At 35.4% G+C, this 144179-nt stretch overlaps 1 protein-coding gene across 1 annotated transcript; it reads right to left on the reverse strand.

Annotated features, from left to right (window-relative positions):
* Positions 1-7131: 7131 nt before the first annotated feature.
* SRFBP1 (serum response factor binding protein 1) lies at positions 7132-67902 on the reverse strand. The gene is made up of 8 exons (XM_041763689.1): positions 67742-67902; positions 56394-56482; positions 55034-55106; positions 28613-28684; positions 14017-14098; positions 12303-13014; positions 11062-11099; positions 7132-7451 (listed from the first exon to the last, which is right to left on the reverse strand). The coding sequence occupies exons 1-8, from the start codon at positions 67775-67777 to the stop codon at positions 7267-7269; spliced, it is 1287 nt and encodes a 428-aa protein (XP_041619623.1). The 5' UTR covers positions 67778-67902; the 3' UTR covers positions 7132-7266.
* Between the last annotated feature and the right edge of the window lie 76277 nt (positions 67903-144179).

The raw sequence follows: 144179 nt of genomic DNA on the forward strand, positions 1-144179 counted from the left end.
ACGTAGAATGAACTCATTCAATGTAAAAAAGAATGAAAAAAAAAAGCCTTAGGTGAAGGCTGCTTGGGTGGCTCAGTTGGCTGAGCATCCAACTCTTGGTTTCAGCTCAGGTCATGATCTCATGGGTTGTGGGATGTTGCCCAGCCTTGGGCTCCATGCTGTGGAGACTCCGCTTTAAGATTCTCTCCCTCTGCCCCTTCCCCCACTTGTGTGCTCTCTCTCTAATAAATAAAAAAAACTTTTAAAAAATGTAATTTAGGTGAATGAGAATGTCATTAAAAGGTAAGAAAATCAAGGACAATGGGCATCAAATATGGTAAAACCATTAGAACAGAAATATTAACTTTCCTACACACCAAATATAAACTTTTTTTTTTTTTTTTACAAAGACAGCATGGCAAATACAGTTTGAAGAGAAACAGTAAATATAATAAATGCAATAATTACAGCATAGATAATCCAACAGAACTGAAAGCAAACATATTCACTTTATCAACAAATGTGCAAGGGTCGAATCTGTCAGTTAAATGGAAAGATTTTCAACTTGGCTCATAAAGTTCTAACCATATACTCTATTCAAGAAACATATCTAAAACAGACTGATTCAGAAAGGCTAAAAATAAAGGGATGGTCAAATGTATCCCAGGCAAATGGGAACACTAAAAAAGCAAGGACAGCAACACTGATGTCAGATCAAGTAGAAAGCAAACAATAGTAGGGAAAGATTTTCAAACTATGATTTCAAATTAATATGCAAAAATGAAATACAAAGGAAAAAACCAGAAGCATCTGACTATATACGGTAAGTGACAGAAAAACAGTGTGGTAAAAAAGTTAATAAAATCAAGACAACTGACAAATTGGGAAAAAATATTTGTAACACACGTAACAGTTAAAGGTATAGTATATGCAATGTATAAGTAAACCTTAAAAATTATGGGGAAAAAGTAAAAAAACAAAAACAAAAACAAAACCACAATTCACCTGTGGAAAAATGGGCAAGACATGAAAAAATTCACAAAAATCCATATGAAAAAAGGCACTTAAGAATTTTTAAAAACTATTACACAATACCCCTAATAAGAAAAGTGGATAGTAAAACTACCCCAAGGTAACATTTTTCACCTATCCAGTGTACAGAATTCAAAATATAGAACACCTTACTGTATTGGAAAGGTTGTGGGAAAACAGGACTCAGGTTGCTGGTGTTTAGCACAAGCTTCATGGTGGAAAATTTGGCATGTTTCAAGCAAAAATTACATATGTACTTACCTTTTGGCTTAACATTCTTACTCTGGGAACTTACCCCCAAGGATATAACTTCAATAATATGATAACACATACTGTTGTTCATAGTTTCTTTGCAATATTTTTTGTAACTGTAAGATATGGAAAGTAATTTGTATGCATAGACACAGATGAATGGCTGAATAAATTGGCGGGTCTACCTAATGGGGTACTAGAAAGTTTTTTGTTGTTTGTTTTAAATGAGGAAAATCTTTATGGACAACTGTGCAGTGATTTCTGGGATATAGTTTTAAATGAAAAAGTGTTTTTGTTTTGCTCTTTTTTTTTTTTTTTTTTTTTTGAGAAACAGAGAGAGAGAACACAGTGAGGGTGAAGTGCTGAATGAGAGGGGGAAAGAGAATCTTAAGCAGGCTCCAAGCTCAGTGTGCAGCCTGATGCAGGGCTCCATTCCCATGATCCTGAGATCATGACCTGAGGTGAAATCAAGAGTCAGATGCTCAACCAATGGAGCCATCCATGTGCCTTGAAAAAAAAGTAAAGTTTATAAATATCATCTAAGAATGTTAATTTTTGCAGTAAGTGTGGGATATAAATATATATACATTTATCCATCTGTGCAAACAGAAACACAGAAAGCATATGCCAGGGACTAATGGGATGGATTATCTACAGGGGATGGGTGGGAATGAGACAAAAAAAAGAAATAATTGAAAGCAGGAGTTGCTGCCTCTCAAAGTATATCATTTTGTCCAGCTCTGCCTTATGGAATAATGTTCACATTTCACACACATAAAGAAAAAAATGTAAATAAAATTACCAAGGATGGAAGAAAAATGCTTTACATAACATATCAGAAATGTGAATTAAAGTGCATTTCAAATGAAGTACTACATGAAAGGAAGGCAGGGAAAATGTACTAACCCAAGGTCACTTTTTATTATTCTAAAAATTGATATATAATTCACATACCATAATATTCACCCTTTTAAAGTACATAATTGAGTGGATTTTTGTTTGTTCACCAACATTACCATCCAATTCCAGAACACATTCATCAATCCAAAAAAGAATGCCATCCATATCATTAGCAGTCACTCTTCCTCCCTTCCCTCATACTTAGCAATCACTGATTTACTAATTGGTCTCTATGGATTTACCTATTCTGGAGATTTCATATAAGTGAAATCATATTTTGTGTTTGGCTTCATTAACCTAATCTTTTCTAAGTTCTTTCTTGTCATACTACATATCAATACTTCATTCCTTTTTTGGCTGAATAATATTCCATTGCATGTATATATCATTATTGCTTGTCCAGTCACCAATTGATAGATTTATGGTTTGTTTGTTATTTTTGGCTATTATGAATAATGCTACTATGAACATTCATGGTCAAGTTTCTTTTGGTATAGGTTTTTAATTCTTTTAGGGTCTACAGCTATTAGTAAAAATGTAGGTAATATGAGACTTTCATTATGCTTATGCTGGTACACTTGATGGTATCTTCCAAGTCTCTGGAGATCTGTTCGTTGTCATTCATGTTTTCTTTTCCCTGTTCCTAAGACTGGATAATCTCAACTGACCTATTTTTAGTTTCACCAAATCTTTCTTCTGACTGCTCCACTCTGCTGTTGACAACTTATGCTGAATTTCTCATATCAGTTATTGTACTTTTCTATTCCTAAATTTATGTCCCTTCTTTATAATTTCTATCTCATTATTGATATTCTCTAAATGGTGAGGCAGTTCTTTTAGTTCTTTAAACACGGTTTCCTTTCATTCTTTGCATATATTCTCAAAATAGCTTATTTAATGTCTTTGTTGAATAAATCCAAAGTCTAGACCTCTTTGGGTACAGTTTGCTTTTCTCCCCTCTGCATATAGGGCATACTTTATTTCTGTATATGCTTTATAGTGTTTTATTGAAAACTGGTCATTTTAAGCAATATAAGGGTACAAATCTAAAAATCAGATATTCTCGTCTCCCTAGGACTTTTCTTGTTGTTTAGTGGACTGTTTTGAACTTGTGAAATCTATATTCTTTGTTGTGTGTGGCCATTAAAGTTTCTGCTTCATTAGTTTAGTGGTATACTAATAACTAGACAGATATTTCCTTAAATGCCTGGAATTAATACTTCTCTAATTTGCTAAGAGATTTTGTGTGTGTCTGCGCTGGGGCACACCTTCAACACTTAGTCAAGAAATTGACAATTCCACCTGAGCCTTCATTTCCTGCTTTAGCAAAACCTCTAGGTCAGCTACAAGTGAGAGCTTAGGGCTTTCTCAGCTCTTTCCTGAACATACACACAGCACTATACATGCACATGACTTGCTTGATTTCAAGAAATATAGGAGAACTTATCAAAGTCCCTAAAGATACTGAATTCTCCAGATTTCCTTTTAAGCTTTTTGACAAATTTGTTTTCCTCACCTGTTAATCACTGCCTCGTACAAATGTGATGTTAAACAATTACCTCTGATTGTTTTTGAAAAGTGTATCAGGAAAAAGTCTTTCACACTGAGCAAGTTCTTAGTCAAGACAGACTTTCAAGTAGGGTCTTCCAGGGAACTACCACATTGGTCAAATAACAATTCTCAGTGAATATATTGTTAAAGAAGCTCCAACCCTGTTGTTTCTTCCAGTGGCTGCCAGGCTGCTGGTTTTCACTGTAATTGTGGGCTGTTGGTTTTCAAAACTATCATGGATCTGAGGAGTGAAAGATGCAAATACCAGAAGTTAAAATATCACAAAGATTACTGTTCCTATGAAGATTTATCCACTTTTTTCTTGAAAAATATTCCTTGGATTGCAATAAATCTGTGGTTGATTCAGATAATAGTTTTCTAACTGCTTTTTATGGGGAAAATAATTTCTGTGTATCTTTACTCCATCATTTTTGCAGGCATCATCCTAGGTCTTAGTTTTGAGACCATATACCCTTAAGCCAAACAAAAAAGAACTCTAAACATATACTGAATTTTGGCTAGTAGACTTGTATTTTTCCAGAGGTATCAGTTAGCAACCGTGAAACTAAGTTCTGCATATTCTTCGATTCAGGAAATGAGTATACTGTGGATAACGGGAACCATCTTTCTCACTGGGAGATGGCAAAAAGACACAAGACAGCCTGAGTAGGCTCCCATTAGCCAAATTAAGGACAATTTGAGCATCAAAATAAATAATGGATTCCTACTTCTGTAGTCACAGGAATCAGATTTGCTATTGTACATTAAATAACTTGAACACTGGATAAAATAAAACATTTTCAGGCAGGTTTTCCAGACAATGGGCAAAAAGAAATACGGCAATAGTGATACCTGAGAGAGTGAAAACAAACCAGTTGAGTGCTTTAGCTCATTCATGAAGTTTCCAAACTATACCACGTGGGGAAGGAATCCCAGGTAACTCAGTGGCCTTCTTGAAAAGACAGTTTAGGGTTTACGTAAGCTACTGTGACTAGAATTTGTGAGGCAAAATACAAGAGAGTATGAAATGAACAGAAAGAAGTACTCTGGAGATCTTTGGAAGGATCCCCTCAAGTCTATGGCATAAGACTGGGCAATGTGTATGAAGAATATACCAAGGCCAGGGAAAATTTCACTAGAAAGGAGTTTGTGAAGCAACTTACACTGGGCCAGGTATAGTTTGTGTTCTCACCTCACCAGATATAACAAAGTTTTGCTAGTAGAAAAAGTATTAAGCAGGGTGCTTAGAATGTTAATGCCTCTGGAGCCAAATGAGCCGTAGGCCAAGCTTTCTCAATCTCAGCACTGTTGACATTTTGGGCTTGATAATTCTTTGTTGTATATAATGCAGAATGTTTAGTAGCATCCCTGGCCTATATCCACTAGATGTGACACAATGTATCTGCAGACAGTGCCAAATGTTCCCTAAGGGTAAAACTGCCCTACATGGTGAATCACTGCAGACAAAAGCTTTAAAACAGCTACTAACATTCTGTATGTTCAAGGAAGTAAGAAAAATCTGAACATGATAAGACATATGTAATGTTACAATAAAAACAACAGCAAAGAGAGAAGGGAAAAAAGAGATGAGGAAGATGAAGATGAGGAGGATGGGTAAGAGGATGAGGGCTGAGGATAAAGCAAATGTGGTAAAATGTTATTATTTGGGAAACCAGGGTGAAGGATATTGCATGGTAAACAACGTGGCTTTGCCCAAAGAGAACTGCCTTTGCCTTTAGCTTCTTGGAGGCAATCTATGTAATATCTATAGAAGTACATTTGTTTAGGGCAGCAGCTAGCTACACTAAAATAGACAACCATGTAACCCAGGATGGGGGATTTGGGGTCATGTGGTATCAGTCATCTGGAACAATCACTGAGGCAATCAACTGATGACACTTATGTACTGCAGCCACAACAAAGAATCTGCACACCAAAGCTTCAGTGAGCTTCTTAGATGGGCAATACTCTATGCACATTGATGCCAGGATGGCAATACATCCTAGGGACAATCTAGCTTTGTTAGAATCCTCACAGACATGGTCCTATGTATCTCTTCCTTTCCTTTGACAGGTTCTAATTTGTACCTTTTCCCTGTAATAAAAAATAACTTTCAGTAGGTTTCAGTGTGTGTGTGTGTGTGTGTGTGTGTGTGTGTGTGTGTGTATAAACAGGCTTCAGTAAGTTCTGGGAGTTTTTCTAGCAAATATTTGAACCTGAGGATGTTTGGGGAACCCCCCTCCCATTAACCCCCCCACAACCTGCAGTTGTTGTCAGAGGTAAGTATGGTCTTGTGTGGGCTCTTTCTTCTAACTCTGTAGCTGGACCCTAACTCCTTGTGGTAGGCTAAGAAGTCTTGGCCAGACTTAGTAGTCTGGAGGACAGCTCTCAGCCTTCCAGTATGGCTAAATCTGGGTAGCCTTGGAGACCTATTTCTTTCATTTTTCCTGCAAAATTTTCATAATTAAAATTTCAACTGAAATTAATTTCAATTTTGCGTAATTGACATGTCAATATAAAAATTTAAACAAGTAGAAAAAAACAAATTTTGCATTCAGCACAGAGAAAATAATTTTTTTCTGTACAATCTCTTGAATTCCATTGCTTTAGTTATCTAAATTCTTAAGCTCTTAATAGAGCTTAAAAAAATTATAGAAATGACTCTCCAGAGCTTATCAATTCCTGCTAAGCAGGGGGCTTTCCCTGCTATTAACAGTAACAAGGAATTTAGTTATCTTTATTTAGTTAACCAAGAACCTTTAATTTCTTCCAGAGAAGCAGAAGTGAAACATTTGAAAGGATTTCTAAAATCCCATTTTCCTTTGAAATAACCGTACTCCATAGAGAGTAGTTTCTTCCTCAGTGAGTCACTTCATCATTGCACTTAGTTATCTGGAAATGCTTCTTTAATCATACCTCCTTTAGAGTTTGTCCTTATGAATTCTAATCCATGATTCCACAAAATATGTTTACATTAAAGTTCATGGTCAAGCAACTACATATTATATACATTCTTGATTTAAACAAATATTTCTATGCAGTGAGATATAAAACAAATTTTTGGTTGTTTACTACATTTAAACACATATGCTGCCTAAAAAACTGAGATTCAGAAATCAAAAACTGCCCTAGAAACTATTTTAAAATAGTCAAAAAGTAGATCACAAATAATTACAAGTATAATAAAAATATTTGTATAATTTATTATCTTTATACCCATAATAAAAGTTACTATCTTAGTTTTGCTAAGGACAACTTTTAGCAAAGGTGATCTCTTTTAAATAATTACAATTTCCTCATATTTTCCATTATTATTTTAAATATATCTTCCCAAAATTTATTTTCAAGGCAAGACACACAGCTAAACCTGCAAAATACTCTTCATGAATAAGCACAAATGAAAAAGTCTGAGATAGCTATAATCTTGAAATTCTTTCAGAGGGAATAATGTGAGTATATTATTAAAAATCAATTTAAGTATGTACATGATGTGTGGTAGGCTTATGTAAACAGAACTTTAATAATGGGCTGGTTTACAAACAGAGGTACTAATCAATCATCAAATGTAATTTTTTTCCCCTGAAACACAGCAATTTTAGATTGCTGTTCTTTTCTCCTCCTGCTTGCTTCCCATGAAGGATGAAGAGGCAGCTGTGATTGCTGTTTTGAACTTTCAAATCCTCTTTGCGCGCTCCTATTAAACAGATTCTTGAGTTGAGATTCATTTTGCTGAAAACCTAGGAGGAGAAAGCAAAAATAGTGAGGAATAACCAGATACCTAAACAGCATACAACAGAGTGTTCATTTTCTCACATCAGTATTTAAGGAAGGAATTTAGTTTTACTTCAATGGAATACATCACAGTTTAAAATCTAAGTCCAATGGTAAACAGTATGAAATTGAAATATACATATGAACAGGCAATTCTGGGACACGTGCTTTCTAATCTTATTTTTTCTAATGTCTTACACGGATGTTTACTGTATGTCTCCTAATATATGTTGTGCTGTCTCAGTTACATTGGCAGTAAGGAAGGGAAGAAAGTAGACAACATGGAAGGCCAAAACCCATCCCCCAACAAAACAACCCTCCCCCCCCCAAACCCCAAATCAAAAAGGGCATCTTATATTTTCAAAGGAATATCATTTGTTTGTGATTACTGTATACGGAGCAGATGTAGCCAGAAAATTCACATGGATTTACTAAGATATTGGATTTAACAATGTTGATGGGAGGGATGTTTTTAAAGGGCTATTAATTGATTCTATTCCCTTCTACTACTGAACATAAAATTATTATAAAATAAATAAAATAAATTATAAAATAAATTACTGAATTTGCTCAAATATAAGACAAGGTTCTTCTCAAAGCATATAATTATACACCAGATTAAGGGGATGGCAAGTTGTTTCACAGCCTCTTATAAGATACTTAAACTACATTAGTTTGAACAACAAATAGTGTGTGGGGGAGACATAGCAGTCAGAAAACACAAATCAGTGCATGTTTATAGAATCAGGGGGGAAAAAAGGGAGACAAAAATATAATACGGATTTTTTTTTTTAAAGTACTCCTAGGAAGGTGTAATTTCTCCTCTACGAGTTAGGTCAAAAGCCTCCTGAAGATCTTCTTAAGAAGCAAATGTCATAATGTTACACAAACAAATGCACACAGTTTGGGCTCACATTTCTAAAATATTATTGTACAAAGAATTCAAAACATCCCAAATCTTGTACAAATCACATGTGGTCTAAAAATCTGATATAATACTAAGAGTGGCTCTATAATGAAGAACAGAGAATTTAAATGTTATATAAAACTTTAATAAAAAATGAGATTTAAATAAGACAGTATTCTAAACTAATATATATTTTATATAACTATGTAAAAAAATTTATATGTGTAAACAAACTGATAAACTGAATAGCGTAAATATATAAGCTATGCAAAAAACAGGAACCCTTTTAGCTTGGGTCTCCTCCCAGGGAAACTACGGCAATGTCTGGACTTTACAGTTATCCTGCTGATGAATCTGAGGTCACTGAGGCACACCGCCATTTGTTTGCCAAATCTCATTTTCTTTTCGTGTTAGGGGCACATGCATGATGCACTCCCCATCCTGATTATAGTTAAATGAGGCCATGTAACTGAGTCACAGCCAACAGCATATGAACATAAGGCCTAACCATAGAAACCTCATGCTTGATCTTTTAATTCTCTCTCTGCTCCCAGTGAACACAGAGAGGTCCTGGAGGCACAAGAAGGAAAGGGCTGCCAGCAGCACACAGGTGGTGATGAATGAGAAATGAATCACCACAATTTGGTAGTTACTAGTGATAGCCAGCAGTCTACTACAAATTGTAACCAAAGCGGTACTCAGATGGAGGATACACCCATTAAAAGAGCATGCATATTTGGCAGTGGCTTCGTAATTCAATGGTAGCTGATAAGGAAATGGGATACCCAAGGTTAAAAAGTGCATATGCTTCCTAAGCTAATGAAGTGGGTAAAACTGTGGCCACTGAGAACTTGGGAAGCAGGCTACAGGCCTAAGGAGTTTGCAGCACCAGGGTAAGTGGGTGGAACAAATAAAAAAATTAGCACACTGCTGGCTCTTTGGCCACAGACTACAGAAGAGGGAAAGAACTGGCCAGCTCACAGCAGAAACTAAAGGGAACAGAGTGTCCAGATATTTGGGAACTTAGGGTTTAGAAAAGCCTTTGGACTTCAAACGGTAAGACATGAAACAAAGAATTTAGGCAGTAAAAGTCTGTGGAGATTCAGCCCCATAGCAAAGTTAAGAGTCAAGTAGAGCCTTCTCAACCAAATATGAGAAATCTCAATACAGCACACAGTGAATGATGGTGCGGGTGGGAAAAAATTGCCTCAAACTTATAAATAAGGCAAGTTTGACAACTTAGCTCTAGGGGAACACTGTTGCTGGGGTGATTAGCTCATGGATGGACTAACTAGAAACCAGGACGTCAGAAAGCCTCTATGTTTCTTGAGGGATCTGTGTTGTGAAAGAAATCCTATGTCTGGGCTGAAAAACTCTTGAATGTTAGATTTTGAAATGTCTTCAGGATCATGTATTTCTACCAGTCACTTGGGGCAACTCACAAGGAAATTATACTAGATGTCCACTTCAGATGTGGCCATGGAACACAGACCTTTCCAGAACACAGAAACCATCAAGTACAATGGATAAGGAAGTTCCTCGAGATCCTTCACAATTTTTGTTTAGGTACCAGACATGTTATGTGCCTCCCAATTTTCCCTTAACTCACTGGGATTTTGTACTGTGGTTACCTTATCCCTGATCTGCCACTAAATATTTGGTATGAACTGGGGACAGGCAGTCTGTCTTTTAGTGACCAGGTCACCAAATTTGGAGCAGTCATTTCCATGAAGCCAGATGGAAAGTAATGCATCACTGGTGGACGATGCTGGGCTTTGAGCTTGGATGTAGGGACTGGGTGGGACTCTGAGCTGGCTTCCTTGGGAAGGGGGATAAAGTGTGCTCTATGTGCGGGAGAGACAGTGAAATGAGCATCTTGTGAGAGTAAGGATAGTCAGCAGCAGACAGTTATGTGTTAAGAAATTCCACTTCCTTTTTCCTCCTAATCACATAATTAGATCTCATTTCTTAGCTCCCTTGTGGTTAGATGGTGTCATATAATTGAATTCTGGCTAATGAAATGTGAGAACGGATTCTTGCCACTTTCAGACCTGGTGCATGAAAATGTCCTGCAAAATTTCTCCATGTACTCTTCCCTTCTGGAGGAATACCTGGAAAACTGCAGGCGGAAGGAGTGAAAAGATGAAAGGAGTCTGACTCTTGAATTACTATATATAACACAGCCCCTCTGCCAATTCAAAGTGGACTGTGATGTGAGTGAAAATAGATTTTTATTATTTTAAGCCAGTGAGAGTTTAGAATTATGTACAGGAGTCAGCCTAAACAAATACATGTAACTTGACTTGCTATAAATTAATGTGAAAATACTCTGATTTTACTCTGAACCTAGTAACATACTTATTACTGAACGTTTAATGGCATGATGCTAAGATATAACTTACATGACAATTTAAAGAATGTTCAAGATAAATCAAATAGACCCAATATTTCCTGTCAAGTTTCATTTATATATCTTTCAAACTGGTAGCAGATAGGTAAAAACAATTAAAATTGAAAAAATTATACTGGTAATTAAAAGATATTCTTGTTCCCCTTCCTGTAGGTACGTAATTTATTCAGGCTATTAAGCAACTGGAACTTTTCATCCTTCTACTCTGGCAAAGCATTAGTCAATTTCATATCATGGTCAGGCAGCCATTCATACATACCTGGGGTTTTGCTTTTTGGAGCCTGTTCTCTGGAATTTCTAAAAGAAGAAAAAGACCATTAGAACTCAAAAAAGATAAATGACCTAAATAAACTAGGCATAAAAAACTCACTTGAAAGACTACTGTACTACTCCCTCATTGTACCAGCAATCAATAAAAAAAAATGAGAAAACCCCAGGTTTTAACTATATCAAAGTTTGTTAGACCCCAATATTACTACATAAACATGGGAGTTTCCCTCTCACCATCATTTACACGGACTTCTGGACATAAAATATCCCATCTTGGTCACCTGTGTCTACTCTTGAGGACTATGCAAATAAAGAATTTCAAAAGTCTTCTTATAGAGGGGATGAGTCACATATTACAAAAATTATTTTTGTGGGAGATGGACAGCATAGCAGTGTGCTATTCTCAAGTGAGGAAAAAAACGGCGTCTTTGGAGGCAGGTTTGGGAGAGATAAATAATATTTTAATTGGTTCCAAGGTTTCAAATACAGTTTGTGTCTTTTCCATACTCTTACTTCTTTGGAAAATGGTAACATCATGTGTTTTTCATGTTTCTATTCTATTAAAAATTATTCCTGACTTATGCATAAATAGAGTCTTCTGAGGAAGGTAGCTGTTACTGAGAAAATTAGCTAACCATGATATTTATCCAAAAACGTGAAGATATGCCCTGACAGAATTACAAATGAAATGCAACTTATTGATAACAGAAGAGCTATGCAAAGTGGTGGTTGACAGCAGGGAGAGAGGCCAACATTACCACATATGAAGCAGTCTGGGGGTTAGAGCAAATACCTGTATCTACTGAAATAGTAATGTAAGAGAAAATGACTGATATTTACAATAATGGCCCTGGGTTATCAAAAACAAAACAAAACCACCATTCTTTTCAGAAAGTTCTAAGATATGAGACATTTTCAAAAGGTTTCCATTGAAAGGAAACTCAAAGTTTAAAAACTCTGATACTCGAAAGGATAAACTGAAACTAGCTAGACACATTATTTGGCTGCAGGACAGATATGGCACTACTGTATATGCATTTGCATATATTATCCAAGGATAAAGTTTGAAAGGGCCAAGTCTACTGTACATCTACAGGATGTACTGTGTAAACTACATGTACGTAGGGGGAGAGATTCTCTTCTGTCATTGCTAGGATGTGCAGATATTTCATATCTTTAAAAAATAATTAAGAAAGAATAACTATTTTAGGATAGAAAAAATACTCTTACCTTCTAGAGCCTTTAGATCCAGATAAAGAATGGAAAAATACAGACTCAAACTTCCTTAATTCCATGCTTGGCTTGGTTATGTCATTTCTTATACTCTGATGACTTTCATGTTTATCTTCCTCCGGTAACAATACTTTTTTTGGGGGGGTTTGTTCCTTAACTGAAAAATGGCAATTACTTTCCTTCTTTCGAGTCCGCCTGACTTTCCCAATGAAGAAGTCATCACCACTGTCACTATCCTCAGACATGGAAGACTGTTTGTAAAACCTTTCTTCTGTGCTATCATCAAAATACTCTTTTTCTTCTTCTTGTAATTCTTCTCCATCACTATTTCCACCAAGTAAGCTTTTGGACTCCTTTCCTTTTTTTGTTTTACTTAAGGTTTTCATTTTTGGGTCAGCAGGTGTCTTCCGGGGATCAGAAGGAACTATACCAGCCCTTTCAGAAGGCTTTGATGGAGTATTTGGAATGTCTATAGCATTGGGTCCATGTTCCATCTTGGTTCTTTTTTCTTTTGAATTTACTGGTTTCTTTGCCAATATTTTGGCTTCTTTTTCTTTCTGTTCACTGATAATAGTTCCTTCATGCTGTAACTTACTGGCATCATCATTTGAACACAAAGTGTCCTTGGAATGATTTTCTTCTGAAGCATTCTCTGATGATTTAACTTCAACAACATTTTGTCTTGCATCTTTAAAGGCTTTGACAGCAGCTACAACAGAAATAGCACATGATTTATTTCATCATTAAAACAAGTAATATAAAACATCACCGTTTCAGTACAGTATTTCTTTTTTTAATATATTTTTCAAAGATTTTATTCATTTATTCATGAGAGACACACACACAGAGAGAGAGAGAGAGAGAGAGAGAGAGAGAGAGAGAGAGAGAGAGGCGGAGACACAGGCAGAGGGAGAAGCAGGCTCCATGTAGGGAGCCTGACGTCCCCAGAATCCCGGGTCCCCAGATCACACTGGGCTGAAGGCGGTGCTAAACCGCTGAGCCACCGGGGCTGCCCCAGTACAGTATTTCTTACATTATTTGGAAACACTTAAGAGGACAACTGCAATTATGTTAAACATATTTAATGGGTCTGAAATCACAAAAAAACGTTAATGACCTTAAAAACCAAACTTGAAATGCTCAGAGGTATTCAGTTTAAAACTCTTAAAATTAATCATCTTTTCAGGCCTTGGAACTACAAAAAATAGTAAAAAACTTCACTAAGTACAAATAAATAAAATAAAATGCCAACTTTAATTTCTTTAGCAATAATGTGTTGATATGGTGGTGGTGCATTATAAATTGTGTTTTCAGACATAAAAATAAACATCTAATCTGGGACAACACTGAATTCTTTCAACACAATTTATAATACACACATAAAACGAAAATTATGTGACTAAGTGGCAACATCAAAAGTAACATCAATATTTAGCAAATCAATTGTATTTAATGTTACCATGAATATGTTATATATTAATATAAATGTATTCATATGTTAGAATTTAGGAAAAAATACAGATTTAATTAGACATCAGATAACTTCCATATTTTCAGGCACCTTCCTACATTTAAAAATATTTGAAGAAGATGTTTATAAAAGGCCCTCAAAACAAAACAAAAAACCCATAGAAATAAATGAAGTAATTTATTCAAAATCATATATACGAGTGCATTTAAGTACATGGCTTAAAAGTCATCTGATTCATACCTTTTAGCACATCTATTTTTTTCTTCAGAATAGGATGCATAGCTAGTCTGGCAACTGCTCTTTCAGTTGCAGTAGAATCAGGCTGCAAATTTAAACAACAAACATGGGAATAAAAACAAGACAGTACTCTTAAGAAGTGCATAAAAGAAAATGTATCATAATTTTTTAAAATGAGAGGAAACAGGAATTTGTTAGTATTCTCATTATAGAAGTCACTTGTATAATTTGATAAAAAATATAAAACTCATGATGACAAAATACAACTGCCCCCGCAACAAATAAAATTAATATGTAATCAACTAACAAATATTCTTTGAGAACTTAATATATTTCCAGAACTCTGGTAGGCATTCTGTGTGATATTAAAAATATGCAATATAGCTTCTACTTTCAAAGAGGGTAAGAGACCTAATTAAAAAGACTAAATTAATATGAAAGAATCAAATAACATATTAGTGATAAGCTCGGTGATATAATTTATAACTATTGTTTATATTTGATATTCCAGTTAATAGAGATGTAAAAATTATATGATGCTAAATATTTGTAGTTTGAATGTCTAGCCTCTCTACTATATTCTCATAACCTTCTACCACTGCTTGGCTAAGAGCCAACACTTCATAAATATCTGACAATGACTGAATTGGAACTGATTATATATTTAACATAATAAAGTTAGAAAATTCATGATTGGGGATAATTCTTTAAATATCGTCTGTGGGATGACAACTTCCAAATTTCTAACTGCTATTCTAACTTGAGCTTGAGACTCATCTATGAACCTCCTACCTGACATATGAAGAGAAAATTCTTTTTTTTTAAAAGTAGGCTCCACACCCATGAGGCTTGAACTCATGACCCAGAGATCAAGACCTGAACTGAGATCAAGAGTTGGATGCTTAACCTACTGAATCACCCACCAGGACCCACAAGAATTGATAGCCTTCTCAAATCTACTTCTTCAATCTTTCCTTATTATATATAATTACCTATTATATGTAATTATACTTTTGCTGGTTGGTTAGGGCTAAAACTTAAAGAATTCTTCTATCACATTTCTCCTTCCTTCATAGCTCACAGTTAATCCTTTAGCACATCCTGTGGTTTCTTTTTTTTTTTTTTTCATCCTGTGGTTTCTAAATGCAAAATATATTCAGGACCCATCACTTCTCATCATTTCTACTCTTCATACTTCTGATCAATTCACTAACACTTAACTGCTGTACCAATGTGATATGCTCAAACCTGATCACTTGCTCCCTGACTCCTGATTTTCCACAGAGTGTCACAGTGAGCTTTTAAAAAGGTAGCTAGATCACAATATGCCCCTATTTGTTCTTCTTTAAACTTTACTGCCTTCTGATTCAGCTTAGGCTATTCCATTGCAAGCTCTTCTTTACCTGGAATACTAAACTCCTAAATATATACATGGCTGATTATCTCTTATTATTCACCTATCTGCTCTAACGTTATCTGAGCAACACTTCCCATAACTATCTACTTCATATTACTTAACATTGCATGCCAGGGTTGATATTTTCACATCTCTGAGGCAGCGGCTCTGTTTTTCTCATTGCTATAGACCTAGTGCTTAGAACAGTAACTGCTAACAGTTTGCATTCAATAAACATCCCATAGGGTAAATGAATACATTTCACTAGTGCGTCAAATTAGAGCTGTCAGCCTCAAAGTCTTTAATTTTCTCTTCATTGTTAATAGCCCACTATAAAGCTTTTTTTTCCCTCTTAGTAATACAAATATATGAGTACATTAGTAAACACAAGATGATGGCTATCTGAAGTCTACTGTGTTTGGAGGACTTATCTAAGCAATATTACTCAGAAAATAATTTCTTTAAATTGTATCTGTCATCTACTTATCTTGTATATTGGGTTGAATATCCCCCTAAAATTTATGTCCAACTACAAACTCAGAATGTGAACTTATTTGGAAACACAGAGTCTTTGCAGATATAATTAAAAGGTGATTATGCTGGATTAGGGTGGCCTTCAATCTACTATGACTGATGTCCTCATAAGGGGGACATTTGGATAGAGGCACAGAAAGACACGGAAGAAGGCAGAGGCAGAGACTGCAGTTATCCTGTCATAGTACAAGGAAGGCCAGAGGCACAAGTTGGAAGAAGCAAGGAAGGGTTCTTCCCTAGAAACTTTTGAGGATCTTAGCCCTACTGCCACCTTAATTTCAGGTTTCTAGCCTCCTGAAACATGACAGAATAAATTTCTGTTGTTTTAAGCACCTAGTCTGTGGTACTTTGCTAGAGCAGCCTTAGGGTAAAAAACTTTGATTCTCACAGACTCTTAGATATCGCCTCTGTTCAACCTTGTCTAAGAAATGGTAGTCCATTTGGAAACTATTCACTAAGTACAGTGTTAAAATAATCCTTTGCTTCAACACCTTGCTGGATTTCCTGAAGTCCAATATAGATAGGACTTCTTACCCATTTTATCTGCCAGTGGAGATGTATGAGAGTATCTGGGAAGAAAACCTATTGCTGGTATCCTGAGTCACTTGGCAACAAGATGAGTTGCTAAACATATAGAATATGCTTGATTTAGTTTTATAGGTTGTATATTAAAAGCTGTAAGACAGAACCCCTTGATGAGGGGCATGATTTTGAGAGTCATATCAGAATCCTGGAGTCTACAGGCTTCCAGAGGAAAAAAAAACACATTACACCCCCCTGCCCCCCCCATACAAATCAGGAATCAAAATTGGAGGTCAAAGACCATAGAATAAAAATTTTGTAGGAAAATGATACCGAAATTAGATAAGAATAAAACTACTTCCCAGCACGCAAGGTTTAAAAGAGGTTACATCTCTTGAACTTTTCTCCCTAGAAGGTACTAAGCTCCACTAAAATGAAGAAGGATACAAAGAAAGAGGTATGTATGGGATATAACAGATGGGAGATGCAGGCCAAAGGCATTTTCAGGATGGTGGCAGGAGATACCTGGTGCATTAAGCTTACTTTATTTATTTGATTTTATTTATTTGAGAGAGAGCATGGGCAGGGGGAGGGGCAGAGGAGAGGGAGACACTCCCCATTGAGTGCAGAGCCAGATTAGGGGCTTGATCCCAGGACCCCAAAATTATGGCCTGAGTCAAAGTCAAATGCTTACCCTATTGAGCCTCCCAGGGGCTCCTAGTGTATTTAAACATCTTGAGAGATTTTGGTATTATACTAGAGTTTGGTATTACACTAGAAAGAAGATAGGAAACTAACATGAAAAAATAAACTGTAGGAAATAGAAATATTATGCAGAAAAAGGAAAAATGATAATTACTCACTACATGACTCACAGTCAAAATAAAAGAATCACTAAATGTACATCTACTCTAAATTTGACCCAAGTGCCTTAGAAGGATGGAAGTTAAGGAGGGTACATATATGACACAGGGGCTGAAGGAGGAAAGAGATCTAAATTCTTATAAACCACAATTAAAGTCAATAGCCAATACTTAAAACATACTAATACACATACTGATGTATAGGGTAAATTCCCTAAAAACCAACTAAAGTTGAATGTCTGGAAGGACTCCTGGAAAACTGTCCTTTTCATAAAATAGTTTTGGAGAAGTACTTGATTCTCAAAACTGGTGGTTGGCAAACTGGATTATGGGCCAGTTCTAAACTGCTGCCTCTCAAAAAAAAAAAAAATAAAGTTTTAAGAAAACAGAGCAAAATTCATTCATTTACATACTATCCATAGCTCTGCTATATCATGTGGCAGAATTGAGTAGTTGTAACAGAGAATGTAAAGTCTAAAATACTTTTTACAGAAAAAGTGACAACTGCTCTAATAATATGCAAGTAGAATCCCTGGTGGGGGCAAACTAAAAAGTTAGGAATAAAAAAATTTTTTTAGCAGGTTCATGATATTCAAAAGTCCAATTTAAAACAAAAACAGGGGCACCAGGGTGGCTTGGTCAGTTGAATGTCTGACTCTTGATTTTGGCTCAGGTCATGATCTTGGCATGAGACCAAGCACTGTGTCAGGCTCTGTGTTCCATGCAGAGTCTGCTTGAGATTTTCACTCTTGCTCTCTCTGACCCTAGCCCGCGCCTCATTCTAAATGAAAGAATGAATGAATGAATGAAATCCTTTAAAAAATATATAAAAATAAAACAAAAACACTATTGTGACAGACTTTTGTTGCCAAATCAAAGCAACAAATTACAACTTTAAATGCATTGTTTCCCTGAATGGTGATGTAATTTAAGATTCTGGCTTAGTGGGGACAATCTGGTATTTAGTGAAAAAGCAGCATGTTTTAATAGGCAGGACTTATCTCAGTACAACTGAATGTAAAAAAATTGAGAACGAAACCAATCAGTTCTGAGAAATACACACAGGCCAGAAGCCTGTTCTCTCTCTCTACAAGAAAATAGAAGACCCTCCAGCAGGAGCTGTTACTCCATAACTGCTTCTTTCACTGTATTTCCACCTTGTAGCTGCTAATAACTCACTTCAAAGGTAGTCCTCAATATATGAACATCTGTATTTGTAAAACAGATAAACTAGGAAATAACTGTTCTAATTACACGAGTTAATTTCAACTGTTTTAGTTAAGAAGCTAAAGGAATCCTATATAAATTTTGACTAAATGTGTTCATACAGAATTGTTCAAAAACATATCTGCTACTATTCCAAACTCCTGCTTTGACAACTTGCTAAAAGCTCTGATGAACTGGGTATTCTTTTATTCCAGAGCTAATTACATCCCACCAACTTAGCTATATAACAAGTTTTAGAAGACCACTGATAATACTTGCATGTTTAGTGCTGACTCCAAGTAAAAACTATTTTATTAAGGATCATCATATCACTGAGCTTACTCAGCAATGCCCTGGAAATATCCCAGAGTAACTGTGATTCAGTGATCTGATTTTAGTAAATTTTATTTTTTAAAAAAAAGCTCTATAATAGGATTTATAATCATAAATTATGTATTACTCTAATAAATGAAGATCTTATTATTCTTATGTATGTCTTCCCCTATAACTGTACTTTTATATCACAACCTTTGTGGAGGGCATACTTGAAGAGAATATCAGGTTAGCAAGAAGTTAAGACTGATTTTTTAAAAGGCAACTGCACTGCATAATACCAGGGGTGCCATCACATTGGGAGAGTGGAGGGTAGAGCCTATGCATCCATATGGAATAGCAGTGAGCTTATTTATTTATTTAAAGATTTTATTTATTTATTCAGAGAGACACACAGAGAGAAAGAGGCAGAGACACAGGCAGGGAGAAGCAGGCTCCATGCAGGGAACCCAACGTGGGACTTGATCCCAGGTCTCTAAAGTCACACCCTGGGCTGAAGTCGGCGCTAAACCACTGGGCCATAAGGGCTGCCCTAGCAGTGAGTTTAAAGAATATAAAAGGCTTGAGTCTACAAGGTATACAGATATATATAAATAATAGTCACTAATCAGGTATGATTACTTAACAACTTAGTATGTAGAATTATATATACCACAGCCTCACTTCTGTAATTATATGGAATTTGTGTTTTTTTAAACAGTAAATGCCATCAGTAAATAAAAATACTATCCTGTCAAAAGTATTTTATTGACAAAAGTAGTTACTTTTAAATATTATATAAAACATATTCTCATCCTTTATGTTTCTTAAGTTTGGCAACTAATATGTACTGACTATGTGGCTTATTTAGGAAATGTATGAGGTGTGGGCATTTAGCTTCCTGTTATCATTCCACACCAGAGAATACATTTTATGCCCCTGGGAAAGTTTTGAATAGCTATAAATGTGAGCTCCAATTTATACTATGAGGTAGTGTCCATGTTAACAGTGGCTAAGATAAACAGGTAGGAATGTAATTCTGTTTAAAAGAATGTAGTAAAGGGGATCCCTGGGTGGCGCAGCGGTTTAGCGCCTGCCTTTGGCCCAGGGCGCGATCCTGGAGACCCGGAATCGAGTCCCGCGTGGGGCTCCCGGTGCATGGAGCCTGCTTCTCCCTCTGCCTATGTCTCTTCTGCCTCCCTCTCTCTGTGTGACTATCATAAAAAAAAAAAATGAATGTAGTAAGAACAACATGTTGAAAATAAGTGACTTCTTGAATTAATATGAACTCTTTTCAAACTCTCAAAAAACTGTAGATGGAATAATCCTAAACTCACTTTAAAAAGTCATTAAGACTGTGATATCAAAACCAGATAAGAATACTACAAAAAAAGAAAACTACAGTTCTATATCCCTGATAAATATATGTAAAAATTCTAGACAAAATTCTAGCAAATCAAACTCTGTAACACAATAAAAAGTTGGAATCATTGAAATGCAAGCATGGTTCAACATATGCAAGTCAATTTACATTATGCATTACACCAGCAGAGTAAAAATCATATGATTTTCTCTCTAGATGCAGAAAGAGAAAATTCAACAATCTTTCATAATAAAAGCTCTAAAAGAGGGTATAAAAAGCCTATTTCAACATAATAAAAGTCATATATAACAAACCTAGAGCTAATAAATTCAACAGTAAAAAACTGAAAGCTTTTCCTCTGAAGTCAGAAACAAGGGAGCCCATTCTTGCTATTTTTTTTTTCAATATGGCACTAGAAACCCTAGCCAGAGCAATTACGTGAGAAAAAGAAATAAAAAGCATCCAAGTTAGAAAAAAGTAAAATGGTCTCTGTTTATGTGGTATGTGGTTATATAAAGAAAATCCTAAAAACTCCAAAAAACAAAACTAATAAATAACTTCAGGAAAGTTACTGGATAGAACACCAATGTACAAAAATCCAGTTGCATTCCTATGAAATATCTGAAAGATAAATAAAACAATCCTATTTATAATACCATCAAAAATAATCAAATGCTTGGGAATAAGTACAACAAAGAAAGTGAAAGATCTGTATATTGAAGATTCTAAGACTTAAATGACAGAAACTGAAGAGGACACAAAAAATTGGAAAAATATCTCATTATTATGGATTGGAAAAACTAATATTGTTAAAATATCCATAGTACTCAAAGCTATCTATAAATTCAATGTAATCCCTATCAAAATCTCAGTGGCATTTTTCATAGGAAAATAAAATTCCTAAAATTGGTATGGAACTTCAAAAGATCCCCACGAGCCATAACAATCTTGAGAAAGAAGAACAAAGATGGAGGCATTATGCTTTCTAATTTCAAACTACAATACAAAGCTGCAAAAATAAAAACAGTATGGCACTGACATTAAAACAGATACATATAGCAATGGAAGAGAATTGAGAATGTACATACAGTAAATTGCTATTTGACAAGAAAGCCAAGAATACCTGACAGGGGAAAAGACAGTCTTTTCAAAAAATGATATGGAAAAACTGGATATTCATATGCTAAAGATTGAAACTAGACCCATATCTTACATGACTCATAAAAATTAACTTGAATTGGACTAAAAAGACTTAAATGTGAAACCTGAGACTGTCAAGACTCCTAGGAACACGTATGGAAAAAACTTCCTTGACTCTGGTCTTGGCAATGAGTTTTTGGATGTGACATCAACAGCCCAAGCAACAAAAGCAAAAATAAACAAGTGGGGCTACATCAAACTACAAATTTACTGCAAAACAAAAGAAACAATCAACAAAATGAAAAGGCAATCTACAGTATCAGAGAAAATGTTTGCAAACTGTATCTCAGACAAGGGGCTAATATCCATAGTATGGAAGGAACTCATACAATGCAACAGTAAATAAATAAAATAAAAATCTGACTAAAAAATGGGCAGAGGACTTGAACAAATATTTTTCCAAAGAAAAAGTAGCTGAGAGGTACATGAAAAGAAGCTCAACACTAATAATCACTGGGGGAAATGTAAATCAAAACCACAATGAGATATCACTTCACACTTGTCAGAATGGTCAGTATCAAAAAAAAAAAAAAAAAAAAAAAAAAAAAAGAACTAACAAGTGCTGGCAAGTCTGTGGAGAAAAGGGAACCCTGGAGCACTGCTGGTAAGAATGCAAACTGGTACAGACACTAGGGAAAACAGATGAGGTTCCTCAACAAATTAGTACTAGAGCTACCATATGATCCAGCAATCCCACTCCAGCTATACACTTGAAGCAAATGAAATCACTATCTCAAAGAGATACTGTATTCACTGAAGTATCAGTCATGACAACCAAGACAAGGAAACAACCAAGAGTCCACTGACAAATGAAATGAATACAGAAAACATGGTGTGTGTGTATGTGTAGATAGATGTATATATACAGAAATGAGATATCTATATATACATCTATCTACACAAAATGGAATTATTATTTAGTTATGAGAAAGAAGAAAATCCTTCTATCTACAACAATATGGATGAACCTGGTAGGCATTACAACGAGTGAAAGAAATCATACAGAGAAAGACAAAGGCTGCATAGTATAACTTATATGTGGAATCTTAAAAAAGAAACTTACAGAGGCAATAACAGACTGTTGGTTACCACAGACTTGTGGTGGCAATGGAGGAAACAGGGAGATTTTGGTCAAAGGGTATAAACTTCCAATTAAAAGATGAGTAAGTTCTACAGATCTGATATTTAGCTGGTGGTTACAGACAACAACATTATACACTTTAAAGTTTCTTTTTTTATTTCACTTTAAAGTTTCTAAAGGAGTAAATCTTAAATGCATGCAACACACACAAAACTGTAATTACATAAGGTGACGGACATGATAATTAACCATCTTATGGTAATTTTTCATAATATATATGCGTATCAAACCTTCAAGTTGTATAACTTAAACCTATACAGTGTTTGTTATATGTCAATTATATCTCAATAAAGCTAGAATAAAAAAATACAAAAATTTTTACCAAAATATTTGAAGTTAATGTATCAGCATCTTTAGGCAAAAAGAAAAGAAATAGCTTCTCAACTTCTCATTCATTTAACTGGAAATCTACTTATCAATAATGTGGTCTTGTAGGTATGTGATAAACCTACTTTGTACCATAATATTTGCGAATACACATTTTAGTATGTCCTATTGCTTCTAAGTTTTATAAATGGGCAATTTTGTTAAAGTTGGCTACATAATATCATCACTAAATATCTTAGAGAACAAACCACTCTTGTTATACTGAAATATGAAAATGTCAGTTATTTAAGAATACTTAAACATCAAAAGATAATGCAGTGTAGAAATGCCATAAAACTCTTGCTGAGTATGTGAGGGTGCACAAAACATTTAATTTTTTTTTGGCAAAACAAAACAACACTGAGAAGGTAAGGCCTGGCATTTTTACATCTGATGCAATTAGGCCTTTGAAGGGCATCAAAAATGCATTACCAGAATGTGGGATCTGGAAGGGTTTATTAGAGAAATGAAGGGGAAAAAAAAACAAAAACAAAACAAAAAAAAAAACAAGAGCCAGACAGTAAGTGAACTGCATGAATGGCAAAGCAACACTGGTTAGACTACAGAAACTCCTAGAAATTTAAGCCTCTTCCCTTTGCTAACCAGCAATCTTTGCAAAGAGATTACATTGTATGGATCTCCTTAAGGTATAGTTAGTACTTCAAACTTCCTTACCTTTGGTTGTTAGTTGTTTTTAATTAATTTATATATGTTCTTGATGATCTGTTAATTTGCAAATCTGAGTAGCTTATGATTTGGGGAGTAGAAAAAATATTCTAATGGGGAAAAACTGCAAATGGAAAAATTGTTAATGGCATATGCATAGGTGCACGTTTTATAAATACTAAGGATTTCAGCTTTCATTCTTCAAAGACCAATAAAAAAAGGGACACATGGTATTTCTTAAAATGTTTGATTTAAATAAAGTCTTAGTTAAAATGATCACATTTTAAAAATGACAGCAATCATTTAAATTTTATTTCTCCTAAGTAAAAAATGTCAAATTTAACATTTTAAACTCCTGTTTAATCTTATTGTTAACAAAGCAATTTGAAATCATTCAATGCATTTTTGAATTCTAATTTTAACAAGTGGTACAGGAAATATAGATCACTTATTTTATCCAATAATTAGACTAACAGTGTTGATTTGATTTCAAGATTACTTAGCCAGTTAGGAACTCACAGTCAGGTTTTTTAATTCAGTCTAGTATTCTCAGTTTTATTCTAAACCACTTGAGATAACTTTCACTCATTTTCTGACATTTTCAAGCCCCCATCAAATCTTTTTGGATACAAATTAAATATAAGCATAAAAAAGAGGCTTGTAAAGTAAGTAGGCAAAGTTTCAAAGCTTTGGCTAAAGTCCCTGAGCTAAGGGGAAGAACTTGCTGGAGTAAGCAGGGAAGGACCTATTAGGAGACCTTTCAAATCCTTTATCTCTTATTTCACTACCGTCCATCTTCCTTCCTCACTTGCTTTATCCCTCTTCATATGTTTACTTATATTTATACTTATATAAGCATGCCTCAATATGTGAAGGCATGATCTTACACATAAGGACACAAACACCATCTTTTGAGGCTCACAATCTTGCTTTAATATTAAAGGTTAAGACAAATGAACAACTAATTCATCCAAGACAGAATGTGATAAATTTCACTGAAGAGATGAAAAATGTTATGGAGGTTTACAGAAGAAATTCGAATACAGTCGTATACCTTAAATGTACACAAACTTATTTTGAAGCTTAAAAGGCTAAGTATTCTCTATGAACAGTTTTTACACCTGCATGAAGAAAGACTTCATAATATTAGAGGGTATGAAGGAACCACAGCTTTCCTTATTTAATGTTGACACAACATTTGCCATGGAAAATTCTCAGGAAACTGCGGTTTTCACACACCTCCAGTTTCTTCCATTTCAAATAAATTCAATAAAAAAGGGGAAAACACCTCATCTTTTTATGGAAAAATTTTATTTTGGCATATGGGTATTTATTATGAACACAAGCATTTGGTGTTCAATTCTGAAAGGAATTTTGAGAATGTACATGTGAATATAAACAAGAGTCTAAAAATGAAAAAGCTCTCTTACATGCAACGTTCATTCTTGCGAAATGCTGCCTATAACAAACTGAGTGAACTGGCAGAGGTAGAATGCTGATTAGCAATATTCTTAATAATATTAATTAGACTTCATTTCCAGGTTTCACCTGAAGTTATATTCTTTGCATTTATTAAAAACATGTAGGGGGGTAATAAGGAACAGTCCATTCAGCTGGAACAGAAGAACTGTAGCAATCCTAAGGCTTAGAGTCCACACTGAATACAAGAGGAGACCTTTCTGCATTTGTTTAACTCTAACAATCCCTGGGACACCATGATTCTAAAATGCAGTCTTGCAAATAGGACCCATACCAAACTTTTTCTCCTGAACTTTTATTTTGTAGGCAGAGACCAGGGTTTAGACCTTGGACCTGCCATCTGCTAAGGACTGACAACAGGTATATTTTTACCTTTCCAGGCCCATTTGTCCCTTCGTTAAATGGAGTTATCATCTTTCCTGAGAAAGCTAACATATATAAAGCACCTAATGAGTCAGCAACTGTTAACAGATGGTAACAGATAATAATTTGCTTCCCCTTATCCTGTACTTAATATACCTGTTTTTTTAACTCCTTACTAGATTATATATTCCTCTAGAAAATACTGTTTCCTATTCCCTTCCTTTCTTCCACACTGCCTTGCTGATTGCTTTGCATGCAACATATGTTTTGAATTGAGAAGCTCCTGAAATCCTGGCACCAGCTCTCTGAAAATGTCAAAATTTTCATCCTTCAACTCTCTAGCTTTAAACTTTCATCATATACTGCCTACTTAACCCTTCTACCCCTTTTCTGCATTTGAAAAATGAAGACACTACTATTACTACACACACACACACACACACACACACACACACACGTGGGTGCACGTGTGCAGCTGAATGCTTTCTACATGAGATCACTGTTGTGAGATCAATTGAGATAAGAGTGATGTGGAAGAATTGTGCAAGCTGTAAGATATTACATAAATTAGTTTGCTCTGCTATGATGGTCAGATAACCTCAAATGTGCAGAGCTTTATGTATCGGACTTCATTCCCGTGAGGTTACCTTTCACTGAGCTCACTACCCAGGACTGAAGAACAATCAATGCTCTCTCCACAACAGTGCTGCCTGCCTCATTTTTAGAGGTTTAATTTATTAACAGATTTTCAAACAGAAGAACTTGAATCCAATGGAAGAATATTGCAAATGGAATAAAACACTAACAAAATAGGTGAAATTAAATAGCTTGGGAGGAACCTGAAATGATGTCTTAAGCAGGGCAGTTTCCCTTGGCTTTAAATCCCTCCAGGGTTCTATCAAGAACTTGGATGAAATATATATGTTTCTTCTTCCTCCCTCTACACTTTCCCTTCTTTCCTTGCTTTTTTTTGGAGGAAGGTATAAACAGAGCAGAAATGTAATCAGATTTCACCTGACCCTTGACAGTGAGATCCTAAGCTTTTTATCTGATTTAGTAGTGAATCTCCTGACTACAGGAGCACTTGGGTGGCTCAGTCAGTTAAGCATCTGACTCCTGATTTCAGCTTAGGTCATGACCTCAGGGTTGTGAGATCTAGCACCATGGCCACTTCTGGGCTCTGTGCTCAGCAGGGAGTCTGCTTGTCCCTCTGTTCACCACCCCCCCCACTCATGCACAAACATGCTCTCTAAAATAAATAAATTTTTAAATAATTTCATGACTACAAATCTTGTCATATGCAAGTGAATTTATTAATACAAAATAACAATAAGCTAATATAGATGTTTGTTGCCTCATTTTTTTTTTGATAAATGACATTTCACACACTGTATGAAGTTGAATGAAGGGTTGTAAATAGAAGAGGATAAGAAACTGATTTTACAAATATTACACTGATTTTACAAATATTACACATATACTAATATTAGTTTTCCAAAGTGAAAAGAATCTAGCCAGAGAAGATCCTTTTTACTTTCACTGTAAATTAAACATTAATGAATACTTTTAGAATTCAGCTACCAGAAAGCTCAAAAAATTTATTCTGGAAAATGATTATTTTTTTAAGCTCTCAAGAGAAAACAAAAATAAATTCTATAACATTTTTATTCAATTACCACTACTCTATTTAACGTCATTATTTTTTCTGAGATACAGACCAAACCACAGTTTAATTTAAAACTATAATAATTTTTTACCTCTCTTTGTGAAAAAATTCTATGAAATAAGAATATTTACTGTAAAATTATGCTACTACAAAATAAAAGCCTGTTGTAAAATTGTCTTCATAGATTTAGTGTTGCTCTTATCAGGACAATGACAACAAAAAAATTCTCTCTCCCCTCAAACAAACAAAAAACTTTCATATTCTGCCTTTCCTAAAAATGCTTTAAAATTTAGCATGTCTCATATTACTTGCAGGAAAGTCACTGCTAGTCTATATAAACAGAACATTTCTTCCTAAGGGCCAGAAGAGGCAAACTGACATCTATAGTTGGAGATTCCAACATACGACTCTGGGTAATAAAACAAGTGGACAGAAAATCAGTAAAGACATAAATCACCTGAGCAACACCAATAGTTAATGTGACCTACTTGACATTTTTAGGAAACTAATTCCCAGAGAAAACAACTGTTTTCAAGTGCATATGAAATATTCACCAAGATAAGCCATATTCTGGACCACAAATAAAAATCATAAAAAGTCTGCTCATAGATCATAAAGGAAAGAGTACTGAAGAGATACCTGGGAGACCCTCTAACTGTTCAAAATTAATATAAGTTTCAAAGGAAATTTGAAACACTGTGAACTCAATGAAAATAAGAACTACATATTAAATTTAAGGGTGCAGCTAAAGGAATGCTTAAAAAAGGCATCTCTGTAACACCAAATGCTTGTTATAAAAGAAGAAAGGTCTAAAACTGCTAACCAAAGCTTCCACATTAAAAAACTAGCAAAAGAACAAAGTGGACATAAAAGTAAGAAACATGAAATAATATACATTAGAGCAAATGCCAATGGAAGAGAAAACAGAAAACAACACAGAAACATCTGTTAATGCAAAATCTGTTCTCAGGCTGGAAATGTCTCATGTAAACATTAGCAAAGCAGGCAAAAATGAAAAAGGGGAAATAGTAAGGAGCAGGAGAACTGAGTGAAAGTCCCATTTAACAGTGGTATACTGTACTCAGCTCACTTTATTCGTTCTGACCTTTGTTTTTTTCATTTGTAAATGGGGGTAAAAACAAATTTTTCACGGGGTAGTAAATAAAAGAGATTAAATGAGTCATAAAAATTATTTGGAAAAAAGAAAAATAATCTTTGTCCTGATTAGTAAGATTAACAGACTAATTGTTATCTAACACATAAATGCCACCTTAAGTTCAGCATGCCTTTAAGGACCATGAAGGTATGATATCAGAAGTAAAGCAAAATTCATAAATCACCATAAGAAATATTATTTTGGTGGCAATAATGGAACTCAAGTAGGGAAAAATCATTATATACTAATAGTAACTGGCTTATTGGTAAGTTTTTTCTTCAAGGAAAATGGTGACAAGGAAAAGTAAGTCAACCACATAAATAAGCAACTTTTCTTAAAACAAAGACAATCCATTGCAGAATATACCTTTTTGCAGACTTTTTCAAAGTTGATATCATCACCAAGAGCAGATTTAGTTACTATATCAGGTTTCAATTCCTGTAAAAAAAAAAAAAAAAGGAATTTTGATTATAAGTCTAATTTACTTTTTTTGGGTGAGGGCGGGAGGGAGAGAGAGAAGAGAAAGAATCTTAAACAGGCTCAATCCCACACCAGAGCTTGATGTAAGGCTGGATCTCATGACCTTGAGATCACGATCTGAGCTGAAATCAAGAGTAGGATGCTTAACTGACTGAGCCACCCAGGCTCCCCAGTTATGAGTCTAATTTTAAAGCATCACTCATTATTATGAGGTACATTTCTTTCCAAGTTTTGTTTTATTTAAGTAATCTGATATTAAATAAGTTCTTAATATTTAGAGGAGAATAACTCCTAACAGAGTATCATGCTATGAAAAACCACAGCAAAATGAATTTAAGAGCTAATGCTAATTACACTCATTTCATGGAAGCCAGATAATTCCACGTGCTATAAAATCTCCAGCTTAATAACAGTTCTTTAATTGAAATAAGATTGAAATAACTCAAAATATTAATTTCAGACTTCTAAAGTTCAAAGAAATTATTACCTATTTTAATGACATTTCAGGACAATAGCAATTACATCATTCTATAGAGAAGTGTAAAGATTATAGAGAAATACCTAATTTTAATGATTAAAAATCTAAGCTACAAAATACTTTTATGTTATACAAGGCATTAATCTAAATTTACTTTAGAAAATTAAAAATCAGAAAAGCAGAGAAAAAATAAAATTACTAGCAATATTTACATGGTTATAATTTTACTGTACACCTACGTTTTAAAGAGAATTAAGTTTGATATACATTTCATTAAGGAATGATGACTTTAGATCATACAAAAATGAAATTTCTTGTAGCAGTTATCAAGTTATTCTACTGTGCATGAAAAAATACAATGAACATTTTCGCAATTTTTTATAGTATTTGGAGGAAAGCTAAATAAAATCAGATAGTTTTAAAACAATATTGAGTGACAGTAAGAGAAGTGTGATATGGTAAAAACCATACAGGTATTATTCTATAAAATTATTTGAATTATATACATATTTTTCAGATTTACCTATTTATTTGAGAGAGAGAGAGAGAGAGAGAGATTGAGAGTCTGAAGCAGACTCCACACTGAGCACAGAGCTTAATGCAAGGCTTGATTTCAGGAGCCTGAGATAATGACCTGAGTCAAAACCAAGAGTCAGAGGCTTTAACCAACTATGCCACCCAGGTGCCCCTAAATTATATTTTAAACAAAAATAGGACTAGAGTGCCTGGGTGGTTCAATTTGTTTAGCCTCCAAGTCTTGACTTCAGCGCAGGCCATGATCTCAGGGTCATGAGACGGAGCCCTGCCTGGGACTCCATGCTTAGTGGGAAGTCTGCATCTTTCTCTCTCCCTTTCCCCACTGTACACTCTGTACACTCGCATGCTCTCTCTCTCAAATTAACCCATCAATCAATCTTTAAAAACAGACCATTGCATTTCGTAAACTAGTTTTATCATTTAATGACATGGCAAATGTCTAACCATTTTCTTTTCATTCTGTTACATCACTGCCCTTATTTGTTTGACCAAATTAATATACGGACATTAATATATTTTCTGATTTTTAAAATCTTTTTATAAATAAGAATGGAGCAATTACCTTTATACATATTGATTTGTGTAACTCCTGAAAAATTGCCACATACTCTGTAGTAAAGACCTATACCATACTTTTGGAAAAAGAGTAGAATGGGGGAAAAAAAAGAAACACTGATAATAATGGTCCAATGCCAAAAAGATCAGAAAGTGCAGTTCTTGAGAATACTCAATTTTATTTCATATATACACTAACACAACTGTAAAAAATGTGTATGTAAAACAAATCTATATAAAGAGCACAAAAATAATAGATTCTTTTAAGTGTGTGTGTGTGTGTGTGTGTATAATATGTCTTTAGAAACTGATGAACTAATTTGAAAGATGGCTTCCCTGTCAGTTTAAAGTCAGTAAAACTATTTATAGTTTAAAAAAATCCAAAATTTTTTGTTGGCTGGCTGTATCTTTTTCTACTCTGTAAGTAAAAAAATCAATCTCAAGAGAAAATCAGTTAAATGTTATTGTGTATGAACATAATACATGCAGAGGATAACGTTGCTTACATTTCAACTCATCCACATACTCCCTCGGGAAGAATAAATTCAACAAGGACTACATGAACCAAGCCTTCATCATTATTGGGAGACAGAGGATACAATAAATTTCAAAATATCTCCAAGTTGAAAAACTAATACCAATTCAACAGAGCACTCCCTGAATTGCAAGCTTGCACATACTGAAAGCTAGGGAATAGAAGATTAAGATGCTGGGAAAATAAAAAGGTGAGTGGAGTGAAGGACATATATAAGTCAAGACAAAAAGCATCATGAGAAAGCAGAAACTACCACAAAGAGTCAAAGTGGATTTAAGTCTGAGACTTGGTAATTCATAGCACTGAACATAGAGAAGGGCTTGAAAGCAAGTGGTTCTGAAAAAGCATGTGGTCTCAAGAAGTAGGCTCTGGGGAGAATCATAAATGGGGGTTGTGTCTCTCCTTTCATATATAATGATGAAGGTAAAGAAGAAAGAGAGAAATTAAGGGCCCTATGAAGATAAAAGAAAAGACATGTAAATCAATTCCTCCTTATCAACACCTGTTAAAAAAAAAATACCCTTTGCCAAACTTACATGAGGTGGACCCTGACTACCAAATGGTAAGTATTAAAAACAAACAAAAAACACCAAATGAATTCATATAAAAATTCAGGTAAAGGAAAACAGAAAATGTAAATAAAAATATTTTATCTGAGGGGTGCTTGGGTGAGTCAGTCCGTTGAGTATGATTTGATTTCAGCTTAGGTCATGATCCCAGAGTCATGAGACTAAGCCCTGGGTAGAACTCTATACTCAGGGGAGAGTGGGTGGGAGGGAGCAGAGGGAGAGGGAGAGAATCAGAAGTAGACTTTCTGCTGAGTGTGGGGCTCTACCCAAGGCTCAGTCTCATAAACCTGAGATTATGAAAATAAGGCTGTTATCAAAGACATCAAGAATAATATACAAAGCAAGTCTGGAGTAGCATTTTTAAGATAAATACAAGACAAGGATTTTATACCTAGTTAAGCCGTTCAACAATTATCAAGTCTATAGAGAGAAGTTTTCACCCCACAAAAATTCAGGGAATATTGGACACATGTGCCCCTTTGGGGCAATCTTCTGGAGGAGGAGCCTCAGGCAAAAAGAAGTAACTCAGGTAAAAGGACTGATGCTGATGATGAATACATATTTGCAGAGCTAGAATGAAAACGAATGTGGGGGCACTGGATAAAGAACTGAATGTAAACTTTAAATATTTTGACTAAGTAAAAAAAATGCAACTGAAAAAGTAGGGGAGAAAGGGAGAGAATAAAATATTTGACTATTGTTTATATAATAGACTGGAGCCAAAGGACAGCATTTAAAATGGACTGGAAAGTAAAATATTATATTAGATAATGGGAAAGTAAGGGCACAATTAAATATATAAACACAAAGATAATCAGGAAATAAAAATATCTTTCTAAATACAAAAAACTTCTTAAAAATTGCAAAAAAAAGGACATTTAGTAGAAAAACACAATAAATGCAACATAAAATACCCAATAATTAGAATGTAAAATAGTATGATGGAATTCAGAGCAAATATAAGGAATAGAATTTAATATGAATTAGTTTAATGTACCTACTAGAAGAAAAAGATGTCCAGAATGGATCAAAGAGCAAAATCTAAGTCTATGCTATATATATGGCACACAAAAAACACAGTGTTTCAAAAAGGCTAAAAATAAAGGACTTCACCAAGATATGAGGCAAAGAGGAACAATTAGAAGGGAGGAGTTGACATCATGCATCAGAGGAATAATTCAGGTAAAGAAAAGTGAAATGAGACATAGCAGGACTTGTAAGATACGGAAAAATAAAAACGTTCTACTAACAGAAGACTTTCATACAACATTCAAGAAAGCTCAAAATAGAGGAAAAAACATTAGAAAGTCTTAACATAATTAATAGGGTATATCTGTCTTATGGATTTATTTTGAACATTATATTCTAATACAAATTATTCTAAATAAAATGACTAGCTTGATAAGAACAATTAGTTTTCTTTTTATACAGAATTACTTTCAAAGCCTTTTTTCAGATAAAAATATTCTAAGTTTTAGAAAGGTTTTTCTCTATTTTAAAATGAATATACCCATCTCAAATATGCAACAATTTCAAAAGTAGAACAAAATGCATTATTTCATATGGTAATTTGCAAATTTTATACACATACATTATGGACATGGGAAAAATACCTAGATACATTTCAGTTTAGGAAACAAAATTTTTTAACATTTTAAAATCCAATAAATACGAGAAAACACATAAGTAACCAAAACAAAAAAAACAAAAAGAACAAAAAAACATAAACACCCACAAGTAGCAAAAACACAAAGCTGTTCTCAACTAGAAAACCATCAAGGATAAATAGGAAAATAAAGATACCAAGGTTACATTAAAGGTGAGAAATACAGAATACATTTGGTATACCAAATATGGAATACCACAATACCAAACAACTTTTAAAATGAGTGCAAGAGAGACTCATACTAAATTAGACAAATCAAACTTGAGCAATTTTAGTCAACTGAAGAGAAATCCTATAAAGGATTTTCGTTAAAAAAAAGTTCAAATTTATCACCAATGCAAGGGAAATAAAAAAAATCAGTAATTTACTAACCAAATGCTAAGTAAGCTTCTGAAACTGGGCAGAAGTAGTTTCTTTTCCTTAGATTTCCTTACACTGAATTTTAGGATTTTATTCATTTGCAAGTTTATTCATCAGTGAGCAGGGCTCTGTGTTGACTTGTGTAAGACACCTTCTTTCATTCTTAGACATTCAGTCCAACTTGAATTTTCTAGCATTAGTATGATTTATTTCTTTAATCTTTCAAATGATTAAAATTATCCAATCCATCTCATAGATGAAATAAAGCATTTCATTCTTTACGATTTATGAAAGGAGGTAATCCATTAAAACATTAGAATTGTAAGAGACTTAAGCTATTATGTAATTCTGTACCAATGTAGGAAAGGGTTAACTCAGCAGGCCTAGGCTGCTCAAACTCTGCACATAATTGAAAAAGGTGTATTTTCAGGACTGGCCATTGGCCAGCTCCTGGAATAAGTTCTGAACCCTTTGAACATACGATACCAATTTGATGGGATGGTTTATGCTAACAATGTGACTTATGGTGGCTATGACTATACTCTAGGAGGCCTAAGTCAGAGTTGGTGATGAGGACAGTCATTCATGTAATTCATGTCTACGTGACTGGCTCCCAATAAAAACCCTGAGCACCAAGGCTCAAGTGAGCTTTCCTAGTTGGCAACACTCTGCAAGTGTTGTCACTCATCACTGCTGGGGGTATGTCCATATGACTATACTGGGAGAGGAAGCAAGATGCAAACTTATGCCTGGTGTCTTCTGGACTTTCCCCTCATTTGCCTTTTCCTTTTGCTGTCTTAAAAGATTTTTTTTTTTTTTTTTAAATATTGTGAATCCTTCCAGTGAATCAATGAGCCTAAGAGGAAGTCAGCCCAACAAAGTTAAAGAGATCCATTCAAGGTATTACAACAGGGCTGAGCTTGGAATCTCCACATTTTGCTTTTTGCCATATTCTGTTGTCAGTGGTAATAAATAAGAAATAGTTTTCATTCTTTTATCATACTCAACTAAAGTTGTTCAAATTTCCTACATTAAAAGTAGTTATCCAATAACAAGACTCATGAGAATATTCCAGTTCCCTTATTTCACATTATGCCAGATGCTTTGCTTATAATCAAAATAGCGAATTTAAATGGAATTAGTAATCCCAATTTTGGTTATTGGGCTACTTTCTTGTCCTACTTCTTTCTAGAGGGTTTTGAGATTTGTAACTTCTGACTCATAACTAGATAACCACTTTAGTGTTGTCTCTGATTCAGTGGGCAAAGTATGTTTGTAATCAAACTGTCCTATATCAGGCTGTGGGGAGGGAGATTGAGTCAACAGAAAAATCACTTAGAGGCAGTAACCATGCCAACATTTTTAATTCCAACAGGCTCCCACTAAGATTGGGCTTTTAACTTAATAAAATATAGAACCCATTTGTATTTTCCAAAATGTGATTAAAACTGGAGTATGTTTAGGTTATGAGGGCCTAATACTAGATACAAAGAAAGCATGGCAAGAGAAGTCTGAATTCTTAGAGTTTTTCTGGTATATTTGGAAAATAGGCAAGAAGAAATACATTCTCTAATATACAGAATCTGAAATAACTCATGAGAGAGCTACTGACATCCAAATCTTCATGCTTTTCTACAGATGGAAATCTCATTACAGGTACCCTTCGGTGACAACAAAAAACTTTGTTCCTAAATACTGTTCTACTGTTTCCTAAATACAGTTCTACCAGATGGAACTTCAATAAGCTATACTCTGTCATCATACTGCCAAGGGATTTTTTCCAAATAAAGTATCTCTGTCTTCCTCCTTCACCTATTCCTGTGTTCCCTATTGTAATTAATGGCATCTCCAGCCTCTGCTGCTGAGAGTCATCTGAGCTCAGAGTCATCTGACACTGCGGGCCTCTTCATCATGCTTCTGTTATGTTCCTATCCCCGTTTTACTCTACTATTCTAACTGTTGAATTTGGTTCCCTCCTTTGGACTACCATTATCTTACCATAGGTTCAGGATTCCATTATGGATTGTGTGGATTAAAACAACCTAACTAGTTTTCCTGACTCCAGGATCAGCAACTCCAAGGTCCACTGTGGCAATGTCCTGAATATAGAACAAAGTCAAAGATGTCTGATGTTCAAATCCTTTCACTACCTGTTCTCAATAGATCTTCCTGCTTTAGTATTACCATAGACTCCTTCCAGGAGTCTGATATGCAATCCAGTTTTATTCACATCTCCTAAATAAATTTCCTTTTTCTCTTACCTATTTTTGGTAAACTATTTTTTAAATTTTTATTTGTGGGATGCCAAATAATAATTGGTCACCTACCTTTTATATTTTTTTTGTCCCTAATGAAAACTATTGGTTTCTAAATACCACTGAAAAGCAGCAGGGCTTCTTATGGAAATGGTTGATTAGAAATCTGAAACAGGAAATCCATAATCCCTGAAACATTTTATTATGTCAGAAAAGGAGGAACTAATTGGATTCTCTCAAAAAGTCATAGAAGCCAGCTGAGATGGGATACTACTGGTTAAATTTGGGTGTTGAGAAGGACAATTACACCAATAAATCATAATTTATGATTTTAAGGCTCAGCTTCATGCTACAGAAAGCATTCCTTGAATTCTCAAAGCTGTACTAAGTGGTCCTCTTCTGAAAGGTCTATCAGTGTTTTATGCATTTTACTAATATTCTGTTCACATGTTCATTTCTTTATACACTTCTCAGGGGTAAACATCTTATTAATTTCTATATTTGTATAAAAGCAGCAGAGGCATTTGGCATATAAGTATAGACCTAATACATTTTTGTTGATTTGAAATGAAGAGCTCTGGTCATAAGAATAGCCCTGAGATGAGATTATAAAAGTGTGTGAAATTTTCTAGCAAATTACAGGATTAAGCAAAACCAAAGGAAATGTCTGTCTTTTGCTTTTTAAATTATACTTTTCTACATCTTATCAATACACTGCTGAACTATTTTGAAATTCAAATTCTTAAACCGGAAATGAAAAATAAACAACAAAGTCTGAAGCATTATCACTAGATGAAGGATTAAAAAAAAAAAAAAAAAAAGGAAACTAAAAAGATTCACTAACAACTATGATAAAGATTTATCCTTAATCCGATTAGAAAAATGTAAATGGTTCTTTGCTACATAACCTCTTCAAAAACCTATTTATAATAGATGTGCATATTAATATTTGAAACATGTTACTGAGAGCTTTCTATTGTGCAGAACACCAGGCACTGCACTGTGTAAAAAGACAACCAATTATGTGTGTGTATATATATATATATATATATATAAAATATATAAAATCTAAAATATGTGATCTATTTTAGATTTTATTCACTTATTTATGAGAGATACGGAGAGGAGGCAGAGACATGGCAGAGGGAGAAGCAGGCTCCCCACGGGGAGCCCAATGCAGGACTTGATCCTGGGACTCCAGGATCACACCCTGGGCTGAAGGCAGGTGCTCAAACTCTGAGCCACCTAGGCATCCCAAAAAATTATTGATAGTATATACATACCAATAATTATTTTAAATGTAAATAGCCTAAATGCTCCCATCAAAAGACAGGATAAATGAATGGATAAAAAAGTAAGACCTACCTATTAGCTGCCTAGGAGAGACTCATTTCAGACCTAAAGACACACAGATGGGAGTGGAAACGGATGGGAAAACATAATCCATGCAAACAGAAATGAAAAGCAAGCTGGGGTAGCAAAACTTAGATAAAACAGGCTTTAAAGCAAAGACTGGTGGCTTTAGGGTCTTCTACATATAGTATCATGGCAACAACAATGACAGTTTTACTTATTCCTTTTCAGTTTCGATGCCTTTCTCTCTCTCTCTCTCTTTTTTTTTTTTTTTGGCCTCTCATGATTATATGGAGTTCCAGTGCTATGTTGAATAAAAGTGCTGAGAGTGGGTATCCTTGTCTTTTTCCTAATCTTAGAGGAAAAGGTTTCAAATTTTCACCACTGAGTGTGATGTTAGTTGTGGATTTGTCACATATGGCTTTTATTATGTTGAGGTACATTTCCTCTTTACCCACCTGAGTTTTTATGGTAAGTGGATACTGAATTTTGTCAAATGCTTTTTGTGCATGTCTTGAGATGATCATAAGATTTTTATTCTTTATTTATGTAGTATATCATGTTGAATGATTTACAGATATTGAACCATCCTTTCATCCCCTGAATAAATCCCACATGACCATGATGTATAATCCTTTCACTGTACTATTGAATTCAGTTGCCTAATATTTTGAACTGAGGATTTCTTTCATCAGGGATATTGGCCTATAAGTATGTTTTTTTAATAGTATCTTTGTTTCAGGTATCAGGGTAATGCTGGTCTTGCAGAATGATTTTGGAAGAGTTCCTTTCTCTTCAATTTCTTAGAATAGTTTGAGGAACATAGGAATGAACTCTTCTCTAAATGTTTAGAACTCACCTGTGAAGCCATCTGGACTTTCGTTTGTTGGAAGTTTTGATTACTAATTCAATTCCATTCCTCGCAATTGGTCTATTCAGATATTCTATTTCTTCCTGGTTCAGTCTTAGAAGATTTTATGTTTCTAGGAACTTACTCATCTCCTACAGGTTGTCCAACTTGTTGGCATAGAATTATTTGAAATAGTCTTATGATCTTTTGTATTTTAAACTTCTCTTTCATTTTTGATCTATTAACTTGGGTGCTGTCCTTTTCTTTGATGAGTCTTGCTAATGATTTCTCCATTTTATTTATCTTTTGAAAGAACCACCTTTCAGTTTCATTAATCTTTTCTACTGTGTTCTTTTTTCCAAGTCTCTATTTTGTTTATTTCCACTCTGATCCTTATTATTTCCTTCCTTCTACTAACTCTATCTAGACTTTGTTTCTTCTTAGTACTTTAGGTGTAAAGTTACCATTTTTGAGATTTTCCTTGTTTCTTGAGGTAGGACTGTCCTATCAGCTTCCCTCTTAAAACTGCTTTCCTGGCATCCTATGGATTTTGGAACATTGTGTTTCCATTTTCATTTGTTTGAATGAAATGAATTGATTTCTTGGTTGACCCAGTGATTGTTTAGCAGCATGTTATCTATTTTCCATATATTTGTGTTTTTCTCTAGTTTTCTTCATGTACTTATTTGTAGTTTTATATCACTGTAGTTCAAAGAGATGCTTGATATGATTTCATTCTCTTGAATTAATTGGGACTTGTTTTGTGGCCTAACATACAATCTGTCCTGGAGCATGTTCTATGCGCACTTAAGAAGAATGTGAACTCTGCCGTTTTGGATGGAATGTTCTGATTTATCTATTAAGTCCATCTGCTCTAATGTGTCATTCTAGGCCAATGTTTCCCTAATAATTTTCTGTCTGGATTATCTATCCACTGATGTAAGTGAGGTATTAAAGTCCCCTACTAGTATCACATTATCGTCAATTTTTCCCTTTTGTGTATTAATGTTTGATTTATATATTTAGGAGCTCCTATGTTGGGTGCATAAATATTTACAAGAGTTCTCTCTTCTTGTTGGGTTGAACCCTTTATCGGTATGTAATATCCTTTTTTCTCTTCTTATAGTTGTTGTTTTAAAGTCTGAAATAAATACTGCTAATGAATGAAGTCAGTAAAATTGCAGGATACAAGACCAATATAGGCATACCTTGGAGATATTGTGGGTTTGGTTCCAGACTATTGAAATAAAACGAGTATCACAATAAAGTGAGTCAAATAAGTGGTTTAGTTTTTCAGAGCATATAAAAGTTATGTTTATACAATACTGTGATTAAGTATGCAACAGGATCACGTCTAAAAAACAATGTGTAGAGCTTAATTTAGAAAAATTGCTAAAAAATGCTAATCATTATCTAAGCTTTTAGCAAGTTGCATTCACTGGAACACAGATCACAAATATAATAATGAAAAATTTGAAATATTATAAGAATTATCAACATGTGACATAGAGACATGTAATGAGAAATTGCTATTGGAAAATGCTGCCAATAGATTTGCTCAACACAAGTTTACTATAAAACTTCAATTTGTAAAAAAAAAAAAAAAATGCAGAACTGTGAAATGCAATAAAAAGAAGAACAATAAAACAAGGTATGCCTATATAAAAAATCTGTTGCCTTTCTACACACTAATAATGAACCATAAGGAAGAAAAAGAAAACCATCCCATTCACAATTGCACCAAAAAGAATAAAATACCTAAGAATGAATTTAACCATGGAAGTGAATAACCTTCTCCGAAAACTAGGACACTGATGAAGAAAATGGAAGATGGCACAAATAAAAAGGAAGTTGTACCATGCTCATGGATTGGAAGAATTAATACTGTTAAAATGTCTATACTACCCAAAGTAATCCAAGATTCAATGTAATCCTTATTCAAATACAGATAGCATATTTCACAGGACTAGAACAAATAATTCTAAGATTTGTATGGAACCACAAAAGACCCAAAGAGCCAAAGCAACCTTGACTCAAAACAAAAAGTAGGAGGTATCAGACTTCTAGATTTCAAACAATACTAAAAAGCTACAGTAATCAAAAATAGTATGGTTGTGGCACAAAAGTAGGTAAATCAAAGAACAGAGTTCAGAAATAAACCCATGCTTGTATGGTTAATTAACTTACAACAAAGGAGGAAAGAATGTACAGTGGGGAAGAGACAGCCTCTTCTATAAATGATGTTGGGACAACCGGGCAGCTACATGTAAAAGAATGAAAGTGGACCACTTCCTTACATCATAAGCAAAACAAAACGAAAACTCAAAATGCATTCATGCCCTAAATGGAAGACCTGAAACCCTAAGATGCTTAGAATAAAACATGTGGGCAGTATACACATACATACACATACACAATATTATTCAGCCATAAAAAAGAATGAGATATTGCCATTTGCAACAACACAGAATCATCTATAGGGGATTATGCTAAGTGAAAGAAGACACAGAGAAAAAGACAAATACCATATTACTTCACTTATATGTGGACTCTAAAAAACCAAGTAAATGAACAAACGAAACTGAAACAGAATCATAAATACAGAGAATAAGCTGCTAGCTGCCAGAGGGAAGGAGGGTAGTGGAAGGACGGGTAAAACAGTTGAGGGACACTAAGAGGTATAAATTTCCAGTTATACAATAAAGTAGTCACAGGGACAAAAAAGTATAACATCGGAAATATAGCCAATGAACTTGTAAGAATTTTGTTAGGACAAGAGACGGTAACTAGATTTACCATGGTGATCATTTCATAATGTATACAAATGTTGAATCTCTCTGTTGTAAACCTGAAACTAAGATAATGTCATGTCAACTATACTTCAATTAAAAAAATAAAAGACAACCAAAAAGAGTATAATTTTTAAAATAATCTTCCTAGCAGCACAAAGGAAGATACAATGCAATGGACTGTTAAAAAGTCATCAGCTAAGTATTTATGGATACGAAGATAAAGTTAATAAGCAGGACCACTTCTGATTCATGCTGTAGTTCTCAATGGTGAGAACAACAAAAATGACTGTGGGACTTTTCTCCAATTGCACATACCTCCCATCCATTATGATTTACATCCCTAGGCATGAATCCTCATGCATTTCCCCCCTGCAACCCCCAACAAAACCACTATTTGAGAGGTTCATGAAGGCTATGACAATGATTCATTCTAGTTTTTTAAGAGTGTATATGAAGTGGTGGTGACTACTGCCTAATCAGAGCTAGAGAATCATAAAAACAAGAATGCCCAAAGTACATGTGGGAAATATGTTGCCTGTAGTATGCAGACAGAAATAAGGATGAAAGAGAAAGCTGATCAATAGGAGGCCAATTGACAAAAAAGCTTTTAATACCCATGAGGAATTAGACTGGGTGTGGGAAACAATAGGAAGCTAATTTAGGTTCTTGAGCAGGAGAGTGATAGAATAAAACAAAGTAGTTTTAGCACTAGGAAATTTTATTAGCGTCAGGTTTTTGCTGGCAGCCAGTTAAAGAATTACTAAATGTCTACAAATAGTACTGTCTCACTTCAGTTCCAAGTTGATTTTTATGTTTAAATTACATCTTCATATTCTAAAAACTGAATTGCATTCATCTTTCAACTACAAATTATTTTCATCAAAATATGAAAATAATTAATGACATGAAAATGATTATAATCTTAACTGGGCAAACACTGAAAACAACTTGTATAATTCAGTATTTCTAAGTAGCCTTTCATCTCATAGGGGATGTCAAATAATTTAGCCAAATGAAGCTCCAAAACCATTGTGTCATTATACAATCCTACCTCTCAGAGTAGAAATACCTTTTAGAAAATAAGACAAAATTGCTCGCTTAACCCAAGAGATTAAACTGGATTACTTTTTGTGACCAAAAAAATATCTACACTGTTCCTGTCACATAAAATTATTCACTTCTATCATGTACAAAGAGGGTAGGCAGATATAAGGTCCAGCATTACCTCAACCCGAAGATTCTGAGAGCTCTTTTGCATTCTAGTAAGTCAGCGGAGATAGATTTCCTCATTCTAGAGACTTTCTTCTAACAAAATAGCTGGCCTTGGGAGAAATGTTTACTGTATCTAAAGTGTACTCTAAATATTTGCTTAAAGGAACATATTGTGGCAAATTTATAAGAAGTGAAATACTTAGAACTACTTAAATTTTATGTCTTGTCAGGTAACATGTTAAGAACCAAGGTGACAGGTATAGAGGTATTACATTTATTACTCAGTACATTAATAAAAAGAGGACAAAATTACAGTTTGGTCTGAACATACTATATTTGCATTTTTATTCCCAAAATATCTCATCTACATATATTTGCTAGTTTTCTCTATCACAACCAGAAACAAAACCTCAAACTTAGTAGACAATTACCTAAGCCTACAGCACATTCCCCCATTTTCCCCATCATCACAGTCAGGAATTCATCAAATCAGGAATTCATCAAAAAGCCTTGGGAAGTGACTGAGCCAGTTTTTCTATAATTTCAGGATTATGACTAAGATATAAGGATGTGCTAAAAGGAATATAGGAATGTGCTGACAGTGGCCTTAAAAAAAAAAAAAAAACTAAGGGAAAAATCTTTCAAAGTCTCGAGGAAGTCAAACTATTTGTTATTACTTCCAAGTATTTTCTCTAGAAACAAGTTTCTATACTCTTTTTCAAGGGTGTATGATAATAAAATCCATGTTCATTTCTTAATAATATTCCCACGTGTTAACAGTTTTGTGTGTGTGTGTGTGTGTGTGTGTGTGTGTGTGTGTTAACAGTTTAAAAAGCCCAGATCAGGGATGCCTGGGTGGCTCAGTGGTTGTGTCTGCCTCTGGCTCAGGGCATGGTCCTGGAGTCCTGGGATCCAGTCTGACATCGGGCTCCCTTCAAGAAGCCTGCTTCTCCCTTTGTCTATGTCTCTGCCTCTCTCTCTCTCTCCATGTCTCTCATGAATAAATAAAATCTTAAAAAAAAAAGCCCATATTAATTAATATTAGAATCATGTTACATTCAAATGTGCTTAAAATAGAATACTAAACTTGGCAAGAAACAAAAATTTTTTGAAACCTCATCATTGCTACTAATTCATGGTCTCAAAGGAATTATTTTGATATTTAGTTTCCAGATAATATTTCTAAGTGTTAAAATCACACAAAATCTTCTATAGATAAGGCACTCTTTGTCTTTTAGAAAGGCCCAACAATTCTAATTATAACAAATTAAAAACAGATTCTATTTTTTCCCTCAGAAGCACTGACGATATACTATTTCATCATTATTTTCACTTTTCTATTAATAGTAACCATTAAAATAATTCAAAAGTACATTTCTTTATAATATCTTGTTATTCTTGATAAAATTATACACTTAATACTTAAAGGGGTTAAGGTTAGTAAAGTGTTAAGAATATTACCACTGATTCAGACAGATTTGGACTGAATTCTGAAGCGTGTTTGACTTTAAGCAAAGCAATTATCCCTTAAACCCCCAGTTTACACGTCAGGAAAACGGAGCTAAAGAGGAACCTTGGAGAGCTCCTATGCAGATCAGAACTAATATGCGTAGGCTGTAGCAAAGCGCCTGGTACAGAAGAGGCACTCAACAACCACTAAAATTATTATTCCATTTATGAGCAGCAGTATTCTTATATCTGAAGCTGAACTTCCTCATGCTAGAAATAATATGTAAGTCTGGGATGTGAAGTTGTTGCACTGTATTCCACTATCTAACTTAAATTCAACTAAAGAACATCAAGGAAATGGTCAATTTGGTAAATAAGTAACATTGATATTTTTTATTAAATTGGTCACCCTTCCCAGGAAACCCTCCTTCATTACTGGTTAAAAGCAATCTCTTGCTCTCTTCAAATTTTCAAAGCACCTATCCTCACTTAGGTGGTTTTTAAAACTGTGTATACCAGCTTCTTTCTCTCATAGTGTCAGATTTTTGCAGAGCAGGAACAATGGATTACATGGCATATGACCTTCTGTAGACAGGTTTCATAAACGTGCATGAAGAAATTAAGTCAGTAAATGCTTTCTATCTAGTTATCTTGCCTCCAATCTCTTTTCCCTCTATAGCAATCTTCCATGGTCCTTCAGATTTATCTTTCCAGAAAACAAATATGATTACTCAAAAACCTTTGTCCATCCACATTTCCTAAAAGGCTTTAAACTGTAATTTCATCTACCATTTTACTGTTTGTGATTCCATTCATACCATATTCTATCCAGGACATTACTTCACTGAGGAAATACTTGCTGAAACTGATTTTGCCAATTAGTGGACTAGCACTGGGTAATATCCTATTCTCTAAAAAGGTGACATATAAAGAAATAATAATGGTTCAGTGTTCTAAATACTATCAAAGAAAAAGAGAACTGAGCACTTCTTCCCAATCACACCATGTACTTTCAGACCTGTATACTTTGTTCTTGGTGCACTCTTTTTACTGAGACTGCCTTTTCCAAAGTATATCATATCTACTTTTAGAGCTGCAACTCAGTATTCCCCATTCATTAAGTCTTCCCTAAGTCCTATAAGTAAATTAACTGATCCCCTTCTGGATTTTTATTGCTCTGTAGTCATAATACTGGTATAGTACATATCCTTAACAGACTCTCATGCTTGTTGCTTGATTCCCATAGAACAATATGTTCCTTGACAGGAGAAATCTATTCATCTGTATACACAGTAGCAGGTCCTAAATTAAAATATATCTATTTTTAATATACTGAATCTTAACAGAATTTGGTAATATTTGTCATAAAATATTAATTCTTTTAGTAATTGAAACACTAATACGAGTTATTCCAACATACTGTAAAGAACAGAAAGCATACAGTTTCCATTACAATAGCAATCTAACAATGAGGGATATGTGTTCAAGTGAATGAGTGTAATGTTTGAATTAATTTGTCTTCATTTAACCAAAATTCAGGTGACATCCAGTTAAAAAAGAAAATCCTATTTTGCAAGACCAGTTATTTTCTGTTGTTTTTGCTGCTTTTTCCTAGGGCCCGTTCTCTCCCCCTGTGGATTTCTGACAAAGTATGTCGTAATATTTGCCTCTTTTCTCAAACACCACATTATTTCGCACAGGAATTATGATAGTGGTATTGGTTGTCCAAATTTTTAAAATTAGCAGTTGAAAAGGGCTTTGGGTACTTTCACAGTTAGTTGGAATGTTCTGCAAAGGTTGTAAGTTCAAATTTCCAGAATTACAAGACTTAAAAAATTAAATAAAAGCAATACAAAAGGAAATAAGAAATATTTTTTAAAAGGCCATGTGATACTCCTTTTTTACTTCTATCCTTCAATCCTGTGGACATACTCACTTGTCTTTGAACTAGGCTGATCTTAAATGAAGCAATTCCAAAGTCAGTTTTTTATTTTAAAATTAGGTGTGTGTAATGACTCAGTAAATGCTAATCACTTTTTCATCACTTTTGCCAACAAGGACCTCTAACCTATCTTTTGTTTTTATATAGAAACAAGCAGGTTCAAGGCGAAGATGGGTACCACTTTTATCTGCTACAAATCTCTTACTTGAAAAATAAAAATATTTTAAGGCCATCAGAGACTTGATAAAATATCTTCTTATCAACACAGCTCAATAATGAAACACTGTTAAGGGTTTCAGGAATAGGACTTATTCAGAATGCTGTCTTAAAGCCGCAGAAACCACATGCCAGGAAGCAAACTGAAATTCCAATGTGCTGATCTGTTTCTAAATGCTGTTTCATGGGTGTGAGGAGAGCAGTATATACTGATCTTTTAAAAAAGCACTAGAACTTCCTGTTTATAATTTCAAATGTCATAAGTTGAGTACAGAAGGCTATTAAATCACGGCATCCTACTCTGCTCTAGAAGCAATAGAAGTTCTGCCCCTAAAAAAATGAAATCAGAAGGCAAATGGTCTAGGAGCAACGCTACGGTGAGTGAGAAATGAGGAGCCTATTCATCTCCAGTTGCTGACTTAATATTGAGAACGATGACTAGTTTTAGACTCTTCTCAATCACTAACAGGTCAGTATTCTACTTATCTATGAAGATGCAGAGCAACCTTGACATTCTAAATAATGCCAATAAAAATAAAAACTTTTATATAAAATTCAGTCAGCTAACTAGACAACATCCACTATGTACCTGACACATTACTAGGTACTAGGGACAGACTATTGAGTAAAACCACCAATTTTCTTTAGAAGGTCTAAATAGTAGCAACGGCATGCAGGGAGACCACTATGTGATAGCAGAAATAAATGCAAGGTAAGGGACTGCAGAGAGGAGGTGGGGAACAATTTTGGGGTCAGAGTGGTGGTATGAGGGACAGTTTCCGAAAGCAAGTAACCTAAGACGTAGGGGTTGAAGTAAAGAGTGAGTCTTTATTCAGGTGATAGACATAAAAAGAATTAGATTGATAGGTCTGGGGTTTGGTATAGCTGGCCCAGAAAGTACAGCGTAGATAAAAGAGAGAAGAGGAAGAGAAGGAGAATACAGATCACACAGGGCTTGTGTGCCATGCTGGAGAGACTCCTAATCAGATCGGCATTTTAGAGAGGTCACTGGTCACAGCACAGAATGTGATTTGAAGGGGGGGAGATGAGAAGCAGGAAGTCTAAGTGAGAAAGAATAAGCACCTAAACTTAAAATAGTTACATATTTAGAAGAGAGAATCAACAGATTTGGCAAAGAACAAGATTTGAGAGTAATAGATAGCTAAGAAAGAAGGCAATATATACGGATTCCTAGCTTTTGAGCTTAGGAAACTAGATGATAGTGTCGAAACCAAAATCAGGAATACAAGAAAAGAATATCTAAAAAAGAGAGTAGTGGTGAGTTACAAAATGTTAGGGCCAAAATTCAGATCCTGACATCTTTTGGAATATCTGCTCATTCACTCTCTCTTCTCTATCATACATCACATGACCCCATCCCCTTTCACCCAGAGCCCCAGGTAAAAGACCAGCGATGGACCTCTAATCCAGTATGGGTTGAGGACTGGAGCCAGCAGAGGTTCTTCCTTTGGACAGGAGTTGTAAGGATTCTGTAGTCGAGGCTGCCACCTTTCAGGGTGGCACCTGAAACCCTGGTCACATCCAGAGAATGAAAGCTGTCTGGAGAATTGGGAGAGAAAAGGAGGGAGAAGAGAAGTGGGGTGGAAATTGAGGAAAGGCAGAGATGAGCACAAAATGGAGGGAAAAGGGGCAAGAAGGAAATACATACACGAACCAGCTCAGTTTCTGAGAGCTCTCTAGATCCTGACCATAGTCCCCTGCAAGGTGAAACTGAGTTCTTGCCCTTAGACTTCTTAAGAAATGCCACAATCCTAATAAAAGGCCTTTGTAGCTTAGCTCAGTGAGTCATGTAAAATGCTGAGGTTCAGGTGCATGTCCAAACACCAAAGGGAGCTAAATATGAGAGTGTACATCTTACAGGAAAGATTTGCATCAGAGAGAGATTATAGGGTCCAGAATAGTGACAGTAGTTAAACTTGCTAGTCAGGCTAGAGAGTGTAGTGTCAGAAGCTAAAGAAAGAACTGAAGGGGAACACCAGAGTACAGGTCAGAATCCTATTCAAGGAAACTGATGAATAGGTAGGGAGGAGCTAAACTCAGTGGCTGTGAGGTAATGGGAAGGTAGCAGGTCAGGATCACAATGGCTATACTATTAGGAGCAAAGATGTTATTCTGATAAGGAAAAGAAGACAGTGAGAAGCAGTTAAAGGAGGATGATGGGGATGACTGGGTGGCTCAGTGGGTTAAGTGCCTGCCTCTGGCTCAGGTCATGACCTCCAGGGTTCTGGGATGGAGCCCCCCCGCAGAGGGCTCCCTGCTCAGTGGGGAGGCTTCTCTCTCTTCCCCTTTGTTCCTCTCCACCACTTGTTCTCTCTCTCTCTCAAATAAATTATAAAAAAAAAAAAAAAAGAAAAAAAAAGAAAGGATGATGAGTGTTCAGGTACAAACTAAACAAGTTTAACTGAGTTACATTCAGATAGAGGGAGAGTCAGAAGCAATCAATAAAATACGTAATAAAAGAAAGGGACATGGCAAATTAAGAGTGACTGGCCCTGAACAGAAGGAGAAAAGAAAAACTAACTCCTCCGCACCCCTCCCTCACACCAGCCAAGTCCAATAAGAACAAACTATCAGTCTAGGGTTCCTTTTAGAAGAAACAAAGACTCATAAGAAACTTTAGAGTTTCATCATATGCCACTTTTTAAATACCAAAATACAAGGAAGATCATATCTAAAACAATGACTGCCATCATAAAATGTTAGATGTTAAAAGGCTAAATGTCTACAAAAGGCCTGGCTCTACCAAAAATACAAAATAAGTTAAGTAATTGCCAATTTAGTAAATATTTAAGGAGTGTAAATAGTATTATAACAATATACAAAAACATGTCAACTGTGGCTTTGTAATTAACAGATAAACACATTACGCACGTTGCCAAGTGTCTGTGTCAAAAGGGTATGTATGTATGACCTTTTATGCCCACCAACAGTGAATAAGACTGCCTGTCCATGTAGTGACGCCCTTAGTCCAAGAGACGATGTTTTACATTGCTCAGCCTATCCCTTCCTGTTATAGGAGTTATCTATTTAATAAAGGTATTATCAGTAACTACAGTAAGAGAAAAGCAAACAAAAAAAGAAGAGAAAATGTGATAGGACAAATAGAAATAAAGGAAAAAAATTCAATAGTTACATAGGCAGAACCATGCTCTTGGGTGCCTTGTCTCCCTCTTGGTAAAAATATCATACTGAGTTTTTATTGGAGATCTTTAAAGTTAACCTAAGGTTTCAAGAAATTATTTACTACTTGATTTCTTTAATGCACTAGAGAAAAATAATCCAAATAAAGAGTACAGATTTACGAAAGGGACTTATAAGCCACAGTACAGATTGTTGCAGATGCTGTAGCCATAAAAAATCATAATAAACATATATGCTCAAGGAATTTGGGAAGTAAACGAGAATGAGAAATATTACACTTCTTCCATACTTGGACCAGTGTCTGTAGCTTTTAGGTTTCAGAGCTGAAGAATGAAAACAGGACTTTTTTTTTTTTTTTTAAATTAATTTTTATTGGTGTTCAATTTACCAACATACAGAAAAATACCCAGTGCTCATCCCGTCAAGTGTCCACCTCAGTGCCCGTCACCCATTCCCCTCCAACACCCGCCCTCCTCCCCCCTTCCACCACCCGTAGTTCGTTTCCCCGAGTTAGGAGTCTTTATGTTCTGTCTCCCTTCCTGATATTTCCCAACATTTCTTCTCCCTTCCTTTATATTCCCTTTCACTATTATTTATATTCCCCAAATGAATGAGAACATACACTGAAAACAGGACTTTGAAACAAATTCAGCCTTCAGCATTTGTCAGACATCTTCTTAGAGATAGATGGTGATGAGGAGGGAAGGCAAGCTTAGGAACCCATGAGTGAGAACAAAAACCATTTTGGTTCTATTAGCACAGTTAGTTCTGCAAAGTCAGCTAGGCCATGGAGGAACTACAACTTCAAAAATCCATCAATAATTATGATCAAATAAAGGGTTTTACACAATGAAAATAATACTGCTAACTTTGAAAACACCACCACTACCAAAACCACTTTATCACTCCCTTCTTGAAACAGTCTCTTGGTTTCCTAGATTCTAAACTTCCTTGGCTCTTTCTCCTCCCCTGGCTACCTTTCTTCAGTCTCTTTGACTTATTCTTCCCCATCTCTCTGAGATTGAAGTCCACAGTGTCTTGGAATGGTCATGCCTCTTTCCTTGGCTACTTAGAGTTATTTCCAACTTCAGACACTTTTTCTGGGCTAGATATTAATATATCTAACCCACTTTTCTGGGTTAGATATTAACATATCATACTGGTCATCTTGTTCTGACTTCCCCGGCAATAACCACAAAACCTGGACACTCTAGGAAAAGCCCTGCCTGAAGGGAATGGAGAAAGACTCTGGGGGAGTCTCAGCTGGCTAAGCCTTATGTCAAGATGGGAACCTATGAAAGTCAGTTACCATCTCTTTAGAGCGCAGCTGAGGACTAACTGTGGTCTGCATGGTTCAAGAGTTGTGGCAGAAGTTAACTGTCGCAGGGCAGGGTACAGCCAGAATACAGGACTCACTAAGGGAGTAGGGGAAACCCAGAAAGGAAAAAAAACACTCAAGAGATTTCTAAACCTGGAGCACTCGTACAAAGAACTGATTCAAAGCAGGTCAGAGAAACAAAAAATATGTGAAGTGAGGGTGGAGCTATCTACAAAACGTTTGTGGGTAAAGCCTAAACTAAAACATTAACTGCTAAGACAACCACTCCTGGTAGAAAAATAATAAAACCCAGAATCTCTATTACTTAACTTCTATAATGTCCAGGGTAAAATCCAGAAGGACATAGTATATGAAGAACCAGGAAACAGAAACACTTTCCTTCTCTGTAGGCAAAAATGGCTATTACCAATATCCTCAATGATTCATACATGCATATATCTGTAAAAATTCTCCTTAATGAGTTATGATCTTATCAGAGAAATAAAAAATCCCAGCAAAGAGAGAGAAATATTAAAAAACTGTTAACTGATTCAGCCAGAGAATATCTATCACTGGATAAAAGACTAGAGGATATTCACAAAGTCTCAAAGTTATTATCTCACAAATTACTTAATAACTGCAAACAGAAAAAGGTGGCTTTACAATGGAGAAATCTGGCAGACAACATCCAAACCCACTGACTAGGGTTCAGCATCACTAGTAAAGGGACAAGCATGGATATGACACAATGTAGTATTATTCTTTTTATACTATACAATTACAATTTTTCATTAGGTTTGAAGTATTTTTCAAACAGTTGGAGGGAAACACAGACAAAGAATAAAAGTTAAAATTTTGAGTATTATATATCAAGGAAGAATGAAAGCAGTTGTCCTGGGATCCATTCACTCTTTATCAGGAAGAAACTGTAGGAAAAGTAGATAAAGAAGTTTAGCATACTTGCTAATAATATACTGTTAACTGGTCCTCCTAGTAAGCAGGCTAATGATTTTTGTTAGGAGGAAAGTCCTCACCTGAATAATGTTCTTAGCAGGCTATCTCTTGTTAAAGGGCGCTTATAGTAAACAAACCCCAAAACCTATAGATTTATAAGTCATGGTCCAATGGAGAAAATCACTTAAGCTATCCAACCCTGGGGACTAGAGTGGAGAAATTTCAAAATCTAAATGCATTTTGCTATGAGGTAATAACTACACTTCCTCATTTAGAAATCTTGTCTACTCTGGGCCACAAAGTACCTGTCTGACGTAGAAAGGAAGGACATGTGGCATACCCAGTCCCAGATCTGTCTCCTTGCTTCACATGCCTTTGACTGCATGTCTTTGAAACTATGAGTAAAGCTGGACTCTAGCTAAGATCTCTAACATGTGTCTGATTGGATTCTTTGTATTGGCTGACAGGCAAAAGATCAAAAATAATTATGATCAAAGACTAACTTTAATTAATACTACTACTTTAGTAGGATAAGTGAACTAAATGTTAATTTGATACAGATAATGAACACACTATCCTCACAGGAAAAATAAGGCATTTTTTACCCTACGAACTTAAAGGAGAAAACAACCAAAAATATATAAAATTACCGAGAAACTTCTCAACAAATTTTTAAAAAGCAAACATAACTAGAAATATCACAAAATGCTAATATATGAAAATATATCATGATAAACCTGTAAGCCAGTGAGTGTACACAACCCAGAACTCTTCTAAACATGTCCTGTGAAATAAGAATCTGCGTCATTTACAGAGCTGTGGTGAAAATCAAATGACAGGATATAAATATTATCATAATCTACACCATTTTTCCTATTTGTGGTCCTACGAATGCCAACCACTTAGAAACAGGCTATGAAGAAGCAGGAGACCAGGCAATCCTAACAGCTGATGCAAGCTCCAAGGTTGGTCTGAGTGGGAGACTCGAGAACGTCCAAAGAGAGGAAGAATGAAACAAAATTAGAAAGTTTTAAAATAGAGAAGTAAGGGTAGCAGGCACAGCAAAGTCTCACAGAACTTGCATGTTCTCTGTGTACAGGAATACTCAGCTTACAGAAAGGTAACAATCTCAGCGAGGAACAAGTAAGAAAAAATAAGCATAGAGAGCTGTGCTCACATTTAACTGTGAGGAATTAAAGAATCTGAAAATATGTTGCACATCTTTGGGTCTTTGTTTCCTACATGAAGATGAGTATCATGTTTATTATATATCCTCATCGAATCTCTAGGAAAGTGGAATCTAGATATATTTCAGGAAGTTCTTGTCTAATTGAAGCAGCACAATTAAGCAGCTACCTCCATTCACTTCATAATCCATTCCTAATCACTTCATTACCATCCACCTAATAGCTTTTTGACCTTAGGAAAGCTGCTTGACTTCTCTAAGCTTCAGTTTAATATTCTGTAAGATTAGGACAAGAATGATATCAACCTCATAAGACAGTGAATATAAAAGACACAATGTAGTATCTGGCATATAGTAAATGCTTAATAAAAGCCAGGCATTACCTTTGCTATTTAAGAAGGAATTTCTTGAACATTTTGATTGATTTCAGTATATGTATTAATTCTACCATCTCCTTCTCTAGCTAACTAACAGGCATCTGTAAAAGTTGATAAGCTACTTTAATATCCAAAGAAAAGGAACTCTTTCAGAAGACAGTACTTTACTAACATCAAAGGTAAAGGCATGAATACTATTAGAAAAGGCAGCAAAGACTTGGTATTCATACATTATAGTCCATAAAATTAGAACCTATGATTTTATAGTATCATAAAGATCAGGCCATTTTTTTTCTTGGCCAGAAAACACAAACTCCCATTTCTAAAAATATCTCAGGTTTCTTGAGGAAGTGAGCTTGTAACAAAATACCCTATTATCATAGAAGGCAAGTATAGGACAATATGTCACGAATAAGTCTATAAAAATATAGTGGTATATAAACCAAAGAAAAATTCATCTGGAAAAACAAATTACGTAGAGGCTTTTCTCCAAATTTAATTGAGACTGTAAGTTTTCTGTTTTGTGACTATTTCTTTGATACTCCCATGTAGATGATGAACACTTCCTGAAGAACTCACAAATGACGTTTCAATTAAAAAAAAAAATCCTCTGTACATTTGGTTCTTTTAGAAAAGTACCCTACTTTTGTAAAAAGAATTATGAACAAGAAATAAAATTTCAAATGTGGGAAAAGCATACACTCTTTCTAGTATACTTTTTATTCTGGTTTTTACATTTCAATGTAATCCAGTTTTTACATAACATTATGAAAGAAGTCGATGTCAGAGTACCGAATCTAGACCACTACTACTAAGAATTTGAAGAATATACATACTATTCATTTTACAAATGCAAGGAATATATAGGCTATGAATTTTAGCTTTCTATGAAGCAACAATCCCACAGTGGTCCTTAATAATCATAGTAAACCAGGAAATCAAAGAAACAAGGTCACAACACTGCAATCTCATAAACCTATAAACTTTAATTATCACTGAGTCTGATTTCCTATAGCTGATGAACTTGAAGAATAACAGAAAATAACGTTCACATACAGATCAAATAGGACTTTTCTTTCTAATTAAAATAAATTTACTATTGAGAGCTACAGAAAGATTAATAAATATATTTTGATCTCAAACTCTTTACACACTGCATATAAACTTATTGTATATATCTTTTCCAGGGTAAAATAAAAGCAGCAGTTAAACAGCCGTTTAAAGCATCTGAATAATTTAGGACTACAAAAATGACTATTCAGAAGAAATTACAGGGAAAAATTTAGGTAAGGAATGTAATTTAGTAAGGATCTTGGTTAAGAGAAAGTGAAAGAGAAAAGTGGATAAATCACAATTTCTCATCTTAGTGCTACACTAAAAAAACTACAGATTTTAATTCTTGGAGGAATTTCATGGGAAAAAAGGCACATGAAAAAGCCTACATGTGTGATCCATATTGACACAAACAATAATATGGACTCACATAGAGAATATTTAGCTAAATGATTAGATAAAAGAGGATTAAAATTTTGAGAAAGAAAAGATACAGTGAATGGATTCTATGAATTTTGTAGACTTGTGAATATAAAACCAATTAAAAATACCCCACAAAAAACATAGTCAAAGAACCACCATGCCCCACCACTATTTCTACTCGGATTAACTGTGATAACTTTGTCCTATAAAACACTTTACCACTCCTTCCAAAGGAAAAAATGGTGTGAAGCTTTGATGATCTAACTCAATTAAAATATTGTTAGAGAATTCTCTTGCTCTTTTATCTGTCTCAAAAGTTGAAGTTATACCAAAATATAATAGTCAAACATACATGCAAAATGACCCTGCAATTAAGATAATTGTTGGTACCAAATGTTGTTTTTAAGTTCTGCAATAAAACAGTCTCCCAGACATTTAATAGTATGTCATTTGGTAAATGAAAGTTTCCACAAAGTAAGAGCAGTGAGAAGACCTAAAAATTATGCTAGTGAAGAGTCTGGCTGAAAGAAATGAAAATACAGATCATTTTTGTCCAACACTAATTTTATTTCAAGTTACTACAGAGCTGAATAAAATGCTGACATCACCACACAAAAATTTATTGAGCTGGCAATAGGCAAAGCATGATGTCAGCCACCAATATTACCATCTGCATTACCAAACAGCACAAATGCTTTAATTCTTGAACTTAATGTCAACTATGTGTAAAGTTAGAGTGAAAATTAAAATTTCAGGCATGAGGCATTATTAAGCGTAGATGAGTTTACTTTGGCATAGGTTCTATGTAAATTATTATAGTACTTTAAACAAATTCAGTAAAAAACATGGAAAAATGCAACCTTAAACATACTACTATTTTCTAAATGTGCTACATTCTTCACCAAATAGACCCATAAAAATAAGTGTCAGTCAACTGGCAATAATATTCAAATAACCAATATCACACACACACACACACACACACACACACACACACACAGCAGGCTGAGAGGAAACACAGAAACACACACATATATATATACACACACTCACACAAGGCCTTACCTTCATAGCATGAATTTCTTCAAGCAATCGTTGTGCTCGTCTCTGGTTTTTTAACAGTGCATCTTCAGTACCTCTGTGAAAATACATGAAAATATACAGCCAGGTATTTTAGACTCAGATCATAATGAAAAGTCTCTTCATTTCTCTTAGAAAAGCATAATCTCTAAATAACAAACATTGTTATCCTACACTACCCAACACAGATACCAATTCCATCAACAAACCCAAGTTTTTGGCAAATATAAGCACTATTTGACATTATATTAATGACTATTACTACTAGTAATAGTCATTGGCCTTTTAATTCCTTAATGGAAAGCTGAATAATATATTTTTTTAAAGATTTATTTATTTATTTATTTATTTATTTATTTATTTATTCATTCATTCATTCATTCATTCATTCATTCATTCATGATAGAGAGAGAGACAGAGAGAGAGAGGCAAAGAGAGAAGGGAGAAGCAGGCTCCATGCCAGGAGCCCGATGCGGGACTCAATCCCGGGACTCCAGGATCGCAACCTGGGCCAAAGGGAGATGCCAAACCGCTGAGCCACCCAGGGATCCCCTGAACAATACTTTTTAATCAACTGTTTAATGGCACATTTTATTTGATGTAACATAAGCTGAATTCATGGGCTATAACTAAAGGTCAGATGTAGTTTTATTAAATAAAATTTGTTCTCTGGAATTAAAAGAGTACATAAAGAGAAATATCTGATTACATCAGAGAGAAAGGTTATTTATGATAGAATAAGAAATTAATCAGGAACAAATTACATGTGAAGACTAAATATTTAGGTTGAAAGCATTAAAACTGTAATATGCTTACTCTAATACTAATGATAATGAAATTAGAAAATATTAAAAAATAGATGGAACATAGTATTTTGATAAGCACTTCCACAAGGTAATCAAGATTTCAAATTATTCAGTAATTCAAGGAATAAAGTGATATAAAACCTTTAAAACTGATTCAAGGAATTACTAGATTTATTAAACATCAACCTCTTAAAATAACTTCCAACAACATAAAATTCATAAATAATTCCAAAGGACCTTCATTCTGTAAAGGCCAGAAGGAGCACTCTGGGGAAAAAAACCAAAAAAACAAAAAAACAAAAAAAAAAAACCAGAAGAATTTATTGTGTATCTTAAGTGAATGTGGCCCAAACCATATAAGGACATGCTGACACAGCACACTGTATTCCACTCAAATCCTCTCTCCATATAAAACAAAGTGCTGTATGAGTAAGAACCTCAATTATTCCTTCTCGTCCCACCCTCAAATTTGTAAATACTGAATAAAAACAACTTCTGACATTTTATTGGTCATAGGATCATGACTTCAAGTGACTAACTTTTTTGACTTCAGTCTGCCAACACTCCTGACGAGTTTTCGGATAACCAACACTCGGATTCTCTTCACTTCTTTTCTCATCTTCACAACCTTTGAGGAATAAAAACAAAATTAGAAAGGTTCTCTTTTAATTCAAGAAGAAACACTTCATGTTGAGTCTTAATATTACAGTTTAACTCCAGTCACTTTAACCAAATTTTCAACCATATTCACAGTTTGATGAAATCAAACTTCTTCCATAAACAGTGAAGGAGTAAATCAACATTCTAAAAATGTGTCTGAGGACTTAAGAGAAACAAGCTATGATTTTTTTTAAAAAGTCACAGCATTCTCGATGATTAGTATTTTAACAGTGGATTTATATTTTGTGCTTGGAAAATAATAAATGGCAAGTTCCCTGAGATTACAGAGCATCACACTCCTCTTTGGACGCTTGTGATTTAAAACAAGCTTTACCCATACTGGCAGGAATTTAATTTACTGAATGAGTGTTTATATTATCCAAAGCAAATGTGTGAAAGTGGTAATATTTTACTTATTTATACAGAAACCCTTGCATTTTTTTCCAGTAATAAATATCAAGCATTAACTTTAAAAGAAATGTTAAAAACTTAAGAGTGCATGTATACACGCACACACACTGACAGATGCTTTAAATCATCCCGTTTGACAAAAGTGCTGAAGTCTAAGAACAGAAAAACAGAAAGAGTGGCCAAGAAGTGAAAATATTCTAACGATGAAGAACTACATGTTTAAGAGTACTTACTTAGTTAGTACAACGGGATGCTATCATTTTGAGTTTATATTCTGCCTGTCATTATTAGGAGTCATATATCTTATCAATTCTATAATGTCCTTCTTTCTGTTCTCTAATTAAAGAACTATGTAAAATTCAGGACAGATGTAATCTTTCCTAACAAATCTTCCAATGACTTCTTCAAGTAGAGATATCCCCTCCAACCTCTGTATTCCCAAGAAACTTTGTAGGTAGGATCTGTATCACTGTACTGTTCCTAACTGCTAACTGCTCATGTGGCCATCTTATTCTATAGCCTGGGCACTCCTAGAGGACAGGGGCCTTGTGGCATTTGATGTTTTCTGAGCCTTGCAAGAGTGCCTGGCACATAGAATCCCTCAGATTCTCCTTGTCAAAATAGCAATATCAATATCATACTGCTTCTTCAAGGCTCTTGCATTTGGCTTTAACATATTCTTTTACTCTCAGTATATTGCATCCCCTTTGTCAGTGAAAATACTGGCGATCAATGTACAATTTATCTCTGCCCTAACTTTTGCCACCAGTCTCGGTGACACAGATATCCATTATTATATCCTCACTTGTTGAATTTCTTTTTTCATGATCTAATCTTATTCAATCTCAGCACTCACGTCCAAGGTCACACTATAGTCCTTGTTATCACCATAAGGGTTCTAATTTTATAACCATTAATTCAAATACTCTACACTGAGATCACAATGCCTATCAGTTTCCTTGTTCAACTCCACCTACCAACACCATCTTTGACTTCACTGAGACCAACAAGTTCACTGATTCCTGTACTTTATTTTAAAAGATCAGTTCTGTTCTTTTCAATTTTCCTACTACTAGTCAGCTTATATACATGATCCACACTTGCCAATATCTTAAACTCCATCCTTCCTGTTAGCAATCTCTCTAGTTAATCCTGGATGAAAACATCATCCTGAGTTGTTTTTCTCCCCCAAAGACTTATTTATTTACTTTAGAAGGGGGCAGAAGAGGGAGGGAGGATCCTCAAGTAGACTCCACACTGAGTGCAGAGCCAGAAGGGCTCAATCCCAGGATCCCAAGATCATGACCTGAGCTGAAACCAAGAGTTGGCAACCTAACCAACTGAGACACCTAGGCACCCCTCATCCTGAGTTCTTTTTTCGCAGTGCTCCCCCCCCTCCCGCCCCCACCAAGAGCTGGGAAATACTTGATATATTCTATCTACTTTAAATTCATTATAATTAACCTAAAATAGGTTCCTACACTCTTAGCCAGCCTATTATATTTTTTGGGTCAATTCTTCTATAATGACTATTAAACCTTTGCCTGCTTTCTCAAACAGCTGAACTTCCTCTTTCTCTTTTCCAATTTTATGGAGAAAATGAACATCAGAGGGGAACCATCATCTTTCTACCACCATGAATGCAAATTTACGTGTATCATCTACTGTCCTCTATAACAAAGTTATAAGAAATTCTCCCACACAGTATCTGACATTCATCTCCTTCCTAGTTGTGTTTTGGATCTCATCTTTTCTGCCTTCCTAGAACCTGTACTACGGACTACCCCTTTACTCTAGCACTGTCAATCTCTTCAATGGATGTTTCTATTAATTTTTCATTGTCCTTGACTCACTTTCACTAGAGGCAAGACAAAACATCCTCACTATAAAGATCACTAAGAGTACCCTCTTTCTATAACTGCCCCAGAGCCAAGCTTTCAGAGGCTCAAACTCTCCATTTTTGCATGCCACATAATTCCAGTTAGATTTCCATTTCTATTAGTCCACTAAAAACTGTTACAATAGACACCAATGATTTCTAAAAAGTCCCTCAAATACAACAGAAATGTTTCAGGCTTCACTTTACTTGCAATTTCAGGAGCATTTGACATTTTTGAGCACTTTCTTTCTTTCTTTTTTTTTTTTTTTTAAGATTGTATTTATTTATTCATGAGAGACATACAGAGAAAGAGAGGCAGAGACACAGGCAGAAGAAGCAGGCTCCATGCAGGGAGCCCGACGTGGAACTCGATCCCAGGTCTCCAGGATCAGGCCCTGGGCTGAAGGCGGCGCTAAACTGCTGAGCCACCTGGGCTGCCCTTTTGACCACTTTCTAGGAACATTTTCCTCTTCTTTTCATGATAAAATACTCTCCAGGGTTTCATCCATCCCCTCGAGCCACTCTACCTTGGTCTTTGAACATTCATCCACTCTTACCAGTCATAAGTTCAAGGGGCAGCCCTAAGCCAATCTTCTTTTAACAATATACTTTTTAGACCTAAGTGATCTTACCTGTATAATTCCTACCTAAACAAACTGACTCAATAATTTCTGCCTTTAGCTAAGATCTCTCTAGCTCCAGACCTAACTGTGCAACTGCTTGATATTTCCTTTTGAGCATGCTTAAAATAACCTATGATGCACACTTGAACCCATGTTCTTCACCTCCAAATGGATTCCTTTTTTGTTTTAAATTTTAGAGAAAAGAACAACCCTTTGTTCAATTAAAAACTGAGGGTTCATCTTAAGCTTTCTTTTCTAGATCCCTCACAACGAATCTGTTATCAAGTCATGGTAATTTTATCTCCTAAATATATCTCAAATTGTACCACTTCTTCCCCTATCGTGACCTCCTAACTCTCTTGGCTGAGTTACTGGTAACTGGTTTGTCTTTATCCATTCTTGCCCCTCTCTAACCAGTTATCCACATTTCACTCAGAATACATATCTTCACACAGATTTGACGACAGAACTTTACTTAATTAATTCTCTTTGGTGGTTTCTAGTTTGTCTTAGGATGGCCACATGGGCCTTCTTTAACTCCTCTGTCTTCACCATGCTCCCACCTACCACCAGGTCTTTACACTTGTTTCCTCTGGTAGGACTGCTCTTTTCATCACTTTCATTTTATCCTTCTGATTTTGGTTCAACGGTTATTTCTCAGTGAAATCATTTCTGACCTTCTAGAGAGGGTTAAAATCCCCCTTTATAAGTACTTAAGAGTGCTTCTAGAACTTATCATGACCATTATTCTAAGTTTAATATTCTACTTGTAATATGATTACAATCTGATGTGTCCTCTTCCCAGTAGGTTATAAATTCCATGAAGGTCAAGTGTCTGGTTTTATTCAACATTACACTACCATCTAACGTATTGACGATACAGCGTGAAGTTTCAATAAACCTATATTATTTAAGTAACCAGAAAGGTTGTAATACTTGTTCGTTCACTGTTTCAAATGCCTAATAAATTAACAAAGTTCAGAGTAATCAGGTTTCTTTCCCACTAGATAGGCTAACTCCTTTGGAATTTATTTTGAAGTTAGGTTTAGAAAAGAAATTTACTGCATATTAAAAAGCCATTTAGACTAGGTTTAAGTGAAAAAAAAATTCTTACATTTCATATGTAGGAAAATGGGAGTTTATGACACATAACTTGAAAGTCATTTATAAAATAAATTAATAGTGAGTGATAAATTATGCACCAGAATGTATTAACAACTGTTTCTAACTGCTATACCCTGCAGGCGCATAAGATGATTATATGCTTTTTGCTAACTGCTGTTAACCAAACTTAACTAACGAAATACAGTGAACAGAGTTGGTCCTCAGTTACATTCCAATCATGGGAAAGCTAAACTCCAATTTTAAAATTCCAATTTAAGAAGTACTATGTTTGCCATTATTGCATTAGGGAATTCTAAAAGAAAAGGGAATGCTTTATATATGTAGCTGCATGCCAAAACCAAAAAATCCTTTTCTAGCTTATTGACTTTTCCAAGATTTGTGTGTAGGCAGTAGGAAAATTTGATTAAGTTTAATACATTTGAAAAAAGTAAGTACATTCATTTTATGTAACAATGGAAATTTTATTTTTATTTTTTTTACAACTGCCTACCCAAAGCACTTTGCTTTCTTCAAGCATTTAACTTTATTTTTGCAAAACTGACAAACAGGTACCAAGAGCCTCTTAGTTAGGATTCAAAATTCATTTGCACTTAGGAATTAGGAAGTTGGTTGACAAGAAACCCACAAGTCAACAGACAGGCCTAAAACATTCAATACTGTCAGTAGGCCGATGCACTACTTAAGAGCAATGTGCTCTGGTTTTCCAACCAAAAGCAAACAGACCTACCATTGTTAGAAATGTGAAGAAAGTATGATACTGTCTGGGAGGGAAGGAAGGAAAGAGAAATAGATCAAGGAGAAAATAAAGGCCTAATAATGGAATGAAATGTGTTGACAAAGAAGAAACAGGAAAAAAAAGAGAAGGGAAGACCTTGAAGAAAGAAACTGAATGACAAATCTCCAGGAGAAGAGTGAACGTAAACATAGGAAAGGGAGCCTCAGAGAGCAAAAGCTGGCTGGCAGGGTTTTAATTCAAGGAGATTCCAAAGAATCTCCAGTTCAGGGATGAGAAATCCAATTTGTATTAGAATAATTCAATTATGGGGACAGATGTTCATAGCCCAACAATGAATTGTGCAATTAAAGCCCCTTTCTAGGGGATCCCTGGGTGGCTCAGCGATTCAGTGCCTGCCTTTGGCCCAGGGCGCGATCCTGGTCCCAGGATCGAGTCTTACGTTGGGGTCCCAGCATGGAGCCTGCCTCTCCCTCTGCCTGTGTCTCTGCCTCTCTCTCTATGTCTATCATAAATAAGTAATCTTTAAGAAAAATAAAAATAAAATTAAAAATAAAACCCCTTTCTAGGGACACGTGGGTGGCTCAGTGGCTGAGCGTCTGCCTTTGGCTCAGAACATGATCCCAGGATCCAGGATCGAGTCTTACATCGGGCTCCTAGCATGGAGCCTGCTTTTCCCTCTGTGTCTCTGCCTCTCTCACTCTCTCTGTCTCTGTGTCTCTCATGAATAAATACAATCTTTAAAAAAAACCAAAAAAAAAAAAAAAAAACCAAAAACCTTTTTATAGTTCTACATTCCAAGTAGACAATGTAGATCAGTAGACAATAAAATAATTTTTTACAATGTGAGCCTTACTGTCTTACATTATATATATATCTAATAAACTAGCTTTCTCATTTTATAGTCTCTTATAAGCTATGGTTAATGTGAATTTGCTCTTGAAAGAACGAGCTATACTTTTGGGGTAATAAGGATAGCAAAGTTCTGATCTATAAAGCTGAAAGCAAATTATGGTCCAAAGACAAAAGCAACTATTACTTTGAATTGAATTTTAGTTAACTATCTGAGGGCCAGTCAAATAGACACCCTCTTTTGGTAATCCACTGACTTTGCATTACATTTAAATTAACCTGAAACAAACCCCCCCCAAAAAAATTGTTACTAGAAAACAATTAGTCCAAGACCTTAATATTGTTCTATGAGAGCTTAGAATGCTAAAAAAATCTGAGTATATCTATGTTTCATAGTGTACATTAAAACTTCTGGTTACTCATTACTTATCAGATTGCATACCAAATATATATATATATATATATATATATATATATATATATATATATATGACAACACATTCTGTCCATGAGGCTGTTACAAAATAGGTGCTCTCATATGCTGCTGATATGAATACAAACTGGGTACTCCTTCTGGAGGAAACTCTGGCAACATCTAACAAAAATCCTACTTCTAGGAATCCATGCAGAAGATACATCTTCAACGATAGGAAAGGCTATGCACAAGACTGTTCACTGCAGCATTCCTATAAAATGCTGCATAAAAGATAAAATAATGCATATAACTAAAGCACAAGCAATATGGTATTCTAAATCAATGCAGGAGATAAGCATGTATTATCATGAGTAAACCCTAAAACTGTGTGGTGAAAAGTAACTTCTAAAGGTATTTTTAAAGATTTTATTTAAGGATGCCTGGGTGGCTCAGTGGTTGAGCATCTGCCTTCAGCTCAAGGTGTGACCCTGGAGTCCCGGGATTGAGTCCCACATCTGGCTCTTTGCATGGAGCCTGCTTCTGTCTCTGTCTGTGTCTCTGCCTCTCTCTGTCTCTTTATGAATAAGTAAATAAAATCTTAAAAAAGATTTTATTTAATTACTAGAGAGAGAGAGAGAGAGAGATTGAGAGAGAAAGTGGGCACGTGCCCAAGTGGGAGAAGGGGGCAGAGGGACAAGCAGATTTCCCACTGAGTGCAGAGCCCAACTCTGGGCTGTCACTGATATCAAGATCAAGACCTGAGCAGAAGGCAGACACTAAACAGGCTGAGCCACCCAGGCGCCTGAAAAGTAACTTTTATAAAGATACTTGTGGTATGGCACTACATTAATACAGTAACAGGCAAAATTTAAAAATGTACAGCATAATACTATGGGTATATATAACATAATAAACACTGGTATATATGTTACTCAGTCAAAAAAATGTGGATGAGAAAATTACACTGAAAGAGTATGAATTACTTCGGAGACAGAAGAAGGTGGATGGAACTAAGCATTATATAGCAAAATATTGACACTTGATAAATACAGGTAGATTACAGGACATTTGTTACATCATTTTATGTATGTTTGAACTACTTTATAGTTGACAAAATTAATTACGGTATAATTACTAATTAATTATTGTATTAATTATACATAGGGCTTCTTATTTGGCCATTTGGATGATAACCTAGTGTTGAATTATATTTTTTACTTCTGATCAGCAGTAATTTAAAAATTCTAGAATGTTTGCGATTATCTACAACTTAATCATTACTGAGCATATGCTGCCACCTAGCAAAACTTCCCAGAACAGTTTAACAACTGAACAGAAAACGGTTCTCTTCTTATGGAAAGACCTTGATTTACTATTTCAGTTATGAAACACAATCTTTATAAATTCAAAAGCACATACATAGTTCTTGACATTCAAATCCTATACAATATGTGGAGGCAAATCATTTTATTCTCTGGTACTTTAGTTTCTAACTTTACTATGTAGTAAGAAGTGGAAAGCAATCGTCTAATGGGCTTCTTGGTAATTTGCTATCACGTATAAAATAACATCTGTTTCATATAAAGGCTCTTTGCCTTCTACAGAATTAAAGTACATGGTCAGATTGGTTCACTTCCTAGTTTTGATTTTGCATTTCACTGCTGCCTAAAGAAACAGGTGACTGTAGCAAATCCAACTCTGACTTACAAATTCCTTACTCACTAGATACTAGGCATTGTTGTTTCCAATTGGGCGACCTTTCTCTAATTCTAACCCAAAGGGAGGGCTAAAAGAGTAAAGTTAGGAGATTTCCCTCCCTCATGTGAACATTAAGTAACTCAAGTTGAGCTATCCATACTTTCATCTGCACAATGCTACTTGTTCATTATTACTTGCAAATAAGGTGGAATGCTTGAGGTTAGGAAATTGCTATAAATCAGTTAGGTATTCCCACTTCGAAGTTCATGTAAAGCATTGGTCAAAATAAAACAATTCAATAAATAAACATAATGTGAAGTAAAAAGGGATTTTTTTTAAAAGAAAAGGTAAAATTAAAAAGGTAAGATTTTATATACTTAAAAAGAATAAAGGTTATTTTAAGAACTTAGAAGTAGTTTGTAAATGTCAGCTTTTCAATTTTATAAATGTCATTTTTTTTGAAAATTTTTGAAAAGAATAAAAATATTAAGGGTAGAAGACACTGAAAGTTAGCATAATAGGTGCCTATGCAGGCAGGATTCTTATTTTCACAAAAGACATTTTGGGAAATAAATATGCAGGATTCTTATTTTCACAAAAGACATTTTGGGAAATAAATATGCTATTAATTAGATGGCCACATAACTATTTAAAGAAAAAGCCATAAGTAAAAAAATTATGTACAGATAACAAGTACCAATATTCCAAAGATGATACCAGAGATTTAAAAACATTTCAGAATCTGATGAAACCTATGGACTGCTTTCCTCCTAGAGGCGCACACACACACACACACACACTCAAACACCAACTTATACAATAATTTCAGGTAGTTATAGGATCCTTGAATTCCTATACCCCAGTTGAGGAGAGCTAATTTAAGTTACTAAGGATCATAAAAATGATGGCTCAAGTTTCTCACTGAACACATCAGTACTGAGAAAAAGCTTATAGACAGGTGGAGTAAAGAAATCTCTCACATTCACAGTCAAATATACACTCAGCAACTCTTAGAAGTGCTAAAAAGTGTTATAGGAGAGTACAGAGAGGTAAAATGTAAGTCAAACCCAGCTGCCCTGAGAAAATAACACGTAGAAATATGAAATGGACTGAGAAGAAAAAGAGTTTTGGGTAGACGGAAGAATATGTGCAAAGGAGGTGCATAACTCTATGCTACCTTGCAGAGGAGGGCCAGTGAGGCTGAAGTGTGGGGGTGGTGGGGCGTTCCTGGGGGAGCAGTGGTATACGATAAAGGGTAGAGGAGATGGCCTTATTTAGATTGGTCTTTACCAAAAGCAAAAGGAAACCATCCAATAGGCTGTATCAAGGAAGCAGTGAGATTGGATTTCTCTTTTGTAGAGGGCACTCCAGCTGCACTATGGAGATCAGACTAGGGGGTAGGGAAGAGTCAGGGAAGTAGTTGGAAGGCAGTTCTGGTGACAGATGTAACTTGGACTAGGATGGGACGGTAATGAAAAAGTAATGGGTAGGTTAAAATAGTGAATGTGAACTCTTTTGCAGATATATTTCTTCCCTCGAGAAGTTAATTATTTCTTTTACCAATGTTCTATGAGGCAGTTTCTCTTAATTACTATTTTACAGTGATGGCATTAGCCATTATCTGTCATATCTGCTGTATGTTTTCTTCTAATTGGCTTTTTTAAAATTGGGGGATGTTTCTCAATTTTTAGAAGCAAATCTCTATTTGTCTTCCCCTTTTAGATACTTTCCTCCCATTCGTTTAAATTACAACACCTTCCATCATCTCCACTCTTGCTGGCCTTTCCCCCCACCTTCATATAAGAATGTATAAGATTTACCTTAATGTGGGATGTGTACACCTATAATTTGTTACGTTCATCTAGTAGCCCAGCAAACCTGATCATTGAGCACATACATTGTAGGTGGTAGACAAATACATAAAAACAGAGAAAGAGGTAGAAAGTGTTCCAAGAGTAGAAAGTCGTTGCGTGAAGAAGAGATACCTGGCCCAGTCTGAGGTGAATTAGTGAGAAATTCCTAAAGATTAAAATTTAACTGTTTTGAAGAGGCTTGGGAATTAGTTAAGTGGAAAAAGGAAACACGGTAAGTGAAGACTGCTAAATGACTGCCATTAGAACTCTCTCAGCAATTTCAAAACCAAATGGGCAGCCCACTAGTGTTCCAAGGAATTCTCAAGGATATTAATCCAATTAAACTATTTTATATGTCCTAGGCAAACTAATGAGAAAAAGTCCACCAAATGTTTTCTGGAAGTAGAAGGTTAAGGTATGTTTACGAATATATGCTAAACATCTTCAGAATTTCACCCTTCATTGTAGTCTGTACCCCACTGCCAAGTGAAATCTGGATTTATTAACCTGCAGTAATACATTTTAGTTTCATTCCCTATTTAATCCCACAAGTTTTCATCAATGGAGAGTTCTCTAGCCCTATACCACCCAAGGGGGTTCCTTCTATCATCCCTCCTTGCCTTATTACCAGTCCCTCTGCCTGGAATGCCTTCTTCCCCTTCATCGAATCAGTGATTGTAACTCCAGTGTAAGATCCTTAAAGACAAAGAGCAATCACTTCACTTTGCTTTCTTTGGCAACTTTTCCGCACTACCTGTTTTTCTGGGTATTATTCTGTACCATCTGGAGGTGTTGCCTACCCTTCCCAATCTGAGTATAGGTTGTGTGAAAACAGAAACCATGTCTACATACAACTGTACGTAACGAACAGTAGTCGCGCTCATGGCAAACACTTAAATAGCCACTGAATACAGAAGATAAAGAACTTCCTTTGCAGTGGCTGTGAGGTCTTCATTTGCGGGCTGCCCCGCAACTCTTTTTTTTTAAAAACTTCGCGTAAGTCTCCGCCTCTCTCTCTCTCTCTCTCTCATGAATGAATAAATAAATAAATAAATAAATTCTTAAAAAAATAAAACCTTCGCATAAATGGAACATGATAAATGGGACAGTAGCTGAAATAAGAAACGTGGTCCTGAGCGTACATCCTCATAAAAGATAGGATCGCACTGAAGAACAGCAAACTCCCCGTAAAAGCTAGACCTTTCAAGCCCTCCCCTTCACTTCCGGCATCCAAGAAGAGGCAGGTGATGTGTAACGAGAGTTTATTAGCCGCTCGGCCCTTTGCGGAGACTTCCCATACTCCCATCTCATTTAAATCTCACATCCATCTGGCGAAGTAGGCGCTGTCGTAAGGTTCGTTTCCTCCCAAAGTCCTACAGATAAAGATTCACGGGGCCCCCGAGCCAGAGGCAGGTCTCCAGTTTACCTCAGCCACCTAGGAACCGTGACGGGGAGATACTGTGGCCAGGCTCCGAGCTCCGGGACACCGGCCTGGGCCCAGCCAGAAGCTCCCCCAGCCGCGCTCCCTACTGTCGCCCCCAAGAGACCACGAGCCCGTCAGAAAGACCCAGAGAAGCCATTCCGGGGCGGGGGGGTCCTCAGGGCAGGCCCACAGGTTCCGCAGGTCTCCGCGCCTACCTCGTTATTGAGGTTTAGAGTCCCCGGCTGAGCCATGGTAGATCTCGCGGCGGCCGGCACGTGAACTCCGTGAATCAAATCGCGGCTCCGACGCCACGCCCCTCTACGGCAGCCTTAGCGGCCCAAAACTCACTCCTCTTCCTTTCGAGCCGACGCCTCAGGGACAGGGAGTTTGATTCTCCCAGGGGAAGAACGGAAGTGACTGAGAACAACTTCCGGAGTGGAGTGCTACGCACCGGAACTCCGCGTTCCTATGGAAACTAGGCGCGGGCAGGTGGCCCAGAGGGCGCTCTGCAAGCTGTTGCCAAGTTTAGGGGTTTTTCAAGATGTTGGTTTTATTATATTCCTTTGTAGACGTGGCTCGCTTTATAAGGACCATGTTTTTGTGTCCCAGTTGGGGGCGAAAGCCCATTTATGAAACGAACAGTTGAGTGACCAATTTTTGCTTTGAATTTTTATCTGGCGTTTGTTAAGATTCTTGTGCTTCTAACAAGCAGTCCTTATTAGATACAGCTTTTCCTGTCTAGGCTCACGTTATAGCTGAAGCACGAACATATATTTTTTTTTCTGAACACTGTAATAAGGTTGGTTTATTTATTTATTTATTTTTAAAGACTTTATTTATTTATTTATTTATGAGAGACACCCTGAGAGAGAGAGAGAGAGAGTGGCAGAGACACAGGCAGAGGGAGAAGCAGGCTCCATGCAGGGAACCCAATGCGGGACTCCATCGGGTCTCCAGGATCACACCTGAGCCAAAGGCAGATGCTCAACTGCTGAGCCACACAGGCAACCCTATAAGGTTTAAATTTAGGTAATGAACGTTTAAAGCAAAACGTTTAAGGCACATTTGTAACTGCCTATGGGAATGGCTGTTTTGAAGTATTAGCCTGTAGGCAGAGCAGACATTCAGGAGTACATCTGAATTAGATCATCTTTTAATTAATGGTTCACACCTGGTAGTATTGATCGTTAAAATGAATCAAAGGCCAGGGCTACAGCTCCCATGAATTATCTCCAGAATACTCACAGAAATGTAATGACATAGGAACTATTCTTATTCCACAGATATGGAAGCTGACTTCTGAGGAGCCAAGTGTCTCACCCATGGTTGCCCAGCTGGGGCCGACCACTGTCACAGGACTGCTGAACTGGTTACATAAATCTGCAGAGCCCAGTGCAGAGTGAAAATGCAAGACCTTCATTCAAAAAGTAGGAAAAAGTTTTTCTTTTCTTTCATGGTGTCCCTTGACCTGTCATGTGTTTTTATTTGGTATTTAATGGGGTGTTCTCCAAAGCAGGGAAAATGGGTGGATCTAGTGCAGACCATCACAGGTGCCTGGGACCTGGAACCCCCCAGGACCTAAGGTGGATGCACTTTGGAACAAGATGGCAGCAGGTGCTGGGCAGAGACAAGAAAGTGGGAAGCCAGAGAACCCAGGGGGAGGATGCAAGAGGCAGGACCAAAGATGACCCAAGACTGAACCCTTGAAATAGATTTCGTTGTCCCACTGGACTTCACGTACAAAACTCAGATTCACAGATAAAATTAAGAATTTCACCACTAATGAAAGAACATTTAAGCTAGGCCTACTTATGAGCCTCTAGTCCAAAAAGATGACCGTGCCCAGAGCCCATGCTCCTAAGTCATGATTCTGTACTCCAGTTTCATTAACTCAGACTTATATTTGGGTTGGTATGCTTTTAATTTAATGTGTTATTTAGGTACAAATGTATTAATAGTTGACTTCCTATTTGAATAATGTTGCACAAAGGTAGTTTTGCCAGGAACACACTATATTCTGGATTGCAATTGTCTTCTTAATCATTTACTTCTTCTTAAAGCTGAAATGAGCTCCTGGAATGTAATGGTTTCTTCAACTCAAGTAGGTAGTAGGCACTCCGTACATAAAGACATAGAAAAGGGAACCTTAAAGGTAAATGTAGAGCTTTATGGAAAACAAGTCTTATAATTTTGGAGAAAGGTGTTATGATTTCATGATACTTCAGGAAATGTGTTCTTAATATGAAGTTTGCCTGTGGCTCTTAAAGGCCCTATAGTGGTTTCCCCAGGCCACCTCTCTTGTCCAAAACCTCATTTTTTCTAGCCAGCACAGTGTTCTCAGGCTCAGTGTTTGTTTTTCTTCCTTTTCTTAGCCCAGGTTCTCCTTTCCCCCCTGCCAAATCTGCTCTCTCAATGGCTACTTTTCAAGACAGGGTTAAGTGCTATTCATCTTTTTTTTTTTTTTTAAGATTTTATGTATTTATTCATGAGAGAAAGAGAGAGAGAGAGAGAGAGGCAGAGAGACACAGGCAGAGGGAGAAGCAGGCTCCATGCAGGGAACCTGATGTGGGACTCAATCCTGGGTCTCCAGGATCAGGCCCTGGGCTAAAGGTGGTGCTAAACCACTGAGCCACCGGGGCTGCCCAGCTATTCATTTTTTTAAAGAATGCTTTCCATCGCTTCCAACAGAAGGTAATTTTTATCAGCATATCGTTTTTATATTATTTATAGTTGTTTAATTTGAAATTTTTTCTGTAAATATTGTTCTTTTAGGGGGTCCTCAGGTGACTCACATAACAGAAGTTATTTTCTATTACATATTTCTGGAGGGTAGAAGTCCAAGATCAAGGTGCCATCAGGCTTGCTTCTGGTGAAGGCTGCTGCCTTCATGTGTCCACAGATGGCCTTTACAATGTACTTACCCAGAGAGAGACTTCTCTGGTTGGTGTCATTCTCTCTCTCTCTCTCTCTCTCTCTCTCTCAAGTGTCTTTTGCTTTTAAGAATACTGAGGCAGGAAACAACAAATGTTGGAGAGGATGCGGAGAAAAGGGAACCCTCTTACACTGTTGGTGGGAATGTGAACTGGTGCAGCCACTCTGGAAAACTGTGTGGAGGTTCCTCAAAGAGTTAAAAATAGACCTGCCCTACGACCCAGCAATTGCACTGTTGGGGATTTACCCCAAAGATTCAGATGTAATGAAACGTCGGGACACCTGCACCCCGATGTTTCTATCAGCAATGGCCACAATAGCCAAACTGTGGAAGGAGCCTCGGTGTCCATCGAAAGATGAATGGGTAAAGAAGCTGTGGTTTATGTATACAATGGAATATTACTCAGCAATTAGAAACGACAAATACCCACCATTTGCTTCAACGTGGATGGAACTGGAGGGTATTATGCTGAGTGAAATAAGTCAATCGGAGAAGGACAAACAGTGTATGTTCTCATTCATTTGGGGAATATGAATAATAGTGAAAGGGAATATAAAGGAAGGGAAAAGAAATGTTGGGAAATATCAGGAAGGGAGACAGAACATAAAGACTCCTAACTCGGGGAAATGAACTAGGGGTGGTGGAAGGGGAGGAGGGCGGGCGTTGGAGGGGAATGGGTGACGGGCACTGAGGTAGACACTTGACGGGATGAGCACTGGGTGTTTTTCTGTATGTTGGTAAATTGAACACCAATAAAAGTTAATTAAAAAAAAAAAAAGAATACTGAGTCTGTTGGGTTCGGACCCTACCTTTATGACTTCATTTCATCTTAATTATCTCCCTAAAGCTCTATCTCCAAATATCATCACATTGGGGGTTTTAGCTTCAATATATGACTTGGAGGGAGGGGACCCACAATTCAGATTGCTTTCTTTGAGATAAGAAAATTATCTCAAAAGTAATCTTTTTCTTATCTAACATGCCTGATGACTGTCTATCATTAGATATTAGATGTCATTGATATTAGGACATTTTGCTGAGTGAAGTAAGCCAGACACAGAAGGACAAATACTACATTAAACACTTACATTATGAATCTAAAGCAGCCAGATTCATAGAAGGAAGGAGTAGAATGATAGTTGTCAGATGCTAGAGTGAGGAAAAAATGGGGAAGTATAGTCAAAGTGGATAGAGTTTTAGTTATAAGATGAATAAGTCCAAGAGATCTACTGTACAGAATACTGCCTATAGTTAACACTACCCTATACTTAAAAATTTGCTAAAAGGATCTTAAGTGTTTTCATCCTCAACAAACAAGTAAGCAATAAAGAGGGCAGGAAAAAATTTTTGGAGGTAATGAATATAATGGCATAGACTGTGGCTTGGCTTCATGGTATATCTTTACCTCCAAAGTTACTAGGCTGAGTATATTAATTGTGTGTAGCTTTTTGTATATCAATCTTACCCAGTGAAGTGCCTTTTAAAAAAAAAAAGGTTATAGGCTGGTACTAACAAGGTGATTGTAGTGCTTTCATCTTTCTCTTACTTAAATGAGTGGGTGAAAGAAAAGTTTTGGGGAATCCTTTCATTTTTAAAGCATGTGGTGTCTTTTTTTAATCTTTAGTACTTGAACAGTTATTAGCATTTCACTCACAACAGAGTGCAGCGCAACTGAATGTCTCAATATCAACTGAGAGATACCACTGCGTTAAGTTTTTGTTTTTTCTCCTCTGCACTTTCAGTTCTCTATCCCTGGATGGCAGTGTGGTTCTCCAAATTCCACATTACATTTGAAATTTGGAATGTTAAAGCAATCTAAGTAAATGGCTTATGATATATTTTTCAAATTCGAAAATAGTTGGATCTTTTAGATTTTGTATTTCTTCAATTCCTAAGATTAATCTGTCAGTTTTTAATTTTTGATTTGGGGTGAATTAGTAAACAGTAATCAACCCTCTAGGTGAACTACTAATGAATTTATTTAAGATGCGGTTTTGTGTGTGTGTATGTGTATGTATGTATGTATGTATGTATATAGATACGTAACATGCTGGAGAATGTAACTAGTTAATGTATAGAAGACAGGTACTTGGTAAGTCACTAGACTAATATGTTTACTAAATTAATCTTCTAACATTTTTTGCTTAAATTTCATTTGAATTTTTATGGAATATTTTGAATAGATTTGTTATAGTATCCCTAGGAAATCTAAAGAAAAGTTTCTATTCTAGGAATGTTAGTTATTAAAATTTTGAAAATGTTTTATAGCCAAGATTTACAAAATCTAAAGGAATGGAGCTGACACTTAGTTACCAATGTAGTATTTTGGCTAAGAGCTTTGGCTCTGGAGTCAGATAATCTGATAAATTTAATTTCATCTCTTAATAGCTATGTGCCCTTGGGCAAATTATGTAAGCTCTCTGTGACAACTTTTCTTTATAAAAATGGGGATGATAATCAACCTCATAAGATTGTTGTGATGATTAAACAAAAACACAGTGTAGGTTCTAATGAATATTTACCTCTCAATGATTTAAACTGCTATTATTTTCCATTACCTCATTTATTTTGACAGTAACTTTGTGAGATAGGCATAGTATATAAGAGGGAATCGTATCTTAGGAATAACAAATATGCCTGAGGTAATAAGAGGGCAGTCCAAGTCTCTTGATGTAAAATCACTGGTGGTGGTTTTATAACAACTTTATGAATATATAAATTACATTAATAACTTATGACTGCCATGCTATTCTTTCCCATTCACCTAATTATTTATTGATTATTTGGTAATTAATGAATACATTTTATAAACTACAAATCCTTTCATGTATATGATTTGTTTCTTTTAATTTTTGCCAGTTAACCCAAGATAAGCTCAAGATTATGCAACAAAGCCTATAATAATTTAAGTCCAGAAAATGTTATTAAAGCCCAGTATATTCATTTTCAATATATGTTTGATTCAGTTTTAATCAACATTTTTGAGCATCTATTTTGCAAAGTATTTTTTTTAAGATTTTATTTATTTATTCATGAGAGACATACACACACAGAGACAGAGAGAGAGAGAGAGAGAGAGAGAGAGAGAGAGGCAGAGACACAGGCAGAGGGAGAAGCAGGCCCCATGCAGGGAGCCCAATGCGGGACTTGATCCCAGGACTCCAGGATCACACCCTGGGCCAAAGGCAGGCACTTAAACGCTGAGCCACCCAGGGATTCCCCAACAAAGTTTTTTTTTTTTTTTTAAGATTTTATTTATTTATTCATGAGACACACACACACACACACACAGGCAGAGACATAGGCAGAGGGAGAAGCAGGCTCCATGCAGGAAGCCTGATGTGGGACTTGATCCTGGGACTACAGGGTCTCACCCTGAGCCAAAGGCAGATGCTCAACCTCTGGGCCACCCAGGCGTCCCTATTTTGCAAAGTATTGTACGGTTTTCAGTAGGAGATAAATTATTAAGACATTGACCTGTCCATGTTCACCATGGACTCACAGAGTAATGACTTTAATAATTCTAACACTAAGGCCAACTATATTAAATGCCATAGAAAGAATATCATAGAGAAGGGAAAGAACAATTTGATTAGAAGACTTCCTAGAGGAGATAGGCTTTGAATTCTATTTTGAAACAAGGCTGACACTTAAATAGGCAGTAGAGAATTGGGAGAAAATTCTCAGCAAAGGAAATTCGTCCTATAAAAGCAAGGTAATAAAAGACATTGTATTTCATAAAGCAATATAAAGGATTTTTCACATATTATTGTAGTTTTTAAAAACCTTGTTAGACATAGAAGTGAAAAGCTTTTAAATTTCTTAAGTATATTTCCCACTGACACATTCGTAAAATGGTAGTTCTCTTAAGTTACTAAAATTTTTAAAAAGTGAAGCAAAATCTTTTAAGACAAGAATCAAACATTATGAATCTTAATAGACTGGGGGAAATGGGTCTCAAAATATCTGAGGATTTATACACTTAAAGTTTTGCTGCAGTTCTATTTAAACAATAAGATGGAAATTTGGGACAGAATAAAGTGAATAATGTAAAAGCCTGCTCAGAGAAAACATTTTAAAATGATCATGACCACCAAGGAGCAAGAGATTTGTAGCAAATATTTTGGGTCACTTGTCTATTGAGGCCAAGAAAGAGATAAGGTAATATAGCCTGGGGAGTTACATTTAGGTGCTCATTTAGCTTCTCTTTGAAGGAATTTTACACTCTTTTACTGGTAAGGATCAGGGTTAGAGAAACATGCTCTGTTATTTTCCCCAACTCATATTCAAGATGTTGAAGGTGCTATCTCTGCTTCTTCACTTTTCAGCTATCCCCAAATGCACTGCTCTTTGAATCCCTGTTACCACTCCACTGAAGCTATGTTTGTCCAAGTCACCAGTGACCTCCCAGGTACTCGTCTATACTTTAGGATGTTCAGGGTAGGAGGATTGACTCACCTAATTGTGTTGGCTGTGCCAGTGACCTCCTTCCTCTTTTGTCTCCTCACATTTCTCATTGTCTATGTTAGAACCCTTGCTAGATAAATTTGCTACATAGTGCGGCTTCATACCAGACTTTTTATATCTGTAGCTCTATGGATACTACTGATTCAACAGTAATTATTGATTCACTGTTGGTCATGTAGCCCAAATGCTGATCGTCCTGGGGTTGAGAACTGCTCTATGTTCATGTCTGTCACAACTGCTTGACAGCACAGGAAGTATCAAGCAAGCCAGGTTATGGGCAAGGTCCCCTCTGGTTGCAAGAAATGAGAGAGGGAGCAAGGATTTTTCTATAGAGAATTTAAAATCAGTTACAGTTCTGACTAAAAGTCAGTCTGCCTCTGTTATCACCATGCATTTAGAAATTCTAGGAAAAAAAAAAAATCGCGATAAAATTCCTAACAAACAAAAATTTTGTCTGCTTAAGTTCCAAAGAATTACCTCAGTTTTACTACTAGGTTGAAAAAATATAGATGTAAGCTTCAAAATTAGCATTTTTAGCTTTCATAAACTTTGTATTTTATATGAAAGTAAGTTGGAGAATTGCCAGTTACATGATTGGCCTAGAATACACATAGACTCAGAGACACCTATTCAATAGTAATTTTTTGATTGTTTGGAATCAGTTGACCTCACTTTTCAACACAATTGATTTCCAGCTCTGTGATAGTATATATTCCTGCACTTAACAACTATTCAAAATAAATAAGGATAGCTACATGTGATTTTTGTAGTTATTTTTTTTCTAGTATGAAGTTTTAGATGAGGTTTATCAGATAAAAAATTCACAGACAGAATCATCCTTGAGCATTGTACAGTGAAACACTAAGCTTTAAAATCATTTCTCAAAGGAAGTCATATATGGGCAGACCGGGTGGCTCAGCAGTTTAGTATGGCCTTCAGCCCAGGGCCTGATCCTGGGGACCCGGGATCAAGTCCCACATCAGGCTCCCTGCATGGAGCCTGCTTCTTCCTCTGCCTGTGTTTCTGCCTCTCTCTCTCTGTCTGTCTCATGAATAAAAAAAAAAAAAAAAAAGGAAGGCATATAGGAAATGTGGAAAAGATATTAACTATGCAACATCAACAACAAAAAAATAGAAAAATGAACATTCACGTAGGAAAAAAGAATCAAATTTCAAAGAAGAATGCCGAAAGAAATAACAGAAGATGCCAGTACTACATTGCCACTAAAAAATGCCTAAAATAGCAATAGGTGAATGCCTCAGTGGTTTTCACTAAGAATGGATACTTATTCTAAAGCAGTGGATTAAATAATACCCATTTGGCTATCATTCAGCCATTTTCTCTGATTTTTAAAAAAGATTTATTTATTTATTTTACATAGAGAAAGCAGGGAGAGGGACAGAGAGAAAGGGAGAGAGAATCCCAAGCAGACTCTGAGTGAGGAACCTGAGGCAGGGCTTCATCCCAGAACTCTGAAATCAGGACCTAAACTGAAACCGGGAGTCAGATGCTTAACTGCCTGAGCCACCCAGGTGCCCCCATTTTCTTTGAGTTTTGCAGAAGGAAAAAGAATGTGTAGTTGTAACCAGTATTAGAGAAATTTATGATGAATTTTAATGTGAAAATATTGTAGTGGAAAATATTGTAGTGTAATATTTTTGACTGAAACCACTGGCATACATCCTGGAAAAACAAAGACATGCATAGCATTACCACTTCTAGAAATTATTATGAATGGGAATTGCTGCCATATATTTTCTAAGGTTTAAGACTTTTATCACTAGTTGCATATATGTTGCTTCATGTGAGACATGATTAAAATTAATTAGAAGCATTCTTGAGCTGTAAGTGAAGAGAAATTGACAAATCTGGCTGTTTTATCTAGTGAACATAAATATATGAAGATCAAATTTTTATGAAGTTTTTCACAAATATGCAGAAGTTCAGGCTTGAAAACAAAAATATTAATCTTATCATTGAATGTTCTTACCAAATCTAGTAATAAGTTTTCCCCTTTGTAATACATTAATATAATTAAAAAGTATTATGATTTTAGTTGATGAATGAGTATAATTCTGACATGAATATTGATTAGTATTTTAATTTACATTAATGAATAGATGAAAGTGAAAACCATGACAATATATGCTGAAACTTCATTTGTTCATAAAGGAGAAGAGCACTTCTTTGCCGAATTGAATTTGGTTTTTGAATACTAGAAGAATGTTGTGGTATGCACAATGAATGAGTGTAGACACAGCAGACTTTTAACGTGCATTATTTTCTCCTTCTTTCTCATAAACTTAGAGTCATTCAATAAAAGAATTCATCAAGCGCTGATCTGTGGTATTTGCTGTTATTCAGTGTTACTTCCACTTTTACCTTTTTTCAAGCTACTAAGGAGCTATCACTGAGTTGGGGGGGGATCATAAGCGATGTTCAGTAGCACACTATTTTATGGAGTCTACAATAAAGACCAGTCATAACCTCAGGAACATAGATGATAGTGTGGTGTGGTAAAAAATTTAGGAAGGATACCTATTTTTTATTTTTGAGTGCCTGTTACCTTTGTTTTTAATATAATTTACTTAATGATGAGTTTATGCTAATTAACTGTTAACAGTGGCTATGTTTTACAACAGATTATATTCTTGAATTTTTTTTCTCCTTTTGGTGTATTTTTACTCATTAAGGGTACTCATCTACCCTTAATGTTTCAACTTTCTTTTGAAACATTTCCCAAATTAAATTCTATGTAAACTTAAACTTCACAGTGATCAGTCTGGCTAGAAATATGGTTCTATAATGAAATACATTTAGAATTTTGTATGATTCAAAACTTCACAGTGATCAGTCTGGCTAGAAATATGGTTCTATAATGAAATACATTTATAATTTTGTATGATTCATAATGTAAGTAACGTTTATAATAGAAAGTAAATCCTATGATAATTCTAAAGTAAAGAACTGGGATCCCTGGGTGGCGCAGCGGTTTGGCGCCTGCCTTTGGCCCAGGGCGCGATCCTGGAGACCCGGGATCGAATCCCACGTCGGGCTCCCGGTGCATGGAGCCTGCTTCTCCCTCTGCCTGTGTTTCTGCCTCTCTCTCTATCTCTCTGTGACTATCATAAATAAATTAAAAAATTAAAAATAAAATAAAATAAAATAAAAATAAAAAAAAATAAAATAAAGAACTCTCAATGTTAACAGCCTGGATACAATGAGAGTAGTTTTTAAACTAGTTTTAAACTACTTTTCTCCAATCTTATTGAAGCACAAGTCATATCATCTTAAATTTATTAAATCTACTGAAATTATGTATAATAGTTTGGGAAATATTGGCATAAAAGTTGGTAACTCTTCAATATATGTATATATATTGATATATATATATACCTTTTATCCAAACTCTGCAACTGAATTTCCAACTGTTTCTTATACACAGAGTTTCTTCAAGATTATATTATTATATACAATATATATACAATATAGGCCATGTCAGTGATCTCAAGTCACAGGCCACTGAAGTACACTTAATGATTGAGAATATTACTGATTTTAGTGAGGGAGAATGTACTACATAGTGAAATGCAGGATGTCTCAATAAGAGGATGTTAGAAGCAACTTATAGCACTTGGGTTTAGTTTAAGTAATTTTGGAGAAGATCTAAGGAAGCAAGGACTAAGCTGTAAATTGGGTACTTTCAGGAAGGGACAATCTGTGATTGGATAGCTCAGTAAATTTTATGTAGAGGAAGGCTAACTAGAGTGAGGAGAAAACTGTAATTTTTAAATAAGTAGGAGATGAGGGAGGATTCTATTTGGTATTTTATGGATTTCACAATGGTTATCTTTTTGTCTTAGTCATGGTTGACCTGTTTGATGTTGATGTTTGGTGAGATCATTAGTGTCCAAGAGCAGATCATAGTTTAGCTGTGAGCAGCAGATGGACTTGCACTTACACTTAGGCTGACCTGTGTATTTCAGACCAGGTCTCTATCAGGAGCAACCATTTTCTTCCTTTATTTTTTTTTTTAAACAATACATTTCATTCTTCTGTGTTATTTACTGGCATAGCATTAGTCATCCAAACAAGAAACATTTGGTTAACTATAATCTCTTACCTGTTTTATACCTGACGTTTTAGTGGATTATTAGTTGCCAGTCTGTCGTAAATATCCATGAAATGTCTTTCAAATTCATTCCTGCTTCTCCTGTCTCGCTATTAGTCTGAGGTCCTCATTACCTCTTACATGAACTCTTGCAATCCCCAGCAAACCTATATTCCTGATTCTAGTTTTAGCCAAGCATGTCACCCTCTCACTATTATCATTTTCTTTCTAAAACGTAAATATACTTTACAACCTTTACAACCTTTAATGGTTCATGTTATTTATGCACTTTGTTTTGCAAAGTATAAGCACCTCGCCTGCTAATTTAAGATCCTTGACGATATGGTACAGCTTAACTTTACCGCTGCACTTCATACCAGTCCTAACAGTCCCTATATATGATCTGGGTCCCATAATTTATTCAATAAACATTTGTTGAAAGTCTTTATTTCACCAGACCTGTTACTTTCCTTAAATTTTAAAATTATAAGGCCATTAGTGTGTGTGTTTAATATCTGTCTCCTTATTGTTAGCATGTAGTTTAGCTCCTTGTTTTTTTTTTTAATTTTTATTTATTTATGATAGGCACACAGTGAGAGAGAGAGAGGGGCAGAGACACAGGCAGAGGGAGAAGCAGGCTCCATGCATCGGGAGCCCGATGTGGGACTCGATCCCGGGTCTCCAAGATTGCGCCCCAGGCCAAAGGCAGGCGCTAAACCACTGAGCCACCCAGGGATCCCTAGCTCCTTGTTTTAATTCTCCAGTATCTATAGCAGAGTATCCAGGCTATTAACATAGACCACTCTGTGTTTTTTTGCCCCAGGGTTACATAATAGTGTAGGGCGGGATTGAATACCTGGCTACATTCAGAATATTCTGCATAGAAAAAAAAGTCAGACTTTCTTAATACCCAAAACTATTATTAATAGTAGAAGGTGAATAAAAAGTTGGATCAGTGTGAGCATAAAGGCAGATTGAGCAGTGGATTAAATTAATCCTCATAAAGATGCAGAATTGAGCAAATAGGGAATGACTCTAGGTTAAACTGGCTTTGTGACTCAGTGTTACATAGATCTGAAAATAAGAATTCTAAATTGATATACAAAGACCTTTCCAGGGATCCCTGGGTGGCGCAGTGGTTTGGCGCCTGCCTTTGGCCCAGGGCGCGATCCTGGAGACCCGGGATCGAATCCCACATCAGGCTCCCGGTGCATGGAGCCTGCTTCTCCCTCTGCCTATGTCTCTGCCTCTCTCTCTCTCTCTGTGACTATCATAAACAAATAAAAATTAAAAAAAAAAAAAAAAAGAAAAGAAAACTCTTTAAAAAACAAAACAAAACAAAACAAAACAAAAAAAAAAAACAAAGACCTTTCCAAGATTGAGCAAGCTGAAATTTGATGAATAACTAGATGCTGCCAAGACCATCTTTAACTATGTTTCAGATCCATATAAATAAGAATGTTTCTCTGTCTAGTATAGTTGATGAATAACACAGGGTGGAGATAGGAGCACTAACACCCCACATTCAAACTACACATATAAAATTGACTTCCGAGAAACTTACCTATTAATAGCTTGTTGACTGGAAGCCTTACTAATAACATATAAAATTAGCACATATTCTATGCTATGTGTAGTATATGCTGTATTCTTAGAATAAAGTAAACTAGAGAAAAGAAAATGCTCAGAAAATCATAAGGAAGAGAAAGTACTTTAACAGTACTGGTACTATATTTATTGAAAAAAAATGTATGTTTAAACTCCTACTGTTCAAGAGTCACTTGTCCTAGTTTTAAAATTTATTCACTCTGTGGCCCTGGATAAATCACTTCATTTCCCTGAACCTCAGGATTCTCACCTGTAAAACTAGGGTAGTGGATGGATGCTCTACATAGACAGTCTTAATTCCATTAGATAAAAAGCATAGCAGGTACTGCTGCAAACCAAATGCTTTGGAAGCCCTTCTCACGTTTCTTGCATGAAGTGTTGGGTTTCCACTTACCCTTATTTTATTTTAATTAAAATAAATATCTGTCAAGGGTAATTTAAGGTGTTTCCTATTTTTCATTTCTGCTTCTTTTATATAAAAGAACAAATCTAGTCCAGTGAAACATCAGAGTAGGTCCTTGAGGGGTTCAGCTGGCATAGAGTTAGCTCCTGGACCACTAACTTCCTTTTATTCCCTATTGCCTTCCCCCGTACCTTATCTTTAGTTGGTCTTACTTTTTTTTTTTTTTAATTATTTGAAATATGGATTGCAGGGCACCTGGGTGGCTCAGTCAGTTAAATGTCTGCCTTCAGCTCAGGTCATGATCCCAGGGTCCTGGGATGGAGTCCCACGTCTGACTCCCTGGTCAGTGGGGAGTCTGCTTCTCCCTCTCTGTTGCTCCTCCTGCTTGTGCTCTCTCTTTGTCAGATAAATAAATAACATCTTTTAAAAAATATGAGTTGAAAAAACTATTCTTGAAATGTGGATTGCTGAACTTTCTAGTTTCAGTCTTTCTCCTTTAGTTTACAATATCCTAGATTGATAATTCTATAATTGTGACAGAGACTGAGTTTCTTCTGTGACTTATTTTCCTCATTTGGTAATGTAAAAGAATCAATGATTTCTTTTAAAGCTGGGACAGATAAAAATATATTCAACTACCCAAAATATAGACTCTACTTTAGCCTCCTTTAAAATAGGTTGGTCACTTTACCAATATCTTACATTTATATCCCTAATAAAGGGATATATCCCTTTATTAGGGATATAAATGTAAGTTGTAGGTATATCTTATGTTCAAGTGAATGTACCTTCTGTTCTTCCTCCTTACCACTGGCTGGAATGTTGGCATAATGTCAGGAGCTCCAGCAATGTTTAAAAATATGTAGATAAAGACCACATAAAGTAATGGTGAGGTCAAAATTTAGAAGGAATTTGAGTTCCGATTACTTCATTAAACTGTTCTACCAAGTCTGGGCTTTTTCTGAGTGAAAGAGATAAAAAACAAAATTTGTGTGTTTAAGCTACTGTAAATTTGGGTTTTCTGTAACATTAAGATGAACCTAATTTTTTCTGATATAGCCATAATGATAATTATATTTTAAAAAATTCTGTTGATTTATCTACTCATGTATTACTTTGTTTTCAAGTCATTTTTTCTTGTTGTTTAATGTCCATCTGTCCTTTAAAAATGCTTATATTTTTATGTTCTACAACTGCTAGGCTTTGATTCCTTAAGTGTTGTCTCAAAATATTTCAAAATATTAAAGATCAGGTTAGAAAAACATTGTAAACAGGTCTCTATTCATTTATTTGCTTTCTTTCAGGGATTACAGCTCAGTTATATATGACAATATATGTGAAATTCCTTGCATCTTATTCAGTATTCTAGTTCATGGCTTTTTTTTTTTTTTGGTGTTCTCAGTGTCAATGTTAATTTTGCTTTTTCTGAACAAGATATATTTTATGAGTATTTGAGTTTCATAATTATTATATTATTTTAAGAACTGAAATACCATGGTGTCATTTAATTTGTCCTCCAACCCCTATGTTTCTTATGACTTAGTACTTAGATCTGAAGGCTAAATAAGACTCTGACTCTTTGATAAATAAAAACACTTCTTTAGTAATATCGTGTACTTCAATGAGAGACATGAATATTTGACTCCTCTGTGACATTAGTACCTATTTTGATTATTGTCTAGCTTTATTAACTTCTTAATGGTTCCAAAATGATGATGTTTTAATTATATTATTATTTGTTATTTACTTAGGAGGTATCCTGCTTCTATAAAGAGAAACTTTTCCTTCTCAACTATTTGGTTATGTTAGAGTATGGTCACATAGAAGAGATAGGATAGATACTTGAGAGCTTTTATCAGTTTTAAAAATGAATTGGTTTGCTTGAATAATCAAAAAATTGACTAAGGAGTTTTGTTTGTTTTAGTGCTTTTTTTTTTTTTAGAAAATAAGCACCAACTTTGGGAAAAAAAAATCTACCTCACTGGGTTCTTCTTCTTTTTTTTTTTTTTCTTTTTTCTCTTTTCTCCCTGGGTTCTTAATCCTACTCTGCTGACCAGAGAATGAGTAAGGGTAAATCATGTTATATAAGAAGGTACATATAAGCTACTCAGCTACTTTCTTCCTCTTTTTTTCCTAGATGAATCTCAGGCAAATTGAAATGTTACTGCTCCTTAATAGTTTTTCTTTTTTTCTCTGAATGAGAATCATAAGGAAAAAAAGGTTAGGAAAAGGGTATGGATTATCTTAAGGTGGAAATACATGAACCAGTCAGGTTGCTGGGCAAGGGTGCCATTAGGTTACAGTATGAGATCAGGCATATTGCTTTCCCAGGGTGAACTAGTGTAGAAAGAGTCAAGAAAGGTAGAACAAATTGTATTTTAGGATAGTGCAAAAGTGAAAAGCAGGAAAACCAGGTTCTGTCACTAAGTTCCAGAAGTGATTGCTGGGCTGAAAACTGGAGGCAAAGGAAAGAATGTTATGGGCTCTGTAGGCTGTGTGATGAAGAGAGATTAAGATCAATGGTAAAGTCAAAGGGTCTAAGATAATTGCTTAAAAAGAGTTGGAGAATCCAAAGGTCATTTTCATTGAGCCATTTACGTAAGACTTGAGCAGAAAGATGTGGAAGGAAGAAATTCTTAAAATTGCTGAAGTGCTCAGTCCTTAATTTATTCTGTGGTGACTGAATTTGTTTCAGGTTTGGGGAACTGGTTGATTATGTACGTTGGATTATATGTTGATTTACAAGCTGTATATATCTTTATCAGAATAGAATCACTTTTAAATGGAGTTGCTCCAATTTTTGCTCTCTGGATGATAAAAAGACTGTTAATTCTAATAGTGCTTAAATTAAGCAATCTTGAATAACAACCTCTTGTCAGGAATCCTAGATAGAAGATAACAATTGCTTGTCAGCATCATCAGCCTGCCCTGTTCAAAACTACTTTCTTTGTTTTCAGTATGTAGATTCAGCAGCACTAATGCAGGGCTGCAACCAGACTAAATGCGAAAATTCTTATGGGTGCCTCAGTTTTGTTATAATGATTGTAGCTAAAAGAGGATTATATCTTACTTAGCATATGTCCAGTCGTTAATAAAAGAAATACTAAATAATCAAATATGTAAAAGAAAAACAACCCCTACAAGTTGCAAATGCAATAGAAGCCAAAGGATCAATAGCATAATGTTCTATCAATGAAACAGAACAGCAAGGTTGAATGGGTAGAGCAAAAATAGATAATTAGAAATCATGAAATGGCCTTTCTTTTTGAGATAAATGTGATTTTTTTCAGTTTTCAGAAAGTGAACTTTATTTAAAATTTTTTTTAAAAAGATTTTATTTATTTGGCAGAGAGAGGAAAGCAAGGGGAGTGGCAGACAGAGGCAGAGGGAAAGGGAGAGGAAGAAACAGACTCCCCGCTGAGCAGGACTTGATCTGGGATCATGACTTAAACTGAAGGCAGAGGTGTAACTGACTGAGCCACTCAGGTACCCCAGGAAGTGAACTTTAAATTTTCATGTTATCATATTTAACATGAGTAAACATAATAATGTTTTTAAATGTAGGAATCAATCACAGTGTTGTATGGTTGTTTGTTTCTTTTCTTTCTTTCAGAAAGGGAAAGAGTACATGGAAGTGAGGGGAGGGGCAGAAGGAGAGGGAGAGAGAGTCCTAAGTAGGCTCTACACTCAATGTGAAGCCTGACTTGGAGCTTGATCTCATGACCATAACCTGAGGTGAAATCAAGAGTCGGATGCTTAACCCATTGAGCCACCCAGGTGCCCTGGTTGTATATTCTTTTTTTTTTTTTTTTCTGGTTGTATATTCTTAATGAAAAGTGATTTCTACATGGATCCACAGATTAGAGATATTTTATGCCCTACGTGTATTGGAGCATGATACCAAAAATAAAAAAAATGTATATGAAATGATTCTAAACTTTTTTAAAAAAATATTTTTAATTTATTATTCATGAGAGACACAAAGAAAAGAGGCAGAGACACAGGCAGAGGGAGAAGCAGGTGCCTCACAGGGAGCCCGATGTGGAACTCAATCCTGGGACCCCAGAATCATGCCTTGAGCTGAAGGCAGATGCTCAACCACTGAGCCACTCAGGTTTCCCTGATTCTAAACTTTTTATTGAAGAAACACTTTCCTATGGTCTTGCATATTTAATATACTTACTAGGGCTTAAGGCCATTTTTTCATTGGCTTTGCATTGAGGTTTTCAGAATAGCACCAATCTGGTGCCATTGCTAAAATATTAGGTCATTACTGCATGTGGAATAAAGGAACCAAGTGAATTTCTAGGTTGATGCAAGCAAAGGTATTGGAATAATTTTAAACTTTGTTTGATTGAACTCTATTCTAAGTGAAGACTATGTTTCCATTTTGTTGCCTCCATGATATATCAGGGCCCAACTGTAATAGGCTTATAATTGAAATGCATGGCTCTTAAAAGTATTACTAAACCAAAAATATTGAGATAATATATCAGAACTATACTTTTATACCTATTTGCATATTTTAACTTATTGAATATTACATTTTTTCAAGTGAGAATGTCTTTATAATAGATATATCAATCTTGTAAGTCTCCCTTGATTGCCATGCTTCTTTCCTACTAATTTTCATTCTTTGATTGTAATGCTTGGACTAGCAGTGGACATGTAGGGCATGATCAGACTTTTTTTTTAAAGGTTATTTATTTATTTATTTATTCATGAGAGGCAGAGAAAGAGAGAGAGAGGCCGAAACACAGGCAGAAGGAGAAGCAGGCCCCATGCAGGGAGCCTGACACAGGACTCCCTCCCGGCATGATCAGATTTTAGTTCAATATTTAAAACTGCTAAAATTTATTTAGTAATCCTCACTTACTCTCCGATTTTGTAACCCAAATGTGACTATGTACATTCACATTTGTATTCAAGCTCATGTTGCAAAAGCAATTTATTGTAAATTCCCTAATCCAAACTTCTCAACTTCCTTTAAATCCTTCAATTTCCATTACTTCCTGTGGAGTGACTGACTCCATGATTATCTCAGACCTGTGTCTGTCACAAATTTTCCCCATGATCTTGCTTTTTGCTGTAGCCTGTTTTTCTAAAGCTTGGTCCTTTTTTCTAAACACGTCTCGTATCCATGCTTCTCCATCCCTGGTGCCACATTTCTAGCTTAGGCATTAATCATTTGTCACCTGCTCTTGGAAAAATCCTCTTAGCTGGACTTTCTGCTTATAGAGTGACATCATCCAGTTCAGGCCATACTGTCCAGAGTAATCTTTGTGACAAGGTTATATATTCTTTAGTGGTTCCCCACTGCTTAACAAGATAACCTTTAAACCCTTCCTGCATGGCATATAGCACCCTGCCTCTGTCTACAGCTTCAACTGTAGACAGAGAACTGTGGAACTCTCACCTTTGCACTTTATACACCTCAAAAGTTCAACTAGTTGTAATCCTTGAAGCATCCTTTTGTTACATACCTCTGAATATTTGCTCATGCTGTTCCCACTGCTTGGAAAACCCTTTCCTGACTATCTATGTGATAAGTATCTAATCTCTCTGAATGCTTTGACAAGATATCTACCACTCTATCTCCCCTTCCATCATTCAAACTTTTGTCACTCCATTCGGTCTGTGAGACCCATTACATTTTTTATTACTGTGTATTTTATTCCCCACCAGAAGATCTGGACTCTTATCCTCCTACGGCTTATGTTTAACCTTCTCTGACTCAATTTTTTACCGCTATTCCCAGTTTCGTTCCCTAAATTCTGCTGGTCCCCTCTCTGGAACTTGTGATTTGTCCTTATCAAAATAAATCCTTCAAACTTTTAATTAAACATTTTCATTACCTTCATACTGTAGCCAAGACTTGGTTCTACCCTTATTTCAATATTTTTCATGTAGCTTTTTCAAGTAGTGGCTAATTTCTCTCCTGTGGTCTTGTGCCCCTGAGCCTGAAATTGAAATAAATGCCCTTCTTGCTTATCTCTGTTGTGTCCAGAACATTGTCCCTCTCTCCTTCCTTGAAGCTTCTACAATCAGACCGTGTTACTCATTATTGGCCAGTTTCTCATTCTTGAAGAGTTACATACTGGTTAACTATAATTTTCCTTGGTATAGCAAATTTAAAATTTTGATGATTTCAGTACCTATATAGATTTAAGTAGATGAATTTTCCAGTTCTTTGCCCTGGTTTCTCAATTCCTTGATTTTCATTGATTACCTCATTTCTCACCCTAAAACAGCCAACTTCTCTCATGTCTACTCTAAACTAGCCATAATTAACAACTGCCCTCCATCCTCCATAACTATAGTTGTAAGCATCCTCCTTTCTTTTCCTTTCTAACACTTTATTATAAAAAAGTTTAAATGTATAAAAGGGTTGAAATAGTTTTACAGTAAATACTTATATACCCACTACTTAGATTTTATCATTAACTTTTTACTATATTCACTGTATAATACCCCTATTTATCTGTCTATTCATCCCCCTATCCATTGTCAATTCATCTTATTTTAGGTATATTTTAATATAAGTTATAGATATCAGTGAACTTCCTCTTTAGTACCTTATTATGAGCACCATTAATTACAGTTTAACATTTTTTACAATAATAGTAATTATTTTTGACACACATGAATAATTGCATCCTGCTTTACCACTGTACTGTGATCTCCTTTAGGGCATGTACAAGACCCATTTATATTTGTATCCCTGGTGACTGGCACAGGAGCATTTTGTAGGTGGCAGATAAATACAAGTTGAGTTGAATGAATGAAGGTTTCTCCTCACAGCAGTACTAATCTAGTCATTAAGATAATAGAATAAATCCCACTGGATCTCTCAAATCCAGAATTAAGTTACCTTAACAAATCAGGCAGGGAACATTGCCAGGATGTCAGGACAAAGACTGAGTTTAAGACAAGTCAGGCTTCCCTTGAAATGCTTTTCTTACATTTCATTATGTTCTAAAGAAATGACAAAATTGAAATTTGGTGCATGAGTAAAAGGCATAATACTTAATTGCTTTCTTCAGAAAGGCATGCTGTCATATTTATTTTCTATTATGGCTAAATAGAGGCTAATATTTTTATTATTAGTTTAGTATTCCTAGAATAATTATGATTATAGTCTCACAATATAGAAATATTTCCAAAGTGTGTTATACCTGCAAGCTTATTTAAGCAAAACTATATGGTGTATAGCAGAAAGACACCATTAAGGAATAAAATGTTCATGTCAAATTTTGTTAGGTCACATGAATCAGTCATTTAATAAACTGGACACAATCTGACTTGCCTTTTAGACATTTGTGTTGATTTTCCATGGTTGCCTCTAGTAGAGGTTATACTGATGTCATCATGTTAATAAGAAAATAAGGATTGTGTAATATACCATTTTCCCAGCAATGTAATTGGATAATTTATCCCTCCTGCTATGAGAATCAGTCAGCCTATTTACTGAACAGATGCAAAGGAAGAGAAATGTATGAGATACTTTGACAGAATGACACCATCCACAATGCTAAACAAGAATCATGTGTCGTAAATGTGAAACTTACATAATAGAATAACACCTTTTAAAACACAAGTGTGATCATAAAACCATCTGCTTCATAATCAGTTTTCAGAGTACATCTGGTAGTGCTATATTGGTTCAACAAATTGTTCCTAAATGCATTTTAAAAACATAAAAGGAATACAGATACTCTATAGGTTGAGAGACTAAATGTCCAGATGGCTTTCTTTAGTACCTTTCTAATTTCATAATTGTACTTCTGAATTAAGCTGTCTTAGTAAGCATGAACTATTACCATTAAAAACATATTGATTAAATGAGTGTTTGAAGGACTCAGGTAAGTGGTGATTTCAATTTAGTTGTGTAAGTTGGGTCTAATTTTATTTATATTTAATTATTCCTTCTTTATTAAAATAAAATACAACATCACAAGAGCTCTTATTTCAGTGGTAATATCATACATGATGATATTGCCAGAGGAAATAGCAAAGCTTAAAATGGTGGGTTAATTGAGAGCACACAGTTGGTTCTGACTGAACATATTTAAAAAGGCAGTTAAAAACTGAGTCTAGACTCAGAAGAAGCCCTTTATTTTTGTTGTCATTGATATCAGGTAATTTGTTATTACATCTTCTGTAACAGTCACATTTGAATTGGAAGTAATACATTTTTGGTTGATCAGTATTTCACAGGCAAAGTTCTTTATGTTGGAGACCAACTACAAAGCATGTATGCACGTTAGAAGGTTCTTTTAAAAACCACGTGGACTACTCTTTTCATAACCCTTGAATGTTTCCTTAGTCAGGATTTTAGGACTCACATTTGTATCTCTGTCTCCCCCTTGTCAGTATTGTCCTTTTTGTTTCTTTCTTTTAAAGATTTTAGATTCAGGGGCACCTAGGTGGCTCAGTCGGTTAAGTGTCTGACTCTTTTTTAAAAAAATTATTCATGAGAGACACAGAGAAGGAAGCAGTAACATAGGCAGAGGGAGAAGTAGGCTCCTGTAGAAAGCTTAATGTGGGACCTCAGTCCCAGGACCCAGAGATCGTGACCTGAACCAAAGGCAGATGCTCAAGCACTGAGCCACCTCAGGTACACCAAGTGTCCAACTCTTGATTTTGGCTCAGGTCATGATCTCAGCATTGCGAGATTGAGCCCCTCATTGGGCTTGTGCAGCAGGAGGTCTGCTTGAGATTCTCTCACTCCTTCTCTCTCTGCCCCTCTCCCCTGTGCACATGTGTGTGCATGCATGCTCACAGGCTCTCTCTCTCTCTCTGTCTAAAATAAGTATATAAATCTTTAAAAATATATTTTTAAGACATCTCTACACCCAGTGTGGGGCTCGAACTCCCAACCCAGAGATCAAGAGCCATGTGCTCCACTGACTGAGCCAGCCAAGCACCCCTTTCTCCTGTCAATACTGTTATTTTCAGTACAATCCTAGTTTTGGCTGTTCTGGGGCAACAGAACAGAGTGTTTCCAATAGAATGTTTTAACAACTCTTAAAATCAGCATATTTAATATATTAAATGTGTAGGAAAGGCCAGTGCTCTTGATAGGTGTAAAATAATATTCTAGTAACTTTTAGAGAAATATAGTGATATGCATTAAAAGGTGAACTGTTTACACCCTTTGATTTAGCAATCTTATTTTGAGAACTATGTACACATATACATTTGCAATATACTCCTATCTATTGAGATTATTCATTGTACTCTCATTTGCAAATTGTGAAAAATTAGAAACAAAAATTTGTTGCCTAATATGGGACAAATTAAACAAATTGTGTCCCATCTATGCCCTTATTTTACCAAAAGGAATCTCAAACTTTTAAGTACTATACATGTCTGAAAACAGAAACACAAAACAAATACAAAAAACACTATTCAAGTGTGTATATATACTTTTTAAAAGTCTATTTTTTACTTTGGGATTACATCATGGAAGACTTCTTTCTATGTTATATAGTTCTGTCATACTTAAACGTTTTATAGCCAGCATGCATTAGTCTTTTAAACAGGCGAATAGTAAAGATAATAAACCATTTCAGTGGTTGCAGTGGATTCTTGGGATTCTAATTCCTTTATCTACCTTACCCCTCTGCATGCAATAATGTTAACCCTTGCATTTCATACTAACTTCTGAAAATTTTCCCATCTTTTGCTATTTCAACCCTTTCCATAACTGTTACTTTTTCAATGTAAATGAAATAGTCTACATAATTGCACTATTTTTTTCAGGATTATTATTCTTACTCTGATTTCCATTATACATTTCTTTCTGAAAAATTTTTTTGGTTCAGAATAATTTGTTTCCTGTTCAGAATAATTTGTTTCCTGTATAGAATCAACAGACATGATTTTGGTGGTCTTATTTTTAGGTACTTCTGCAACATAGTTATTCTTGCACATCCTAGCCTTTTCTTATCCTAGAATTATTTTATCCTAGAATTATCTGCTATGAAAACTGGGGAATAAATATGTCATACAACTAAATGTCAGTAGATTGATGATATAGACTATCTCTGAGAAGACCATTTTTTAAAAAAGCTAGTATACTCTGAAAAACTTTGAAATAAAAAATGGTGCAGGATTTAAGTAGTATATATACTTTTAGACTTCTCTTAGTAAATTTTAATTGAGTTCACCATCACTTTCCACAGACACTAGAGACCTTGACATCAGTAGCTTTACAAATGAGTATTCTATAGTTCTTTAAGGAAAAGTATGGAGCAAATGTAATTAGAATTAGAGCTTTTAAAAATTAGAGTGGATTTTGGTGATAGAAGAATACTGACTTTCACTTTCAGTTTTAGGTATTGTCTGAACTAATAGGTAAAGTAGTAAGTAAAAATATAATTTCGTAAGCTTTGAAAATAAACACTTGAAGTAGTAATAATTATGAAACCAGCCCAAATCAGGTGATAGAGAAGAAAATGAGGAAGAAAAATAAGGAAAAAAAATGAGGGAAAAAAATTCCTATTTGTTCATAGTGAGTGGCAGCAGTCGTCAAAGGAAGTATGAGACTGAATATATTTTATAAAGTTGTGCTTGTATTGCTAAGTATTAACCAAAAGCAGATGATTAAACTTAGAAATTATTGAAACCGAAAACCTAGTCACTTCCTATAGATTCCAAATTATGACAAAAACTTAAAAGTGCTTGACTTCAAAGATAAAGCATCCCCAGAAAGAACTAAAGGATTACTCTAGCAAAATAAAAATGAATGAGCTAATAGTGAAATTCAAAAATTAGCAGAGAGAAAATAAATTAGAAAACTTTGCTAAGTCGAAGAAGAGAATCTTTAAAATGTTTAAAAACAATTTGAAATGAAAATTCCAAACCTATCAACATGGGAGATTGAAGGACAGAAGCAAGTACAGAAAAAGAATAAGATAGATATAACATATTACTTTTCTGTTGAAGTGGAGACCATATTGATGAACTGTAGATGCCATTCAAAAAAGTGAAAGTGATAGCAATTTCCTAATGACTAGAAGAAAGTAGCATATATGTAAAAGCAATAGAAGAAAAAAAGACACAAGCCAAAGAAAAAAAGCACAAAAGAAGAAAAAACAAAAAGCATAGTAAAAATAAAAACACAAAATGATACAGTAAGAGATGAAAACAGATCAGTTATCACAATGAATGGGAATACGTTAAATGTACATTTAAAAAAAAAACCTCGAATCAATTTAAAAAAACCTGTAAATCCAGATAATAGACATTATGTATATGTTCATTACAGCACTGAATAAGCAGAGGAATGTGGAGGAGTGTTTCCTCATAATAATTCATCATGAAAAACAAAACATGTGACAGCACATTTATGCACCTGACAAATTTGCTTGACACTTATTAAACAATTAGAAAAATACAAAATACTCAGAAAAGACAGCTTACAAGAGTAAAAATAAATTAAGATTATTGAAAATTACAGTCTTAATACTAGGGTTGGTCTAATAGACTTGCATAAATTTCCTACTCCCAAAATATTGAATATACAATTTTTTCAAACAAATAATAATTTTGAAACTATATATGTTTAACCTTGGAATAAATCTTAACAAACGGCAAAATTGTTTTCCTGCAGAATACATTTCCTGATCCCAATATAATGTCATTAGATATCAATAATCAGGAAAGTACACAACCACAAAATAAAAACACAACTCTAAATGATGTTTGTGTTCAAGTGGAAATGCAGATGGCTATCATAAGGTGTTCGTAATTGAAAAAGTATATGGATATCACAAATCCAAATTTGTGGTTGTGGGTAAAGCAGTGCACTCAAAAATTTATGACTTTAAATAGGTGATAAAACTAATGAAATATTGAAAGCAAATGAAATGAACTTTAAGAGACTAAACATGAACTATAACTCCATCCAATTCAGAAAAATTAATTATTGAAATAGAAAAGAAGGCAGAAATATTAAAAATAAAATACAGATAAACAAAAATCCCAGATTTTATCAGTGAATAATTAAAGAACCTTTGGTAAATATCATCAAGAAGGAAGCAAAAAGCACAAATAATTTCAATTTATTATTATTTGTAGTGCTATTAGGTAGTAGTACAAAGGTCATGACAGACTTTATGGAAAAAAATTAGAATGTCTAGAGGAAAAGAAAAAAAAAGATGAAAAAAATAGAAAAAAAAAGAAAAAAAAAGAACGTCTAGAGGAAATGACAATTTTATTTCTCTTTCTTTTCTTTTCTTTTTTCAGAGAGAGAGAGCGAGCACTCAGAAAGGGAGGAGCAGAGGGAGAGATAGAGAGAAGGAGAGAATCTTAAGTAGGCTCCACTGTGCACAGAGCCCAACACAGGGCTTGATCTCACAATCCTGAGATCATGACCTGAGCCAAAATGTCAATGTCTGAGTCAGACATTTAACCAACTAACCCCTTCAGGTTCCCCTAACATGACAATTTTCTAAAGGCATATAGAGAAACAAAATTAACCAAGAAAAAATTAAAATTAGTAGACAAATGAGTTATTATGTTTTGGTGAGTTCATCAAATTGGAAAAATATGAGGCCAACATGCAAAAATGAATTGATTTCTTTACCTCAACAATAACCATTTAGAAGATGTTGAGTGGGAAAAGGAAATTGAACTATTAGTTCAACACTATAATATTTGTGCAAATGCTCTCTTCAATTAAAAGATAACTTTTTTTTTTTATAATGCTACATATGTATGTAGGTGAACATAATACGCAAGAAGTTATGTGAATGGTTTCATGCCAGACTAATTGTAGTGTTTATTCTGGCACAGGAAAGAAGACTAGGATTGGGGGTGGTTGTCAAATTTTAAACATTATAGATAAGACTGTAAGTAGCCTCATTGGTAAGATAAAAGCAGAGGTCTTATTTATAATTAAGTTTTTTTACAGCATTTATCTGTTTTACTTTCACACTTAAGTGTCGGGTTAAAATGGAAATATACAAAAAGCAAAGAGTTAGTAAAAAATTAATATTACCCTGTTGTGAGGATATTTTACTAAGGAGAATGTAATGAATTGCTGAGTTCTGCATTGCATTTTGCCTGTGGCAATGTGAGGCTCATATTATAAATCAAGACTGTCCTAGGCAAACTGGGATGTATGCTCACCATAGTTATGTGATTATGCAGCTGCAAATGCCAGAATGTCATTCTAGTGGTAGGTCAGTAGCTATCTGATATTTCCAGTCTAAATAAATACCTTTAAACTGCAGAACAATAGAATGGTTTTGGAGAAAGTCATAATATAGGACCATGTGCTCTTCATTTTTATGACCAATCCCCTGTAGTAGTTTTCTCTTAAAAGTTAGTTTCAAGTTGAGAACTCTCAGCAAGTAGTGGGAAGAGTGTGCTTTTATTATGTGCTCACCACTGATATTAGAACCTTGGTTTACTTTTATATAGTCTATTTGAATCATACCCAGAACAAGATGATCTTTATGAAGGAATCAAGGTTCTGTATCTGTGACTTTATGCATGTCTGAACTCACCATTTGAGTTTTAAACTGTTCATTAAAAAATGTTAGTTTCCACTGTGTTTGTCACTCACTCTTTTAGAAATTTCAAAGGAGATATTGTCACTACATTCAACTAAAATTCTTTAAAAAGACTGATTTGAGGAGGCTTTGTTAAGAGGTGATTTCCTGGTTGGTTAAGATTTTTGACATTTGCTTTTTCAAGGAAATCCAAAATGTAGAGCACAAAAAATGTAGTCACAGAGTGGGATTTCAAGAAAGAGGAGGTGGGAAGAGAAGTTAATACAAATTTGGCACTTTTTAACAAGCACTCTGTTAGACACTATCCACATATATTTTATTTACCTGCTACAGCAGCTATATGAAATTAAATCTACTCAGTTCACGGTTTCCCAAGTACTGTTTTCTCATAATTTCCCAATATTGTTTATCTCATAATTCTAAGTTCAAGTTCCTGTTTGGGACTTTGTGGTAGTACAAATGGCCTAAAATAGAGCAAAGGAACAAGAGAAAAGGCTGAACATCTTTAGTAAAATCAATTTTTGATGCCTTTATCATCAACCTACAAGACCTTGAATTTTAGTCTAGAAATTTTGTAGTCACATCAGTAAAATATTCTATTGTTGTCAAAGTAATAACCAATTGGAGTCTATAAGGGAAAGGGAAAGAGCAGAAGGGAGAGTAAAAGGATCTCATTAAGGTACTAAAATGTCTAGCAGCAATATTTCTTTGACATTTCATATGTATCCTTAGGAACTCATCAAATATGACCTGTGAAGCTATCTGGTTCAAGGACATCTCTCCACTTTTCCAGAAAACAAAAGACAGTGATAAATTGCAGAGGAAGAAGATAAGTTGACAGTCTTTTTCTGCTAAAGGTTAGTTGTGAAAGATTAACTACATTCTTTATTTATTCGTTATGTATATCTTTATCACTTTCAGAAACAGAAGGATGTTAACTTGATGAAGGATTAAGGAGTAGACAAATTAGAAAGAACAAATTATTTCAGAATCCACAAGTTGTGTTAAATAGGTTTAATCACGGCAATAACAACCTTGTATTGTTAGTATTTCTATCTCCAGGAAGATTCATTGCTGCTGGGGTGTTGGACACTACCAATGTGCTATATATATATATATATATATATATATATATATATATATATATATATGTGTGTGTGTGTGTGTGTGTTACACACACACACACACACACACACTTTGGAATACTACGCAGAGGACAGAGGAGTGAATTTAGATTGTATATCGGAGACTAAAAAACAATATTTATCAAACACCATCATTTCAAGTTCTAAGCTATAGTCACCTATGACTCTATTATATTTCATTGGTAAATCTATATGAAGCTAATACCTGATTGTTTGGTTGAAGGGAATAAGAGATACAAATAGTATAACAATAGATATGAAACCCAAGAGACCTTGTAAGGACCAGTAATCATGATAGTGCTAACAGTGTATTATAAACAATTGGATTTAGTCAGAAAGAAACAAAGAAAGAAACTGAGAAAATGAGAAAGAAAGTAGGAAGGGATGCATGGAAGGTAGAAGGATGAATGGGAAAGGAGGGAGGGAGGAAGGAGGGAAGGAAATGAGAAAGGAAAAAGCAGACTGTAAGACCATGTGAGGGACACCTGGGTGGCTCAGTGGTTGAGCGTCTGCCTTTGGCTCAGTTCGTGATCCTGGGGTCCTGGGATCAAGTCCTGCATCAGGCTCCCAACAAGGAGCCTGCTTCTCCCTCTACCTATGTCTCTGCTTCACTCTCTTAAATAAAATCTTTTTTTAAAAAAAGACCATGTGTGAAGGAGGAATAAATATTTATCAATGAGATATAACAGTGATGAGAATGAGTACTTGATCCAAACCCTATTTTCATTAAGTGAAGGCAGATAGAGAATTATTGTCTCCTGTCTCTCCTACTTGCCCCTCCTGTCACAGTGGAGAGGGCTTTGAAATGGTGACTGCCATGTGTACATGTTGCACACCCTTAGCAGTTAGCCTTAGTGACTTTGCCAATTCCTTTGCTGTATTGAAGCTGTATACATTTGTATAGTCTTGATGGGCATACAGTTGATGAATCTTACAAGCTGACTAGAGTGCCTGAGGCTCATCTCCCTAATTTGCCCCCCAGCTACTATCTGTGACGATTTTTTTGACAAAGCCTTTTAAAGTTTAGTTTTTTATTTTTGGGTGACTTCCATAAAGTAATTTTCAGCCAGCACTCATTACCAAGAGCTGTATTTCTCCTGTGAGCTGTACTACATATCATTCTATAATTTTTCTGAGTTTTTTTTAAAAGTATCATTTATGTAAATTATATGAATTTTAGGTGTGAAGTCATATATGTCTTATTTGCTTTTGAATTACCATACTGTTGACCTTTGGTATTGAAGCACTCTTGTCCAGAATACTCTAATATTACTTACATTTAATTTCTATTTATAATTTGGCTTTTTTAAAAAAAAAGTAGTCACTCAAAGTGGAAACATATCCAAAACAGAAACAAAAGACATATATCATATTTTGTTTAAAGAACTTTATTTTTAAGAATTAACTGTATTTAATTTCCCTTAGGAAATTAAAAAAAGCCATACATTCACACAATTTGGGAGTGAGCAAAATTCAAAACTACCTAATCTAACTTACACAAATTCTCCAGTGTTCTCCTTTGCACCTGTTAAATAGAACCTGCTTTTCCTCGTTTTCTTGTTGTAATGTAGCATCAGAAATGGAATCTACTTTGCTCTTAGTTTTGCTTTATTTTGCATAGTTCCTAATACTTCTGGCTAAAATAAATTGAGATTTGATCTCTGGCTAGAGAGGCTTTTAAGAAGCTCTTACAAATCTTTTCAGGATGTTGGTATTTATTGTCCTTACAGAGTAAAGCACATATCTGAGTGGGAGAAAAATCTATAAATATTATACATTATTGAAAATGCATCACGTTTTATTTCTTGGCTTGGTTTTAAAAGTTAATGCTTGTAATATCATATTGAATAAAACATTAGCTTTGAGATATGCCTGAAGATATTATCCACTAATATGGAACCAAATTATTCTCTTTTTTAACTTCAATAACAACTATGAATTAGTTATAGTAATTTAGGTTGTCCTAATTTTGATGCTTGTTTTGAGATTATAGCTAACTTTCAGTTATTTTAAAATCATATTACTGTTTTTCAAACTTAAGTAATTCTTATAAAATTTTCATATGTTTTGCATTGTTCTACCATCCCACCTATTATTTACATCATATTTTCTGTTAAAATGATTCTTAAAAAGTAAAACTTTTACACTGTTTTACCTTGTCCTTAGAATAGTATCACAATTTTGATATATTAGTAATATGTTTTGCTATGATTTAATAGATGTTAATAATGTTTATAAGTTAATTATATTTATCTTAAAAATGTGTACTAACTGAACCATATCAAGTACTCAGTGTTAAGTGTCCCACATTTTGGGAGCAACTCCATTATATTATGCATTATGAGGGAATGAGTTTCTTTGGTCATATCTCTAACTTCCTTTTTTTTTTTTTTTTAAGATTTTATGTATTTATTCATGAGAGACACAGAGAGAGAGAGAGAGGCAGAGACACAGGCAGAGGGAGAAGCAGGCTTCATGCAGGGAGCCTGATGCAGGACTCAATCCTGGGACTCCAGGATCATGCCCTGGGCGGAAGGAGGGGCTAAACTGCTGAGCCAGCCAGGGATCCCCATATCTCTAAATTCTGACAATAGCACCATATAGGTCTACTGTCTTGGTATCTGGCAGTTGTAAGGGTATAAAACCTGGTAAAAGGATCAGTTGTTTGGAATCATGGGTTTCAGTGCATGGAAGTCTTAGACAAATATAGATGAACTACTTTATTTTTTTAAAAGTGATATTTTAGATTAAAATATAAATTAAGAAAATATGATCTGGACAAATGAGGAATGGTCCCCAAAAATGAATATCATCTGTGAAGAAATCCTGAATGCAAAGTCTTACCTGCTATTTAATTATTTGTGGGCAGAAATAAGAATCAGGAAAAAAAAAAAAAAAAGAAAAAAGAAAAAGAGCTTCTCAAGATGAGAAAAATGGCCATCTAGGATTTTGATAAGTAAATAATAAACTATCATGGGGTTCCCATGAAAGCCTTATTTTCATGGTGCTTCTTAATTTTCCATTTCTGTGGATGTGGAAAGAGTTGGGTAAATGTAGATACTGCACAAATAACCAAGGTTGTATTATCGAGTAAGTTCTAATTAAGTAGCTTGATAAAATTTGAAAGTCCTAAACAAAAAAAAAATTTGAAAGTCCTCAGAATTATCATTGAAGATGCTTTTGATGTAAAGCGGTCTAAAAAATTCAGTAAATTAGGGAATTGAGGGAAGCGCATAGGCAGTGTTGTGTATGATTTAAGAGATTTAGGGTATAGTGAACATCATTGAAATTTAGAGATTATTCTGCCAAACCATGTAATATTTGAAACTTGTTAAAGTTTTTGCTATGATTTGATCTTAGGAATATGAGATTCTCTTTTCTGCTGTAGATAATCTATTAGTGTCTATAATTTAGAAATTAATGTTTAATAATTATTTTGTACATATATTTTAATAAAGCATCTATTTAAATAGAATAAGCTGAGATGGAGTAGAAAAACTTGCTTGATTTTTGGTACAGGATGTTTATGAATCTTTTGTGAATCGCTAATAGTAATACCCTGAAAAGATCAAGATTTAACAGTAGTTTTGCTCAATAAAGCAATTGCCTTATGATAGGAATTTCATTTTCCTCTTTATAGTCTAACTTATAATAAAATAAAATGAATATTTTTTGAACAACTGTGGTCATTAAAATGAGATTTTGAGTAATATGATCTTGTTCTTTATTTAAGCAGTCTAAATTTGTGGCTAAGAGTGTGAGTTTAGGAATACAACAGATTTCAGAGAGGTTCAGAGTCTTCCACTAAGCAGATCAAGAAACCCTAAGCCTCAGTTTTCTCATCTATAAAATGAAGATAATAAGAGCACCTATTGAATTTTGTTCTCATAGGGCTTAAATGAGATAATTTCCATAAAGTTCATGGCATAGTGATAGGAAGAGTAAGCACTCCACAAAAAGCTATTATATTAAATGATAATATAATGATAGTGAAAATGAAGTAAACTAAAACATGATTTAAGAATATATAAAAATTTGGGATCCCTGGGTGGCGCAGCGGTTTGGCGCCTGCCTTTGGCCCAGGGCGCGATCCTGGAGACCCGGGATCGAATCCCACGTCGGGCTCCCAGTGCATGGAGCCTGCTTCTCCCTCTGCCTGTGTCTCTGCCTCTCTCTCTCTCTCTCTCTCTCTCTGTGACTATCATAAAAAAAAAAAAAAAAAAAAAAGAATATATAAAAATTTGCATAATTAAAGAGAGATTCCTAGGTAAGATGATCATGACTATATTTGAAAAAAATCATTATCAGTGGGTCTAAACCATGCAATTATCATGTAAACAAGCTCTCCTTGCAGGGAACCAAGAGGATAGCTGTCAGAGCTGTGGAAAGCCAAAAGGTGACAATGCAGTTTTTGTAACTTCTCAACATTCTTGTTGATTGTCGAGGAAAGGTAAAAGTGAGCTTTTTGTTTTTAAATTGTTGACTACAGGTTTCTTTAGATCACAACCCAGTGACATTTTGAGCTGTATTGGTAAATTAAATTCTACTACAAATTCTACTACAATCATTCTGGTAATGATTGGCGTGTTTTTTTTTTTTTTTTAAAGATTTTATTTATTCATTCATTAGAGACAGAGAGGCAGAGACATAGGCAGAGGGAGAAGCAGACTCCTCACAGGCAGCCCAATGTGGGACTCGATCCTGGAACTCCAGGGTCGCACTCTGAGCCAAAGGCAGATGCTTAACTGCTGAGCCACCCAGGCATCCCATGATTAACTTGGTTTGAAGCAGTGGGTTTTGGAGCTAACAGCCAAGAAAGAATTCTTGAGATGTCTTCAGTGCAAAAAGTTGTTTTTATTAAAGCACAGGACCCATGGGCAGAAAACTTGGCTGATTATATAATTTTAAGCTGGGAGGGGGTTAGGGATAGCATCAGTCTCTAAGGAATTTGGGAACAGATTTCCAAAACTTTGAGGTGGCTAGTTATTGTTAGGAAAAGGTCATTTATTATTGAATAAAATTTTAGTCATAGGACCCTGTAGATATGAATTATGGATCATATGCTTTGGGTATGATTGCCAACACATGATTGTGTATCTTCTCCTTTTTTTCTTCTTATGCATTGCCTTTTGGGAATTTGTAAACTATCTACCGAGCTTTTAGAATAGTGATCATCATCATATTCACTGATTGGTAAAGAAGAAGTTTAGATTCTCAAATTTTCATCTTTTCCTTTTTTTTCACTTCTAAGAATTAAAATTAATTGTCAAAAATAAAATAACATCTTGTCAACACATTTTGGCTTCCAGATATGTGTGTTTTTGACATATTAGAAAGAGTGTGACTTGGGCTTAGGCCATGAAGCATTTGTAGTTGTAAAATATGTATGATAAAAGAAAACAAACATCGCTGTGAATGATATGCTGTATTTTTATGGTAAAATTTCAACCACTAACAAATATTTGAAACTTTAGTGATTTCTTTTTAGGTTTAAAATAATATATACTTGATTTCACTACATTGATAGTAAGTAGACTTGAAAGTCTATTAAAATATGTTTTAAATTGAAAAGTTTAGTGGTGCCCAGATGGCTTAGTTGGTGGCTCATCTGACTCTTGATTTTGGCTCAGGTCATGATCTCAGGGTCATGAGATGGAGCCCCACATTGGGCTCCAGGCTCAGCATGAAGTCTTCTGGAAACTCTTTCTCCCTCTTCCTCTCCCTCTGCTCCCACCCCTGCTCATGCTCATGCACGTTCCCCTCCCCCCCCAAAATAAGTAAGTCTAAAAAAGATAAAATAAATGAAAAGATTAGTAATGTTAGCATTGGCATTTTTCTGTTATGTACTATTAAACACCATTTTATCCATAAAACAATGAAGATTTATATATATATGTATATATATCATGAAAAACAATGTACCTCCTAAACTGCTTTTAAATTATATTCTTGTACATTATTCATTTATTATTCAAAATTCAATTATAAAAACTGCTGTGACTATGATGATGTTCATTTTTCCTTTAACCTCTGCAATCATTAAATGAAAGCATTTATAGTGAATTGACTACAAATAGCATAATTGTGTTCATATAAATGCCACATTGCAATTAAGCTGATCTAAGGACCATAAAAACAATAGATCCTGCCTATAGTCCTTTCTTAGCAGGAAAAGATGTGGCTAGATTTCTTTCCTTCACTTACATTTTGTATTTTAATGAGATCAAGCATATTCCAGGGTTTTTATATCTCTAGAATAATGTTTGCCAAAAATGCCATGTAGTCGTGAAAAACACCACTATTAGAACAAATCTGTTTTTTTTTTGTTCATCTCTCCATCCATTCACTACTTCACTTATTGAGCTCCTAATATGCACAGGACTGTATTAAGAGTAGCATTAGGAATAAGATATAACCTATACTCTCAAAGAGCTCTTAGTCCAAGAGATGGATAGATCAACAAGAGCTATAATGATACAGTGTGATAAGAATTATGGGAGAGACATGCCCAGGATGCTGTAGGAGCACAGCCAGAGGACCCTAGAGCAGTCTGAGAAGTTTCTAGGAAAAGGTGTTGTTTGAGTGTAAGCTAATAATTAAAAAGGCAGGCAATTGACAGGAGGCAAGGACATTTTTAACATGTACAAATGTATGAAGGTAAGGGATGTTTGGGTGGCTCTGTCAATTAAACTTCTGTGGCTCAGGTCATGATCCCAAGGTGCTGGGATTGAGCTCCACGTTGGGCTCCCTGCTTACCTCCCTCTCCCTCTGCCTGTGGCTCTCCCTGCTTGTACACTCTCTCTCTTCTCTTTGTGTCAAATAAATAGATAAAATCTTTTTTAAAAAGTGTGAAGGTAAGAGAGAGCATGATACACTCAAAAAAAAAAGTTACCTCTTAAAGTATAGATGTAAATAGGTGGATAGGCATGGCAGCTGGGATTCTGAGAGAACAAATAACTTGATCAAGGTCATAGAGCTAGTTAATGGCAGAGAGAGGATTATAACAAAGTTTTAAATTTTTTATTTATTTTTAAAATTTTAATTCTAGTAACCATACAGTGTTATATTACTTTCAGATGTACAATACAGTGATTTAACAATTCCATATATAACTCAGTGCTTATGATAAGTGCACTCTTAATCCCTTCCAACTATTTTACCATCCTCCCACCCACCTCACCTCTGTTAAGCATCTGGTTAGTTCTCTATAGTTAAGAGTCTGGTTTCTGCTTTGTCTCTCTCTCTCTTTTTTTTTTTCCCTCATTGTTCATTTGTTTTCTTTATTAAATTCCACGGGTGAGTGAAATTATATGATACTTGTCTTTCTCTCCCTGGCTTATTTCACTTAGCATTATACTCTCTAGGTCCATCCATGTTAAGGAAAATGGCAAGGTTTCATTCTTTTTTATATCAAAATAACATTCCTGTGTGTGTGTGCGTGTGTGTGTGTACCACATCTTCTTTATCTCTTTATCTATCCGTGGACATGTGGGCTGCTTTTATAATTTGGCTATTGTAAATAATATGCAATAAACTTAAGGGTGCATATATCCCTTTGAATTAGTGTTCTAGTGTTTTTGTATTCTTTTGGTAAATATCCAATAGTATAGTTACTGGATCATATGGTAGTTCTATTTAAAATTTTTTCAGGAACCTCCATACTGTCTTTCACAGGGGCTATACAAGTTTGCATTACCACCAAAAGTACAAGAGGGCCCCCTTTTCTCCACATCCTCACCAACACTTGTTGTTTTCTTGAGTTTTTAATTTTAGCCGTCCTGACAGGTATGCAGTAATTTGTATTTCCCTGATGATGACTGATGTTGAGTATCTTTTCATGTGTCTGTTTGCCATCTGTATATCTTCTTTGGAGATGTGTGTTCACATCTTCTGCCCATTTTTAATTGGATTATTTGTGGGTATTTTGGTATTGAGTTGTGTAAATTCTTTATATATTTTGGATATAAACCCTTTTTTGTATGTCATTTGCAAATATCTTCTCTCATTGAGTAGGTTGTCTTTAATTTGTGTGTGTGTGTGTTTTTCCTATGCAGCTGTTTTTTATTTTGATGTAGGACCAATAGTTTATTTTGCTTTTGTTTCCCTTGCCTGGAGACAAATCTAGAAGGATAATGTTATAACCAATGATTGAGAAGTTACTGCCTGTGTTCTCTTCTAGGAACTTTATGGTTTCAGGTCTCACATTTAGATCCTTAATCCATTTCAAGTTTATTTTGGTGTATGGTGTGAGAAAGTGTCAGTGTGGATTAGTTTTGCTTAGATTAGTGCCTCAATTAGGATTCTTGGTGGCGGCCAATAAAAACTGAATTTGATGAACTTAAAAACTTGTAAGTAACTCAATTATATCAGTTTTCTACCTTTATGTATCTCCACCCTATAGTCACATTCCAGGGAGAGAGAATCAGATTACTCTAATGTAAGTCCTGTGCCTATTCCTTGGATAAGAAACAAAGCAGCAGCATATTTATGCTTCCACTAGAACATTATGGAATAGAGGAGTGGTTTTCTGAGGGATGAATGGGAAGCTATTATTAAAAGCAGGACAAAAGATGATGGGCAGGTAAGAGCAGTGTTTCTAAGTTGATAAATGCATAGCCTTATTTATTTATTTGTTTATTTATTTATTAATTAATTCATTTATTTATTCATGAGAGACAGAGAGAGAGAAAGAGAGGCAGAGACATAGGCAGAGGGAGAAGCAGACTCCTCAGGGAGCCTGATGCAGAACTAGATCCTGGATTCTGGGATCACGCCCTGAGCCAAAGGCAGATGCCCAACTGCTGAGCAACCCAGGCATCCCTGGCCAATTTTAATTTTATTTATTTATTCATGAGACACACACACACACACACACACACACATACACACAGAGAGAGAGAAAGAGAGAGAGGCAGAGACACAGGCAGAAGGAGAAGCAGGCTCCATGTAGAAGCCCCACGTGGGACTCGATCCCGGGACTCCAGGACCACACCCTGGGCCGAAGGCAGGTGCTAAACTGCCGAGCCACTCAGGGATCCCCCATCCCTGGCCAATTTTAAATGAAAACAAAAATGATCACATCCCTCAGTGTACTTTAAAATTATTTTTCTTCATCTTTATTTTCAGTAGTTTTAAGTGTTGAAGTTTTTTGTTTATTGATGAATATACTACTCCTTTATATAAGGTTGTTGAATGAGTAAGAGTATAAAAATGGTGATTAATTTTTGTTTTTTAGTTTAAAACAATGTAAAAAATTACATGTGGTAGTGCAGTAACACTGTATTTACTCCTCCCTAATGGTGTTGTCAGTTTGTGGCTGGTGGTGGAGAGTCATTCCTCATAATTTCCATACAAACTTTCCCCCCATAATCTCCAAAATAATCCTATCAATCAATGTAAACTAAATGAAAAGAGAACATAAAATTTTATTTAAAAACATTGCTTTACTGTGACAGATGATTTTGTTTGCTAAAACTGAATCATTACTCAAAATATAAATATGAAACCAGCTGCTACAAGGCAGATTCTTTTAAGTTTGGCATGCCTTTACCACCATATGCTCAGGGACAACTCAAAAATCCTTTTACTTGTCTTCATTCAAACAGTTCCATAAGCATTGTTTTGAGATTATTCAGTGACATCCATCTAACCTTTGTGGGGTATGAACATATTATTGATATATTTAGTTCACATCTGTGCTTTTGTCATTAGCCTCAACAACTCAGTGAACTGTTGGATTTTAATATGATGGGAAAGACAGATGGAACTGATACTGAGATGATGAAGCTGCACTCAGGTAGAGCATATATCCAAAATGTCCTTAAATATAAAATTTTAGATTCTTAAACACATCAAATTAGAAAAATTATCATCAATAGAGCTCACATATCCTAATTGGGAAACACTGCTTTGGGCAGCCTGGTTGTAGAGCCAGATGAAGGATGGCAAGAGCAGAAAGATAATCAGCATGGGCAAGACATGGGCTACATCTCTGCCAGCTTTTCTCTCTTTCCCTCACTTGGGCTCAGCAGTCATCAGTGAATGCAAACAGCACTGATTAACTTTCCTTCTTCTCTTACAGAGGTTTTTAATAGGTAGATTGGAATGAGAGAAACCATGTATTTTGCAAGATGATTTATTAAATGATATTTATTGATGCAAATTGGGAAAATACCACTTCTCCAAATAAAATAGGCTTTTATTCATTAATAAGAGAAGATAGTTACCTACAGTAGATCCTGTTTCATATTTGGATAATACTCAAATGACTGTTGTTAACAAAAATATATTAAATTTGAACTTTGTATAAGTTAGCATTTTGACCCCAAGGCATAGAGCACATATTTCTTCAAATACTACCCCTTTGCAAGATTGTTGATTATGGAAGAATATAAAGTAGTTACATCTGAAGGAAATGAAACCAGTATCTTAAGGAAATATCTGCACAGCCATATTCATTGCAGCATTATTCACAGTAGTCAAGATATTGATACAACCTAAGTGAGTGAATAAAGAATGTTATAGGTACACACACACACACACACACACACACACACACTGGAATATTAGTAAGCTATAAGAAAGAGGGAAATACTTCTATCATTTGTGACAATAAGGATGAACTTGGAAGGCATTATGCTAAGTCAAGTAAGTTAGAGAAAGATAAATACTACAATGGTATCACATGTGTTATCTAAAAAAAAACCCAAAACCAAAACCAAACCAACCCTGGTGACTTCAGAGAGACAGGAGAATAGAGTGGTGGTTGCCAGGAGCTGTGGGGATGGTAAGATGGGAAGATGTAGGTCAAAGGGTACAAACTTAAAGGTTACAAGAGTAAGTCTAAAGATCTAATGTACAGCATTTGCCCAGAGTAGATCTTAAGCATTCTCACCATGCAAAAAAAAAAGAGGTATGTGAGGTGATGGATGTGTTAATTATCTTGATCCTGGTAATCATTCACAATGCAGATGTCTTTCAAATAATCACTTTGTCCACTGTAAATATATACGATTACATTTGTCAATTTTTCCTCAATTAAGTTGGGGAAGAAAAAGTAAAGTGATTGCCCAATTTTTGTTTTTGAGGCAACATCAAAAATTGTCTGTTAACTACAGTAATACTAGATTTTCCTTGATCTGGCCAGTGGTGCCATCAGTTTATAGTGTAGGAATGTGTTCCCCATAATTTACATTAGCCGCCATCCAGGCCACTCCAAAGGGACATAGAGTTTAAATAAAAATATCACACTTAGTATGAAGTTGCACGTTAGAAAAAAATCCTCTAGCTATACAACATAGCTATAACTATATTGGTGTATTTCTATATAGAAATTCTGGAGCTACTGTGGAAATGCTCGAGCTGCTGACATGTTGACTCTCAAGAAAAGTTAGTTGAACGGATTTGACATAGGGAGACTCACAGATGTGAGTGTTGCTAAACAATTGGCCTTTTATCCAACTGATAGATGTCCAAGTGAAGAAGTCTAGTACAGATACATGAGGAAAAGAGAGTTTAATAGACTTTGAAAGGAATTTTTTATTGTACAAATGTGAAATAGACTGTAATGTCAACATGATAAACATAAAAATGACTCTATTTAAAATGATTAGAGGTTCAAGGTTTAAGACCTTCTCTTTAATGAAATGGCAGAAAATGTAGACTTCATTTATTTTCATTTAGACAAGACTTTATAACTAATCTGAGCCAGAGCTAATAATCCCTATCTTCCAAAGGTCAGTTTTTACACGTAAGTTTTACAGTGTGAAAAAAAGCATTTAATGATTTTTCCACTAAACTAGATTAAACATTTACTGAACACTAACTGCACAGATTTGTGCAAGGTGCTGTCTGGGAGACAAAGGTGAATAAAGCATGAAGGCTGCAGATAAGATGCATACACACATCATCATTACACATCGCTGCACTGCATAGTCTGTTTGAGAGCAGTTCAGGTATAGGAGCAGAAGAATTGCACATAAGAGGTAAGAAGAGGGGATAATTGCTATATCCCCATGCTGGCAATACAGAATTAAAAACAGATACCAGTTTTTGACTTAATGGCACTTGCTGCCTTGTAGCAGAAACAATTACACAAGCAATTATGCAAATATTTAATTAATCATGCATGCTATAGGAACAACAAAGGAGAAACAGATGTCAGGAGTATATGAAACTGAGATCCTAACCTGTTGTGGGTTTTCAACAAGGACTTTTCTCAAGAGATGGAATTTGAACAGAGACCTGAAGGAGGCTAGATGAAATTGGCAAGGGATTTGTTTCTGCCACTGTTGAGGAGGCGGACCACAGGAAAAGCAGCATCTTGGGCAGTGGATACAGCAGATTTGACAAGATAAGTAGGGTTCACAGGATAGTCCAAGAGAGTCATCTGACTGTTTGGCTCATGGGATGCCTTGTAGGGAGCAATGGGAGAAGTTGGGGTCAGATCGGAGTGTGGATTTGAATACCTCTTGAATACTTACCAAGGTACTTGGCCTTTTTTTTTTTTTTGCAGACTTTCAGGAAATGTTTAAGCTACTGAGCAGGGGATATGACCAAAAGTAGGACATGGGAAGATTACTGTCTCAGGAACCGGCACAGTGCATTTGTGTAAGGAGGAATCTGAGTTAGAGAAGGTGCAGTGGAAGCTGTTCCTGGAACTGAGAGCAGTCTGAATGAAAGTAACTCCTAGAGTCAGAAGGAGGGAGGGCTAGGCTTAGATGGAAGGGGGAATGAACTAGCAAAAGTGACTTCAAGGCTTTGAATTTGGGTGGTTCTCTGGTACCAGTGTCAGAATCAGAGGACATACCAAAAAAGAGGAAATTTTTACTTAGACATGAATGTGATTTGTGAACTTCAGCTAGTATAATGCTTATTTTTAAACAAAATAGTAAACATCTAGTAGTGTGACAAATTTCCCTTAATACTCAAGTTTTTTCCTGCAAATGTGTTTATTTGAAGGTAATATAAATTTTCTTAGTCTAGAAAGCACATTCATTTTTTGACTTTTTTCCTTTTTCTCCCCTTGTTTGTATGTTAACAAACTATTATGTTAGTACTGTTAAGACTCTTGTACAGTTTGATGAGGTAGGGAAGAAACTCATGGAAAGACTGTTTATATTGTAATTCCTGCCACTTAGCCAGCATTCGAATGGCTATTCTCCAGGGAGAGGCTTGGCAGCTGGTTCAATAGTGTGAGTCAGAGGGCCAGGCTGAAGCCAGGTAACTTGACTGTCCCCATTAATGAGGCATTTTCATGCACATTTATAGTGGCTTCCTTATTTTCTTTCCAGAAGCTTGATTTGTAACCCCAATGAATTTCTGAGTGTTTATCTAACTGAGTTAAGAAGAAAAGATCAACTTATCCCATTCCTGCCTAGAATAACCAGCTAGTTTGAAATGATTCCAGTTTTTTTAAAAAAAATTTTTTTGCACTTATACAACTTTAGAAGAATGTCTTGCTTATCCACGGTTGCTTTTTATTTGTTCATTCTTAGCAGTCTTATTCTGCTTACTCTGCAGTATGGATAGAATCAATATCTTCACTCAATCTGCATTTAACATTTTATCTTTAATAGTAGAAGTTGCTTAGTGAATTGCTTCTTAGTTGTTGGATGGGAGAGTGCTAGGCCTTGTCCTAAAGCTGGTCCAGAAAATAGACTTGATTCTGATATTTTGGGGATGGGAAGAATGTTTGAAGGAGAGGAAAGTAAGATATTTTCTTTTTTTTAGCATATTTCCTTATCCCCTGGAAGAATAGATGATCCTAGTTTTACCTTGGAGCAGCTTCTTGAGCTCACTGGGGGTGGATAGTTGGGGACAAATAATGAGAGATGCTCTCTCAAGTACTTAGGAATGCATCTTTGTCTTTTTTTTTAAATTTAAGTATAATTGATACTCAATGTTTTACTAGTTTTGAGTGTACAACATAATGACTTGGCAAGTTTATATATTATGCTGTACTTATCCCAAGTGTAGTTATCATCTGTCACCATACAATGCTGCTATAATATCACTGACTATATTTCCTATGCTGTGCCTTTTATTCCTGTGACTTATCCATTCCATAACTAAAAGGTTGTATCTCCCATTCCCCTTCACTGATTTTGCCCACCTTCCCATCCCACACTGACAACCATTAGTTTGTTCTGTCAGTTTGCTTTTGCTTTTTGTTTTATTCATTCTTTTTTAGATTCCATATGTGAGTGAAGTCATACACTATTTTCCTTTTTCAGTCTGACTTGTTTTACTTAACATAATACTTCCTAGGTCTATCCATGTTATTGCAGATGGCAGGATCTTATCCTTTTATTTCTATGTAATACCCAACATCTTTCTTATTTATTTGTGTATTGATGGACATGGAGGTGAATTCTCCCAGACATCTAAAGAAGACTCAGTGCCTATCTCCTCAAACCATTCCAAAAAAATAGAAGAGCAAGGAAAGCTTCCAAATAAATTCTATGAGACTAGCATTACCCTGATACTGAAACTAGAAAAAGACACCATGAAAAAAGAAACTTATAGGCCAATATTCCTGATGAACATACATGCAAAAATTCTCAAGAAAATATTGGCAAACCACATTCAACAATACATTAGAAGTTTAGTTCACCATGATTAAGTGGGATTTATTTCATAGATGCAAGGATAGTTCAATATTTGCAAATAAATCTGTGTGATACAACACATCAACAAAATAAAGGATAAAAATAATTTCATCTTAATAGATGCAAAAAACACATTTGGCAAAATTCAACATCCATTCATGATAAAAATTCTCATCAATGTGTGGTTAAAGAGAATACACCTCAACATAGTAAAGGCCATATGGGACAAATCCACTGGTAATATCATACTTAATGGTAAAAACCAAAACTTTTCCTCTAAGATCAGGAATAAGACAAGGAGTGCATCTTCTTTAAGTCCTTCAAAGAAAAAATAAACTGCTGTAATTAAAGTTTTTAGGTTAGTTATATACTCATAATAAACATGCTTTTAAGTTGAGATTTCCATTCTTTTATGTGTTGACAGCAGTGAAAAGACTGAATAAGATAAAGCATGAATTTTTATCTTTCCATTTTGAAGATGCACAGATAAAATCATGTATAATTTGAAAAGAATAGGAAAGATTAAAAAGAAGAGTTATTCAATCCTTACTCTGCAAGAACTGGAGGCTGTATCTCTCCTTTTCCCTCTTTAGCACTTATTTACCGTCTCTGTGAACTCATGTAATGATCTTCACTTGATTGAAGACACACCTTTATGACAATTTACTTTAAAGGTAGCATTTGATAGATACAGAGTTTTCCTTCCATAAAAATGCTTCAAACACTCCTGACGGTAAAATTTTTAAAGGAGAGGCTGGAATATGGAATCTCAAGAAGAATTTCCACAAACTGGAAATCTGCTGAAAGATCATTTGGCAAAAAGCGTGTTAGCATTAAGTGATTTTTCAGAGATCTAGAGTTAAATTGGGACTTGGGTAAAAAAAAAAAAAAAAAGATGTGTTCAGTCAGATAGGGATAATGAAGGTAAGCTTACTATAAACTCCATGTATTTCCAAGCATTGGATTTTGGCTTATTTTGCCTTCTGCATTGTGGTAAGGGAATGATTTTATTTTACTATTGAATATTCCATAAGAAAATGGATTTCTCTAAAATGCAGGCAGATCTTGATTGAAGAATATGCTCAATTTGGTTTCTTATAGTGACGATATAAAGTTTTGCAGTTTTGTCAGGACTGCATTTTATCAAAAAATATTTCCTTTCTGATGGTTTATATAATTTTAAACCCTTTAAAAATATGTAATCCAGGGAAAAAGATGAAAGAATTTTTAGATTTAAACTTTTGTTTGCATTCTAAATATCCTGAGGGAAATTGCACAGAGAAGAGTGTTTGTAGTGTGTCCTATAATGTTATGTATTAGTCTGTCATGGCCAAAATATTTCATAAACACTCATTTGTATAATCAGAAAGATCAAAATAGAAAATCACCTTGAAAACTGGTTTAAAATTTCTGTATATCATTTTAAAGTGGCACAGTCTAGTCAATTTCAAATAAAAAGATATAGAAAGGCTTTTATTTTTATGTATTTCATTCCCTTCACTTGTACATCTTCTACTCTGCAATCAGAAAATGGCATGGCAAGGGTTCTTTATGATGACAGATTTCACTAGGTCTTTCCAGACAATAGATTAAAAGTTATGTTATTTTTTGAAAAGGTATGTGATCACAACAAAGTAACAGTTAAGGTTATAGAATAAAATATCTACAGGTATATAAAGTGTTAATAAATGTAAGAAATCATTCACTACTTTTTCAAAGTTTACTGACTTTTCATAATCTCTCTCTTGAAAAGTAAGCCTTAGTCTGAAAAGATGTGGTCTTCCTGCTGTGTGAACATAATTAGCAGTAATGGGAATTAGACAAGCACATGTAGTGCAGGCTCATCCTTGCTGTAAGTTGTGTTTGTCAAGTGGGCATATAAAATGAAATGTGCTGTTAATGCTTCAGTGCATTACGGACATATGGCAGGCTTTTAGCAAAGTGGCACCCTGGGAGGCTATTTGCTTATCCTTCCTACATGGCATTGAGACTCACAGCACCCTCTCTCTCCTAATGCCTAACAGAGGGTACTAAGAAAAATAAGTGACTGAATTTATGACCTAAAGGAGGATCCCCATTCATCATAAATTAAGTCTATTATGAATCTTCATAATTAAATGGTATTTAATGCATTGTTAATCTGTGGTATTCTTGTGTCCTAAATTTTTGTAGAAAAGACTGTAATCTTTTAAAATTTTAAAAATAAAAGCTCCTCTTTCAGAAAAATTGGGGACTGTTGGATGGAGAAGAACATGTGACTAAAATTTTTTGAGACTCTGCTGAGTTCAACAGTGCTATAATATTACATTGTTTAATCTTTACCATTACACTTTTGAGGTAGGAATTATTCCCAATTAATAAATGAGGAAGCAAGATGGCATTATGCCTTGTCATTAATCTGACTATATAGTTGTTAATAGATTTCCATGTTTCCCCCAAATCCAGTGAAAATTTTGGATCTGGTTCAGTATTTATTCTTTGAATTATTCTACTATTCTGAGTGATTTCAGTGTCTGTGTAAATGATCCATCCAACTTCTGCACTTCAGATATTTTCATGCTCTTCAACATCAGTATCTTTCATATTTTTTATACTTTAGTAGAGTAATATGCTAGGACTTTATTATCATCCAGAACTTCTCTATCTCTGAAATGTTAAATGCTAATAGTACCATGGTGCAGGTGTTAGTTACCTATCTCAGCATTCTTTCTCCCTTCACCCTAAGGATAGAGCCCATGATTTGTGGTAAGCATGAGTATCTAGAAAAAATACTATACTTTCCAGTTTCCTTTACAGCTAATCTCAGCCAAATAGGTCATTTGTCAAGTTCTGGTCAATAAGATGTAAGCAAAACTTTGAGTAAAACAGTCATTAAAGGGAGTTGGGTGAAGGGATTACCCTGTTTCCTCATTCTAGTTGGCTTGACAGCAAATATGATTCTGGAGCTCCAGGTGCCATTTTGGACCTTGAGAATTAGAGTATGAGCTGAAAATAACTGAAGGACAAGATAAAAGGAGACTGGCTCCCTGATTCTGTGAAGTGCTATACCAGAGCTGGACTATTTATTTCTAGACATAATTTATTATTTTATTTTTATAAATTTATTTTTTATTGGTATTCAATTTGCCAACATATAGAATAAGACCCAGTGCTCATCCCATCAAGTGTCCCCCTCAGTGCCCGTCACCCACTCACCCCCACCCCCTGCCCACCCCCCTTTCTACCACCCCTAGTTCGTTTCCCAGAGTTAAGAGTCTCTTATGTTCTGTCCCCCTTTCTGAGATTTCCCACTCATTTTTTCTCCTTTCCCCTTTATTCCCTTTCACTATTTTTTATATTCCCCAAATGAATGAGACCATATAATGTTTGTCCTTCTCCGATTGACTTATTTCACTCAGCATAATACCCTCCAGTTCCATCCACGTCGAAGCAAATGGTGGGTATTTGTCATTCCTAATGGCTGAGTAATATTCCATTGTATACATAGACCACATCTTCTTTATCCATTCATCTTTCAATGAACACTGAGGCTCCTTCCACAGTTTGGCTATTGTGGACATTGCTGCTATAAACATTGGGGTGCAGGTGTCCTGGTGTTTCCCTGCATCTGTATCTTTGGGGTAAATCCCCAGCAGTGCAACTGCTGGATCATAGGGCATTTCTATTTTTAAATCTTTGAGGAACCTCCACACAGTTTTCCAGAGTGGCTGCACCAGTTCACATTCCCACCAACAGTGCAAGAGGGTTCCCCTTTCTCCACATCCTCTCCAACATTTGTTGTTTCCTGCCTTGTTAATTTTCCCCATTCTCACTGGTGTGAGGTGGTATCTCATTGTGGTTTTGACTTGTATTTCCCTGATGGCCAGTGATGCGGAGCATTTTCTCATGTGCTTGTTGGCCATGTCTATGTCTTCCTCTGTGAGATTTCTGTTCATGTCTTTTGCCCATTTCATGATTGGATGGTTTGTTTCTTTGCTGTTGAGTTTAATAAGTTCTTTATAGATCTTGGATACTAGCCCTTTTTCTTATGCATCATTTGCAAATATCTTCTCCCATTCTGTAGGTTGTCTTTTAGTTTTGTTGACTGTTTCTTTTGCTGTGCAGAAGCTTCTTATCTTGATGAAGTCCCAACAGTTCATTTTTGCTTTTGTTTCTCTTGCCTTCACGGATGTATTTTGCAAGAAGTTGCTGTGGCCAAGTTCATGAAGGGTGTTGCCTGTGTTCTCCTCTAGGATTTTGATGGAATCTTGTCTCACATTTAGATCTTTCATCCATTTTGAGTTTATCTTTGTGTATGGTGAAAGAGAGTGGTCTAGTTTCACTCTTCTGCATGTGGATGTCCAATTTTCCCAGCACCATTTATTGAAGACTGTTTTTTTTTTTTCCATTGGATAGCCTTTCCTCCTTTGTCGAATATTAGTTGACCATAAAGTTGAGGGTCCCCTTCTGGATTCTTTATTCTGTTCCATTCATCTATGTGCCTGTTTTTGTGCCAGTACCACACTGTCTTGATGACCACAGCTTTGTAGTACAACCTGAAATCTGGCATTGTGATGCCCCCAGATATGGTTTTCTTTTTTACAATTCCTCTGGCTATTTGGTTTTTTTTTTCTGATTCCACACAAATCTTAAGATGATTTGTTCCAACTCTCTGAAGAAAGTCCATGGTGTTTTGATAGAGATTGCATTAAACATGTAAATTGCCCTGGGTAGCATGGACATTTTCACAATATTAATTCTTCCAATCCATGAACATGGAATATTTTTCCATCTCTTTGTGTCTTCCTCAATTTCTTTCAGAAGTGTTCTGTAGTTTTTAGGGTTTAGATCCTTTACCTCTTTGGTTAGATTTATTCCTAGGTATCTTCTGCTTTTGGGTGCAATTGTAAATGGGATTGACTCCTTAATTTCTCTTTCTTCAGTCTCATTGTTAGTGTATAGAAATGCCACTGACTTCTGGGCATTGATTTTGTATCCTGCTACACAGCTGAACTGCTGTAGGAGTTCTAGCAATCTTGGAGTGGAGCCTTTTGGGTTTTTTTACATATAGTATCATGTCATCTGCGAAGAGGGAGAGTTTGACTTCTTCTTTGCCAATTTGAATGCCTTTTATTTCTTTTTGTTGTCTGATTGCTGAGGCTAGAACTTCTAGTAGTATGTTGAATAACAGTGGTGAGAGTGGACATCCCTGTCGTGTTCCTGATCTTAGGGGAAAGGCCCCCAGTGTTTCCCCACTGAGAATGATATTTGCTGTGGGCTTTTCATAGGTGGCTTTTAAGATGTTGAGGAATGTTCCCTCTATCCCTACACTCTGAAGAGTTTTGATCAGGAATGGATGCTGTATTTTGTCAAATGCTTTCTCTGCATCTATTGAGAGGTTTCTAGACATATTTTAAATGAGAGAAAGGAAAACTTTCATTTTGTTTAAGCTAGTATTTTTACCTGAAATTCTACCAAACCTAAACCTGATGATTCAGTATCAAGATATTCATTATTTCACATTTTAATACGCTCTTATGTCCATTCCTTTGCCAGCCTGTCCAGCATCCAGGGTTAACTACATGAACAACTCTTGTATAATACTGTACCTACCTCTTCTAAGAAAAGTCAAAGACTCCCATCTCAGCCTTAATCTATTAATCTGGGACTGCATGGATTTTCTAGAGTATACCATGTATTTGCACATATTTTTCTCTTGGTCTAGAATGTTAAGCTGACCTTAACTCTTGGGAAAATCCTGATCTCTTGAATATCATATCTTTGATTATATCTTCCTTGAATAGTGACATTTTTAGAAAGATTCCATAATTGAACCTAGCATAGGACATTTAGTTATTTATGTTATCAGGCTTACTGATTTTCAAAATTTATTTTCCCTGTGTTTTTTAAATTTTTTTTTTTATTTTCAACCATTTCTAAGGCACTTGTTTAGTAGCCTGAATTTAATTGAAGCTAATGGGAGAGAAATATATATATATAAATATATATCTTCTAAGATTATTGGAAGGAGGATTGCAGTGGTAAGAGAATGTTGAGACATTTTCTTCCTTAATCTGTAATGAATTGAAACGTTTCCATTGGCCTACTGATTTATGACTGCCAACTCCAAAAATGCTAATGTACACCCTCATTCTCAATGTTATTTATAGTGTCAGGTTATTCCTGTTGTTATTCCTACCTAGTTATAAGGGAAAATACTTCATTTATTTTTGTTTAAGTTAATTTTGTGTAATATTAGGATGTACACCATAGTATTAATGAAGACAAGATTCTCAACAAAAGTATTTATTTTCCAATATTTGTGAAACCTCTGATATTTTTCTAGGTGTTAAAATACTCTGTATTTAAACAAACTGTGAAACATTGGGCAGTTTTTGCAAACTGTGTTCAAATCACTACAGCTTTGCTATGTATGATTCTATACCAGAATATGTAGTGTATCAACAAATTATATAAATATGGAAATTCTGCCTGGATTTTCAAGTTGTTTACAGAATCTTTAGAAAATTTGGCAATGATTAAATTTCTAAGATGTTCAACCAAATCTATGAGGCAGTAGATTCATTTTATAATATTTTCTTTTTTAAAAAAGATTTTACTTATTTATTTATTTGAACGACAGTGTGTGAGAGAAAGAGCATGAGCAGGTGGGAGGGGTAGGAGGAAAGGGAGAAGCGGGTTCACTGCTGAGTGGGGAGCCTGACGTAGGACTTGATTCCAGGACCCTAGGATCATGACCTGAGTTGAAGGCAGATGCTTACTTGACCGAACCACCCAGGCATTGTATAGTATTTTCTATTTCATTTGTTTCTTTTGTTTTTCCTCTTTTTGGGGATTAATTAATAACTGGTTATGCCTACTATAGACTATAGCAGATTTTCTAGATAAGATGTGATATCATTAGTCATTATTAAAGATTAGTAGATACAGAGTATTTTAATACCTAGAAAAATTAGCATTCAACAAAATATACTTTAGATCACAGTTCTACAGATGAGAAATATGAAGACATAGGAGGTTATTGAGTTGCTTGAGGTCACATTTATCGCTACTGTCAAAGATGGCACTGAAATCCAAATCTTTTTGATTCCTTATTCTATTCACGCTACTCAAAGTCATATGAAAGAAAACTAAATGGCTCTATGGCTGAGTATTGAGGTGGATGACCATGAAGGAATAGATAATATTTGGAAGCACTGAGAATTAGTCAAAACCAATGAAGATATGAAAAGAATATTTTACTAATATGTTTAAGTTGCCATTTTTTCCTTTAGAAATAGTTTCACATAGAAAACTATGTTTTCTAATCACATTTATTCTTTTTAAATATACTTTTATCTTAGAATAGATTTGAATAGAAATAGCAAAATTTCAAAGATAGTAAAGAGAATTTCCATAGTCCCCACACCCAGTTTCCCTTATTATTAACATCTTACATTATTAGTATGGAACATTTGTAACAATTAATGAACAAATAATTAAAGTCCATAGTTCATTCAGGTTTTCTTTATCTAATGTCTTTTTGCTGATTCAGGATGACACATCACATAGTCATATATCCTGAAGTTCTTTCTGACAGTTTCATAGACTTTTGTTGGTTTTGATAACCTTGGCAGTTTTGAGGAGTACTTGTCAGGCATTTTATTGAAGGTCTGTGATTGGGATTTCTTTGATGTTTTTCTCATTAGCTTGGGCTTATAAGCTTTTGGTGGGAAGACCAGAAAGATAAAGTACAGTTCTCATCAGATTGTGTAAACATGCTATCAACATGATTTACTGCTGTTGACGTTAACCTTGATCATCTAACTGAGATAATGTTTGTCAGGTGTCTTCACTGTGAAGATGCTCTCCCACCTTTCTGCCCCTTCTCATACTGAACTTATTGGAAGCAAATCATAATGTACAGCTTTTACTGAAGGAATGGGGAATTATATTCCATCTCTTTGAGGGCAGAATACCTACACAAATTTCTTAGAATTTTAATGTATAGGTTATTTGTTTATTCTGTCCTACTTATTTTTAAAAATAATGTATTTTTATCAATATGAATCCAAGGATATTCATTTTATGCATTTGATTATAATAGAATACTACTTTGTTTATTTTATTGTTCAAATACTTTAACTTTGACCATTGGGAGCTCTTTTACTTGGTTCCTATGTCCCTATGACATATCCCCATCATATGAGGTTTCTTGAGTATTTTCTTACCCAGCTGTATTATATATATATACACCCCACAACATCTGAAGTGACTTTAAAGTGATTATACTCATTTCTATAGTCAATACTTATGAATGTAATTATCTCATAACCATAATAGTATGAAGTAATTGTGTTCATTCATATTGGCTGCAAAGTTAATACAAGAAAGGACTGAATTAATTAGATCCAAATCTAAATGATATTCAAATTTTTTAAAGAATTTCAAAAGCATTATAATCTTTTAAAAATAATTTAGTAAATTTTAGGTATATAGTATATTCAGTAAAGTATACACATCATGAGCTTATAGCTAAAAGAATATTTACAAATTTAGCATACCCACTTTACTACTCAGATCAGGCAAAAGAAAATTAATGCCCCAAAAGATCTTGTCCTCATTCCCGTACCTCTTAAAGATAGCCACTGCCTTGACTGATAGCATGCTGATTAGTTTTTCCTGATTTATATTAGTATTTCCTGATTTCATATATATAAATGAAATGGCATAGTGTGATTATTTTAACTTTAGCATCGTTTGCTTAACATCATGATATTCATTTATGTTATGGTGTGTAGGAATGGTTTGTTTATTTTCATTGCTGTACGGTATTCCATTTGATAAATATACTACCAATTATTTATTAATTAGAATTTTTTGCATAAAGATTTTACTTATTCATGAGAAACCAGAGAGAGATGCAGAGACATAGGCAGAGAGCTCCCCTGCAGGGAGCCTAATGCGGGACTCCATCCCAGGACCCCAGGATCACACCCTGAGCCAAAGGCAGATGCTCAACTACTTAGCCACCCAGGCATCCCTCATTTATTTTGGGTTATTTCCAGGTTTTTTCTTACTAAGAGCATTGTCATATATACAACCTTCTATGGCTCTTGGTACAGACACATACACATGTGTACACACATGCAAACACAGATCTTTGAGGTGTATACCTAAGAGTGGAATTGCTGAGTCATAGGATGTATATATTTTCTGTTTTAGTCTATATATATTTTTAAAGATTTTATTTATTTATTCACGAGAGACACACAGAGAGAGGCAGAGACATAGGCAGAGGGAGAAGTAGGCTCCATGTAGGGAGCCTGACGTGGGATTCGATCCTGGGTCTCCAGGATCACGCCCTGGGCTGAAGGCGGCGCTAAACCATTATGCCACCAGGCTGCCCTGTTTTAGTCTGTATTGCCGAATAATTTTCCAAAGTGATTGTCACCAACATCTGGATATGTAATGATAAATCACTGTTATATTTTCCATTTGCCTGATGAGAAATGAGGTTGAGCATCTTTTCTTGGATATCCTATTTTGTGAAGTGTGTCTTCATTTCTTTGCCCATTAAAAAATGAGTTATCTTTTTCCAGTTGATTATTAAAATTTTTTGGCATAGTTATATGCAAATTTGTCATTCTAGGTTCTAGGGAAGCAGATAGGAGGTTTGTTTAGGAGTAATACTTTGTAAAGGCATGGCATTAACTAGGGGCCTCACCAAGAAGAATGTAGCCTGGGCTGTTTCCTTCTTGGTCAGTGTCATCCTAAAAATAGAGTGACCTTGGATACTCTGAAGGTCTTAATAGGCTGGAGGCTGTCAGCTAACCACACTGTTAGTAATTGGAGGAGCTTTTTCTTGAAGAGCATACACTTCTTTGCATATGTTACAGAATCTTTCTGCAGTTATGTATATTGTAAATATCTTCTGAGAAACTCCTAACTCTGGGAAATGAACAAAGGGTAGTGGCAGGGGAAGCGGGCTGGGGGATGGAGTAACTGGGTGACAGCCACGAAAGAGAGCACTTGATGGAATGAGCACTGGGTGTTATATGTTGGCAAATTGAACTTCAATAAAAAAAGAAAAAAATATCTTCTCAGTGGCTTGTATTTTTATACTTTTAATGGTATTTCATGAACATGGATTCCTATTTAGTATTAAAACTTTTATTAATTCTAGTTCTAAGCTCTGTTAAAAACTCTTTGTCTATCCTAGGTTAATGAATATCTTCTCATATTACTTACTAGAAGTATTATTGTTATATCTTCTAAATTCAAATCTGTACACCATGTAGAATTGATTTTGGTCAGTAAAGTAGGGGTAAAACTGTCTAACTATCCATCTTTTCCCTCCCTCCCTTCCTCCCCCTCTCTCTCTCCCTCTCTTTCTCTCAACTGTCTATGAGCATAGACATAGATACGTAGACATAAGTTGACATCCAGTTAACACAGCAGCATTTATTGAAAAGTCATCCTTTTCTACTGTTCTGCAGTGGCATCTTTGTTATACATTGATGGCCATAAATTTCTAGACTTATTTCTGAACATTTTCTTCTACTTATCTCTTGCTGCAAAACCAAACTGGCTTAATTACTGCAGTTTGAGAATTAATCTTACATCTAATGGTATCATTCTCTGTGTTCTGTTTCTTCAGAATTTTCTGCTAGCCTTTCTCAACTGATGTTCTTCATCTGAACATAGAATATAAAAAATTATTTGAGAGATGATTTTTCTCAAGCCCTTCAAGTATGGCACCATTCTTAATGCGTAAGAAAGAAGTTGAATCATGAAACAGACATTTTAGGTTATTAGGGTTTAAACCTCTCCTGGAATTTTGGTTGAGAAATCCAGAAGAGTTACTTGTGATTCTTTGCATACTCATACAGAATTTAAATAAGCTTGTCAATTTCCACAAAAAAAAATGATTGAGAGTTTTATGGGAATAAAATTTAATCCATACCTTGATTTAGAGCAAATATAAATCTTCACAATATTAAATCTGAATCCAGTAATATGATATATTGCTCCATTTATCTAGGTTTTCCTTAATTTTTCTCACTAATGTTTTATAGAGATCTGACACATCTTTTGTTAGATTTGTTCTTAGATATGTTATTTTTGGTGCTATTGTAAAAGTAACAATTTTTTTATTTTTCAAAAAAATTTTTAAAAATTTTTCATTATTACTATTATTCAGAAATGCAATTGATTTTTTGAACATTGACATAATCCATAGCCATGATAAATTTACACATTAATTCCTAAAGTTGTTTTGTGAATTCTTTTAGATTTTCTATGTGCACGGTCATCTGTTGGGTATATCTGTGAATAACTACAGATTTCTTTATTCCTTTTTCATTCATTTATTTTTCTTCTGTTATTGCACTGTTAAGATCTTCACTACAAGCTAGAAAGGTATAATCACACTTCCCAATTTCATATGGGAAAGTTTTCAATATTTCCCCCTTAAGTACAGTGTAGATTTTCTTGAAATTTTATTTATTTATTAGAGAGAGAGAGAGAGAGAAAGCACAAGAGGAAGGGTAGGGGCAGAGAGGGAGTGAGAAGTGAGCAGGGAGCCTGACATGGGGTCCTCAGATCATAACCTGGGCCAAAGGCAGTTGCTTAACCTACTGACACCCAGACGCCCACAATGTCGATTTTCTAAAAAGAATCTCCTTACTGCATTAATTGTTTTTCTCCTCTTACTTTTATAATTTTTGACATATGTGGGTATTAAATAAGGATGATCATGTAATTTTTTCTCTTTAGAATGTTAATATGAAATATACTGATTTTCAAATGTTAAAATATTAAACTTGCATCCTTGAAATATATGCAACATTGTCAGGATTTTTTCCATTTTGTATCTTGCTATGTTCCTTTTGCTAATGCATTATTTAAGATATTTGTACCTACATTCTTGGGGGAGATTTGTCTATAAATTTATTTTAGTGTGACCTTCAGTGATTGCTATCAAACCTAAGAGTGGAATTGGGAGTGGAATTAGGTATATAGTATACAATTAGGTATATAGGTATATAAACCTAAGTGGTCTCATATTCTGTTCTGAAAGTGATTGTATAAGATAGGCCTAATTTCTTCTTAAATGTCTCATAGAATTAATTAGCAATATCTTTTGTGCTTGAAATTTTTTTAATGGAAAGGTGTTCAGATTTTCTATTTTTTCTTAAGCCAATCTTTTTAAGTATTGTTTCTATGAATTTATTCATTTCATTTAGATGGTCATATTTTTTTGACGTAAAATTCTGTTATCCTCTCCTTATCTAATAATGGCCCTTTGAAGTTTTTGGATTTGGTGAATACTCTTTCCTAGTTTCCAAAGCATGTTTTTGTAGTTTACATTTTCTGCATCAGACTTTTGTTTAAGGGAAGTCAGATGCTCAGTATTTCACAGAGCCAGCTGCTCCTTTTTTTTTTTTTTTTTTTTAATTTATGATAGTCACAGAGAGAGAGAGAGAGGCAGAGACACAGGCAGAGGGAGAAGCAGGCTCCATGCACCGGGAGCCCGATGTGGGATTCGATCCCGGGTCTCCAGGATCACGCCCTGAGCCAAAGGCAGGCGCCAAACCGCTGCGCCACCCAGGGATCCCCCAGCTGCTCCTTTTATACTGTAAAAGCCCATATCAAAAATTTTGGAAGTTGTGATTTTGGTTCTTAAAAATTTTAATGTAACAGTCAGTCAGTATCAGTCAAACAAATTGTGCGCATGTGTGTGTTTGTGCCTGCACACATAAGAAGAAAGAAGAAAAAGAAAGAATGAAGGCTCTGACAGACTAACTTACTTGAGAATAAACATTGGATAGATTACTGTTCTTTCTGCAGAAGTTTGCATTATTTTAATATACTTCAACAACTGTTAACCTGAGCAATTGTTGGGAACGATAGAAATAGATTAATATTGTAATAGTCATGCAGGTGTTAGTTCCAGCCTTTTATGTAATAAGTGCTTCTCAGAGTTTGCCTTCCAAACTACCAGTAACCTGAAGACTTATTAAAAGCAGATTCTTGGATCCATCCCCACATCTGCTGAACCTGAATGTCTCAGGGTAAAACCCAGAAAACTATACTTGTAACCAGCTCTCTAGAGGAGTCTTAGCCTCTGAAGCTTGAGAACTTCTACTTTGGATTAACTTGTTGCCGGAAATTCAGTAGACTGGCTTTACCTAAAGTTCAAAGCTGGGTAAACATGTAACTGGTAAGGTTTTTTTGTACAGAGAAAGGAGAGTAAGTATCTTAGCCAAAGGCTAGCTATCTCTAGAAATAGATGAGTGTTTCAGTACCAGTGCAGATATCCATACAACTAAGATTATAAGAGTGACACCTTTTGAGACATTTCATTGTTCTAATTTAAAACTGAAATTGCTTATCTAAACCCAAAACCGTTGTTTCAGATGACTAAAGCCAGTCAGATAAAGGAGGAAGTGAATTAGCTAGGTGTGCTAAACTTAGCTGTAATAAACCAATCCTGGCTGTGATATATGTCCAGATGTTGAGAAGGAAATAATTATCATTTATCTTTTCCCAGTCTCTACTAAAACATTACCAGTTTGGAATGGGGAAATGTGATCACATGTAAACATTTGGCATATCTCTTTTTTAAATAACTAATCAGCACTTCCTTTTACATATTGGTATTCAGTGAGTTGTTTACCAGGGATTTAATGTTTTAAACTCAAACAGTAATATACCTGATAATAGGAAAGCACAACCATTCTTTCTCTTCTGTTTTGATATATAAATATAAAAGTTCCATGAGTAGTTATTAAAATTTCTGATGAGGGGGATACGTGGGTGGCTCAGTGGTTAAGCGCCTACCTTTGGCCCAGGGCGTGATCCTGGAAACCCAGGATCGAGTCCCATGTCAGCCTCCCTGCATGGATCCTGCTTCTTCCTCTGCCTGTGTCTCTGCCTCTCTCTCTCTCTCTCTCACATGAATAAATAAAATCTTCAAAAAAAATAAAATAAAATTTCTGATGACAGTTTCTGAGGATGAAGAGCCAACACCTATTATTAACCTGATGCTGTATAATATTAGTAAGCTGCTTTCCTTCCTTTGAAAAGAATATCTGGGTTCTCTCTCAACTGTCCCATGTCTTGTACTAGGATACCATTCTTCAGAACAAACACTGTAATATATCCATTCTATCTGTGTATACTGTTAATTTGTTTAGTCCACAAACAACCTGGCTTAAACTGTGCTTGAAGCATGAGATGATACGAAGATGAGAGAGTTAAGTCTTTACTTGAACCTAATTTATACATGAGGATAAGTTAGCTAGGCAGTATAGTTAGAAGAATATGAATGCCTTGACTTGCAGTTTATAGCATACTCTCAAGTAATTTTTTTTTTACATTTGGTCTAGTAATTCTTTCCTTTGGTCTCTGAATTGGGGGAAAAAAACCCTACAATTAATTTAATAAAAATAATTTACCCATTCAGGGGAAAAACCTTTTAAGCACGAGATTTAAAATCCACTCAGGAAAAAAACTTAAAAAAATGTTTTTTCATATGCTTCTTTAAAATTATTTTTGTTTTTGTATATTTTTTATTGGAGTTCGATTTGCCAACATATAGCATACCACTGAGTGCTCATCCCATCAAGTGCCCCCCTCAGTGCCCGTCACACGGTCATCACCCCTTCCCCCCACCCACCTCCCTTTTCACTACCCCTTGTTCATTTCCCAGAGGTAGGAGTCTCTCATGTTCTGTCACCCTCACTGATATTTTCCACTCATTTTCTCTTATTTCCCCTTTATTCCCTTTTACTATATTTTATATTCCCCAAATGAATGAGACCATATAATGTTTGTCCTTCTCTCAGCATAATATGCTCCAGGTCCATCCACGTTGAAGCAAATGGTGGGTTTTTGTCGTTTCTAATGGCTGAGTAATATTCCATTGTATACATAGACCACATCTTCTTTATCCATTCATCTTTCGATGGACACCGAGTCTCCTGCCACAGTTTGGCTATTGTGGACATTGCTGCTAGAAACATTGGGGTGCAGGTATCCTGGCGTTTCAATGCATCCATATCTTTGGGGTAAATCCCCAGCAGTGCAATTGCTGGATCATAGGGCATTTCTATTTTTAACTCTTTGAGGAACCTCCACACAGTTTTCCAGAGTGGCTGCACCAGTTCACATTCCCATCAACAGTGCAAGAAGGTTCCCCTTTCTCCACATCCTCTCCAACATTTGTTGTTTCCTGCCTTGTTAATTTTCCCCATTCTCACTGGTGTGAGGTGGTATCTCATTGTGGTTTTGACTTGTATTTCCCTGATGGCCAGTGATGCGGAGCATTTTCTCATCTGCTTGTTGGCCATGTCTATGTCTTCCTCTGTGAGATTTCTGTTCATGTCTTTTGCCCAATTCATGATTGGATGGTTTGTTTCTTTGCTGTTGAGTTTAATAAGTTCTTTATAGATCCTGGATACCAACCCTTTATCTGATGCATCAATTGCAAATATCTTCTTCCATTCTGTAGGTTGTCTTTTAGTTTTGTTGACTGTATCTTTTGCTGTGCAGAAGCTTTTTATCTTAAGTCCCAATAGACATTTTTACTTTTGTTTCTCTTGCCTTCACGGATGTATCTTGCAAGAAGTTGCTGTGGCCAAGTTCAATAAGGGTGTTGCCTGTGTTCTCCTCTAGGATTTGATGTATTCTTGTCTCACACTTAGATCTTTCATCCATTTTGAGTTTATCTTTGTGTATAGTCCAAGAGAATGGTCTAGTTTCATTCTTCTGCATGTGGATGTCCAATTTTCCCAGCACCATTTGTTGAAGAGACTGTCCTTTTTTCAGTGGATAGTCTTTCCTGCTTTTTTGAATTTTAGTTGACCATAGAATTGAGGGCCCATTTCTGGGTTCTCTATTCTGTTCCATTGATCTATGTGTCTGTTTTTGTGCCAGTACCACACTGTCTTGATGACCACAGCTTTGTAGTACAACCTGAAATCTGGCATTGTGATGCCCCCAGATACGGTTTTCTTTTTTAAAATTCTCCTGGCTATTCGGGGTTTTTTTCTGATTCCACACAAATCTTAAGATGATTTGTTCCAACTCTCTGAAGAAAGTCCATGGTATTTTGATAGGGATTGCATTAAACGTGTAAATTGCCCTGGGTAGCATGGACATTTTCACAAGGTCCCCCTTAATATTTCTTGGATTGGTGGTGGTCATATATTCTTTCAGTTTCTGCCTATCTTGAAAATTCTTTAACTCTCCTTCTATTCTGAATGAAAGCCTTGCTGGATAAAGTGTTCTTAGCTGCATGTTCTTCTTGTTTAGGCCCCTTAATATATCCTGCCAGCCCTTTCTGGTCTGCCTCTTCTCTGTGGAGATGTCTGCTGTTAATCTAATATTTCTCCCCATATAAGTTAGGGATCTCTTATCTTTTGCTACTTTAAGGATTTTCTCTTTATCTTTGAATTTGCAAGTTTCATTATTAAATGTTGAGGTGTTGAATAGTTTTTATTGATTTTTGGGGGGATCTCTCTATCTCCTGGATTTGAATGCCTGTTTCCCCCCCCAAGTTAGAGAAGTTCTCTGCTATGATTTGTTCAAATATGCTTTCTGGTCCTTCGTCCCTTTTGGTGCCCTCAGGAACCCCAATTAAAGGTAGATTTTTCCTTCTGAGGCTGTCATTTATTTCCCTTTACCTTTCCTCATGGTCTTTTAATTATTTTTCTCTTTTTCCTTAGCTTCCTTCCTGTCCAAGGAAGGACATCAACTTGTCTTCTAGAAGACAAGACATCAACTTGTCTTCTATGTCACTCACTCTTTCTTCTACCTCATTAACCCTCATATTTAGGACCTCCAGTTTGGTGGCCTGATTAGATCTGTAAAAACAAAACAAAACAAAAAAACAAGGAGGGGTATCATCTGGTTCTATAGACTGTAAATCACTCGACTTCCCATGGAGCTTTCCAGCACTGCTCTGCCAAGAACTTATTCTTCCCCTGTCCTTCCAGCTGGTCTTCTGGTGGAGGGGCCTGTTGTGCTGATTCTCAGGTGTGTGCACCTGGGGGAGACACCCCACCAGCCCCACTCTCCCAGGTGCACAGCTCAGTGGGAGCTATTTATCCTGTGAGGCCTTTGTTCCCTGGCGGCCTGCCCTGTTTCAGGCCCAGGGTAATACTGGGAGGGACAACAACACTGGCCACAGCCAGCTGTACAGCTCTGGAGTCAGCTCCCCCAGTTAACTACTGCAGACTCCCAGTCCGCACTGGACTGGATGCTCCAGGGGTGGGGGGCGCTGACCTGTACAGCTCGGGGGCGCCGGGTGACAGGAGCATCCTCGTCCTGTGCCCTCCCGCCTCCACCTATCCCCGGGGAATGCAGGATCCTGGGCTGTATCCCCCGGCGCCCTGGGATCCCGGGCCTGCGCCACTGGAATCACTTTGGGGCCCCGGCTCCGGCTCCCCAAGGTAGCAGGGTACAGCCCCATCTGTGCGGAGCCACTGCCTGAGCTTCCCCTGAGGCCCCGCCCGGACTTGCCCCAGCCCTTTACTGAGCTCCGCCCACAGTCTGTGGGGTACTCTCCCCAGGGCCCCCTCCTCTGTTAGTGACCCGGGAACCTGGAGGCTTCACTGCCACTCACTCCCATGGCTCTCCCTGAGTTCCCTGATGAGCACCTTTCCCTCCAGGAAGAATCCGATGCAGATTTTTAAAGTTCCTCCTTCTCTGGGGCTGGGCTTCCCTCTCCTGAAGACTTTCGCCCCAGGGCCTTAGCCTGGCTCCTCGCGGGGGGGGGGGGGGGGGGGGGCGGCCCTTCTCCACTTGATTCCTTTTTATCCCCCCCCCTCTCTCTGTAGTGTCCCAGCTGTTCCCTCTTTAAATCTCAGGTCGAATTCGTAGGTTTTCAGGACGATTTGAAAGTTAATCAAGTTAGTTGGTGGGGCAGGTGACTTGGGGACCCTATACTCCTCCGTCCACTTGCCCTGCCCCTGAAAAAAACTTTTAAGCACTAGGTTTAAAACCCACAACATGCACACAAACACGTTCACCTGTTTTTATATTTACTTATATATTTGCTTAGAGTCCTTCCCTCCCTTTTAAAACTATACTTTTTATAAAAATAAAAATCTGATCTCTTAAAAATGTGGTCATTCATATTACAAATGGATATTAAATAACTAGTATAACTACTGTGGAGAACTGGAGAAAGTCTTCCCCTTCAAGAGGTTGTATTAGACATTAATGCTGTAATCACTTTTGATTTCATAAAAAAAGGGGACACCAGTGCTTGAGCATCTGTCTTTGGCTCAGGTTGTGATCCCGGGGTCCTGGGATCGAATCCCACATCAGGCTCCCTAAAGGGAGCCTGCTTCTCCCTTTGCATATGTCTCTGTCTCTCGTGAATAAATAAAATCTTTAAAAAAATGATTTCATAAAAAAAGAATAAAGTTATATTTTGAAGTTTTATATATTGCATTGAAATTATTGACTAAAAATATATTACTGTTGTCATGAAAAAAACAGATGATCCATTTTTTAAAATACAGGAAATTACAAATAATACTTGAGGCATTTTCATTGAAATATCTGAATTTTATTAAAAACATATTCTTGTAGACAATTTCTTTTTATTATTTTTTCATGTGTTTTTTATTAAAATATCATCTAAAAGCAGAAATCATGTTTTTCTTGTTAAAATGTTTGAATTTATGATAAATGGCTGTTTTTTAATATGTGATCTGTTTTAACTACTGAAAAATTGTTCAAAATCTCAGTAAAAAATAGTTATCTTGGAAACTATTTAGATATACTAAAACATGAAAGTGAACATTATAAAACACTCTTTAACAGAAGTCTTTGAAACATTGCCCAAAATATGTTTAAATTTGCTCAAAAAAAACCAGGTTAGCCTATAATTGAAATTATTTTAATTTTGTTTAGTAGTTGCCCATTAGAAGAATGATCTTGATGTTATTTAAATAAACAGATTAGATGTTTAATGAAATAAATATACTAGATACTTAATAAATCAATGAAATAATTTAACCTAGAAAAGGATAAAAATTATTTCCCCTGTTATTTTCATCTTCCTATTAACTCGTTATATACTCTACATCTGTTCAAAATACATGAAAGGAAAGAATCTCTTAGAATATCATGAAAATTTAATCAGATCCCTTGCAGGAACATTTAGAGACAATCGCTTTATGCTGTAATCATTTCCTTCAGTCTTGATCCTTGAGGTGTGTATGAGGTAACATTATTAATGTTCTTTGTCTTTTGGGAGGTATGTGTAATTATTCTGTGCCTCATTGGTCTATGACTATATGCTCAACACTTTAATGAGAATTGCCCTTGCCTTGTCTGCACAATGCACTAAAATAGAGTCAAATCCCCTTTCTGAACTTCAGGGACCCATTTTTTGCCATGTATTATTCATTTTAAGTAAGTTAATGTCATTGGGAGACAGTTTCTGCCGTGTATGATAAAAGATTTTAAGTGAGGAGCAGTTAATTACTTATTGCCCATGCTCTGATGTGCTTTTCCATATGGCCTTTTTTTGGCATATGAGTGACAAGAAGTCATCAGGGCAAAGTCATAAGCAGAACTTTTTATATTAAAAGTTTAATGTATCAGTGCCTGAGGCACTAGCTAATTCCAGTTTTCTAGTTACAAACCTGAACGAATAATTTAGCATCTAGTGCTTCTCAATATGCTTATTTTATTTCAACCTCTGTCTCTTAAATCAAACATAGACTTATCTTCCAAATGCTTCAATTGTATGTGTCAGTGACCTTGAAAGGAAACTTTTATTAGCAGAACTCCCGTGTCCTCATGGGAAACACACTAAAACTTTTAAATTACAGCTGTGGGTCTAGTTTCGGTGTAATAAAAATCCAAACTATGCATAGTGGAAAGAACATTAAGACATTTCTTTTAGTTGTCTTGGATTATAGAAAAGAAAACAAAATTTTCCTTTACCTTTTCTGTCTGAAGGTATGCTTTAATATATTCCATAAATGACAAATGCTTGCTCTGGTTCAAGCTTTGTCAGTCAATACGTGTAACAATTGTTGGAACTAAAGAATAAAGAGTATGAACCAGTCAGCTGTAGAATGTCTATATCAAAGAAGGTTGAGGCCAGCAATGTTGCTCGATGGGCAGGTTGTAAGTTGGCATCAGGCTGCACTTTTAGAGTAGTCCACTGTTATTACTCCATTGCTCTGTTTATTTGGGAATGGCCTTGAGTTCTATTGGAAATTTGGTGTGTCCTTCTGTACTGAAGCCTTGGAACTGCCACTTCATATTAAAATATTAGAATTAGAAAGGACTTCAAAATAATTTAAGATTAACTGTTTGTTTCATAGTTGAGAAAATTGAAGGCTAGAAGTTAGAGTGATTTAGTCAAGCACCCAGTTTAATTCTTAATGCTTTAATGATATTAAAATATCTATTAATTAAAAAAAAAACACTGTTGTCAGGGCACCTGGGTGGCTTAGTCAGTTAAGGCTTCTAACTCTTGGTTGTGGCTCTGGTCATGATCTCAGGGTTGTGGGATTGAGCCTCATGTAGGGCTCCCCACTCAGCACAGAGTCTGTTTATCCCTCTTCCTCACTTTTCCCACCGCCACCCCTGTCCCGGCCTGCTTGTGTTCTCTCTCACTCTTTCTTATAAATAAATTTAAAATAAATAAATAAATAAATAAATAAATAAATAAATAAATAAATAACTTACATAAATAAAAGAAATTGTTGTCATGCATGCATCATTCACTGTCTGTAGCTAGGTATCAAAAAAGCACAATCAAACCATAATGTTTTAATTTTTCTTTGTTAGACTATTGGAAAGGCCTTCTCTGAACTGGATTTAAGAACATGATTACCAAGGAGGCTGGTAGCAGCATAATGTGTTTTTAGGGCAGAAATTTGATATAATTTAAACAAGAGATGAGATGTATTTTAGTTGCATCATTTACATATTGTATATTAGTGAAGTCGAATATGCCGTGCAAAGGGAATTTGTGCTTGGGGAAGAGATTTTCTGGACTTGTCATATTTTTATGATGCTTAATGATAGCATTCTTTTTTTAATGGAAAAGGATACTTAACTATAATCTTATTTCCCTTACACCATAGTTATAGTTTTATTTTAAAAATGGTACTTTGCATATTATCATTTTAGAGAGATATTTGGCAAGAAGATAGTAAAAAGTAGAGAAAGAAACTCAATATATTACTAATGAAATAAAACTTGCCAAGAAATCAAGGCCAACCCCAATTTAGTAGTGATTAAATAGCAATTATAATTTTAAAGCTATTAAGACAACAGTGTGAACTGATTTAGTTTCAATTCAGTCCCAAGGAGGGACAGATGCACGTTGTATCAACAGATGCAGTCACTCCACTGAATAATGCTCTGGAGTGTAAATCAGAAAAGCTGAGTCTGTTTAGCTTTATCAATAATTTTGTGGAGCTCCCATTTTGAATCACAAATTTTAATCTATAGCTATTATTGCAATTCTTATCTTTTACTTGTAGAGAGATTTTGATGCTTAATGAGTTCTGTAAGAGGGTTCTTGGTAAATTTAGACAATGCTTTGCATGCTTTTAATGCATTTGAATGCATTTTAACACATTTGACAAGAATTGAAAAATGTATGTCATTAATACTTGTTATAATACTTTAGTAGTTTGGCAAACTGGAGTAACTATTATTACATGGATTAAAACTACTGGTTTTTCCAGGACTAAAGTTTTAATCTAGTATTTTAAATAAAAGATCTTCTTTTTCCTTTCCTTTTCCTTATGTTTCCACTGTACAAACCTCTCTTGTACTTATTATCAACTATCACTTAGTGTTTAATATCTCATAAATCTCTCTGCAGCCTAACCTCTATAAGAAGATTCAAGCTCTGTTTTTAACTGCTTACCTGGATCTTTCCAGGTGGATGTCTTCCAGGCACTTCAAACCCACCAGATCTTTAACTGTCACTTTTCTCATCAAATATCCTTCCTTCACTCAGAGGCTGATTGTTCCTGCTAGGAAATTTAGAATTATTTTTACCATCCTCCTTTTTCATACCTCGTGGTCAAGACGTTTGCAAGCAACTATCCACTATTCATCTACATTGCTGATGCCTTTTTATAGGTCCTTTTTCTTGAATGTGTTAGATTAATGCCATTGAACAGTTTGGGAATGGAACTAGGTGTTGTGGAAAGAAAGGAGGCTTTGGCATCCATTAGATCTGAATGTTTGAAAAATCAGCTCTGTCTCTTATAAGCTGTGTTTGTTTGCTTAGATTATTTAAACTTGTTGATCTGTAGTTTATTCAATGTATGATGGCAAGTAGTTATTTTACAAAGTTTCTTAAAGAGTAGAAATTTTATATATATATTATATATATAACATATATTAATTCCTAGTAAAATGCTGATACATCATAGGATTTAAATACACAGTAGTGATAGCCTTACAGTAGTATACTCACTATCTTTTAATGAATCTGGCTGCTAAAGTTATCTCACTTTTTGTTCAAGTAGCCTTTAATATTGCTACCCAAGCTCTTTCTAAATCTTGGGTCTAGCCAAGTCTTTACTAAGCTTAAAAAACTTTTGAACCCCTTTAGTTGGAGGTTATCCCAACCTCCAAGATTTTGGCTTCATTTACCACCACTTCCAGAAGACAGGTCTGCTATCTACCATTGGAATCTACTAGGTACCTCCATGTCCCTCAATCTTGTTCTTTTTCTTAGTTGTCTTTTCCTTTGTAACAAAACTTTAAGCCTAACTAGTATCTTTCCTTTGAAGACTTCCTTGATTCCCACCACTTGTCATACATAGAAGCAGTTGCCTCCTGCTTCAGAAATTCTTTATAATTTGTTTACACAGCTAATTATTAGTTAACTTTGCTGACTTTCATCATGTTCTTGATACTTTTAAAAGTATTTTATATGAATGGACTTATGTATGTTTTATGGGATAGCACTGTTATTGTCCATATTTTAAAGATGAGAAACTCAGACATAGAATGATTATGGAAGTTTGCCTGAGATCAGATAGCTAGTTGGTGGTGGAATCAGGCTTTGACCCGGGCAGTCTGGTTCCTGTGCCTATATGATTATCCATTTATTGCCTTTCAGTAGTATTTAACACTGGATGGGCTAACATTTGGTCCAGTCATATCCTTGACATTAAACTAAGACCCCGCCCTATATTGTACATACATTAGTTCAGCAGTAACAAGTGCAGTAAAGGACACTTAGGATGTGAGCCCTTTAGGACTATGAAAGTGATAGCTGTTTATAAATGATTTTCATTGTTAAAGTGCTTTTGAAAGGGTAATTATCCATAATACTGCATAATCAACTTTATATTACTTAGGGAGTGATTATTCATTTTTGTGACTTGCTTTTTTGTCATTTACTGACTTCACCTCTGGCCCATCATTCCTGCTTTTTGCTATTTCTTTGCTAATTAGCATGTCCAATAGCAGAAGAGAGGAGATAAATTCTAATCATTCATTTTTTTTTCTCCTTGTCAGCTGCTAGTGTAGGGAAAGGTTAAACTATTGGATAATGTAATGCTTAGGGTTATAATGTGGAATTTCATGCACATATCCTTATTTTTCCATTATCATCAATAACAATATTCATTTAAAATTTTAAAACCATGTGTTGAATACTTATTATGTGCTAGATTTTGTGGACTGCATCAATTGCTGTTTTAGGAGCCTGAAAAATTAAGTTTAATCTTATGCTTTTGACTTTTTAAATATAGACCCAATCTTAGAAATCTTAGGAGGTAATTTTTGACAATGCACTTTATTTTATTTATTTATTTATTTATTTATTTATTTATTTATTTATTTATTTTTGACAATGTACTTTAATCAACTTAGCAGTTTATATAAATACTCCCTATAAGACCTAAGGCTTTAGGAAAATTTGTTCACTTGTCATTTGCTGAATATATCTAAACTCCTTGCTTTGGTATTTATATCTTCTCCAGTCTTATTTCTGTATTTTGCTTCCATTGCAGGTCCCAAAATCTTCCCCGAGAGCATCCTTCTGGTTATACTGTGGTGGTTCCTAATACATGCATGTGCCTCAGGACCTTCATCAGGCCTGGTGGACTCTCTGTCCCTTGTCTCTCTTGTGAGCTTCTGCCTTTGAAGCCAAACCAAGTAGTAAGTTCTCAAGAAAAGCATCTCTGGGAAAACTGGCTTGTTCCTGGCTTGTCTCCCTACTATGAGCTCTTACAATGCTTCTCACCTCTATTGCTAACACTTAGTTTTGATCCATTATATTTTTTCTTGTTTTCTGCCTGTCCTGTCTCACTTACTGGTTTTATATTATAGTGGTAATATAAACTGTGACTTATTAAGTACTTTCTCAGAGTCAGACACTGCACTGAAGTTTTGACATACTTTATCTCACTGATTGCTTACAGCTTTAGGAGGTAGGCATTAGGAAGGAATTAATAGCAGCTCAGGTGATTAAGACACTTGCCCTCAATTTCACTGCTTATGATAGAGGCATTGCTTTTTATACTTATTTCTTTTGAGATCATGTCCCATGTCTTTCTTTGAGGGTTATTGTGAAGTGTTAGCAAGATCTGTCTTGTGCACCAGAATGCACAAAGGGGACGTTGGTCATCTGTGGGTAACCATATTATTCTTAAGGTACAGATAAAAAGTACATGAGTGAAGAGGAATAAAAATACCAAGTTGATACTTCTTCATTTGCATCACTTACAAAATTCTTATGGGGCACCAGGGTGGCTTAGTTGATTAAGTGTCTGCCTTCATAGCAAGTCATGATCCTCAAGGCCTGGGGTTTGAGCCCTGAATGGAGCTTCCTGATCAGCGGGGAGTCTGCTTCTCCCTCTGCCCCTCCTCCTGCTCATTTTATCACTCTTTCAAATAAATAAATAAAATCTTAAAAAAAAAAACACAGTAAAATCAAAAATCCTTATAAATATATAGGATTATATATTATATTATAATCCCTAAATAGCAATTTACTGATGGAGAAATGTTAAGAGAATTCCGTAATTTTTTAACTTATTGCTAACTGTGTAATGGCAAGCAGGGACAGCACATTTTCTAACGTGAGGTGGCCACCTAGAGCATTACTGTATTACAGAAAAATTAGTTTTGAAAATTTTAAGCCATCGGGATACCTGGGTGGCTTAGTGTTTGAGCATCTGCCTTCAGCTCAGGGGTGTGATCCCTGAGTCCTGGGATTGAGTCCCACATCGGGCTCTTCGCAGGGAGCCTGAATCTCCTTCTGCTTCAGTCTCTGCCTCTCTCTCTCTGTGTCCCTCATGAATAAGTAAAGTGTTTTAAAAAAAGGAAATTTTAAGCCATCAAATTTATTTTGCTGTTTTATTTACCATTTTCTTACATCCTCAGTGAACCATTTTGTAATGCCTTTTTCGCCTTGCCTTTCAGATTTTGAGAATGTTCAACTTGAAAGCTATGTTATTTTCAGTTTTCATTAATATCTGTAACATTTTATAATCAGTTAATGAGGAGTAACTTATAAAAGATTGGTTATTTAAGAATTCTCAATTTGAATATACATTGTTAAATCTATATTTTTAAAATAGAATTGTTATGCTTTCTGATTTTTCAGTTGATATTATTCACATTTTAAGGTGGAGACCCACAACTGTAGGGGTAAAATCTGGTTACTATATGCTGGCTGCAATGCTGATTTTAAAGGTACAGCCACTTTTAAGGTGTCTACTGAAATAACATTTTTCTCTTTTGTAACATAATGGATTATACCACTTTTCTTTGACAGACAACCTAGATTATTTTCAATGTACCTAATAGACGTCTAATAAAAATCTATTCATGTCTCTGTGGGTAGGCACAGCCAAAGCAGGAAACGGTGCCTCTTCTGGTAATAAAGTTCCTGAGGAAATACTTGACTCTGAACAGCAGGGGCTGGGGTTCTTCTCTCTTGAAATCTGCCACGCCATTTTTACGGCTACACTTTAAATCTTGTCAAAAAGTTAAATGTTGGGGATCCCTGGGTGGCTCAGCGGTTTAGTACCTGCCTTTGGCCCAGGGCGTGATCCCGGAGTCCCGGGATCGAGTCCCACGTCGGGCTCCCTGCATGGAGCCTGCTTCTCCCTCTGCCTGTGTCTCTGCCTCTCTCTCTCTCTATGTCTGTCATGACTAAATAAATAAATAAATCTTTAAAAAAAAAAGTTAAATGTTTAGTTATCTTAATGTGGATTACAAGCAATCTTTCACTCTGGAAAGTTTTACACGGTTTAATTAAAGTCTCTCAACTTTGTGTGTTTGGCCCAGGAGTGTTTTGAGTGTTTGTTTGCTTAGAACAATGTATCTTTCATTTTTAAACCAAATATAAAAATATAGATAAACTCTGAGTATTCTTTTGAGGAATTTTTTTAATGTTAATTATCTTAAGCTGTATTTTATTTCAAGAATTAAATCGGATATATTTTACTTTGATTTTAGGTTGTTCAATGAGCTGGGGCTCAGGTCATTGAGTTATATGCTGGTTTCTATGCCTTCTCAGTGACATCTTCTTCCCCTTTCAGGAGACTCTTCCATCTCCAGGAAACATTTGGGCAGTGAGGGCAAGGTTTCCCTTTTCACTCCATCTTCTGTCTTCATTTGGCTGATTTGATCTGTATGAGCTTTTCAGAACCCTAGCCTCATCGTCCTTTAACCTTCTCCAATTAAAAAAATCTTAGAAATCTGATTATTTTCAGCAGTTACCACTCAACAATTGAAATTTGTCATCATACTGTGGATTACAGATCTGCTGAGCCTCAGAGATTTCATGTCTTTGACCTTTATTTCTGCAACAACACTTGTTACTTTTCTTCCCTTGACCATCAGTTGCTTCACTGCCTTACTGGCTCTCCCAGTCTTCCAGCCATTTTTATATTTCACCTGTTTCTATTCAACCTAATCCCTTCTAGTGACCGTATCATGTGCTCTGACTCTTAGAAACTTCAGGAGAAGTCAATACCCAGCCCTGGAGACATACAAATGTCTGATTTACTTATACTTGCATCCTAGTTTTATTTTGTGGGACAGAGTCACATATCTTCTTTTTCAATATTTTATTTATTTGAGAGAGAGAGAAAGAACACAAGCCAGAGGAGAGGCAGAGGGAGAGGGAGAAGTAGATTCCCCACAGAAACAGGGAGCCTGATGTGGGGTTTGATCCCAGGACCCTAGGATCATGACCTGAGCCAAAGGCAGACTCCTAACCGACTGAGCCACCCAGGAACACCAAGAGTCACATATCTTCATAAATTATCTGCAGCCCATGATTTTCAAATAAAGAGGAATATTAAAGGAATGGAGAAGGGGAAGTGGTTCAGCTTGATGGGCTTGGGAACTTACACTCCTCCTATAGGTAATAAGTGGTTGGAAAAATTCTAAGTTGTATAATATTATTAGAACTACACCTTTAGAAATAAAATGTTGCCAACAGCTGGGAGATCATTGGCATGTGAACAATTGAAGGATATCAGAATAGTTGGAGGCTGTTGAGATTGTGCAGTCATGAAGCATTGTGGCCTGGACTGGTCAGCTAGAATAGAGATGAAGAATTCCTTCTCCTTTACTGTGCTCTTGAGTGAGCTAGTATCCTGCATGGTGTTTATAATGATCTGCAGCTCTATGGGAGAGCTTCAGAAAAATCTCTGGGCTTTTTAGTATGATGACACATTAATTTATCTTTCTCATGGGAGATAAAGGAGTCTGCCAAACTAGTTTTCCTAGTTAAAGCCTGGTGTGTATCTTTCCATGGATAGAATTATTCCACATACTGTAACAAGAGGGTGTAATATGTAATACTTGTAAAGTTTCTTTGAGAAGTATTTCTTTGTGTAGAAATGATGGTTACTTGCTATTTAATTTAAATCAGAGAACAGAAATGGTATTTCTCCTCAGTGCTCTAAATAAGATAAGACCTTTGAGCCTACCTGAAATTAAGAGAGTTATAATTGAATTGTCAGCAAGATCATATAATCTTTGCCAGGAGAATAATAAAAACATTTGGAAATATTTGCTATTTTTAAGGTAGTCACCAAACTTGACCACAGAGCCTGGCTAGAGGTAGTTTGTAACCTCTCTGTTGTCCTTATGACCCCAGTGAGGTAGGTAAGTTGATAGTCCTAGAAAATACTGACTGAGAACTCCGAACTTTGAAGGAGAATGGAAGCAGCAGGAATAGAATTGGAATATCCCTTGGCATTGCCTACAGTAAGAAATAAAGGTATGGTATAAATTCTTTTGGCTTGTCTCCTTTCTATCTTTTGGTATCCTGAAATTTCCAACTTATTATGAAAAAATGTTCAAAGATCTGGACTGAAGAAAAGAGAAACTTTTAATTTTGTCAGATACTGTGATATTTAATCAAGTGCTTTTCCCTAACTTAAGATTATTTGTTGTCTGCACTGTAGCATAGAAGTAGCTAGAACTTTCAAATGGCAGCCTTGAAAAAGAATAACAATAAATTGAAATTATATCCTGACTACTCTGTCTCAGATTCTTTGCCACATGACCTTACTTTTATATTTTTTTGTCACATTGAAAATCTTTGGAGGGGGCATAAGTAAGTTTTTGTGTTCAGTTAGCCATCATGGAACAGAAATTCAATCATTTATCTTTAACAAAGTCTATGAAGTAAATATTTGCTAATTTAGCCTGATCTAATTAGAATGATACTTGATATTTTACATACAGATTTATTCCTTCTTGTAGTTCTCTTTTTCTACCTTCTGTTAAGATTTGTGAATACTTGCTATATTCTTCCAAGCCTCCTGCTATGTTAGCTTTTGGATATCTGGAAATGGGTTTCCCATTTTTGGATCACGATACTTTCTATACTTTTTTTTAAAAAGATTTTATTTATTCATTCTTGAGAGAGAGAGAGAGAGTTAGAGACACAGGCAGAAGGAAAAGCAGGCTCCATGCTGGGAGCCCAATGTGGGTCTCGATCCTAGGTCTCCAGGATCACACCCTGGGCGGAAGGTGGCACTAAACCGCTGAGCCATCTGAGCTGCCCTACTTTCTACACTTTCTAGATAGTATTACCTCCTTTGCTTCATTTGATAGGATGAAAATAGATTTGTGTGAAGTGTGTCTCAGTGGTGCAACTGTTCATCCAGGTGAAAAAAAAATTTTATTAATATATTAAGTTACTTGTGCTTATATCATCATAGTCATGTAAATACAGGGCATCTTTTAAATTTTGTTTTATTCACTTGCCCTGCATGGAATACTTATATTTTCAACATTTTTGTCAGGGACTTGAAACACAAAGAGAAATAAAATGAAGTCCTCCCATACTGTCTTGATGATTACAGCTTTGTAATATAAATGGATAAAGAAGATGTAGTATATTTAAAAAATAGAATATTACTCAGCCATCAGGATGAATACTTAACATTTACATCAGTGTGAATAGAACTGGAGGGTATTATGCTGAATGAAATCAGTCAGTGAAAGACAATTGTAATATGGTTTTACTCATATATGGAATATAAGAAACTGCAGAAGATCATAGGGGAACAGAGGGAAAAGTGAATGGAAAGTCATAAGAGAGGTAGAAAAACCATGAAATACTCTTAATTATAGGAAGCAAATTGAGGGTTGCTGGAGAGGAGAGGGGCCTGGGGATGGGGTAACAGGGTGATGGACATTAAGGAGGACATATGCTGTGATGAGCACTGGGTGTTATATGCAACTGATAAGTCATTGCACATTACATTTGAAACTAAGTACGTATTTTATGTTGGCTAATTGAATTACAATTTTTAAAAAGGGAAAAAAAGTTGCAAGTAGAAAATTAAGTGCTGGAGTAACAAAGTATGCTTTCTTTCTGAGTTAAGAGTAGTGTCTTAAAACTGCGCCCATGAAGTTGTGGCACACTAACTTGTAAGCTTGCAAATAGGTAAAAATTGGACCTTTCAGATTGACAGATACAAGATATTAGAATTTATTTCCTATTATAGAGCCAAATGACATTGAATTGTGAATTCACTCTAATTATTAATCAGTAACATGATACAAAATTGTTTCTTTTTTCCCCAAAATCATGCAGTATTTTTACCGTTATTGTTATAAATGTGACAGGCACAAGGACAATGATTTGAATGCTGTGGGTAGAAATACTCCCTCGGGGAATATTATGATAGGATAATTACATGTTGGTTTTGTTGTTGTTATTCTTTGAGTTAAGTTTTAAGCTCCTCATCTTCCACACAGAGCTTACTTTATCATTTTCATCCCTTTGAGACTTTTAGCAGACAAAGCCTAGGAGCATTATAGACGCTAGGTAAGATTATAAATATACAGTGTTTGCAGGCCAAGTCTCATTCACAACCCTGTGGGGAATCACGCAAATGGCAAGAGTGTTCTAAATGCAGTGCTTATAATTTCACTTCTTTGTTCTGTCTTTTCTCTGTTGGGGCTAATATCCATCACCTGTTTCAGTGGAGTCCATACTGGAGTGAAACTTTACGTAGTATTTATTTATTTATTTATTTATTTATTTATTTATTTTTAAAGATTTTATTTATTTATTCATGACAGACACAGAGAAAGAGAGAGGCAGAGACACAGGCAGGGGGAGAAGCAGGCTCCATGTAGGAAACCCGATGTGGACCCGGTCCTGGGTCCCCAGGATCACACCCCAGGCCACTGGGACTGCCCTGCATAGAATTTTATTGAACATTGTTTGGAATTAAAAGAAAAACTGTGTGCTTTATTTGTTGTGTGTGTGTGTGTGTGTGTGTGTGTGTGTGTGTGTTTGAGTTATAAATGCACATAAGAAGCTTGGAATGAATTCTTCAAATCTGTAATCAACATCTGTTTTCATAAAGAGAGTTCTTGACAGAAGCATGAAAAATACAATTCTTTTTCTTTTTGTTTTCTTTGTATTATCACTGACTGTGGGCTGTTCACAAACACATATTTAAGTAAGCCTGTGAATCAGGTAGTGGGCTAAAGCTTTTTTTTTTTTTTTTTTGATGTTTTTTGGTTCTATGCCAATATCAGTTTTCTTTTAGATCATTAATTTCTGGAGTGAAGAATCTTTGCCTTATTCATCTTTGAAACTCCACACTAGGCCCCATCTGCTCTGAAACATAGGAGGGGCTCAGTAAATGTTTAGTTATTTGAATTAGTGAAAAAATTGGACTCAAAAATAGTAAATGGGCACATTTTCAGTGAAACTATTGTCCAGAAGGAATTAAGAGAATGGTTTACTTCAGGCAAAATAATGCTTCTCATTTCAAATGTCTAGTTGTATTTTAAAAATAGGCTTTAGCAATTTTCTTCTGCTCTTTTGTAAACTTTTTATTCTTTTTTTTTTTAATTTTATTTATTTATGATAGTCATACAGAGAGAAAGAGAGAGGCAGAGACACAGGCGGAGGGAGAAGCAGGCTCCATGCGCCGGGAGCCTGATGTGGGATTCGATCCCGGGTCTCCAGGATCGCGCCCTGGGCCAAAGGCAGGCGCCAAACCGCTGCGCCACCCAGGGATCCCACTTTTTATTCTTTATTATAATTGCTCAAATAAATAATTATAGCAAGCACTTACCAAGAGCTTATCAAGTGTCAGATATTGTTCTCAGCTCTCCCCATATTACACATTTAGCCATCAGAAAGCTAATAAAAGTATTATTGTTATCTTTGTTGTGCAAATGAGGAAATGGGAGGATAGATAATTTCCCAAAGTCACATAACTGGTCAGGACAATACAGAGTCAGAGGAAGATTCTAGGCTGATGTCTTAATATTTTCTCTTAGAAAAGGATGGATGTGCAAGTGTATATGTTAAAGTTGATCCACAATTTGAAGCAGCTGCCTAGAAGAGGTCAAAAAGGAACTGAAAGGCACACTATTTTGAAACCATTTTCTGTTGCAGCAAGCAAAAATTTGGCTTTAAAACATTCTCATTTCTTTAATCTTGACAAGGATTTATTTTCCAGGCATTCTGGCTGGAACCCATTAAACACCGATACTGGTGGAAAGGAAAAACACACATTGTACTTGGCCCAAGATTGAACTGTATAGAGACCATGCCACATAACAGGTGTTCTATAAATACTTTTTTGATAGACAAAAATGGTATTAGAATTCTAATATGATATCTCATTTTAGACTGATCTATAATTCTAGTTTGCAAACTTTCTCATACCCATCATGCCTTTGAAGGAATGTATATCCAGGTGTTAGGTTATAATATAATATTGATTCTGCACTAAACTTTATGTGTTTTTTATATGGGATTATGGTCACTTAATGGGCTAGCACATATTTTTATGGTGATTTAATTTACTGACATTCTAGAATAATTCTACATATGTATAAATACACAGGCTAAAAAATAAATAGATCAAGATTAAAAAATTCTAGACCCTGTTGGGAATTTTATAATGTTACATATGAAAATTAGCTTCTTTAAAATGGAAGTTCTGAGTTTCTGGAGTTTTAGTTTTCATTGATCAGATGGCATTGAGAAATTTTTCAGAAGGACAGAATGGCCTTTAAATTTTTTTTTAAATTTTAAATAAAAACATAAAATTAATTGATAATAAACATATTTTGTATCATCCACAGAACCACTTGTAACCAAGTACTGAGAGAGGATTTAACAGTTAGAATATGCCTTATCTGAGTTTCTCAACCCCCACACTGACATTTTGTATTAGATGGTTTTCTTGTAAGAATCTGACCTGTGCATTGTAGGATTGTTTAGCTGAATCCTTGGACTCCGCCTACTAGATGCTAGTACTCCCTCTTCCCACTTGACAACCAAAAATGTCTCCAGATGTTGCCAAATATCTCCTGAGAGGCAAAATTGCCCCAGTGGAGATCCACCATGCATTAGTGTCTAAGAACATGTTTAAGCGAAGTGGTAATTAAAATGTGGGAAAATATGAAAAGAATAGAGGCAGAACTTAATACATAAATGATGCATTTAAGACCAGGTAAAGTCCAAATGGCAACACATGGAAATGAAAATTTAAGGCTTCATTCACAATTGTTTTAATAGAAAAAGTCTTAGAACACTTGAATTATAAGGTATCAGAAGACAGTGTAGGCATTCAGAACAAAGACGACAAACCTGTACAGAGGCAGTTAAATACCATATTTGCATTTAATTGCAATATAATAGCATCATCTATTGCACTAAATTAATGTTGTTAATTTGAATTATATTGCTTTCTAAATTTTGTTTTTATATGTTGGTAAATTTGTTTTGGTTGGAGAATTAAAGCTCTAAGCAGAAGCTCTATCTAAGCATAAGGAGTTTATACTTAGTTTTGTATTTATACATATTTAACAAACATAATAATAAAAATAATTTGTCAACACCAGAAATCCTCAAAGAAGATTCCTTTTTTTTTTTCCATGGGAAAGGAAATATATTTCTAAGTTTGAGGAACACTGGATTTGGGGTGTCAGAGACTGAGTGGAGGGAGAGGCAGTGGGCCAATGGGAGGGCATTGTTGAGAAAAATGGTGAACACTCCAGACTTAGGTGCTGGACCTTCTGCAGCATCATTTTAATTTGTGCTAAGTACAGAAGACATAAAAATCCATGTTCTCTTTTTATAACTCACTCGCAAAATCACAGAGACTACTGAGTTATTTTATAGTTTTCCTTTTGATAAAATTAAAAAGTTTATAAACACCCTTGTACCTTATGTAAACTGCCATGTGGAAAGCAATGCTTATCCAAGTGAGTTAATTTTAATTTCAATCAAAACTGAAGAGACATAGAAATCAGTGATGGAGTTAGAAACATTTTCAGGTGATTTTGACAACTTACTATGTCCCATTGTATGAACAATACACAATCCTCTGATTTTACAGCAAGTGG

Source organism: Vulpes lagopus, chromosome 7, assembly GCF_018345385.1.
Source record: "Vulpes lagopus strain Blue_001 chromosome 7, ASM1834538v1, whole genome shotgun sequence".
NCBI classification, from domain to species: domain Eukaryota; kingdom Metazoa; phylum Chordata; class Mammalia; order Carnivora; family Canidae; genus Vulpes; species Vulpes lagopus.

Bases quoted from the DNA above. Each gene is read 5' to 3' on its own strand.
- SRFBP1 (XM_041763689.1), bottom strand. From the start codon at position 67,777: ATGGCTCAGCCGGGGACTCTAAACCTCAATAACGAG. The intron at 56,483-67,741 runs GTAGGCGCGGAG...TATTCCTCAAAG, and splicing joins CTCTAAACCTCAATAACGAG to GTTGTGAAGATGAGAAAAGA. The intron at 11,100-12,302 runs GTAAGAGTATTT...TTCTTCTTTTAG, and splicing joins GGATCTAAAGGCTCTAGAAG to AAATTCCAGAGAACAGGCTC.